General features: G+C 45.0%; 3 protein-coding genes across 8 annotated transcripts in view; 1 reads left to right on the top strand and 2 right to left on the bottom strand.

The window, feature by feature from the left end:
* The window catches only part of UGP2 (UDP-glucose pyrophosphorylase 2), a 20,385-nt gene extending 163 nt beyond the window's left edge, over positions 1 to 20,222 (top strand). Inside the window, exons 1-10 of one of the 2 annotated variants that reach the window (XM_063391590.1) lie at positions 237 to 546; positions 5,843 to 5,970; positions 6,493 to 6,600; positions 13,372 to 13,557; positions 15,130 to 15,263; positions 15,879 to 16,176; positions 17,151 to 17,348; positions 17,516 to 17,758; positions 18,145 to 18,249; positions 19,137 to 20,222. In XM_063391590.1, the coding sequence (XP_063247660.1) occupies positions 528 to 546; positions 5,843 to 5,970; positions 6,493 to 6,600; positions 13,372 to 13,557; positions 15,130 to 15,263; positions 15,879 to 16,176; positions 17,151 to 17,348; positions 17,516 to 17,758; positions 18,145 to 18,249; positions 19,137 to 19,244 (1,527 nt within the window). In that variant the 5' untranslated portion in view covers positions 237 to 527 and the 3' untranslated portion in view covers positions 19,245 to 20,222. Of the gene's footprint in view, positions 1 to 236; positions 547 to 5,842; positions 5,971 to 6,492; positions 6,601 to 13,371; positions 13,558 to 15,129; positions 15,264 to 15,878; positions 16,177 to 17,150; positions 17,349 to 17,515; positions 17,759 to 18,144; positions 18,250 to 19,136 lie in introns of those variants that run through there. The other variant, XM_063391592.1, reaches the window with a different exon arrangement.
* Positions 20,223 to 20,730: 508 nt separating this feature from the next.
* Positions 20,731 to 64,882, bottom strand: VPS54 (VPS54 subunit of GARP complex). Of its 3 annotated transcripts, XM_063391587.1 has the most exons (24): positions 64,724 to 64,882; positions 64,339 to 64,422; positions 56,029 to 56,190; positions 55,244 to 55,485; positions 53,716 to 53,794; positions 51,108 to 51,142; positions 50,362 to 50,493; positions 47,590 to 47,975; positions 43,648 to 43,774; positions 42,933 to 43,040; positions 40,548 to 40,603; positions 38,943 to 39,039; positions 38,163 to 38,482; positions 36,120 to 36,249; positions 35,575 to 35,756; positions 34,757 to 34,869; positions 33,410 to 33,473; positions 31,327 to 31,432; positions 28,053 to 28,140; positions 26,978 to 27,099; positions 26,793 to 26,873; positions 24,123 to 24,230; positions 23,204 to 23,298; positions 20,731 to 21,341 (listed from the first exon to the last, which is right to left on the bottom strand). In XM_063391587.1, exons 3-24 carry the CDS (start codon positions 56,162 to 56,164, stop codon positions 21,236 to 21,238), a joined length of 2,913 nt encoding a protein of 970 aa, XP_063247657.1. In that variant the 5' UTR covers positions 56,165 to 56,190; positions 64,339 to 64,422; positions 64,724 to 64,882; the 3' UTR covers positions 20,731 to 21,235. The 3 variants fall into 3 exon arrangements, with proteins under 3 accessions (XP_063247657.1, XP_063247659.1, XP_063247658.1); XM_063391589.1 differs by lacking the exons at positions 56,029 to 56,190; positions 64,339 to 64,422; positions 64,724 to 64,882 and having other exon boundaries at positions 55,244 to 55,288; positions 55,380 to 55,485; XM_063391588.1 differs by lacking the exons at positions 55,244 to 55,485; positions 56,029 to 56,190; positions 64,339 to 64,422; positions 64,724 to 64,882 and adding an exon at positions 54,687 to 54,882.
* A 13,661-nt stretch (positions 64,883 to 78,543) lies between these two features.
* On the bottom strand, positions 78,544 to 120,030 carry PELI1 (pellino E3 ubiquitin protein ligase 1). Of its 3 annotated transcripts, XM_063391584.1 has the most exons (8): positions 119,665 to 119,805; positions 107,548 to 107,690; positions 86,006 to 86,147; positions 85,634 to 85,763; positions 84,410 to 84,511; positions 82,172 to 82,369; positions 81,866 to 82,054; positions 78,544 to 80,914 (listed from the first exon to the last, which is right to left on the bottom strand). In XM_063391584.1, the coding sequence occupies exons 2-8, from the start codon at positions 107,600 to 107,602 to the stop codon at positions 80,348 to 80,350; spliced, it is 1,383 nt and encodes a 460-aa protein (XP_063247654.1). In that variant the 5' UTR covers positions 107,603 to 107,690; positions 119,665 to 119,805; the 3' UTR covers positions 78,544 to 80,347. The 3 variants fall into 3 exon arrangements, with proteins under 3 accessions (XP_063247654.1, XP_063247655.1, XP_063247656.1); XM_063391585.1 differs by lacking the exon at positions 107,548 to 107,690 and having other exon boundaries at positions 119,665 to 120,030; XM_063391586.1 differs by lacking the exons at positions 107,548 to 107,690; positions 119,665 to 119,805 and adding an exon at positions 94,912 to 95,068.
* Positions 120,031 to 142,944: the final 22,914 nt, after the last annotated feature.

Genomic DNA, 142,944 nt, shown 5'->3' with positions numbered 1-142,944 from the left:
CGGCCCGGGCTGAGGGGGGGCCCCGCGGCGCGGCCCGGCCCGGGGCGGCGGTGGGGCGGGGCGGGGCCGCCCCTCGGCCTGGCGGCCGGGCGGAGCGCGGAGCGGGCGCGCCGGCCCGGCCCGGCCCGGCCTGCCCCGTCCCATCGCGTCCCGGAGGCGCGGGGAGGAGCCGCGCCGGGAGCTCCCCGGGGAGGCGGGCGGCCCGGCCCGGCGGGGAGGGGAGGGGAGGGGAGGGTCGGGGGTGGTGAAACCCGGGGCGCGGCGGGTCCGCCTCTTCCATTGATGAAATTTAAATTGCTCGGGGTTCGCCGCCCGCCCGCCGGCCCGGGAGGGACTGCTCGGCGGAGGGGCAGCGCGGCGGGCGGGCGGGAGCTCCCAGCGAGGCCGGGGTCGCCGCCTCTCCCGCCGCAGCCTCCGCAGGGGCGGCAGCCGCGCTCCGGTCCTTCGCCGCCCGCCGCGGGGCGGAACCCCCCGAGCGAGGCGCTCCGTGTTTCCCCCGGTGTTTGTTTATTTATTAAAGCGCGAAAATGTCGGCTCTCCTGAAAGGTAAGCTGACGCGCTTTGTTTTTCTCGGCTCCTCCGCCGCGCGTACGCGGGGCTGCGCTGTGGTTGGGCTCCCGGTGCCCCGGGGGTACCGGCCGGGCTGCGATGAGCCCGGGCTGCCCCCGAGCCCTGTCCGGGAGCCGCTGGCGGGGCTGGCCCGGCTCGGCTCGGCTCGGTTCCGTTCTGTGGGTGCCCGGCGGGGCTGCGCCCCGGGCTGTGCACGGCCGGGGCTGGGGGAGCCTGCGGGACCTCGCCAGCACGAACCTCTCTCCGCTAAGCCGTCTGCGAAAGTTGCGGGAGGATGGATGCCTAGGCTGAACGTCTTCGCTTTTCTCTCTTTTTTTCTTTCTTTTCCTTTTTAAATTTTTGTTTTGTTTTATTTTTTTTCCCTTTGACGCTTGAGTGTGTTTGGGCTTTTTTTGATTCCAGTAGGCTCCGGCACTCTCCTTTACTCCTCTCCGCATGTGTGAGCGTTTGTGTGTACGTGGTCTGAGTTTCGGATTCCCTGTGACACAGAGAACCAGCCCGCAGGAGGTCATTCCGGGAAGAAAAATTACTTTGGTGCATTGCCGTTGCATTTTTCTTTCCCTCTTTTCCTATATTCCTCGTGTGCTTTTTTGTGATGAAATAGCTGCCTATAGGGTCCCTTCATATAAATCCACGCAGGCCTGTCAACAAATGTAATGCTGCCTGCAGAAAGAACACGAGTGGGTCGTTTGCTGTACAAACTTGGGTGTTGCAGGCACCTTGGCAGGCTCTGGGAAATCACTGTCCCTCACACTGTGCGTGTCCAGGGCTGGACAGTGCTGGCTGTGTGAAGGCATCACCTCTCCAAATATCCTGTGAGACCTGGGCAGAAAGCAGGCAGCTGGAGGAGGAAAGTGTTTTCCAGCACGTTGCTCAACCGGCCACTCTGAAAGTTATCAAGATAAGCCCTTGTGAAGTTGATTAGGAAAATATATTGCTAATTGTTCTTTTGAAATGGATTTGGCTTATCTCAGGCTACGGCTGAAGGTAGCCATCTTGCAGAGAAGTGCTGTTATTTCTGAAACAAAAAGCTGTAGAAACCTATGTAAAGATCATAATTGGTTTTTAAAATATTACCAGAGATTTGACAATCCTGAAAACCTTAAAAAAAAACCCAAACAACCAACCCAAACCATCCGCTGTTTAGATACCTTTTTGCCAGGCCAGTAGTACTAAAACATATTGACATGTCAAGTGATATTTTTAGCGTGAGGATCATCTGCTAAACTGGGAAATTCAGCTGTGTCTGGCTGTAACACCTTAACTCAAGGGGGTTTCTACCACAGCTGTGATCTTTACATAGGTTTCTACAGCTTGGTGTGTGCAGCTGGCAAGAACAGCTTCCTAGGCTGCACATTTCTGAGTTAGCTCAGGCTAACGTGCTCATCCATCAAGGAGAGTCAGAGTGTAAAGGTTTCACTTCACGTATGCTTCAGTCCAGCATGTGTTGGCAAATTTTGCCTCTAGTAGTGGGAAAATGTTTGTAGAGGCTGAGAGGATTCAGTACTAAAACGTAAAGTAGTATTTGTTAGCATTGCACGTTATAGTGTGGGTATTTAAAGAGACTTTTATCCCTGCCAGAGATAAAAATTGCCTTGAACTTTAAGCGGAATTGTTGGAAGTTAAGGCATTCACTCTACCCTGAGCACAGAGTTCAAGGATAGAGCATTTAAAGTTTAGCAGAGTGTTGTAACTTACTGGCCACCCTTCTTGGGTTTTATGTGCTAGTCTGGCTCCAGGGAGACCTAAATAATTTTCTGCTGTGGGTCTTTCTGTATGCTTACTTGGATTGCAAAAGTAATCACGATTTATGACCCTCAGACCGAGAGATTCCCTGCTTTTTCATGAGAGGAGTTCTTGCCTGACTTGTCCCACAACTCCCTCCTGTGCTGCCTCCTTGTACACATAGTACCAAGGCAGTGAAGTTCTCTTCTGAGTGGATTAAGGAACGAAATCAATCAGTCTTAACACTTTCTCTGCTTTTAGTGTAGAATAAGAGAAAGGACAGCAGAAAGGAAATAAGTGCAAGCCCCTCAGTAAGAGGTGACCACTGTTCTGTCCTTGTGCGGTGTTCCTGAGCAGATCTGCCCCTTCTCTTGTTCCTGGTAGTGTACAAAGTCCTCTTTTCTATTAGCTTGCTCTGATGTGCTATGATTTGTTTTCTTCATACGTCAGTTATGAAATTAGCATCATAAACCTGCCAGTGCTCCTCTGCGTGCTGTCGCTGGTGCTGGGAGGGCAGGGGCCAGGTTAGCAGTCAGAGCAGAGCACAAAAGCCTGCTAGAAATAACAGTGGGTGGGGGCAGGAGGGCTGCAGTGAAATCCTCCACGCCTCAAACACCACGGTGAGCTTGACTGAAGTGCCATCCCGTCTCTGAACGCTGTCTACCAAAGGCATTAAAGTGAGATATCCTGTGTGGTCATTTTTGCAAAGCCCAGTGTTCTCCCAAGTCCCAGCTATTTAGTCATGCTCCTCTTGTCTGTGCTCATTTCCTGTGTGGGCAGGTCCCCCAAGAGTCTTCCACTACCTTGTACCACCCTTTTCTTACCTCTGATGAGTGTTCAAGAGCACTGGTTTCATAAAAGTGGGCTTAGGCTGAAATATGAGGCATTGGTTGCGAAATAGCTTGGAAAAGGCATTTCTTTTTTAACGTAATTTGGGATTTTCTGGCTGTGTGTGTCCTTGGAAATCTCTTCCCGCAATTATCCAGCACCCTAGCCTCCTGTCTGATTTTTAGAGGCACAGTAACTGCTTTTCATTATGGCCTTAGGAAATTTTAGTTGCCTGCAGGAAAGAACTGCTTTCAGATATGCAGTTGCACTGGCCTTTCAACTTCCTTGTTGCTGCTGGGTGAAAAGGGAAATCAATCTTCACCCGGGCTGAAGTTTGTGTTGAAGGACTGCGGTTGTCTTTCCGCCAGCCGTAGGTGTGTGAACAGTGTGTGAACACCAGCTCCTTCCCAAAAACTCCGAGGGGCTGCAGGAACAACTGGAGCCAGGCTCACTCATATCATGCACACAATACTGCTCTGGGGAGCCTTTAGGGAGTGCAGCCCAAGTCCTGGTGGTCACTTTTCCAAGATAAAAGCTCAAAGCCTCTGCCTCGCAGAAGAACAGGAGAGCTGTCGCTTGCTGTTTCTCTCTTTTAGTTACAGTATTCATATTCTTACCTATGCAGAGTAGATACTTTTCTTGCAGCAGGCAAGCACATGTTTTTATGGACTCCAGCCATGTCCTTCCTCTCTCTTTCCCTGTAATAATAATAATAATAATAATAATAATAATTGGACTAACAGCACTGGCAGTGCTCTGCCCAAGTCACCGTGTCCTGACACATTGGGTCTGGATGAGGCCGAGGGGTCGTGGTAATTAATAAGTGTTAAATGTAAAGCCTAAATACCCCCCGCTGCTGGTGGTTCAGTAAGAGCTGTCCCGTCCAGCTGCTGCTCTGCATGCCTGATGCCTGCTATTGGAAAAAGCAACAGGTCTGCTCTGCTTTCCTGTGAGGATGTTGGTGATCAAATGTGTTCAGCGTTTGCTCATTCAGTTTGTGAAGAACTTAGAATATTACAGAAAAAAAAAAGACCCCTAAACTAGGACATTGTCATCCATTTACTTTAATGATGCCTTTTTATCTCGATTTGGTTATGTTGCTTAGTCTCTAAGTGCTTTTTTTGCTGGTAGACACAAGTGTTTTGGCTAATATGAGCAAAACAAGCTTTTCCTATTGTAACATGGTGTATTATAACATGTTGCAGGGTTAGAAACATATGAAGGCATCTCCTGGCAGTTGTCTCAGCGTGCATCACCCCAAAGGGCAGGAGTGAAGGCAGTACTTGTAGCAGTTTGGTATTAAGCATGAAGCTGGGACGGAGCTCCTTGTTTTTCTGCAGGAAATGTGCTTCCTGGTGGAGAGCTGTCTGTCTTTTCACACATTTGACCCGGAAAGATAACGCCTAACAGGCTTTCAGCTCTTACCTGCTTTCATTACTAAATGAAGCATTCGATTAAAAAAAGGACCTGTTGTTCAGTGTGCTGTTCATCTTGAGCTGGTGTTTTCCCGTGTTGCACCACACATTCTATGTGCACTGCAGCACTTGTCTGTCTTTTTTTTTTTTTATTCTTTTTTTCTCTCCCTCCCCTACCTGCAAAACAGTGCAGTCAGGAAAATGGCTTCTGTGGGCTTCAAAGCAAGGATTAGATACTGCCACTGAGGCTGAGGCTGTGGAATACTTTGCTTAGAAAAAGAAAATAAAATCAAAATTGCATTAAAATGAAGCATCTCTGGCTTTCTTAGATGTTCTCAATAGAAGAGCCTTTAATGCGTGTTCTCAGTAAGTAGACTTTAAATGCAGGTTCCTCTTCTAACAATGTTTTCTGTCGCTCTGTTCACTTGTAAAGTTCCCTCCTGTCCCTTTTTTTGCACTAGTATTCAGGGTGTTTCTAAAATCCAGCTATATTTGGCAATACATCACTCTCTGTGTTACAGGGAAGTGATCACTCAAGGGATTTGGCAGAAATTAAATTAACTGAGGTCTTTAGAGAACATACTCAGAATGTCTTTTGAGAATACACTCACTTCCAATGCTTGCTGGTGGAAAATAAAGTCATATTCTCTCCCCCTTCTTTCTGCAGGGTGGACTTTAGAGAAGATTTGTGTATTTACTCTTTTTCACGTTTGTGGAGTTTATCACTTTCAAAAACAAAACAAATGCTGAAGTGATAGACAGCCCAATTTTCTAGGTTGCTTAGTAACTGAAGTGCACGCTGTAGTGTGAAAATACTCATGACAAAGTAAGGGAATGTTTACTGGAACAAACAGAAGAGCCTGTGAAAGTGCACTGTATAAATAATTAAGGGTTATGTTTTTATTTGCTTGTGGAACAGAGGGATACCTTCAATCACAATGTTCTACATAACTTTTCACTAAAAAAATTTTCTCTTTCACACTTCTACTTGCTGAAGTGTGTTGATGCGCTAGGACGTGACTTCTAACAAATAAATACAGTGCTGCAGATTTTGGATTCTTCTTGAGATGGACCATTGGTGCTTTGGGGTGGTTTTGAAGGGAGGGTCATTATTCTTTGGGCTCAGTTTAAGATCTGTTCCCCAAGTAACCAGGAACAAAACCTTCAGATTCCTGGAATGCTAGTACGGCGATAAAACAAGACCAGATTTTATGAGTTTATCAGTCTTTCTGAAGAAAATTGAAGGCTATTTGTAGTCTAAATAAGCTTTAAAAAATAATAATTTTGTTTTGTTTTTATTCCAGATTTCAGCCAAGCAATGTCTCAAGCTGGCTCCTCACAGTTTCAGGAAGTCATTCGGCAGGAGCTGGAGTATTCCATGAAAGTAGAACTTGATAAGATACTCGCCACCGCACACTCAAATGAGATAGAGGTGAGTGGGTGCTGCTCAGAGCATGAGAAAAACGGGCTGCAGGACACTGAGGCAAATCTCAGAAAGGAGATAAACCACAGATTTCCAGGTCCTTATTTTTAGGATGTGCTCTGATCCTGTGTGGAAGAGCAGCCAGGATACAATGTCAGTAGGAGACAGTCACTTCTCTCTAGACTGGGTGACAGAGTTATTAAGTGTTTAATCATCTTTAGTTATTAAAGGTTCTGTGTAATCTTCAGTGGATTACAGAAAGGGAGGGTGAAGCTGTTATCCTAAATGTTGGGCCAAATTGTAATGTTATGATTTTGACAAGAGACTTGTTGTGTAGGTATCTGAGTTGGTTTTGTACTGTGAGTGAAAATGAGCTTTTTGTAACTTCTGGAAGTCTACCTGAAGTTTAGCATGTCTACGTCAGTGCTAATGAAATTACTCTCGTGAATAGATCAATTTGTAGAAATGCTTCTGTGATTGAGTAGGTGTGCATTGAATACCAGCATTAACTAATGCATCTCTTCTTTGTAGCACACTAAAAAGGACCTGGAAGGATTTAAGAAGCTATTTCATAGATTCCTACAAGAAAAGGGACCATCTGTGGACTGGGGGAAGATCCAGAGACCTCCAGAAGATTCTGTAAGTTGTGATTAAGTGACAGTTTGCAAGGAAAATAAAACTGATAATTGCTACTTAAGGCAAATGATGTATTCACCCATGGAATGGGCCTGTCTGCCATGGTTCTGTACAGCCATGTAGGACAGCACTTTGGGTTCTAACTAAGAAATAATTATTTGTTGACATATTTGTGTGTCTTCCTGAACATCAGGTTCTGCTTACCATATGTGTCAAGTTCTTTGGTATTATTTTGTTAGCTGCTCTGGGAGCAGGGGAGCAAAATGGGACAGATGCCACCTCACCATTTGGTACCTTCTCTGGAGTAAATTTGTGTCAGAGGGGAAGTGGGGAGCACCCTTGTTGTTCCCATTTCCCTCCTGCCTCTAGAAGAGGGCTGCACGTCTCAGATGAGAGCGTTTCCAGCAATCCTTTATGTTTAATAATTTGAAAGGGACATATGGCAAGTGGGCTGGGTAATAGAGCTCATTTAGCAACTTCTGTAACCTGCAGCAGCTCAGCAGAAGTGAGGGATCTGAAACAAGGAGTTGGCTGTGGGGGATTTTGGAGCCTGGTTTTCTAATGTTGTCTGTGTTGTTGTAACTTATAACCTATAATTTGCGCTGCTGAAAAAGCACTATGTATTTTTTCCAGCACTGTTTAGTACTGAAATAAATACTTCCTATTAAACCTAACCTCGTTTTATTGATTCATCGGCGGCCTTAGGCTGTCCTTTGACTCTCGTGTGGCGAATGGTGCAGTTGTGCTGCAGATCCCCGCGTTTCCCAGCGCGGGGATCTTGGCATATTGCAGGAGCTCTGTGTGCTCCCAGGCCTGTGGTTTCTCTGAGGCTCTCTGTGTGCCTCAATCGAGGCTCTGTTCCCCGTGAAAGGCAGGCTGTGCAGTTACTTCCAGAACAGATGCAGGGCTGCTCTATAAAGCGTTGAAGAATGATGCTGTTTTAGAGCAAGTCTAGGGTTTTTCCAAGGTTGAGTGTTTTCTTTTAACTTCAAAAACATGTGATGTCTCTCTTTTCTGTGCTGTAACACTGAATGAAGTGTTGCTTTGGGGAGAGAAGTCTGCCCTCAATGAAGAGGCCAGGGTGGGAAACTGGAGTTCTAGATAAGATGACTTACAAGGAAGGCTGAAGAAAAGGGGATTTCTTTCAGGGTTGGGGGGCTGATAGGTCTTTTAAATATGTAAGAAGGTAGTTAGGGCAATCAAAGGAATAAACTGTTCCCTGTGCCAAGAGAAGGCCTGGGATTAAATTACAGAAATTTGATGCGAGTGAATGGCTGCTTTGTGGAGAGGAAGAGCTGTTGTCTATTTTTCCAAGCCTTGCACACCTTCAGTGGAAAAACAGACAAGTTCTGTAAAGGTCTGAGAGTACCCAGGTAGGACAGCTGGAGCAGATGTCAAACTGCAGGTTGTGGTAAGGCTCTGAAATAAACTGGGGGCATATTTCCAGGCATGGGGTATTCCCAGGCATGGCAAGCTGCTAAAAAAGAACTAAGAGAAAGGTCTAACTTAAGGTCACAGAAGGCTGAGTGGAGAAGGGCAGAATTAGAAAGAGTATCTCTCTTTCTCCTTATGGCCTGTACTGCTCATTCTTAAATGTGCTGTGTAGCAGCTTTTGATGAGAGAGGGAAAGGTAAGAATTCTGCAAGAGCAGGTCTCCTGTGGTCTGATGAGATGCATGCATGATGGGAAACGAAATTTTGCTTCCTAGCATGAACTCTAAATCAAGTAATCATGCTTGATAAGTGCCACAGAGGAGAGCTAGGGCAAAATATCTGCAAACAAACTTCCTTCCATGCCTTCTTCACTTCATACTAAATACCCCTTTCTTTAGGGATACTTGGACTTCCTGTTCTGACAAGAGGTGGGTTTGAGCACTTATGAGAACTGAGAGCAAAGTTAAATTTCTTTTTTTTTCCTCTCCTTTATGCTGACCATAAGATTTCTATTTCTCTCCCTGCTGTATCTACTCCCTCCTTTATAACGTGTCAGTCATGTCAGGGACACACTGTGGAAAATGAAAAGGGTTCCTCACAAGACACATTCCAAGGGACCCTCTCCCAAATTGTTCTTTGCTGAGGAGTATGACTTGTGCAATTATTTAATAAAAGTTGATTTCCTAAAGACCAGAATTTCTAGACTAGTTAGTATGGGTAAGAACAGTATGAGCTTTTAGAAGGGATAAAGAGGAATAACTTTTGAAGGGCTGCAGTACTGAGTTCTTTGGGACAGGTATCCATCTGTGAACAAATATTTTGTTTGAATGCTTCTGTTCAGTTCCCACTGAGTTTTCTTTTCCTAGCTATAAAACCTCAGAGCATATTCTCCTGCTCTTGTTAGAACAGCACAGGGGTTGGTGTATAGAAGAAGTGTTTGCTGGTAATTTTGCAAGTGATTTATAGTTGCCTCTAGGGATGACCTTGTTTTATGAGGTGGTGGGATGCTTGGCTGCTTGGAGAATCTCACACTGCAAGGATCATGGCCTAGAAAGCACCAAATTCTCTGCAGTGTGAATTTATTTGCCTGTGATTGTTTTGGAGAATTGCTTTGCTGCTGGGAATTCTGGCAAGTATAATCTTCAGCTGATCCCTGGTAGAGCAAAAAGCATATGTTGAGATATCCATGTGCCTCTGTGTGTATGAACACACAGACCTACGTGTGTATCTGTAAACAGAGGCATACAAAAAATCTGCCTAAGTGTGGGTTTGTTGCTTTTGTATTTATTTGGCAGCTTAAAAAAGTGCAGCTTAAAAAAGTTCATCATTAGTTTATTGGATTTATGGGCTTTGTCTTTTAGGTGGGGAAGAGGGTTTCAGGCTTTTGTCCAGTGTCAAGGGACTGTGTTGTGCAGAAGCAGAATTTCTGATCAGACTTCTGTAGGTCATCCAGTGTGTTATGTGTTGTATTTGTTCTCTGAACATAGCAGCTGCTTCTTCCTGATGACAAGTAAAAGCTCCTGACAGTAAAGTGAAACAGAAATTGCTGCTTTGTAGTATTCCTGGTTTTCTCTGCAATGGGAGATTTCATCCCTGACCTCCACGTTTTCAGTGTAACAACTTATACTGATGACAGTAACAGCAGACTGAAGCCATTTGACACTATTTTGGTAAACCTCTGACTTGTTTTTTCCTTCCAGATGCTTTGCTTTCATATGTCCAAAGGCTTACAGTGATAGCTGGCATAGTTAGCACCCATTACTGTTACAGTCTCCAGAGAAGAAAGCACACTGAGAGTGCCAGTTAACAGGGAGAGGAGGTAAAGAATGTGGACATGGCAAGTGTAACTTAATCCCCTCGATGTAGATTACAGCGATCTGTTTGTTTGAATTGGAAGCAATAGCAAAGTCCTGCTGGGAGGCCTCTGAGAGAGAGAACTGCAGTGATCAAGTTAACCTCAGAACAGCAATGCAAAACCTCATCTGGGATGTAAAGAGAACATCTGAAGCAATGTGAGTGTGAAAGGAGCTTGTCTATGAGAGCCTTTGTTTTTTTCTTGCCCAGTGGTTGGATTCTTGTCTGCAGCTCAGGCTGTCACCTCAGTGAGCTGTATCATGAGGGAAAAGAATGAATGTTATGCCCTTACTCAAAAGCTAAATATCTTCTTAATCTTCAGCTTTGGAAACGGGTTTTAAGAGTTCATAGAATCATGGAATGGTTTGGAAGGGACCTTAAAAATTGTCTTGTTCCACCTCCCTGCCATGGGCAGGGACACCTTCCACTAGACCAGATTGCTCCAAGCCCTATCCAGCCAGGCCAGGAACACCTCCAGGGGTGGGGCAGCCACAGCTTCTCTGGCTGACCTGTTCCTCTGCTTTACCACCCTCAGAGTAAAGAACTTCTTCCCAAGATCTGATCTAAACCTCTTCTCTTGTAGTTGGAAATTATTCCTCTTTTCCTGTCTGTATCAGCCTGTGTAAGAAGTGTCTCTCCCTCTGTAAGGGAGCTGTAAGGTCTCCCAAATCCTCCTCTCCTCCGGGCTGACCACCCCAGGGGGAAGTTCTCCTCTCTCTCTTCATTTGGTGCCATTTCTAGAGCTGTCCCTTGGTGCTGAGTAAATGTTTCCTCGAACTGTGAGTAGATATTAACTAACAGGGGCGTCCTCCTTCCCGCTCTGCCCACGATGACGGCCCTGATGCTCATTTTGTCTGTCTCTGACAAACTCCTGCGAGCCTCCCTGCAGTAGGAGTAGGCTGCTGGAATCTGTTAGTCAAACTCCCATCGTTGCCTCATCCAGGCTGTTCCAAGAAATCACTGCTGCCACATTGGCTGCAAAACCCAAGGAGCTGCATGTGTCATCCGAGAGCAGTCCCACTCCAGGGCTGCCAGACATGTCTCAAGCCAGTAATGCTGCAGCCATGCATCCGCAAGGCATGTCATTGCTGCCCCTGTTTGTTCCTGAAGAATTCCCCCATCAGCACTTACTTGTCAGGCACGCTGTTCCAAGCCCTCAGAGCAAGGATTGATTTTTATTGCTGTGGAGAGCTTGTGCAGTTGTGTGTAAGCCGGGAGGTGATGAGGCAGTGGTGGATGTTAGTGCCTGCACATGGCTGGGGCTGCTGGATTGATAGCACTGGCATCCAGCAGTCCCGGTGCTGCAGCGTTCCTGCTGGAACTTGACTTCTTGACATTTGTTATTCTCTGAATTAAAGACCCTTCAAGAGCCAGGGCTTTATTGCCAAGTTGACGTTTCCAATGCCTGTGCCGGAAGAAACTGAAACGTTTAGTGAGGCTGAGTCATAAATTTTGTGTTGTAACTGGTGCAGCATCCAGTGAGCTGAGTCCTTGATGGAACTGTTACCTCTTCAGGGCTTTTACTCTGAACCTTCTGCAAAAGCTGGCTTCAGGCATGATAGTGAAAGCACTGAAAGGTAGTTGGCACTTCAGCAAAAGCAAATGATTTCTGAGGCAGTCTGGCCCTGAACTGAGTGTCAGACTCTCTGCTTTTTGTGAGTGATGCAAGAAGAACGTAGTGAGACTTGAAAGTTGAGATAATTTTTTTGGATGTTCAGACGGTGTCAGAACATCATGGATGTGACTCACATCCCACCCAGCTCAAGATGAAATGTTTTTAATCCGTGTACAAGTCTAATGCAGGGTGTTACTGACCTTGGAGTGGATGGGAAGCAGTAAATCTGAGCGTAAATCTCTGTGGGTCCTGCTGGTAGCAGAGTGTTCATTGGGCTTCCTGATGTACCTCCAAGACACTAAACCCAGGATTTATCTCGTTGTTAATGAGAAGAGCAGTTGTTTTCCAGGGTATTTCAGCCTGAACATAATCTCTGTTGTTGGCAAAGCACAGCAAGAGTCCACTTTTTGTGCACTTCTGTTCCTGAAAAGTTCTTGGCAGTTTGGAAGGAAGCTCCTGCCTGTGTCCTCATGAAATGGCCGCGACTGTGGTTCTGCTTTCTGTCCGAGCCATGAGACCTCCCCGTGGAGTTATCTTGCAGTACATCCTGTAGGAGTTGTCTTGCAGTACATCCCATGGGCTTTCCAGATGCCGTGGGGCAGAATTTCCCTGATGTGAGGGGTCTGCCCTGAGCTGCTGCCCGCGGTGTCCCGGAATGCTGGAATTGCACAAGCCGTCCTCTCTACCCCGGCATGTCCCAGTAACAAATAGGATTCTTGTTCCAGGGCAGTGTGAATTTCCATTTGAACCCCAGCCCTTGCCCAAAGCAAACACAGCTCTGAAAATTACCCTGTATGTGTTTGTTTTTGGAAACGGCTGTGGATCTTACACACCCCTTATCAGAATTAAAATAATTTCCTAGCAGCTAGAATGCTGCAGCACTGGAACACCAGGGCTTTTCTTCAAAAGAAAATCTCTAGAAGGGCAGGGTAAAGGATAATTGCATTGATTCTGCTCTAACAATTTTGGCATGATTCTCACTGTGGCATTGCTACCATTCTTTCTTTGACTTGAGTGCTTTGAATTAGGAGGCAACAGTACCTAGTGTGAGGCATACTGTCATTATTTTTGATTTTGCTCTCCATCATGAGCCCCAAATGTCGCCCAGACTCTGTTCTTAAACCTGTAGGAAGCAGCTGTCAGTGAGGTAGAAGACTTCCTGTAAGGTTTATTATGAGCTGGATGAACACATTGTGAAAACAGCAGAACAAGAGCTAGGAACTCTCTTCCACTCTGTATCATGCTGTCGGGAGAAATGAGTTGTATCAGAGTAGTGTCTGGAATCAGAATCGGTACAGACTGAGTTAAAGAACCAACATTCTCCAAGAATGTTGCCTTTGACAACCTCAGAGCACAAAACAAAACAAAACCAAAACAAACAAAAAAAACCCCCTGAGTTTGAGCTGCTCAGGGAAGGAGAGTTCTATGCCTGGCATGTAGAGCCTGGTTCTTAGATGGTCCCTGGCTGAAGGGGGAGAGGGGCCATCCTGTGGGGCAATGAGCTGGATGGCTCCCAAGGAAACCCCCTCCCTTCTGCAGGGCAGGAACAGCCTTGGGACAAGTGGCACAACTGGCCTGGCTTCTTCTCATCTGAATGAAGCCAATGGTGCCTGGTGTCACAAAGTCTGGAGAACCTCCTGAGCAAAGAGGTTATTGTAGTAACAAACCAGGTTATTTGTACCATAACAAGTCAGTTATTGTAGACTCCCTTCGCAGATGTTCTTTAGGGTTATAAATGTGGGTTTTATCACCAGTTTAACTGTTGAAAGTTTTTAGGAGAAAGCAATTTCTTTCCAAATATCTGACTGCTCGTTTTTTTGTCTGAGTGGTGATTTTGTTTTTGTTTTGTTTTCTGTTCATTTGTTTTCCCAGATCCAGCCCTATGAAAAGATCAAGGCCAGAGGCCTGCCTGATAACATAGCTTCTGTCTTGAACAAGCTGGTGGTGGTGAAGCTCAATGGGGGCCTGGGCACCAGCATGGGCTGCAAAGGCCCCAAGAGCCTCATCGGGGTGCGGAACGAGAACACCTTCCTGGACCTGACAGTGCAGCAGATCGAGGTGATGTCTGCACGGCCTGGGCACGGGGGGCAAGGGCAGGAGGAGAGGGACACCAGGTCTGCTCACGGTGCTGGGGTGGAGCGGAGAACTCCTTTGGGAAAGGGACACGGGAGGGACGGCGCGGGCAGACTGAGCTCTGTGCCCCCCACGTGTGTGAGCACAGTGGTGTTTGTCTGTGTGAGCACACGTGTTTGTGTGTCTGTGTGAGCACACGTGTTTGTGTGTCTGTGTGAGCACACGTGTTTGTGTGTCTGTGTGAGCACACGTGTTTGTGTGTCTGTGTGAGCACACGTGTTTGTGTGTGTGAGCACAAGTGTCACCCAGCCTGGGCAGGGTCATTGTGGCCAGCAGCACAAGCAGTCACACTGCAGAGCTTGTCTGGCCTGGCTGACTCTGGGCTTGTTTCCGACTCCTCCAGCTGCAAGTTCATCTTTTTAAAAAAGCTTTGTTTTAAATGTTAGAACAAAGCTTTTCACAGCAGCTGCAAGTTCCTTGCTGCATTGAATCTCCTGTGCTGGAAGAGATTGCTGGCATGTTCCTCTCCATCCAGCTCACTGCCCCATGGCATGGCCCCCCTGCCCCTTCAGCCAGGCCACAACCTAGGAAGAAAGAAGAGCAAAAGGAAATAACAGCTGCTGCTGTTGGGAGAGAACATTTCAGCTGCTGTTTTTAATGCTGAATATTCCTCTTGCAGCAGATAATGAAGGCAGTTATTAGAGTAAGGGGTGAGGTGTGCCTGCTCCATGGTTTCTGAAGTGCCAACAGTTTTTGCCTCAGTGTGATGTTGTTTGGCTCTGCCATGTGTGTTAGAAGGTTCTATGGCAAACTCAAATTTGCATCCAACTGATGCAGCCCTTTCTGCAAAGCATCTCTGTGGAAGTCTCTGACTCCACCAAAGTGTGATGATCCCAAATGCTCCAGCGGAGGAGGATGAGCTGATACACAAAGCTTAAAACTCCCTCAAGGGTATTTTTCTTTTCCCCCTGCACCTTCTGTTTTCGGTGGAACTCCTGTGATCTCTGAATTTTTTGCCTTTGTTGTGCACGTGGAAGTGCTGTTATGTATTTCAGCTCCATTGCTATAGGTTCCCAAATAATTAACACGGTGATGTTTCATTTATTATGTGCTCTTGATACAATTGTCCATCTCTCAGTCTGCCAAGAAAACTTGGAAGTGCTTCCTGTGCAGAGACAGTGTGGAAATGCCACCTTGACAGACTGCAACAATTTGATGAAAAACACGCCTTTTGTAATCAACAGTAGCTAAAGCTTAAAATGATCATTTTGTGGCATTGTGGTTTCAAATTTTAGACTTCAATGCAGGTTTAAAAACAAAGATTCACTAGCTAAAGATACATTATTAGTGTGGGTCTTATCTTTACCACTAAGAGGAATTTATTTTCCTTTACCTGGTTTATTATCCTTTCTGGAGAATAAGTGCAGCTCTTTTTTTTTCCCTGATGCATTCATTATTTCCAGTCTGTTTCACCTAATTTCTTTCTCCTGAAATCTCAGGTGTCAGGAGTTAAAGCTAATAACTCATGCTGAATTTACCATTTATTTCCCATCTCAGCATTTAAACAAATCCTACAACACCGATGTTCCTCTGGTTCTCATGAATTCCTTCAACACAGATGACGACACAAAGAAAATCCTGCAGAAATACAGCCACAGCCGTGTGAAGATCTATACTTTTAATCAAAGCAGGTATCAAAAGACTTCTCCACTTGGGGCAGAAGGAAAAAGGAGCTTGTTTCTCCATGTTCCACATGGGGTGGATTTGAGTTTGAGGTGCTGGGCTAGCAGTGGTGCCTGGTGTTCAGTCTCTTTGGGGCCTTGCGGAGAGCCTGAAACATCAGGGGGTTGGGCAGAGTCAAGGGCATTGTGTAAAAATTGGGGAAAGGGGGTGTGTGGCCCCAGTTTCTAAGGAATGTACACGTAGGGGTGAACTGCATGCTGGCCACTTGGTTCCTGAATTTGCTGTTGGTATCCTTGGGCTCTGGAGGGAGACAGACCAAGGTTCCTTAGGAAGAACAATCTGATCCAGGTGCTGCTGTGTGTTTGGAATGCTCTGAACCTGCCTGTCAGAGGAAAGTTGGTTTGCAGTGTGGCCTGAGAACTGCAGCTTTAAATCTTTGAGTAGGTAGATTGCATTCTGTAGCTTCTCAGTGACAGCTCAGAATTTGGGTGGGTCAGAATGCTCAGGAAAAGCACACCTCCAGAAGCCCATGGAGCCGCACCTTTACTGCAGTATTTTTATTTTGTGCTAGTCTGACACTGGTGAGAACATAACAAGAGCCTCACAGGCTGTTGTCCTCACAGGTATCCCAGAATTAACAAGGAAACTCTGCTGCCAATAGCCAAGGATGTCTCTTACTCAGGAGAGAACACAGAGTGCTGGTACCCTCCAGGCCATGGAGACATCTACGCCAGCTTCTACAACTCTGGGCTGCTGGACAACCTCATTGCAGAGGGGAAGGAGTACATTTTTGTGTCCAATATAGATAATTTGGGTGCCACTGTGGACCTTTACATTCTTAACCACCTCATGAACCCACCCAATGGAAAACGCTGCGAGTTTGTCATGGAAGTCACAAACAAAACCCGGGCGGACGTGAAGGTAAAGGGAGAGGGGTGAGAGTCTGAGTGTGCTGGTGCCCATCTCCAGCCTCCTCTGAATCCATGGATTCTGACATACACCCAGTCTCCTCATAGCTATTTTAGGCACCATTTAACACATCAGCTTGGATCTAATTTGAGATGCACAAAATCAGCAAGTTTAGGAAGTTGTAATTCATGGAACAGATTTGATCTGAGTTCTGGGCAGCAGCAGACAGGGACAGTCTGGGCTGGCCTGGAAGCTCGAGTGATTTGTGCAGGGTGCAGGCCACAACCTCTGCTCCTTCTCCAGACTGTCACGTACACAGGGGCAGAAACTTGAAGGTGGAAGCTCTGGAACAGCACTGAGGCTGGCATGCAGCAGTTGTGTCCCACAGAAAACTGCATTCCCAACCCTGCATTGCACAGCTCTGTGTGGCACAGCTGCCCATCTGCTGCTGCCATAACCCCTGGCTTTGTACACAGGAGAGGCATTTCTCAGGGGTTTATGATGTGTATCAAATACTTGTAGCCTGCAGAAATTTGTCCTGCAGCTGTGCTCTGCGTGTCTTTTGTATGTGAAAGTAAGGATTTGGATTTTTTATGTTCATTAGGGAAGCTCTGACCTAGCCCTATAAAGCAGCGCAATACACTGTAAGAATACTTAGATGTAGTTTAGCTTTTGCTCCATCATCTGACAAAGTACTGCTGCGGGTGGTCTTTGGCAGCAGCAGCATTTGCAAACTATTCTCAACAACCTTCATGAAAGGAATTAACTGTCTTGGAGTGCTGAAATACGATCGTTGCATGGTCCTGACTACTTTAAACATGCTCTATAATTAGTAACCTGGTAGCTGGTTACTAAAAACAAGAAATGTTTCTTGTCTGGGTTCATCCTCAAATGCCAGCAGAGCAGTGCATCTTGCCTGTGTTGAGGGGAGGATTTCTGTGGCTTCTCATGAGCAGGAGTTAAACCCTCTCGTCTGCCCCTTGCAGGGTGGCACGCTGACGCAGTACGAGAACAAGCTGAGGCTGGTGGAGATAGCCCAGGTCCCCAAAGCACACGTGGATGAATTCAAGTCCGTGTCAAAATTCAAAATATTCAACACCAACAATCTGTGGATTGCTCTGTCTGCAATTAAAAGGCTGCAGGAGAAAAACGCCATTGACATGGAGATCATTGTTAACCCAAAGGTAATAGGCTGGCAGAGGGTTTAGAGGACACTGACCCAAAGCAACTTTGAGTTCTGGGTGGGTGACAAAGCCAGACTTGGGGGGAGGGTGGAGCTCGGGCTGATGTTGGGCTCCAGTTCTGAGTGCCAGGACCTGCTGCCCGTGCTCACCTGAGCCTTCCCTTCCAGACTCTGGATGGAGGCTTGAACGTTATCCAGCTGGAGACCGCCGTTGGTGCTGCTATCAAGAGTTTTGAGAACTCTCTGGGGATCAACGTCCCTCGTAGTCGTTTCCTGCCTGTGAAGACCACCTCGGATCTCCTGCTGGTGATGTCCAATCTGTACAGCCTTAACGCGGGCTCTCTAACGATGAGCGAGAAGCGCGAATTCCCAACAGTGCCTCTTGTCAAACTGGGAAGCTCCTTCACAAAGGTAAGCACCTCTGAGGAAAGACACACTTTGTACCAGTAACTGAGTGAAAAGTGAGGTTTGCTTCCTCTCTGCCCCCCTTTTGGGCCTTCCCTTCTGCTCTTGGTAAAGGCTGTGGGAACACAGATATTTAGGGTGCATGCTGGGCGCTCCTGCACCCCTCAGCTGAGCAGTGGCAGGCGAGCTGGCTGTGTGTGCTCCCCAGAGCAGCCCCGCACTGTTCCTCACCCTCCTTTCTGAAAGAAATCACAATTACAAAGTAGCAACTTCTCTGTTGATCATACCTAGGTCATGGGAGGTTTCTGAAGGGTATTCAAGAGGCTCCTCCCCGCTCGTCTTAATCCACAGACGGCTTTAAAAGTGTTTCTCTTATTTCCTCTTTCCCAAAGGTTCAAGATTACCTGCGGAGGTTTGAAAGTATTCCAGATATGCTGGAGCTGGATCACCTCACGGTTTCAGGTGATGTCACATTTGGGAAGAATGTTTCATTAAAGGTGAGTGTGCAGTGGGGATGCTGCTGCAATGAACGTGAGGGATCTCTGCTCCCTGGCAATTGATGCTGAGGCAGGGGCTGTACACAGAGGCCTTAGGAGCACTCCTGGGAATTGGGTAACTGCCCAAAGATGGCAGAGGCTGTGGCTGCACATGACCCTTGTGGTGCAGAGCAGGACTTTGCTGCCAGAGCTGCTGCTCCGTGCAGGCCCAGGCTGAGAGGAGGTTTATTTATCAACCTTGAACCCACCACAGACCTCCCATCTCTGTTCAACCACTGCTGCCACCTCTGTCCTTTGGCCCAGTCACACCTCCCTTCTCAGGCTGGCCTTACCACCCCTTTTCAGGCCCTTTTGCATCACATTGGGGTTTTGGATTTATTAGTAAATGGTGGAGCTGAGCAGGTTAGTTTCTCTCTCAAATTCTTCCCTAGGATCTTGCCAGTCCTGGCAGCACCTGCAGTTCTCTAGGGCGGTTTGGCAGGTGACAGGGGCTTCACCTGGCACAGGCTGTGGGCTCTGAGCTGTCCCTCTGTCCCCACATTTGCTGTCCAGCTGGAACAGGAGCCTTCCTGGGACACACCCAGGGGTGGGGATAACATTTTTCCACTTGAAACCAAGCAGAGATGACAAGAGCCCTTAGAGCAACCATGTCTTCAACTTTGTATCTTGTGTAGTAGTTAAGAGAGCTTCCAGTAATGCTTGTTTAAACCTTTGTTCTGGGGGAAAAGACCCTCAAATGTGTGTGCAGAAACAATACAACTAAATGCATTTGGACTCTGGCTCTGGTGCTGCTGACACCTGCCTGCTCCTCCAGACAACCTCTTCCCTCCTTCCACGCCAGCAGGTCCCAGGTTTCTGAACCCCTGTTTTCTTTCCTGTAACCCCAGGGAACAGTCATCATCATTGCAAACCACGGTGACAGGATTGACATCCCAGCTGGAGCTGTCCTGGAGAACAAAATCGTGTCTGGCAACCTGCGGATCCTGGACCACTGAGTCCAGGAGGGGGCACTGTCAGGGCTGGGCTGCCGTGCCGGGCCGGCCTCGCCGTGGAAGAACCTTTTCAGCATTAGAAACCTAAGTACACAGAGGGCCTCTGCTTTGTCATCTTCACAGTACCCTGCAGTATTAATTTAAAGTTAATTTCTCTTGCTTATCTTTAAGCAGCCACATAAGCGCCATGGATGTGCGTAAGTAATGCTTCAGTCCTTAAAGAGATTCTGTAACTCAGTAAATATAACCTTGAAGTGCAATACTGTTTGTCTCGCGGGAAGATGGACAGATCTTCTTGGAGAAGAAGTTCGGAGGCTCGCCTCGACCACGCAGTAGTTTTGAATTGCTTGTAACTGCAGAAATAAAGCTGTGAAGCAACACATGTGGGACAACATGGTTGGCAACTCCTGTGACGTTTTAGGAAGGCACAGTTGGAAACCAAAAGTTTCACTACTGCTAAACAGGCTCTTAAAACCCTGTATTTCATGTGCTCACAAGCTGTAGCCCTCTTCAACCCCCCCCCAAACTACAAGTGGGATGTCCTGTCCCAGTTGTATGGCGAGGTACTGGGGTAAGGCTGTCAATACCTCCATTTCCGTATCGTGAGAGTGGGAATCATCCGTGTTCCAAACTTGCCCAAAGAATCCAATACTTGAGAAAAATGCCTCAGTAGCCACGTGTGGTGTTTGCTTTTTCACATCCCATTGAAGACTGGATCTCCTGTTGATATCCTAATCTTTGATCTGCCCTCTTTTTTCAACAAATGGATCACGTTGACTACACCTATGTTCATATTGTCACAGCCATGTATGTTAATTTATCTTCTCTTGAGTTTCTAAATTTGTACAGGAATCGAAATCCCTGTCCCGATCACTATTGATTTCTTAATGTTTCTCTTGTATTTACATGCAGACAACTTTATTTTATAAGCTTAGTATAACACTGGTATGTATCATTAAAGAAGTTGGTCTTTAAAAACAACTGTGATTTTAGAGCTTTATTCTGACTGACAGCAAATGCCACGTGTGATGCTGCCACAGGCACAGCACACTGCAGCAGAGACCATCCCCTCAGGCACTCACCTGGGCTCAGGGAGGGTGAGGTGAGAAATGCAGGCACTTGGGCTGAGTTCTGGCAGCCTCCAGGCTGTTAAAGGTAAGGATTAAAAACCCCAAAATACATTGATTTCAGCTGCACTCTCCTTAATGGTGCAGCCTTTTATAAGCAGCCTAAAAACTTTAAAATTCTTCCTGTCCTGTTCTTTGTGTCCCTGTCCCTCCCTGCGGGCAGGGGCCATCCTCACACCAGCCTTTTCCCACCTTCCAGTTCCCCCAGGAGCCCCGCTGCTAACAAGGGTCAGGTCACTCCTCTCTTCCACAGGGAATGGCTTTAAGGAGCTGGCCCTTCCTTAGAAAATCTTCTCTTCAGATTGTAGGTGCTGAGAAATCCCCTGGAACAGGACTGCTCCCTAACAAAGCTGAATCCTAGATGCGAGCAATCAAAAGACATTTATTTATATAAAGTTCTGTAAAAAAATAAATTTTAGAACAGCATAGTTTCATAGAGAAAAACATTTTCTACAGAGTTCCAACTGCAAGATTTTTATATTGTACCATCATTAAATAAGGTGGGACACCATGTGAATTTCATTGCACTAGAAGAAATGCAAAGCATCTTTTTAATATAAAGATATACAGAGCATTCTAGACAACTACAGCTGTGTTACAGCTATGTGTTCTTTTGGATTTGGTCCAAAGAAACCTGAGTCTGTTTCCAGAGAGAATGAAAAAACATTGCACAGACAGCTGCTCACTCGTTTCTTGCTGAAGGACACTGGAAGGATCTCTCCCTGCAGCTCCCTCTGAGTCTAAGCTCCCCCGACTCTCAGTCCTGCCCTTCCTGGGGCTCTGGGCTCAAGTATTCACCTCGCTGTCCTCAGGTGCTCAGGAGAAATCACTCTGTCGTCAGAGCCAAGAGACTGCTCCAATGGATCATCACCTCTTCTGCTCCCAGATCTCAGCCATGTTTAGATCTAAGTCGTCAAGGCCTTTCAGAGCTTGAAGGTTTCCAGTGTAAAAAGCCACATCTGAAGTAACCAGCCTGCAGTGAAACACACAGGATTAGAATGTGACCCCCTCACATCCACCTGGGGCGCCTGGACAAGCAGACAGGGTTTGTCCAGGACTTTGGCACACAATTGCTGCAATACATGTTCAAATCCTATGCCTGGAATAGATATTTTAAGTATCAGTTCAAAACTCAATGCTGTGGATGTGGTTTATTTTACAGCAGTGATCATCCCTAACAGGATTACTGCTGGGTGTAAAACTAGTTCTAGGGAAGGGAGATCAAACCAGCAGGAATTAGGCATTTAAAACTTCTATTCTCTTGCTGCAATCCCAGGCTTATCTGGACTTAAACCCCCAGTTCCATTCCAAATAAGAATATTAATTATTGCAACATTAACTTCTGTATTCTAGAGGGGAATGATTCTATGATTCTAAGATTAATGTAAAGACAACTGAACAGCACAACAGCTGCATTGTTTGTGACAGTTTATACAGAATTAAAATGCCTCAGATACTGTTGAAACATGCCAGGGATGATGATGATGCTTCTTGCTGGCAAGATGTAGGAACAGAAGGTGCACTTATATAGTAAAAAGGTTAACCAGGATTCACAAGCCTGGATTTTTACTATTATTAGAGAAACAAGCAGTTTCAACAGAATGAGGATCAGAAAAGCATGTTAGAAACCTGGTCAGTGAAAACTGCTCAACAGCAGCAGTGCCACCCAGGGTCTGATGTTCCCCTTCTCCCTGAGATGTGTCTGAAGTACAGAACTGCTGCCACCAGACAGTCCTGGCCAGCTGAGACCTCCTGACTGCTGGGAAACAGCCCCAGCACGTCACCAGCAACCCCTGCCCCAACCCCGCTGTCCAAAGGGATCCACGCAGCCACAGGGACAGAACAAAACCAGCAGCACAGGATGACAGCACAGCACCGTGTCTGGGACTGCAGATCCCAGTGGGAGACACCCTGAGCACATCCAGGGCTCTCCCTGCAGCCAGGGCTGCAGTGGACACTCCGTGAGCTTGGTTACACCTTGCTAAGTACCAGGGCAATGGAATGGCACCACAGAGACAACCAGTCCAGGTAAACTCGTGCACAAAGTACAAGGAGGAATGCACAGAAGCAGGAGAAGCAACAATGAACTGCAAAGGAACAAAACTTTCATTCCAGTGACATTTGAGACATTACCAATTTCTTCTCTGACTTCTGGAACCTAAGACTGTCCCTTCTTGCATGTGGGTAGGCCCATGAGTTTGACTCACACTTGCTATACTGCAAACGCCTCCCTGCCCCCAGGTCAGCAGGAGCAATTAAAAACTCCACTGTTTCAGGGGACAATCCAACTGACAGCAGAATTCAGCCTGCAAGAGGCTTTTCCTGGGAGGTGGGGAGAGCAGGTACAGCCAGGCACCCTCTCAGTACTGCTGACCTGCTTGGGGATGGAGTGGGCTGTGGCAAGGAAGGGAAAAGCTCTGCGAGCACAATCTCTGTTTCAAATCTAGTTCTGCTCTAAAATCCATTCCTGCAGAGCTGCCCACTGCACAGATGAAATGCTGCCTTCTCCTATTTTTACTCTGCCAGCACCATGAGTCACCATCCACGTTTCAAAACTGCTTCAGGAATGACACAATTCCTGCTAATTAAACTGTGGCTGCTGCTGTCACTCAAAGGGAGAGAAAGCAGTCCACCAGCTGAGGACACCTACAAGCAGGTCCCCAGTTGGACAATGTCCAGCTCCCAAGGGGATTGCGCTCCTGGTTACTGTGGAATGGCACGAGTCCTTTACTGTAAGAAAGCTCCAAATGGGACAGCTAAAATGTGGATTCTGCAATCACCACTGCCTTGCAGAAGACAATGCCTGCTCATTTGAACAGTGAAAGAAGAGCTCACCCGTTCAGAGGTCCTCCATCATTGACCACATTGAGGTGGGCCAGCTGCCTCTTCAGGTGCAGTTTGTAGCTTGCGTTGATTCGTAAAAACAACATCTGCAAGAAACCACAGCAGCAGGGTAAGGAACCGTGCCCGTGCTCACACCCCTGCCTCCAGAGGGGAAACACCCTGCCAACACCCTCAACTCCGGACTTTCGGTTTCGTTTTTGCAACTCCTGAGACTCCTGCCAGTGCTTCAGCCTCACCTCTGGCCACCCTCACCTGCTCGTGTGGCACTTGGGGGACACCTTTGGAACGTGAACTTCTCTCCTCTGTGCTCTGAGGTACCTACCAACCTGTGCTAAGCCTAGAAGACAACAAAATCTCTTCCTTGTGCTAGAAGGGACCATTTAATCTAATGTGAAAGAGAAATGAGAACTTGTATTCAGTGACTGGATTGGTCCTTCCTGTCCTTAAGATTTGCAACTCTGCAGTAGCAATGTCTGCAGCAAAATCCTGCAAAAGCACATCTGCTACAATTCGGGTGTGTAATGCATTTAGGGATTTTTGGAAGCCACTGATTCTGAGCAGTGTTACAGACTAATCCTCTCAGAGGGCTGCTCTCAAGGCCCGAAGTGTTGCCACTTGCACAGCATTTCAGCACTAATTCCTGGATTGCCATTTCTAGACATTGAAAGGCAGCTCAAAATCCCCAAATCCATTCTTTTTGTGTGCCTCATCGTTCTCCCTACACACTGGAACACTTCCTTCAGCTCAGCCCAAGCTGTCCGTGTGACTGCTGCCAAGCCCTTTAATGTGTGGGTTTCTCACCAGGACTCAAAAAAGAACTCCCCTCTCCCCAGATAAAGTCTCTCCTGTTCCCAAAGTCCATGTGCATTTGCAAGTGAGCTGTGAGATGAAGCTCAAAAATAACGTTCACCTGAGTTTGCTCCTCGGGAAGGAGATCATATATAGCTTCATGCATCTTTGCCATTTGCTTGCAGATATTCCTGAAGCATGCTGAAGGAACAGGGGCTTTCACTTCATACTGGAAATAAACACACAACCAGTTAACTCCTTTCTGCCACTTCCAAATGGTTTATGTAGGAGAGCTCCCAACAGCCACCTGGGGCTCTTGATTTGCTAATAATGTCAGGAATCAAGATCCATTTAGCACACCACAAATTAAAAGGGTGGCTGGGCAGGATCTGATCCAGCCAGAACTGCAGATGCAGGTCCTGTGGCTGTGAGCTGGCCCTGTCCTTCACACTGGTACCAGCCCATGACAGACAAACACTTCTGCCTCTGAGAAATGTGTCCTTCAGTACTTCCTGAGAGAAACCTGCTTGTCTAGGATCATGCACATCCAAATTTCTGAAGAATCAAGGAAAGGAAACCATAAAGAAATGGAAACTCCTGAAATCTCGTCCATCTGCCATTGAAAAAACCCCAACCACATCACAATACAAAAAAACCCCACAAGAACATTGCAAGAAATACCACGGAAAGCAAAGTAAAAAAAAACAAAAAGGTCCCTTCTCCTGGTGCCTGAAATCCAAGAAGCAAGGCACTGGAAAACACCAAATGGCAAGAGATTTACTACAAAGGGAACAGAATTCTTATGTCCCACTCTGGCTAGGGAAGATCTGACCAGGATTTCAGAAACACTGTCCCAGGAACAGTGAAGTCAGCTCTGCAGTTCCAGGTGGAGAGGCCTGGTGACACATTGGCAGGTCACCTTTGAGAGGGTGACATTTCCCCATGGAGCCTTGCCCAATTCAGGAAGGGACCAAATCGTTGTAACTACACCATTTACAAACAGACTGGAGGAGATGCCTGCTTTTCTGTGGGCCTGAATTGTGAAAGAGAACAAAGCTTGCCTGAGCACGAGAGAAAAAAAGAAATGGGGCATTTTGAGAAAGTCTTTACAGAAAATCCAAACCAATGACCTAATTCTGACAGGACAAGTTGCAGAAAAATAACACTTTCTGTTCCAGGGAACAGCCACTCAGCCTGAGGGAGCAAGCATGCCTCAAGACAAGGAAGTTAAGCAAGAAATTGTTTCCTATTCCCCAGCACATTTGTCTTGGAACGTTGCTAAGCCATAGGGAACTGGGAGGCTGCAGCAGTGGCTCTTGCATTACAGGCACACCCAACTCTTCATTGTCAGGGGGAAAAGCAACAACCCCAGGAAGAACTCCAAGATCTCCTGGCCATTTTTGTCTGCAGCTGAGGTCAACAGCTTTAACACCACAAGGGATCAGAGAGAACCTCACTGCTCTTCTGCCCAAACAGTCACAAGACAGCAAATTCCAACAGAAGCTCAGAACTTGCACTGGATTTCTTCCATTCATGGTAACGAACGAGCCTTTCCCATGTGCTGAGTTTATTACTGCCACTGTTCAATAACCCCATTCCTGCTGTATTTCCCTGCCAAAGACAGCTGCTGGGAAGTGTCCATGCTGCTGCCTTGTCTCAGTGGCAGTGGGTGAGGACAGCTCCCATGGCACGGAGCTCCCAGGGGAAGCACAGCCTGGAAATGCAGAAGTTATTTGCTTGTGTTATCTGGTGCCAGGTCAACATCCTGTCCACTGCACCGACTGCTCACCTCCCACAGAGCAGGAATTCCTGGGTTTGGAGTGTGCTATGGAACTCACTTGTGTGGATTTACACACCTCAGAGCAGGTGACCACCTCATCCACAGGACACTGAGACAGCTGGACTCAGACAAACACCTGAATCCAGGGACACACTGACATGGTTATTTCCCACTGTCCTGGGTTTATCCTCTTCAAAGCCTTCAGTGCCAAGATTTCATTTTTTAGGAACAAGATGAGCCAAATGATGGCACGTGCTAGGAATGGAAGCAAATCAATCATCCCTTGGTCCTCTGGGCTGCATTCCTGTGGGCCAAGCACTGTCACTCAGCCTCCAAGAACTCTAAAGGACTGAACAGTCAACAGCTACTTTTGTGTGGGACAAACCCTCTAAGAACCAGCAGACCATTTTGGTCTTTAGAGAAGAGCATAAACACATTTTTTTAAAAAAAGTAAGCACAATAGGAGTGGGAAATCCCAATTTGAATGTTTTCACTTTTTTTTTTTAACCCTAAGTTTAGGCAGCACTACTTGACAGACCAAAGAAACAGATGAAATGAAAAAGCACAACAAAAAGTAACAAAATAAGAGAAACAGCAAAGAAGACAGAAATGCCCCTGTTGCAACTGCCTCACTGCAGCTCTGATCAGCCTGTGCCCAGCCTGTGTTCCCATGCCCCTCATGAGCTCCTTGAAGGAAGACGTTGGCCCAGGCCAATCAATCAAATCTGTCACTAAAAAATTAATTTATTCCCGTCATGAAACAGCTTGTTTTTTACCCCAAAACCTTTAAGATCCAAAGCACAATACTAATCTTTAAAAGGTCACATACTTTATGTATCTGTGGGCCAAAGAGGTGTCTCTGTGTGCTGTACCCTGAGGTGAGTCACAGTGGATCCAGGCCAGGACCACACTGTAGCACTGTTTAACCTTCCATTTGAAACATCTAGACTGTATACAATGAGACTCCAGTTGCAATTTAGAGAGTGTATAATTATTTCCATAAATCATTACCTTGGATAATAGTTTGTCAAATAAGCTATCCATTATGGCAACGAGCTTCGCTGAAATTTCAGCTATGTGGTCGTGATAATCCTGTAAGGGAAGAAAGCAGGTTTCATTTTCTAGCAGCATTCATGCTCTTCAGGGTACAGCTGAAAAGCAGAACTTGGTGTTTCAGGAAATGCTGGAAGAATTACCTTCGTGATGTGGTCAAAATGCCTGAGCATGCTGAACTGCTTGGGCTGCAGCCGAGCTTCAAAATGAGCCCTGATAATGGGAATGTAGTGTACGATGAGCTGGAGGCAACGTGAAGAAAGGGCTGTGAACCCAGGAAGAGAAACAAGGCAGTTATTGCTCAGGAATTAAGAGAAATCAAGGTTATTACTCAGGAAGAGTCATTTCTGCATGCAGTGTGTCTCCTTTGGCTCGGGTAACAGAAGATCTGACACAACTTCACACGCTGGGCTTTTGTCTGCTCTCAAAGCAGAGGTAACACGTTTGTTTCCCTGGGAGCCCCCAGCCGGTGCAGATGCCAGGCTGGAACCTGGCTGCTCACACCCAGCTTGGGGAAGATGGGATAAGGGACTGATTTTACAGGAGGCTTGGAGTGTTTACTCGATATTTTGAGCCCTGAGCACACGCAGACATCGGAGAGATCTTTAAAGACCTGACTCATCAGCTACCTAACCTCAGCAACCACATTCTCAAGGCAGCAGTGTTTCTGCTGCAGTGGTGTACAGAACACCCTGCCCTGCCAGCACTGACCTGCCCTGAACCTGCTCTTGCTGCAGTGCCAAAAGGATCCCAAAAACCAGGCTTCTCCCAGCTCCACCAAGGCCTGAGCCAGCAGCAGGACACACACTGGTGCAAGTGTGGTCACCACGATGGCCAAATGTTGTGCAGCAAAACCTGACCCAGCTGTGGCCCACAGCCTCTCAACCCATCCTCATCGGGCTGTTCCCTTTCCAGAAGGGAAATGCAGGCTGGGAATCTCACCAGTTTCTCACCCTGACACATGGGAACTCTAAGCTTAAACGCCTGCTCCAACCCATCAATCAAAGGCTCTTAATTTCAGGAGAAAGTTTTGAAACTACACTCCAGGCAAGTAACTGGTAAGGTCTTGCCAACTTCTGTGCCCACGCACTGCCCCACAACTCAAACACAGCTCATCATAGATATTTGGGCATATAGATATTTTAGATATTTTCTGCCCCTGGGTTTTTTAACAGGCAGGGGAACAAGCTTTGACATTTTAAATACAGAAATCCATACCTAGGTTTTTCGTAGTGATTGTTTTCAAGCCAACGACTTGTAACGCACCGGCTCCAAGCACTAATTGGCAACTTCTAGAGTTGAAATACTGTAAGAAAAAGAAGGAAAGTGAAAATGCATGTAGTTGATAAAAGCTTTATTAACTACATAAACTCACAGTTTGAAAACACCATCAATAGAGTTTTGCAAGGTTAAGTAAGTTATTAGGAAGGCCAGCTCCAGAGTTTTCTACGGTAGAGTAGCCACGTAATATCAGAGGGGAAAACATCAAGACAAAAGGTTTCTGCTCAGGCTCTTGACCTTCTCCACTGCTGATGTGAAAGGAAACTTGAAAGCACTGAAACTCCCTCCTGCTGAGGTGACTGAATCTATGTTAGTAGCATTACGAAGTTCTGGATTTCAGAAATGATGCACAGAAGATGAAAAGCCAATCCTGTAAGAATTCCACGTATAGTGGACAACTCAAACTTGGCCTTTCCTAACTTACTTCCAGGAGAAAAGAAGCTGTAACTAAAAGCACATAGGCCAGCAAAGCCTCTGGACTGTAAGACAGTTGCTATCAGCATGTTCTTATTTAACTGGAATGCTGCATCCTCACACCCAGCTTGAGACACCAGATATTCCAGGCTGGGCCTGGATGATGCAGCAGAAAAGCCACTGCTGTTGTCCCCAGCTCCTGCACTGAATGCAGAGCAGAAGTCCCAGGGCTCATATCTGAACAGAACTGCCTGTTGACATTGAGAGGCAAAACTTTTCTCATACAGCTGAAGATGCAGAAGGGATTGCGACAAGGCTGCCCCACAGCTTGTGCCTGCAACACGGAGGACTGCCCTCACAAAGACCTCCTCTTTGAGGGCAGGGGCATTATTCTGCTTTTTCATGGAAATGCAAGAACAACCTCAAAATTTCAACCCTCCTGGTGTAAAAAGGGGGAGTAATTTTCTAGCTGTTGCCTAGTGTCAGTCACAAAATACAGAGCCACCATGAACCACTGTCCCCAAGTCTGGGCTGCCAGAATGGTGCATCCAGGGCCACAAAAGCAACCCAGACCTCATACCACAACTGAACCAGAGCCGTGTGTGGCCCCTGGTGTGAGAGGCATAACCTACACTGCTCTCAAGACAGAGGGAGGGGCTGAAACTGCCTCACAGTCACTTCATCTTCTCCAGAAAAGCAAGAACTTTTCTTACACCTCTGTGTGGAATTTAGAGTAGAATCACTGAGCCACAGGCAGCTGTATCTCACACAGCCAAAGCTCCTCTCAGGCATTTAGCTCAGGTTAGTGTTAACTGGGACACAAACCATCCAAAACTCGGTCTGTAAAGGGTGCTGGACACACGAACTGCCCCTGCCTTTGTGGGAATGACTGCTCCCAGACAGCCTGGTGCGGACAGAGCAGCGAGGGAGCAGAATGCCTGCAGCAGAGCAACACCTCCTCCTTGTGCCTGCTGGCAGGAGAGCATTCCTGCATCCAGCAGGAAGGCCAGGAGCCTCCCTGTCTGAACAACCCCAGTAATTACAGCCGTGTGTGCTCAGCCCCTCACAACACTGGGCACTGGAGTGTGCCCAGAGGGGCCTTTTTGCTCTCTACAAGTCCCTGACAGGACGGTGTAGCCAGGCAGGGCTCAGTCTCTTCTTCCACAAGCAACAGGACAAGAGGGAACGGCCTAAAGTTGCCTCAAGTTGCACCAGGGTTTGGATATTAGGGATCATCTCTTCACTGAAAGGGTGGTCAAACACTGGAACAGGCTGCCCACAAGAGTGGTGGAGCTACCATCCCTGGAAGTATTTAAAAGATGGGGAAATGTGGCCCTGGGCACGTGGTTTAGTGGTGGCCTTGGCAGTGTTGAGTAAACAACTGGACTTGATTGATCTTCGAGGTCTTTTCCAATCAAAAGGATTCCAGGATTTCTCCCACACACAGGTGTCAGTTCACCCAGGCTGCAGCCACAGCTCAGAACTGCCTGGAATTTCATTACCTGGGAATGCTTTCCATTTTCCTTCACAATCAACTCTAGCTCTTGCTACTCTCAAAGTTTGCTTGCTCTGACAGCTGTCAAACAAAAAGTACAGTGCCAGAACACCTGGAGTGGCTCTACTTTGTTCAAAGCGTAATAAATGAGCTTTTGTTTTTTCTAGCTGTTCTTGACATCTGTTCAGTTGATGGCACCTTGCTGACAGATAAAAAAATACAATAATTAAACTGCACATGATGTTTGAATACCAAGAAATAAACCACAAACAACAGAGCTAGAATGAGATAAGGTAAGGGGAGGGAAGTAACACAGAAATGCAAATCTGGCTAGATTTGATGCATCCACTGCTATTCTGCCTGTGCTGCAATTCCTGAGGGAAGGAGCAGCTGGAGAAGGAGACTTGAATAGGGGCAGGCAAAGACAGACTGATTTGCCTTGGATAGTGCTTTTAAAAAGGAAAATTTGAGGATGAATATAACGACAACTGCAGGGAGGAGCAGTGTTCCTGGGTCTGGTTATTCAAATATGAGCTACCAATAGGACAAATACTGAAAGGTCCATCTCCTAGAGATTGTTTCCTCTCCCCTGCCCCCTACCCTATGTAAAATATCCTTTTGGAGATTGAATCTGTTTATTTTTCATTGAACATGCTCATGTTCACAACTCAAATACCTGACATGACCTATGTGAGCAACGATACAAGTGAAAACCTTGACATAAATTAACTGCTGGGCTTTGGAGCCTATATATAGATACATATATATATATATACAAAACAGTAAACAGTTTTAAAGTGCATGAATGTGCTTCTTTTATTACTGATTACTTATTTTAGCTAGTAGTGTCTGGGCTTTACCAGCTTTCCTCTTCTCTAGTGAGAAATAAATGACAAAGAGGTCTCAGTGTTTCATCACCTTTACATTTTACAACAGAACCTTCATCCCACACTATTTTCACGCTTCTAATGACTGTACCTCTCCTGATTTGTAAAACCCAAGGGACTTGTTTCCTTCCTCAATATGGATACATATTTCTGTGGCATCAGGGATCAAATTGCTTTTTCTTCAGCAGCATTAATCCTACACCCAGCCTGAAGGACAGGCAGCTATGTCAAACACTACTGGATGCAATGCTTGACAATATTGCAGGTGAACAGCCAGAGTTAATCCCACAACAAGCTGCATCTTTAGCAAACACAATGATTCCAGATAATTTTTATGGTTTATATGAAATCACAAAACATTACTGAGAGTAAGACACGTTCCCTGCTTGGCACTGGGGCACACTTGGAGCCATACCTTCAGTAAATCCGACAGGCGGGTCAGCATGTCTGTGGTGATGGAAGGAATGTTATCCACACACTGGCAGTACTCCAGGATTATTCTTATTAGCAGCAATACTGTCCTGGAAGAGAGGTAACAGCCAAATATCTCACCTCAGTGCACAAGAGATGTTGAAAAAAATCAAACACAGGCCAGTCACGTTGATAGAAAGCTACCCAAAGCTAGAGATTATAGCATTGAATAAATCCACTGAGTGATGTGGAGCAGAGTGAAACATAAAAGGAGATTTACAAAGAGATAGTTACAACCAATACACACTCCACAAGGTGGTGTATGGAGGAAGTATTTTATATGAAAGAAAATCTCCGAAAAATACGTAATAAATGTTAAGGAGTCACAAACAGAAGGCAGCTGTGAAGAAACGGCACGAAATATTCAAAGATGCTCAACACCTGTAATTTCTCCTGAAGTCAGCAGGCACTGGAGAATTTGGGAGCCACTGGATGGAATTAAAAAGGCTGCCACAAAGAGCAAGCATGCTCCTTTGAATTCAAATATACAGAAGGCAGGAAAACTGACGTAAGATGCAATGTTCAGAGTAGATATTTTAACATTTCAAAAAGTTCAATCTCTTTCCTCCTTTAGGCAGTAGAGTGCAAAAAGATGATGACAAGTCAACTGAAAATAAACACCTGGAGAATGTTTTGTGAACACGAGGCACTTGTGATGGATGCATTTTATTTGATTAGATGCAATGAAAGTGGATGTAGAAGTGAGTAGAAATGAAACAAATATTTGCACTGTGAAGCTCTCAACTGCTTCACAGAGCTAAATATAACAAGTTTCAAGTGAGCAGAGGTATGTTATCAAACACATCATATATTAAGCAAATTTTATCCTTTACAGCAAAGCTCCTACTCGACCTGAAATGCTCTTCAGCAGTGATATCATCTGCCTGGCACAGAAGTTCTCAGCCATCAGATTCTGTTGCCAATTGAACAGTGACACATCATCATGAAGCAACTCATAAAATGACAGCTGCTCCAAGACATCCTGTACATCACACCTTTTAAGTTTGGTGCAAATTGATGTTAGAACTCTGGGGAGTGAGATCTTCCAGGCTTTACTCCCCCTCCAAAAACACTCTCATGCATAATTAATGCTTAAGCCTCACAGTCTCTGGAAACACAGCGTGCTTTTAAATGAAAGAAATAAGGGAGTATCATACAGTTTAAAATGTCTCTGATACAACCAGCTTTAAGAAACCACTTTCCAATTCAAATCAGCCAGGATACCAAGGAACAGCATATGCAGCTTCTGAGATGGCCCATGTCTTATTCTGAATAAGATAAGCAACCATTCAGTAGTGGATTCAGGTATTTTGGTGCTGTTCAGCCTGGAGAGAAGAGGGCCCTGGGGAGGCCTTACTGCAGCCTTTCCATACTTAAAGGAGCTTACAGGACAGATGGGGACAAACCTTCTGGTTTGCTGGTGATGGGACAAGGAGCAACAAACAGTTCTAAAGCAAAGCAGGGTAGATGCACCTGACATAAGGGAAGAAATTTTTTACAGTGAGAATGGTGGAACACTGGCACAGGCTGCCCAGAAAGGGGGGGATGCCCCAGCCCTGGAAACATTCCAGGTTGAGCTGGACAGGGCTCTGAGCAACCTGGCCTGATGCAAAGTGTCCCTGCTCACTGCAGGCAGGGTGGACAGAGGATCTTTAAAAGTCTCTTTCATCCCCAACTATTTTATGAGTCTACAATCTTTGCCTGAGATAACGTAGATTGCAAGAAATAACAGCGTGCTCAGAATACAAACCTGTATTTTCAGGTGTGTTTTCATGAAATAATTGGAAAAAAACATTCAAATAAAATTACAAATTAAAACCTAACTATTCAGAGAAAAAACTGGCATTTTAACGTAGCAGAGAGCTTGTAGCGTTTTATAACTGTTGGGAACCAAAGAGAAACTAGTCTGTGAAAGGAGAGGGATTTTTAATTTAAATAAGATTGCTAAAGCTGTTAGCATTCATCACAGTTCTACTCAAAAGTTCTTGCCAACTAACCCACTGCTAAGAGAAAAGAGTGCATCTTACCCAACTGTTGCATATTTTTGTCCTTCAACGATAAGGAATTCAGCTGGCTTTCTTTCTTCAGTAGCTAGATATTTTAGTAAGACAGGAAAAGGAATGAGTTGAACTAAAAACAACTGAAAAAATGCTGTTTATAAAAATACAGTGTTCACTTGTTAAGGTTTGAAAAAACCCACAATCTTTGTAGCAAGCACTTCTCTCTTTTACAGTATTTATTAAATAGCTGATCACCCACCAAAATTTTTAAAACCCATGAAGTTACTTCATTATCAGCTATGATTTTAGATCAAAAAAAAAATCTCATAGTCCCATAGTCATTATGGATTTAAAAACTCCAAATGCAACAGGTTACCAACAGAAGAAGGGCAGAAAAAGCCACTAGGTTTTCTACTATACATTCTCAAGTGATTTGCTGTGTACATTAATATTTTAGCTTCAAATCACTTTTTCCTCAGGCTTCATAACAGAAGCTCTTACTGATGCAGTTTTTCATGCTGAATTGTCTGCTTGAAGGAGGCTGCAGGAGGTTATTTCACGAGCAATGGATGACAAACATATTTTGGTCATGTTCCATAACTGGAGTGAATTTTGCTGTAATACTCTCTCTGTTATCTGCTGTGTTCCTTCTGGCAGGTCAGGGTTTCTCCACCATGACATCACTGTATTTTCTTCCTTCTAATCTCTTGCCGTTTTTCTCTCCCTCTCTGCATGTTTTCCTCTTCTTCTGGATATTATTTCCCCCTCATCACTGCAATATTGGATGAGCATCCCCACGAGGTAGGAACACATTAAGCATTCCCACCATGCACACGGGGAAGCGGGGCAGGAGGAGGAAGAATTGACTTCTCTGAGGTCAAATGAGGTTTCTGTGGCAAGGTAAATAATTGAGTGAACATGAGTTTTCCCTTCCATGAGCAGCCATGTGGTGTGTTGCCTTTCATTTGAACTGGCAGATGAAGCAGTGGGAAGGAGCAGCCTTTGTTTCATACAAGGAGGGCTGAGCACATGCATGTGCTCCTCAGTCCCTTGCAATTCCTCACTGGTGCCCTGTGGGAAAAGACTGAGTTTGTGCAGATTGCAAGCCTCTGCACTGGGAATAAAAAGGCAGCTCTCTCCCTGTGCTAACACTTCTGGGCCTTTTTCAAAAAATAAACAGATAATCTTTCAGCACCAGGCATTTAAACACCAGTACCAGAAAAAAAATGAAGAAGAAGAAAAGAGAACAGCTATGAACTTTCTTCTCATCCCCCCAAAGGACAGCCTGTCATCAGAATATGCCCATCAACATTCAACAGCAGGATTATAAATTCAGCAGGTAATAACTTCACAGCAGGACTGCAAGACACACACCTGTAGGTTTCTTTTCAGGGAGGGAAATTCTGCCATCTGCCACTGAATCCACGAGGTCCTGGAACTCGGCAGGAACTTCAGCTTGCTTCCAGCGCTCATTGTCCAAAAGCAGGCTGGTTATGAACACAAAACAGAGGAGGCTGAGAAAGAAATACCTTGTCTTGACACTTCTCTTGCCTGTAATACTGAAAAACGATTATAAAAAAAACACTGGCCCAAAATGTTATGTCAGTCATCTTCATGACAAGGAGGTACCCAACAATTGCCAGCAGCAAAAAAGAACACTGTGTTGGTCTAGAGATCTCACAATTTGTTCATTCAGTCTGTCACAGGAGATCAAAAACTACACCAGGCAGTAAAGGACTTTATGAGATCACTGCCAATGAAGTAATGTATAAATATTTGAATTTTAACAGCTTTTGATGGATGAGAGCAAACAGATGTGATGGATGTACCTGGCCAGGCTGTTCCTCCAAGTGGTTTAGGTTTGCTTTTTTTTTAGAGAACAGCTGAAAGTGAATTATTCTTAAACCCCTGAAACAGAGCAATCCTGCCCTTCAAAGTTAGCTTTGTGTACTTTCTGTAGCCATTACTGTACTTATTTAGGTACTGTAGAACAGTTTGAAGAAATCAAGGTATGAAAACAGTAAAAGTCTAAACAACTGGAAATAGTTGGGGTTTAGTACATTTTTTTCACCCCCTGCTTTTAAGTACAAGAAGCTTACTGATGGCCTAGGCTACAAAAGATTTCATTTGGCTGGCATGTGATACATGAGGTTATTAATGGAAGAGCACAAAGATTGTCTGCCCAGAGGTACCTTAGCTTTGTCTTCCTCTCCTCATGAAACCTATTGACAAATCTATTGGCTTGACTCTGAAGAGCTCCTCTCAAGGACATGCTTTTCCTGCCACAGACCCGCTCAGTATCCAAGATAAAGCCTTCCATCAAGCGAGAGAGAGTAACGAACTCGTTGGAATTCAGCTTCTCTAGGAAGCCATCCTGCATGCAAAGAAAACCATTGTAAGGAGACATACCACCACAAAAATTCAGGGATGTACAGAAGTAACAAGTCAGCATGTCTGAGGGCTACTGCAGTTGGAAGAGGCACATTATTTAACCCTAGTGTGACAGACAGGGTAGAATGCAGTGCAAGCAGCTGCCTCGTCACAGACACGCATTCTCTGCGTGAAGCATCAAAGGCAGCCCATCAGAATATTAAAAAGATAAAGAAATAGGTAGAAGAACCCCTGTACCCCCATCGTGGATGCCATGAACCCCCAGAACTCTCAGCACAGCAGAAACCTGGGAGCAAACGCTCACCAGGCATGAGGCACCAGCAGCAGCCTGCCCCCAGCTCCTCACCTTGGCTCTGGCCATGAGGAACTTGACTGAACGATCGTGGCAGACATCAGAGGCGTTATAAAGCAACTCCTGGATGTTGTTTGCCAGCCTGACCAGCTCCAGGTCGGTGAGCTTCATGTCATCGCTGATCCTAGGAACGACAGAAGCAGCTGGCTGAGCAGCAGGTCATGGAGCAAGCAGAACTTCTGTTCAGGAGGAAAGAGCCTTGCAGCAACTGGCAAATGCAGGCAGGTAATCACCAAAGTCACTTTATACTGATGGGACCTTCTGAGCTGCTGTCAAGGTCCTGTCAGCCCCTTGTAGTAAGGAAATGCATAATGGCACATCCTTTTCTTTTTTTTTGTTGGATTCTGCATTCTAATTGCTATTAATGGTCTAAGAGTAAACATGACATAGCCATTACTGATACCATAAATGTGATTAACAATTTACTGAGTTAAAATTTACCCAGCTCCTGTGAGACTTCAGCATCACAAGCATAAGACAGATAAAGCATGGCACTTTTCTTCCAGTGCAAGTGTAAGGCCTAAAACAGACACTCTGCTCTCCCCACAGCCTTAATCTACAGGCTGTCATTCTATTACCTCTTTAGACTTCAGGGTCTTAATTTGGAGCTTTTGAAAAGCTCTGTATGACTTGTCTGCTGTTCTGAGGCCAGCACTCAGCACAGCTCTGCTGTTCATGGCTCATGCCATTGGGGAAGATCCCAATCTTCTGGGCCAGCCCAAGGACTGACAGCACCACAGGAGAGAACCTGGGACACTGCAGAGCTGCAACTGGGCTAACACTGCCCTGTGTAGTTTTATTAGCTTGCTCCAAACACAGAGCAGAGGTGCAAACAAAACCAGAGTGACGAAGTAAGTTCATTTTAGAACAAAGTTATGCAACCAGCCTCAGAAACAACTTCATTCCTCAGAAGCTCTAGCTGGATGAGGTATTTTTAGCAAACTTGGCAAAGTGCTCCAGACTAGTTTGGATTCAACCCCCTTCCCTTTCCCTGCTCTTCCATGTAACCCTGGACTCCTCTTCACATTTCCTTTCTCTTCCAGCAAACGACAGATGTTCAGACATACAAAGGCCTGTGTTTTATGCACAGCATATTTATTTTAAATCTATCTATTTGGCCAGCATTGTCATTTGGTGGGGAAGGTCTCTGTCAAAACTAACAGCTGCTTCAACATCTAAGTACAGATACTCAAGGACCAAGCAGCAAGAGCAGACCATTTGCTGTCTTCTATCTCTCAGCAGGGTAACAAGTGGTATTTCAGTTTTGCTTCCTATAACTCTGTATCCAGACATGCTGGCTTTTGAAGCAGTTCATGTCCAAGTCCCACACACATCATGCCTGGTTCTTTTCAAAAGATACTTGTGGCTGCAAGTCAGAGGTAAGGGGTGCAGAAAAGGAAGGTTGGAACTCTGGAGACTGGAGCACCTCAGGGCAGCACTGCCTACATAACCAAAGCACTGAGATGGATTGATTGACTGATTTATGCAAATCAAAGAGTTGATGACAAACAGAAGATTTTTCTCTAGAATTTATCAAGGTGTATTCCATGAAGCCATCTTAAAACAAACAAACAAATATAAAACAAAACAAAAACACAAAACAAAACAACAAAAAACAATCCAGGAAAAATAACCACAGGGAACAGAAATGCTTCTGCCTGCTAAAGGCATGACAATCTGTCTTTCAGGGACTCCCATGTCTCCTACTCTCTACACAAGTGGCCTCCCCATAAAAACTAATGGAGAAGGGGCTCTTTTCTGGAAGAATCACACATGGAGGTGAAAAAAAGGCAAATGCAGGAGTGCACTCTGATGGCAGTCTCTACGGTGAGAGCCTCTACACCTCCTCTACCTAACAAGCACATTCCTTCAAGCCATTTCTCTACTGCGTGACCAGAACCAGCCGTCTGCACCGTGGCCAGGCGGGGGGACAGGCCGAGGGGGACCGGGCGGGGGGGACCGGGCGGGGGGGACCGGGCGGGGGGGACCGGGCGGGGGGGACCGGGCGGGGGGGACCGGGCGGGTGTGCTCACTCACATCATCTCCACTCCCCCCGCGGTGACGGAGCAGGGGGCGTGCTCCTTGCTGGACGAGGAGTCGGTGGCGCACTCGGGCTCCGAGACGGAGTCGCTGCTGCAGGGCTCGCTGTTGGGGGACGCGTTCCTCTGCGAGGCGGCGGGCTCGGCGTCGCCGAAGGCGTCGCTGATGAACATCCCCTCGTGGGTCAGGTAGGCCACCTCGCTGTCCGCCGCGCTCTCCTTGCCGGGGTTCTTCTGTAACGCGTCCTCCAGGTCTCTGGTTTTTTGGTTCTTGTCTAGAACCAAGAAAACCACGCTACGGATAGTATTTAACGTTGCCTAGAAGGAAATGTGACTTTTATTACAAAAAAAACCCGGTGCCACAACTTGTGCTAGAAAGAGATTTTCCTTCGCCCGCAAAATTAAACTAAATCCTGGGTTTATTTCCTGTTGTGTAATTAGTATTTAGAGGCAGACTCATTTGTCTGATGGCAACCAATATCTGGTGTTTCTGAGATAGGTGAAAGAAACCTCATTTGGAGCAATCTAACGCGTACAAAAGTCCTGTCCTAATCCCTAGCAGCTTGGAACAGAAGTAATTGAGCAAAAGAGGTATTATCTCTTTGCCATTGCTCTCCTTGTCAGCACTAATCATTTTTGCCAACAAGCACATCTCCTTTCAATCAGAACTTTGAACTCTACAAGCCAAACCCAACATCCTAAGACTTCAAACGGAAAAGCAACTTCACTCCCTTTCATGCCTGAACAATATGAAGTTCTTTGCTGATGAATGTCTTACCTTTACTCTCTTGAGGAAGATGGTGAATTTAGAAAAAATATTCTTCAGTAAATCAAACCACTGAGGAAAATTCATCATCCTCATCTGGTCTGCAAGCCTAAAAAAAGAGCAGTATTCAGCAAACAGCAATTGTTTGCTGGCCATGATGCCTACTGGCACATAAAGGAAAAGAAAACATGCTTTAAATGGAATTGCAAATATAAGGAAAACTCTGTAGACTTCTACCTGGCAAGCAACAGACACCACCTAAACAACAGTCATGATCAACACAATGTAAGTGGAGTGGGGAAGGAGGGATAAAGAATTAAATCATACTATAAGAAAATGAAAGCTTCACATTTACCCTTTAGTTCTTTCCTGAGCACTATGTTCTCTTCCCTGAGACAAGTATGTGTTACCAACAAGGGAATGGGGTTAATAATATTTTCACAGACCTTATGGGTGGAAAAAAAATTTACAAAAACCCTACATGAAAATACTTCTCAAGTGTTAAAAAGCTGTGTTATGAAGCCCGTTTAAAGGCTCAATTTAAAGGCTCAGGGCATTGCAATGAGATCACTTCTGCTATTAAAGTACAAGTCAGTTGTTTGTGGCAAAAGGGCAGAAAAATCATTGACAGAACAAAAATTAAATTCTGTATGAGCTGTAAGACACAGCTAGGACCCAAGAGCAGCAGACTAAACACTGGAGAATGGTGACCAAATATCCAGTGTGTAAATATGACTCAGTCATTTCCCCATCTGGGTATGAAATCCATGCAGGTTTTGCAACTCACTTTGCTTTATCAGCTGGACTATTTTTATTATCTTGGGGTAACAGTTTGCTGAGTCAAGTGAATTATAAAGCCACAGAAAAAACAGAAGCTGGCAGGGGCCCCTGGAGCCGGGGCCTCTGGAGCTGCCTTGGCCAAGCCCTGCTCATGGCAGGTCCAACTTCACTGGGTTGCTCTGGGCCAGTCCCAGCCTGACCGTGTCCTAGAACGCAGATTCCACAGCTTCTCTGGGCTTGTGTTCCAGTGTTTGACCAGCCTTACAGGGAAGAGATTCTCCCTACCATTCAACTGGCATTTCTCATCTTCCACACTGTGCCCACTGCCCTCTGAGCAAACCCTGAGAGGAGCCTGGCTCCAGCTCTGCTCTGGTGTTTGCCTTTGCTGGGCTTGGTGAGGTTCCTCATAAGCCATTTCTAGGGCTAAAGTTGTCTGGTCTCCTCTCTGGATAGCTCCTGTTCTTGGTTATGGGGGAGGAGCTTAAGCTAATGACAGGTTTTAATACAAAATTAAAGATTATGGCAACAGGGAATGCTTTCAATATGCTTCATGTAGTGAGATTCATAAGATATATACTTCATGTAGAGAGATTCACAGAAGTTCAGTATTTATTTCAAAGGTAAATTTAAGGTAACATTGGAATCTGAATGAGAAGTAAAACAATATCCACACAGAGGTGGACAAAAGCAGAGTCTTAAGGTGCAAGAGAAGCACAATCCTTAATTACAGGGAAATTTAAGCAAAAATTAGAACAGTGTAAATTTATCTATGCTAAAAAACATACTCTCCCCACCCACCCCCACCACCACACAAAGAAAATCTGGCTGCATACTTACTTAACAACCACTTCTGTATCTATTTCTTCTATCTGCGATACCGTATTAACCACACACTGTCAAGTTTTAAGGGGAAAAAAACAAAACAAAAGAAGATCTTAGCTTCTTTCTAACCACTGCTGAGTTTCATACCAAAGACATTAATCCTCACGTTAAATAAGAAAAAGTAAAATAAGAAAAGAAAGACATACTTGTATCACTTATCTTGTTTCTCTAAAAACAAAAAACCAAACCTAAACGAAAAGAAACCCCCCAAAGCAACTGGTGCATCCAAAACTGGCCAGCTTCTGCAAGTCTCCAGTACAATCAATTTTCATTCCAAACACACCTACAGTTTTACAGCCATTTCATTGATCTCTTCTCCCATTACTTGTAAGCCCAAGGTACAAATCAACTCCACTCAGACTGAAAAAGGGCTTTTCTCCCAAATGCCAGTGAATAAACTGAACAAATGAGTAGCAGGGTGTGAACTCCTCTTGCCTTTAAGCAAGCCTGTACAATCCCAGTGGTGACTGAGGGCTGCCACCTCAAGCTGCAGGGGCTTTACCTGTGCTCTGGATAATGGTGGTCAGCACAGAAGCTTCTGAAGAAGAACAGAACCTTGAACTGTGCAGTGTGCTCAGTGCTCACAAAGCTCTGGCAACAAAAACCCACTAAAATTCACTGACCAAAACAGCCCAGCAATGCATTTGAAGAGGAAGCACATTTGAGGTGTGGTAAGAAAAGAGTTTCCTTTACTAAGGAAAAGTACCCCTAAGAGTGGAGACAATGGGCCACCAAACAAAGCACTGCACAAACCACACAGGAATACTCAAATCCTGCCTATTTTCCTTATTCAACAGAAATTTGCACTGGATTTTGATTAAATGTTGTCTACTCTTAAGCAGAGGGGAAACCTGAAAAACCCAACTTAAACAGAATGGGAAAAAAACATTTTGAGACTGAAAATGAGCAGAAAAATAGGGAGTGCCACCTGTCTGTTATATGATCAAACAAAGAATTTGAAAGGAAAAAAAAGTCTCCTTATGACTGCTAATACAGGCAAGTGAAAAGCCAGTGGAGACTGCCAGGCAGACAAACAGCCTTATCTTGGTGTTATTCATTAATTCTTTTTTCAAATTTATTATTTACCAGCACTATGGGCCTATCTACCTTGTACAACCAGACCAACAGAACCATGGGGCTGCAATGTGAATGGGATTGGAACAGCTAAGTCTGGCTTAAAACAAAAGCCTTCAAATAACAGTATTAAAACCAAATCCAAACTTTTAAAAACGAGGTTCCCAACTCAGTTCACAATGCAGCTGTGAATTGCAGACTATGCTATGAGGACAGGAGATGCCCAACTCAGCACCTATCTCCCAGCCTTGGAGATACAAATCACATGGAGTTCACTGCACATCAGAGCTGTGAATAAGAATTATTTAAAGAGCTGTGACCAACTCTTTAAATAATCACCTATCTCTAGAGAAAAAAACCCACCAAACCAATATTATGCAATATTCTCACATATGTGGGCAAACAAACAAGATGAGTAAAACTGAAAGTACCAAACACACTCCCCAAGTTCAGCCTAAGATCTATTTGCAAACAAAAGCCATCATCATCACTATCTGAATTAGCCAATGTATTTCCCCCAAAAAAATACATTTCAGAAATACATTCAGAAATCTAAATTTTGTTCAATTATTAGTTTTTGCTGATTTGATAAAAAAGGTTTTTTGGCTTGAAGGATACTCTGCCCTAAATGGCAAACCACCACACCAATGCAGAAAAGGATTTGGGGCTTATTTTAAGGGTTTTTTTTTAAAGATAAGCACTTCTACCTGCTCCATTACTTCACCTGGGTCTCTCAGAAAAAGGCAAGGATATTTTCCAATTTTTATGATGTGCCTATGCTAGGTCTGTGCTAACATTAAGGCAAGAAATATTTTCTGTACCATTTGCAGGGAATTAATTTGTTTAAACTGGTGAGTTCTTTGATTCTCCTTTATATGTTTACACCAAGAACTTGAGGGTTTTGTTTTACAGCGTGTTGGGAGGGAGAGGGTTTTAGTGTGGCTTTGGAGTGTTTGTTTTGTTGAGGGGTTTTTAAAGAAATGTAGAGTTATGACACAACTCTACTATTTTGGAGAGCCAAGTGTTAAGAAAAAGGACAATTCACAACAATGTTACTTCTAGAGAGAAAACAGGGGGCTTATGTTACCTACACCTTCCAAAAGTTATTCTGTAAAGACCTCTGGGCTTAAGTGTCTCCAAGCTCAGCTGCTCTGAGAGACCACCAGCCACTAAAAACCTTCATCAGAGCTGTTCTTAGTGACTAAAAAATTTATTTGCAAGGGGTAGAGGAAAGCTTGTCAGATACATCAGAAATGTTTGTCTTACCTGTTTGATTATATTCTTTGCGGTATTAATCATTTCATCTCCATATATTTCATAAAAATTTAGCTTCCTTTGTTTTAGAAGTCCAAATACTAGAGACATGAGTCTCTCCTATCAAGAAAAGAAGAAAATTACAAAAAAAAGAAAAAACCACACATGAAAAAGATCAAGGTGAAGACAAGAAACAATTTTAAGAAATTGCAGAGCAGTAAGAAAGTTCAGGTCTCAAGCACACAGTGAACAGCATTTAGGTCAATCCAATTCCTCCAGACTAATGCCAAGCTTTGCCCATACAAAAAAAGTGTGCTTGGTATAAGCACCCATAAAAGCATGGGGAGACAGAATGAGAACAACATCCAAATATCAGCTTTCATTGCAAAACTGAAATTTTACAGCCAGGTCGATGAAAGTCCATGTTGTTTTCCACTTACATGCTTATGTTCATGAAGTGAACTCCGTATACGTTTAATCCCAGAAAAGAGAACTGATTATTTTGAAGAAATAAAGTGGGCCTGGATTGCAGCTCAGAGTTCAATTAGAATCATTTAATCTTATCAAGCACAAAAATAAATGGGAGGGGAGAGGTGTGGATGAGAAGATAAACAGTCTGGAATTATAGTGTTGCTACTAGGGACCTGAGTGAATTAGTTAGTGCTAATTAAGTATGTTAAAGATGCAAACATATTCATGAGACAGTTTATTTCAATAACAGACATACCTCTTCTAGAATTTGGCAATCATCTTCTAGGGGTCTATTTAAATCATTGCGAGCATAAGTTGAAAACTCTGCAATCATCATTTTATCTATCAGCTTTTCCAGTTCACAAAGCTGTGAGCCAAGATGCCTAAGAAAAACAGCCATTGAGATATGAGCTAAATAATCAACCTGCAAACGAATCATTAGTTCACAGTTGAAGAAAATAACCACCCAGCAGGAAATTTCCATGCAATCAAGGCCGGCTTAATGGGAGGCTCCAATCTTTCACTCCTCAGAGCAGCTGAAATCATGCATTTTTCAGAGGCACTGTCACCTTACACCACAACATATGGACTTGAATATTGATGGAGGATAAAATTTGGAAGTAGGGCTTTTGGGGTTTTTTTGGAAGGTGCCGAGTACCTCTCTGCCCAGTGAGGTGAACCAGAACTAAGAACTCAGTGCTTGTCAGTATAAAGGTGTTAAAAGAAGGAATACTTCTTTAGCTTGTCGAATTCCTCAGATCATCAGTCCACAAGTTCTTCTAATTCAAACATTTGAGCTTTTGATGTGGTCACATTAAATTCACATGACAGCATGACTTTTAGAGAACACACATGAATTTTTAAATTTGCCATTTTTCATGCTACTCTGAATGAAAAATGTTTTTCCCATGTTTGGGAGATTTTAAACCATATTTTGCAGGCTGTTGTCATACAGAACCACAAGGGAATTTCTCACGTCAGAAATGTCAACCACCCTTTAAAAGTGGGAACTTCAGAGATGTCAAACACTCCAAGCTTTTCAACTTCCACTAACACCTGGGAAGAAGTATCTGTAAAAATCAGACTGCCTTTTCTTTACCAAAAACAAACAAACACAGACACTTTGCAAATAAGAATTAAGAGGAGCTGTGATACTTTAGATAAGCCTAGATACAAAATGGGGAGGATGAACACGGCTCTCATTCAGTGCTGGTGTAGCTGGAGCCTTTGCTGTCACAGCTTGTGACTCTTGGTTCCTCCTCCTTGCAAAAACCCACATGGCCAGCACTGAGCTGAAGTCCATGAACCTTGCAGGATCTGAGCAGATTAATTTATTTATTTTAATTTCAGGATGACCAGGGATGCACCTGCTTTTGAAATCATTGTTCAATACTTCCTTGAAATGGACAAAGCAGACATATTTGAAATATTTAACTTAAGCAAAAATAGCCTGTAGAAAATCCAAGCCAGTTGCACCATGGGCATTTCAGGAACACAACAGGAAAACACCCCAAGGATTATTATAACTGGAATTACAAAACTGACTGCAGGACTAGGAGCCACAACACAAAGGCTCTTACTGAGATAAGCATGAAGATGCTCCTTGGTACATTATTTCTGTACCTGTGCTGAACTGCACTGAAAACACCCCAAAACCTGTTCTCTCAAACCCCAGCTATGGAAATATCCAAAACCAGCTCCCAACATGTGCCCTCACCACTTAGTCCAAGAGGTTGTGGTCCCTAGCAGCCACAGAAATCCCTCCAACCTGAAACATTGAGGAACAAGTCAAATTTTCATTCATCCTGCAGAACACCTTGGTACTTATCTCTGAACAGGCACCACTCACGCATCAGATCCCTTCAATGAATACTGACTATGACAACTCTATCGTGTAAAATGATGACTGCAGGGCAAAACTTCTTTTAAAATACACAAATGAGAACTATTTTTCCATGGATCTGTGTTGTACTGTATAAAATACTATAAAAGTGTGGTTTGCCAGCATACCTGTGAAAAAAATCCCAAAAAACCCCCCCAAAAACCAAATCCAACCCCTCCCCACAAACAAACAAAATCACTGTATCTCCATCACCCCAACAAGGACTGTGAAAACCATGCAGAAAGTGTTTTCACAGATTTTTAAGTTAGTTAACACATTAGCTTTCTTTTGTAAAACTAAAAGGGTGAACTTGGAAAGGCTGGAGCTCTAAAACTTTAATTTTATCCTAGAGCAGTAGCAAAGCAGTTACAGCTGACACATCATTAGTGACATTAATCCAGACTAAAGACACCAAAGTATTACTTCACAGTCTTTGCAGTTTTTACATTTTCTGCTGCAACTAGAAACAAACAACATTTTTCTCTGCATACAGTATGACAAGGGAAAAAATAATTGATGATTAATTAATTTGAGTAGTTTTCTTACTGCTTTATATTGAATGATTCTGACATGACTCAATTGAAAACACCAGATTCTACAAGCTGCCACAGCAACACTAAAATGAGATGTTGAGGGGTTTTTTATCATTTAGTTTAAAAATAGTAATTGTTTAGAAAATGTGGTTTTGCTTTAGAAATTTCTTGTTAAAATAAGCCAGTAACTCACTTGACAACTGCATCACTCTTGCTCAGAATAAAGCAAGAAAATCCCTTTGGTATTTCTTTGGGAGAAGCTGAAGAATATGTGCTTGCCACCAATTTAGATCTTTTAAAAATTTTTGATGATTTTTAGAAACACAACATTCTACTAAGAAGTTCTGTGAACACTTCCATCTTTCCACTGCATATTATTTCTTCACACAAGCTATACACACAGGCAATTGTGAGGTTTGGAAACTGCTGGGCTTTTCTCAAGTGCCCTTGCATTTCTGGTGAGGTACATGACTTAGAAAGCTCTGAACTCACCTTTGTGAGCCTTTACTGTCCAAAGCAGAGAGGACATTTCCCACTCACATCCCTGCCAAAACAACCAGCTAAGCTTTACTCATATAAACCATTCTTTACAGAGAGGATTTTACACAGACAAGACCTTTACTCAGGTTACCCAGCTGTAAAGCACAGCTGATTCTGAGTGATGCTGTCACACAGAACTGCACTGAGCTGTCACCAGGGTCAGTACAAAGGTGACTCAGTCAAGGGCTGGGCACCAGCATCACGTGGTCGATAGCAGGAAGACTAAAGAGGACAAACTGCACTGAGGTGTCTGAAGAGAGACAAGTTCACTCTTTAGGTGGTCTGTCTCTAGGTTTTTTAACAAAGACACTTACAGCAACCGTATCCCAACTAACTTATTAGCTCTTTTAATTTTTTTAAATTTTTCATTCCTTTTCTTGTACCTCTCCCTGAGATCTTTTCTACATAAAATTTTCGTGTTTTTCCAAACCTGTTAAAGTGGTGTTAGGAACTTGACAGAAGTGATGGACAAGAACAGTTAAATATGTAAAGTTCTGAACATTCATGCTGCAGTTACTAAGCAGCAACCATGCTTCCATTATGCAAGCTGTGGACCAGTGGGCTGCAGGAACCACATAACCTCTAAACAAACCACCTCTCACCCAGCACCAGCTCAGAAAACTCAGCACACGGCTCCTCAGCTGGCTGATGCAAGCCTTGGAGCTGATTTAACCACACGCTGCTTCTGCCAGCATCATGCCACACTGGCAGCTTTGCATGCGCCACTTTTAAACTATCTATATCTTATGATAACTTATTTTACATCAGCTAGAAGGATTCTACTGTGTTAATATTGCTGCATGTTCCTTTATCAGCTCCAGCACAGGTCAGCCACTAAAGACACGGGCTCAAAGACCCATCCCTGGGGTGCTGCCTGGAGGATTGCAGACCCCCACGTGGAAAACACCTCTCAGCTACCAGCCATGCAAGATCCAAGTCCAGCCACAGCTCTGCTCTCATCTCTGCACCCCTAAAACATCTGTAAACCACAACAGAGGACAAAGCTTTTAGATGCCAAAAGCTCATCCCACTCCAAAAAAACCCCAAAAACTACCAAAACAAAACCATCTCTTGCGAAGGCATTAATCACACTGCTTGTGCCACACTTATATTTTACACCTTCTGTATGAAGTCCTCTAAGAATGAATGAACAAAGGTAAAACAAATCCCCTCAGCCAACATAATGTGCTCAACACATTCCAGCTCTGCTTGCATTTCATGTATTTCCCACGTGGTTACCTACCGGAAACTGTGAATACCTTGAAGCTCTTGCTGTAACACCTCTTGTGTTGTTGCTATTAAGTCCAAAGCTCCAACATACTCTGAAGTGGAGAGCAGCAACTGTACTGTGGGCTGTGTTTGGTGTACAGTAGCCATTAGCTTCAGTTTATTGTATGCTTTGATACAGTTATTTCTGGTGAGCGATAGTCTTAAAACTCGAAGCGATCCTTCACACATTACTTTATCAATTTTAGAGATTTTCTCTCTAAGCAATTTTACAGCCTGGGAGGTTTTCCTGAGGTAGTCCTGCAATTCATGCTGAGAGGTCATTGCATGAAAAAATGCTTCTGAGCGGAGAGAAATCTGATGAGCAATATTGACTTCCACGATGTCCAGATAATGGCTCAGCTGGGAAGAGGAAAAAACAACATTTTTGTTATGACCTGGAAGCTTTATCACCATGCAAATGCACTTGCAGAGTATTTGTCTCATTGTATCACAAGGAAATTTTGTTAATAATAGTTAAATGGCTTTGTCGTTGTGGTTTAATAACTTCCTTCTAAATTAACTCAGAATCTCTGTGGGAAGGCTGATTTGATGCCTTTCCTGCTTGAAAATAGAAAGTTAGAAAAGCAAATAAATCTAAAACACCCGAAGTTTTGTACCACACGGTTGCTCACTGGCCACAGAATATGCACAATAACCAGGAGACAGCTCTGGACACTGGCTTGCAAGGAACAGAACACAGGCAGATATGCTATGAAAATTGGGTCACTGAAGATGCTAAAGGTGCAGCCACTATATGATGACACTCCACTGGAATGGCTGTGCTTATTTAAAAAGCTGTAGTATCTTCTTTGTAGAAAAATCTCCAGGGTATCTCTGGCTGCAGTTGTACTTCTGCCAAGCAGCTGGAATTAGCATTAAGCCTATTTCACAGTGCTGGCACTGTGGGATTCCCAGAGTACACCTACATGCTCAGAACCTGAAATTCCGTGTCCAACAGTTACCAGATCGCTGTGCTGGCCTGATTCTTTGAGTGTAAAAGCTCTGTGCTCTGGCTTATGCTGAATATGCAAACTCCAAGGACTGAGGCCTCAGGATGCTCATCTGAATGTTAATACTCAGATGACCTGGTTTCTCAGAGGTGCCAAGCATTCAAACCTCCTGCTGAATTCCAAAAGGCCATGGAAAGGAAATCGGCTGGAGAATGTTTCCTTCTTGGAGCTATTTTCATACTGCTTCCTATGGATACACCAGGGATTCACACAACATGCAAACCCACCTTTTCTGTTCACATTTAATTTTATCAGAAGCATCCTCCACCAATCAGCTGTGACACATCTAGCCACAGGGAGAGCCAAGACAGACTCTGACACAGGGATCAGAGCAAGGGCTATTACAACCAATTATTTATGTGATTGTACCAACCAAATGCCCCAGGTTTCATCACTGTGCTAAACAAGGTAGAACAAACAAAGCAAACAGCACCTGCCTCAAAGATCTTACAGTCCCCATGTAGGGCAACACATGGGAGGAGGTAAAGAAGAAAACATCATGAGGAAATTTTTGAAGTAGATCAACAGCAGCTCAAAAAGCTGTAAGCAGACCTGCTTAAAGCAAGGTTTTCAAAATCCTGTTGGAAAATGGTGCCTGGAGCTAGGGACAATTATGGCAGCAGAGTGCCATATTTACACGTGGTAAGTGTAACCCTCGTGCAGTTCAGAGGCTTTAAAAATAAAACAAAAAATTTGGGCTCATTTCAGTCATATGAAGAAGTGTTTTCACTCCTCTGCGTCAGTGAGGGCTCTGGGTCTGCCTCAACACAAGTCACATTTTGGGAAGTTCACAGCATATGCCAGACATCGCTTTTCCATCTTCAGACAGCAACTGCCCCAAAAAACTCCAAGGAAGCCTTCCTCCAGCTTTAGGTGTGGAGGACAACCTAACAAACCTTTGAGCTAGCCTCCAGCAGAGCCTGTCTTTTCTTCCCCAGTTGGCAGGAGAGCAGGAAGCCTAATTCTCAGAAATTTGGAAACACCTTCCAGGCAATCTCATGTTATTTTTTCCTAATGTACCTCACAGACTCCAAAATTACTCAGATTTTCTAGAAGGATTTTATGGGTATTTGTACTGTAAAGATGACTCATTATGAGATTTTCTATAGTACGACTACATAACTAGCAAAAAAAGATAAAAATGACCAAGAAGAGACTTCTGTTTTCACTATGAAAGAAACAGCTCTGCTTTCATGTTCTCCACTGTGAAATGCAAAAACAGAACAGTGCAGACAACAGCAAAAGAAAGAGGAATCTCCTAAAACACAAACACCACAGGATTCAGTACTGCTTTGAGCATAGAAACCACAGTGCCTTGAATCTTAAGTTTTCCTGAGATGTTGGAAAGTGACAGTCTTACACAGTGTACAACCTGTGCAATCCAACTTTCCCTTCTCATGGAACTGCCCTTCCTCCCTAAGGAAACTGCTCCACACCTCTGAAGTTCTCAGTATGCAGCTGTTTCAGTAAGTTCCAGCTGTTGTGAAGAGCCAGTTGTTACACCACATACAGATTCTTGTTTTCCAGATCTGACAGATTTACCGAGCAGAGAAAGAAGTTCTCTTTCAGAAGGATGCTTCCTGTGTGATTTACCAACAATCTGCTGCCTGATTAAAATGAGAGACAGCAAAGCCCACAATGATGTCTCAAGAAACACTACACAGCAGCAGCCATGGAGTTTCTTTGCAGTATTCACCAGCTCTGATGGATAACCACGACTTTTGTCAAGGCTGTACCTTTTCTTGAAGTAATTTGGAGGAAGCTGCATCACGATTTCCTTTTCCACCAGCAGTACTAAAATGAGACCATGGTAAAACGGCATTAAATGTTAAGGGATCTTCCAAGGCAAAATCTGGTTTCATAAAAATCTGAAACAGAAAAATGAAAGAAATAAATGTCCCTCACTCACCCCTGTATTTTTGCCACAGTTAACCACATCTCCTGTCTCATTAAGCTAACAGAGACCTCATTTGTTAATTTCAAAATCCACATTTTCAGTTATGCAGGCAAACAAAATCATTCTAGACCTTACAACCAATGTACTTTAAAAGCTTGTGTGATCTGACAGAGTCTTATCTTCCTGAAAGGGGGAGTCACAGCTCCAAAATTACACATGCATTCAACCATCTGAGAGACCTAAACACTGTGAGTGTGCAAACATAGGAAGCTTTGAAGGGCAGACGGGCCCTCTCAATTCTGCTCAGCTCTGAGGTCTTAACTTCATTTATTTAAAGATTTAAAAAGTAATGGTATTTGTATTACACTCTAAGAGAAAAACAGAGACCATGGAAACAAGAAGAAAAAAAAAAAAAGACAAAGCAAATCATCATTAGTCTTTAAATTCTGAGTGCTACAAATCCTCTTGAGAATCAGCCCAAGTCTTCAGGGAGGATAAATTTCTACAAAGAACAGAGTACGTGCATTTATCCAACACTTCATGTGAGAAAGCCTTACAACAGCTCGGAGTGCACAGAAGCCATACCTTAGGTACTTGTTCCAGATCTGTCCTGGATTTATCTAAAATTGAACAAAACACAGGCAGTCATTGATGAGCAAACAATGGGAAACAATTCCCTTGAACAAGTGAATCCCATGAGGAAGCGTTCAAGACAATGATGCCATGTTCCTCACAGAGGGGGAACAGGCTTACAAACTGAAATGAAACTTTCTGAGTGAACATGAGGAGAACCTTGATGACATGAGGACAATCAAGCATTGGAGCAGGCTGCCCAGAAGGGCTGGGTACTTTGGAGATTTTCTGGATATATATTTGTAGGTATTTTCTGGACATTTCTCTTTTTCTTGGTAAAGCTTTGAATGGCTGGGCCTGACCTCACAGCTGAACTGGCTTTGCAGTAAAAGCCTTCTGAAGTCCCTGCCAACCTGAAATATTCTGATTCCTTGAAGTGCTCTTTTGTCCTTTGCAGTTCAGGTCTCGTGCTCAGACTCCTCAAAGGAGCTTGCACTTGGCTGCTTTGGCAGAGCCAGTGTCAGCCACACAAAGCAATCCCCTTAGCACTTCACATTCATCACTGCACTGCCAAGGACCAGTACAAGGTCCTTCTAGGATCACCCAGTTTTAATGCTTTGGGCTGAAGCTGCTCATATATAATCACTTCTGCACAGCACTGGGGCACTGGAGGCACAAAGGCTGGCAGGAAAGATGGGCGAGGGCTCGGGCCAGAGTCCCAAGCACTGAGCAGGCAGCACAGCAGCACTAATGCCTGTGGAGTATGCTGACCTAGCAGTTGCAGAGAGTGAGAGAGCTGAGCTGGGAAAAGAGTTAATTCATTGTACCCCAGCAGAACTTGAAGAAAAGGCAAATTCAGACTTCTGAGGTTCAGCCAAAATCCCCTGGCCCACCCTTACTCACTGCTTTACTGGGCATTATGAAGAGGGAGCACATTGGAGGACAAAAAAGCTGAAGAATTTAGAAGCCCATATCTCTGCTGGACAGTCTGCTCAACCCTGACAAACATGGCAAGTGCTACCTCAGCATCAGCTCCCACACTGCTCTCTTTGGTTTTCACTTCCTTTGTTTTTTACTTTATTTGTAATAAAGTACAAAAGGCAACCTTGGAATCATCCTGCTGTCCTCAGCCTTTGGACAGATCAATTCTTACAGGAGTGAAAGGCTCTTGTGGCAGGAATTTAGAGGAAACAGTAACAGAAACAGCAGAATTTATAGAAAATCACAAGCTTCACTTTACCAAATGATGCTTCTACTAGGAACTGTCCAAGGAGCTCCCAGTTACTTTGGTGACAGTCATTTTCTTTTTGAAAATACTCAGACTCTTTTAAAAAGGATGAAGCTAAGACTGAAGGAGACACTTTGATATTGCAGTATGCAGCACACGCTCATTCTGGAACAGCTATTCCAAACTAACACCAATACAAGAAACCCTGCAGAAGGGCTTCCCTTTGCACAGAGGAGGAGGAAGGAAGTCAACTGAAACAACTTGATCAGAAGGAGCAAATTACTGAATCCTTTTTGCTGTATTACCTGTAGACATTGATATAGATAAGCCTTATCAAACAAGGATTGATGAATGAAATAATTTACACTAACATTTTTGAGAATGTAAATTAAAATAAATAACAAAAACTTTCTCCAAGTTATGAGTGATTTTTTTTCCTTTTACTTGTCTTTTTTTTTTTTTGCCTCTTGCCTTCCTTCCTGTCTAGTTTCCTACTAGTTGAACTACTTCCTTGAAGTCCTGAAATTCAGCCTTCAGTGCAGGTTTGGACTCCTCAGCACAAGGCAGACCTAGACACACTGGAGTGAATTGTGCCAAGAGCCACAGAGATGATTAAGAAACAAGGAGGAGAGACTGTTTAGACTGGAAATGCCCAGGGGAGATCAATGCTGCCTAAAGATCTGATGAGGGGATGCAAAGAGCACAAAGCTGAGTTTTCTCAGCGGTGCTCAGTGCCAGGACAGGAGGCAATGGGCAGAAACTGATGCATGAAAGATTGCACGTGAACACAAGGAACTATTTTTACTGTGAGGGTGGTAAAACACCAAAATGGGTTTCCAGACAGATTGTGTAATTTCCACCTGTGAGATTCACAACCCAACTGGACACTGTCCTCCCACAGGTGGCCCTGGCTTGAGCAGATGGTCTAGATGATCTCTAGACCATCTTGAGATGTCATTTCCCACCTCAGGAATGGCACTGCAGTTCTTCACTGAGAGGCCAACAGGTGATACAAATTTGGTGCAACACTTTCAATGGATCTTAAAATAAACAGCAGTTAAAGAAAACACTGCCAGGTCCACAATGACCTGCCATGAATCCAAACCCGCCAAGAAAAAGTTTAAAAGCAGGTGTCACTAACATTTTGACTTATAAAATGTCATCATTGCTCATGAATATTTCTAAGCCTACCGTGTCTGAGTTTTCAATTACTGTTTCAAAGAAATCATCAGCTATTATTGTACATAAAGATCTCAAGCAAGTAACAGAAACAATTAGGACATTGCAGAATCATTGATGAGTAACAGTCCTAACACTTGCTGCTGATGTTATAACACACTGATACAAAAAGACACCACTTCTTAATTAGACTGAAGGAGGCTTTGACTGTACCGTGGGTGTGTAATAGTGTCCTGTCAAAGGTACCTTCAGGAGTACAAATATTCTTGCACCTTTCATGAACCTTCTCTCTCTGTAGAAGAGAAAATATATTAAGGAATTATTCTGATGCTTTGAACCCAGAATTTTTTCATTTGAAGCAAAACATTCAGTGAAACACAGCTAAATTATGCAAAATAATTCTGGCGAGTTCACAGTGTTTTCTTCCTCTTATAAGTTCAGACAAAGTTTGTCCAGGTGAAAGGTACCAAAACCTTCTGTCTATAGTGAATATGTTGTTTTTCTCCTGTATCTTTACATCTCAGGAGAAAATGAACACAGAAGTTATTGAAGAGGTGCAATAACTTCTCTACATAATGATATACAATCACACATCAATTGTAATTACACATACAAACACTTATTTGCTGACTAATCCAGAAATCACATTAACACACACAAGAATCCTTTTTATTGCCAGATCAAATTGGATGAAAGTAGAAATTACTTGCACATATTACTAATGAGTACCTTGCTGAAACCACATACCTTGTTTCATCATGCTGAGCTTCAAATACTAAACACCACCAGAGATTACAGTGGTGAGAAATTGTTTCTAAAGAACACCAACATTAACTAGATTTCTGCTAGAAGCTACATCACAGCTCAGTTCCAAAATCATCTTCCATTTAGCAGTCACTGCATGAAGCATTAACTTTAAAGGATGAAATCTTAAAACATTTTAAATTCTGAATATGTGAGCTAAAGTTCAAATAGTTCAATTGTAGTTCAATTATAGACATTTCCCTTCCATAATCTTTAACTATAATTACACAAGTAACCCTTCCTGCAGCTAATTCTGAACCAGCAAAAAAAAAAAAGAAAAAAAAAAGGAAGTTACAAACCAAGGAAGCAGAAAACAGCAGGAGACTTCTACAAGTTCGTTCAGTTAAAAAAAAAAAAAAAAAAGAATACTACATACTTACTGACACTTGTATTTTTAAGAGATTGTAGAAGTCTCCTACTGGTCCTGGTGTCCTTAGATGTAGCTTACACTTCCCTGTTACAAAACAAATCATCAAGACAATAGGCCTCTTTACAGTTTAAGAAGTTCATGTATAAATGTTCCAATGTTTAGACTGAAGACTCCTAAAAAAAATGTCCAACCCTTGCAGCATGTAGTAATTTGATCCAAAGGTCTGAGAATGCTACGTTGCATTGTAGAGCCCAATCCTTACAGGAAAAAAGGATTAACAACCAGAAGGAATAAATATGAACTGTGAGCCCTGGTGCAGAGCTCAGTACTCAGAAACAGAAGTTAAAAATAACACAAAATTGCCTCAGGACAATTCAGAGAGCATTTTCCACACAATGGGTTCTGAGATTATAAAAGCAGAAATGTCTAATGAAGACTCAACCAACACTGAGAAAGCAAATTAATTATCAGCTAACTGTACAATGGGCTACTAGCCAGGATAATCTAATCAAAGAAGGATCTCTTTCTGGTCCCTAGGACTATGTGCACCTAACTGGGGCCTCTTACCGGAGTGATCTCCTGTTGGTATAATGCAAAATGTTCCTTGGTGATCTGTGGGAGGTAGAATGAAGGCGTGACTTCAGTGTCCACAAAGTCCACTCCCCATGTTTTTGTAAAGAAATCAGATTCCCTTTTAGCTAACCTAGGATCATTTAGTGCTGCTGGGAGATTGACTTTGGAATGATAAATAGTCCATCTTTGCTGATCCACAACTAGGGATGGGCTGTCACGTAAGTTATTGGGATTGCCTGCAGCAAAAAAAGACAAGACAGTTTGTTAGGGTGACAAACAAAGCTGTAGCTTTTGCTAAAATGTGGTTCCTAAGCAAACATATTTTACCAATTACATACTAGACTAGAATTATCTACGCAAATGACAGATGATAATCCTCCTTCTGCAACACTTCACCTTGCATTTCTTCTATGAGATTAACCAGCTCAGGTTTTGAGCACAGAAGTGATGTACTGACATTCATTAAACATATTTAGCTTCTGCTGAAGAGAAAAAGATTCCAACCACAAACCTATTTCCAATAATCTGATCAGACTGCACACTCCTCTTACATGGAGTATGGATCAGAGCTGTAATGTGGAACCACGAAGCAAAGTCCCACTTATAACGGGGACATCTTAAAACAAGCTGCAAATAGTCCCTCCAACCGCTCCAAAGGGACACTGGGTGGTATAAAAAAGAATTGCAGCACGCTTGGAAATAAGACAATGGCTCAGTACACCCAGTACACAAGAAATATTGACTGGACAGTGGCAATGGGAGCTTTCCCCCAGCATTACCTGTGGGCTCCTTGGGACACACATCTGGCAGGGACTGCACAGGGCGAAAGTGTTTGGTGGCGTCCACTTCTTTTTTAAAGAAAGCATCACTGCTGTTTGACTGAGGCACTGGTGAAGAACTGTGGCTTGATGCCATTGCATAAAATCACCACTTGATAAAAGCTAAATAGGAAACAATAGATATCAAGGCTTTAATAAAGCTCTGGAGACACACTGTATCAAAACAAAGACACTCCAGTATTGTTTTTAGCTGCAATACTTCAACTGACACGTCTCAACAAGTGAAGAAAGTTTCTTTTAAACACAAAAATAAAAGGCAGACTCTAACTTCACAGTCTGTTCCTCACACACCTGTAGGTTTGGAGGATAGCCTGTTCTTGTGCACAGCACCAATAAAATGATACATTAGGGAAAAAAAGCAAGTCTTTCAGGCACTTCTTCCTTTCTTGCCATAACTATTGCAGCCACGGTGCACACTCACAATAGAATTTCCTCTCAAATATCAGGAGAGCTGACAATTCAACATTTATGGCTGCCTAGTAAAGTACAGTTTATTCCAGCATAACGTATTTGCACAGAGAAGACAATTAAATCATAGATCAAAAAGCTCCAGAGTAAGCCAAGTCCCACTGATTTTCAGTTCAGTTTGAAGATCCCAATTTGAAAATAAATAGCCTTAAAAATTTTACACTAGGGCTGAAGTTAACGAGTTCTTTCCATCTGTAAACAAAACAGCATTTCCATCAAAGTACCAGACAGTAATCTACTGCACAACTATTAGAAGCTTAAGAGTTTATTAAAACTGTACAGCTCAAGGAGTGCCTGTTCAAAGGGACCCATCTGGATCCTTGCCTTTAAGGAAAAATTAAACACATCTAGCAAGATCTTAGCATTTAACTACTAACCCTTAATGGACACTTAAAATTACTCACTACCCTGTGAAGGAGCACAAAAAGATTAAAGGCCAATTTCATCTTCAAGTGCTAAAGCAGGCACCAAGGGATGGCTGTATCTCACCGTGTCGGCTTCCTGCAGCATCACATGTATTAAAAATCTCATTTGGAAAAGAAAAATAAAAGGTTCTACTTTCTAATTGAGGTTGAAAGTGTCCTACAAAACAATTGTAAAAGAGATGTTCAGCTATAACAGAGCATCCCAATGAAGAGGCTCAGAGCAAGAAAAACTTACTGGCAGACAGAGAATGGGAACAGTCAGAAGAAGTCGGACAAACAACCCTTCCAGACACCTGACAGATCTTCCTTAAATACCATAAAGCATTAATCTCTCTCCCCCAAAAGCCCGACAAACCCCTTTTTATCTACTACTTTTATTGCATTTTTATATTCTGATGTTCTTCCCTTGACATTTCCAAAGTAACTTCTTCATCAAGCTCTTCCCGAATGTTTTGGGGTGGTTTTGTGAAAAATCTAGTATATGATGACAAAACACTTATCATTTTAGCATTCTTGAAAAACACATCCAGTGCTATGTTGCCGTGCCCAAGTCTCCTAAAGGCATACAGTAAATTTATCTGCACTTGGAACTGCTTCAAAGTGCTGTATTTGCAGTTTTTCTCCTGAAAAAGCCTCTGTAACACGAGCCACAGTCTGCTCTAGTCAGACATATGAGCAACTGGGGCAATTTGTAGAAGGCACTGAAATCCTGTAACTCTTGCAAGCCTTTAGTTCAGCCTTTCTCCTTTCCCCACAATGAAGTACCACCTAAAAGAATTGTTTAGGATATGAATTGTCTCAACTACATAAATCTGAGTGGAGAAAACGCTATCTGTGTGATGCTGGTCAAAGACTTAACACAAATTTAAAAGACTTTTCAGGCTGAAGAGTAGCTCAACACCTCAGCATTTCAAAAACAAGCTCTACTTACTCTTGCACAGATATTTTCATTACTTATCACCATAAAATATTCACTGACAAATCTTAAAATAGAATGAAAGGAGTGCAATAAAACAGCAGTGCAAAGCAGTAACCTTCATACTGTTGAGTGGATTTCAACAAGGTATACAGCTTCACAGGCAGAGGACTTCTTAAGTGGCACGCAATCTGATGCTCTACTAAATTATTCATAGCTAGCGGCTATTCTAGTACCCTCATAAGTCAGGACCTTAGAGAGAATTAACCCCAATGAACAACCACATTTGCACAGGAAAAAACTCATCTCTGTACTGCCCCAAACCAGGCATTCCTCAAAATGCAGTCCTTAAATTGGCCAACAAAGCATAACTTCAGAAAGGTAAAGAAAACTGGACAATAGTACCCGAATTAAATCCACATTACAAAGAAATATGTGCGAAGCCCATATAAAGGCAAAAATCCTGCCCTACACTCATCTCTGCACACTAAGCCTGCCCACAACTGAAAAACTTTCATTTGTTCACCAACAGAACCACTGCTCCTTGTGCTCCACTGCTAAACATTTTACAGACAAAGGAATCTATAACTAGCTCCTAAATCAACATTTTAAAATGAGCAATAATACACAAACTTGCTGATTTAAACATACCAAAAAAATGAAACCTGGTGTTAACACAGAACAAAACTTCTGCAGAATATTTTAACTCATTCAATTTTCCATGCATGTGAAAGGCAGTAAATACAGTTCACTGTACTAACTGTGCAGAGTGAATTATGAAATGGTGAGTCCTCTGATTCTCTTACTTAGAAGAACATATGGCTGTAGTAAGAATATGCAACTGTGTAACTTCATTACATGAGTGTTTAAATTATATACAATTAAAATGGGTTAGAGGAACTGTGTTCCCTCCAGTAATCACCATAATTTACTCACATTTTGTCCAGCAATGTGTATTAAACTAACGCAATTAAAAAAAAAAACTTTTAGAGGTTAGACACAAGAGCAGTGATGGAACCTGGAACCCAGGACTATGGCTCTATTTGCAACATGCCTTCAATATATTACATTTATTTTGTACACACTGTATTAATTTCCTTATTTAAAAAGATTACATTAAATTACACTGTCACTGTAATGACTTAATACCGCTGAAGTTAAACCAAATCAGCCACGGCAACAATGAAAATAGCTCTGATGATCTGAGTTGACAATATTCTTACAGTCTGAGTGCACGAAGAGTTGTACTTCAGCTTACAGCCTCCTCTTTAAAAACATTCTTGTTGAGCAACGTGCTCAGCAAGTGCAAAATGACACAGCTGTACAGCACAGCACGGAACAAAATACTGGGGTGACGAGAGCAAGAGCCACACGCCTGGATGCTGCACAGTCAGCAGAACAGCAGATCTGTGAGCTAGCACTGCATTAATCACAGGAGGTTATTTCTGAGATGACTACGCTGTGACTCTTGAGCTTCTCACCCGAGGTTTCAGCTGTTGGAGGAGAGCACAACAAACAACAGAGAGTATTACTCAGAGGTAATTGCACAGGGTGGTTGTAACTCTGGAGAACGGGTTTGTTTTTCTAAGGATCAGGGCTTGCACAGAAGTTCTTCAGAAACTGCCTCCCCATATTCTGAGTGTAATTATTTTGTTTTTCCAGTATCGTTCACAGAATCTGCTCTCCAAATTTTATGTCAGCTTCAGAAATAGCGACACCTAAGAAGAAACACTCAGCACTCAGGGGGGAAGAGCCCCCAGAGTTCCAACTGAGCACTCAACACTGAGCAAGCCTTCCTTCAAGCATTCCCCACTGGCCACAACGAGCCACACCTGGACACCAGCAGGCACTTTCCAAGGGGTGTGCTCTGCATCCCAAAGGTAAGGCAGGAGAAGTTTCTCTGTGAACACAAATGGCATGCTCAAGTCCCTGCTGCCCGTCATGGCTTTGGCAACAATGGAGTGAAATGAGAATATTTCAAGCACTCTTCTGGCTACCCAATGTGCTTTGGAATAGAAGATTATCAGAGGCCACCCACAAGTCAGGCTAAGGCAAGACATTGCACCACTTCTAGAAGATATGATAAATACCAAAGATACTTATTAAAGAAAAGCATACCTGAAACATAACTAAAAGATAAAAATGCACAAGGCACTCCCTTCCAGGACCTCAACAGCTAATAAATGGGCACGCTGTTATTGGTCTAAAGTATTTACTCTGTTCTCAAAAGTTGAACTTTCCCTATGTTTTATTACACAGCTCTTTTTGCTAAATCAGGATTTCCCCCTGTAACAGGGAAACCATGGTACAATGTACACAGCACCTTTGTAAGACAGCGTGAGCCAGACTGCACCAGTGCAAACTTTCACTTTTTTTTTCAACCAGCTAATTCCTCAGGCTGCAATTTCCACGTTTGTCCCTGGTGCCCTGAGACAGACACCCCTGTTGCAGCAAGGGGGGCAAGGTTAGCTTGGAGGAGAAACATTTAAGCAGTTTCAGAGACTGAGGTTAGAGCTGTGGGAGCTGTTCTGCTAACCCAAGCTCTTTCTGCACACCTACCTCCACCCTGGGGTTTCGGAGGAGGAAGATGGTGACTGTCAGGGGAATGATGAGGCCAAAGTAAGAAGAGAGCTGTGACTTGTCCCCATGGCAAGCCACCTACATTTGGAGCACACTCCAACGTGAAACCTCTTCACACAACTTAGAGAGGATGGCCTTACTGAGAGCCTAATAAATACAACTATGCTTGTATTCACAAACATGTGTTTGAGTGCATTCTGCACACCCCAAGAGCATCCCCAACCTCATGTCCTCACACTGAGGGTGTAGCTTCTCTGCAAAGTTAGCGTGACTGATGGCTGTCCAGGAGAGCCTTGCTGGGATGAAATCAACCCAAGAAGGAAGCAATGCAGGAGCTGTCTGCATTTCCCATCAGCCCTGCTCTGTTATACTCCAGCAGATTCTGTAACTCCTCAGACTGTGCTACTTTCCCAGCAAACTGCAAAACGAGGATTGTGGAAAAGCAGGAGCACTTAAATAGCCCAAAGAGTAATGCCACCACCCTCCGCAATTTAAGAATTGTCTCTTTCATAAGGACATCTCAAAACACTCTCCTCAAACAGGGAAACAGGCAAGAAAAAACAGTGGTGACTCCACAGAAAGAACAGAACAGCTGCATCCCCACGGCAAAGCACCATGGGTAGCTACAAGGCCAGGATAAAACAACATCTGACTTTCATATTATTACATTTTGTACTGGTTTCTTTTGCCCTTCCCAGCTGTAGCCACATGAACAGCAGATTCTAAAAAAAATGAAAAAAAGCTTTAGCTGAGCTTCACTTCTTCAAACACAAGCGTAAGAGCCTCTGAAAAGAATTACCCAAAAATGTCCCATCACTGAATATGTCTTGTCACTTAAAATAATAATTCACAAGTGTAAACATTTTGTCAAAAACTGGAAAGCAATTTATCTCTTTTTTGACAAACTATCTGGAAAGAAATATTTCACTTTCTTTCAGGTGCCAAATAAATAATTGTATGAAACACTTGTGAAGTACCCCCTGTAACAAATGTACTTCCTCTCATCTGGAAACCTAATCTCCCAAGGCTGAATACTAATTTGACATCAGAAGGCAGATTCTGTGCTGGAGAAATGGACCTACCTACAGCTCTTTAGGTCATTACACACCGAGTTCTTCCACACCAGAGGTGTCAGAATCATTCAGAAACAATCATCAAAGCAGTAGAAGTATGTGTCAGAAAGGCCTTGTGGTTAGTCTCTTTGTACCCTATTTTCCAGGCATCAGCATTACAGTGTGCATTACCCCCTTGGAAAACAGTGAAATACGAGCATCTTACACAGCTCCAGAGAGGTCCACACAGCTGAACAAAGATCAAGGAGCCCCAGCAGGCATTCCTGCTACGAGTCTGTCAGAGGCAGAGACTGCAGAGCACTGATGTGTGGAGAAAAGGCAGAAGAACTGCACCAGCCCCAGCAAAAATCCCAACACTGAGGTCCTGACGTGATGAAAGGAGTCCGACAGGCGCTCGTGGCAATTTGCGTCAACAGCACGATTCCCTGTGCAGCCCCTCCACTTGCCATCCTCAGCAGGGCCAGGCTCCACTTGTGCATCAGAAAATAACTTCCTAAAAATATGCATTTTCATGGGAATCGTGTGTTTCTAAAGCCTTACCCAAGTCCTGAACTGCGAGTGGCTGTGAGGGAGCCAAATAAAAATATTCCAGTGTTTGACATCGTGCATAAAGCTGTGACCAGAGACTATCAAAAGCACCTCACATCGAGTCCTGACACAGGATGCCACTCCACTGTCACTCTGCAGGGCAGGTGCACTGCAAGCAAGACCATCCAAACTTTAACTTGGTGAGCTACAGAGCGTGCCACCCATGTTTGCTGATAGTCCTTGTGGTATTAATGCCTGCCCAACAGAAGAGCAAACAAAACTGATCACCTCCATTCTCATCGCTTCCTTTTCATCCCTCAAACAGATTCTGCTGACAAAAAGAACAAATAATTCCACGGCATAAAACCCAGCATGGTCATGCTACACCTAGAACGCCAAAAACCAAAAGGAAAGTCTTACACTGCAGCTTACAGGGACTGTATAAAAACGATGGAAACTCTCTAACATATTGCCAAGTGCCAGATATGCTACTCCAGTTCTAATAATCCAGCCCTAACACATCGAAAATGGCCCCCTTTTTTAAAATTTAAGAACCAGATTGATAGAGAAAAAGCTGGGATATTTAAGCTATTAGGTATGAGTACCTTGGAACATCAGATCAAAACCTGTCAGTTTTGAGTATGAGGGAAACACATTAACAATACTTCACCTTCTACAGAGAATATTCAGGTGGGTTTTTTTTAAATCTAGCACCTAGTGAGGTGGGTGCAAAAAGCTAAAAATAGGAAGACAAATTCTAGATTTGCTGGTAAACAAGATTTGGACTTACTCATACGAGGCCCCAGAAATATGTATGTAGAACATCTACACTCATGCTCACCCGCTCACTCTTTCTGCTCCATTCACAAAACAAGACAAGGAATAAACAAAGTGTGAAGAAAAAAAAAAAACCAAACAAAAAAAGCTAGAAGAACACTGTGGTCCTCTCAACCGGAAGGGTAATATGCTGTTCATGGGCCTTCTCTCCTCTTCAGACTCATAGCTCCTCATTTTCCCCAGACTCTGGAGAAGGAAAGGAGAAGTGGCTTCTTCACAGACTTGCTGCCCCAAAAGAAGCAGCAATACCTACATGATCACGATTCCATTTGCCAACCTCTTCCTGCTCAAACTGCCAAAGAGAAGCCTGCAGTCTGCTTTCTCCACTCATTTCTAGCGGCTCCTGACATTTTCCAGGCAAACAATATCTTCATTCAGCACTGGAAGTGTGCATCTCCTTCTCCACCCATGAAGTTTGTGCTGGTCAACAAGGCAAGATTCCTGCACACGTGCCAGACTCCCACTACAGAGAAAGATGGCACTGGAGACAGAGGGACACTCGGGAGAGATCCTGTTACTGGCAAATGGGGTGGGAGAGGTAGAGATACTTCTCCTTGTGCAACCTTCTGGCCCTGCTGGTGAGGCTGCCCAGTGACTTCAGCATGAACAGCCGTGGATCTCCTGTCCATCAGCCCACTTCAGGCACTGCTCTCCCACCCAACAGACACACCAATCTAATTCCCAAAGGATTTCCAGACCTTTGGTCTGCACCACAGTTTGTCAAAGAGTCACGCTGACTCTCAGGTCGCAGCAGTAATTAGTGCAGCCACTACAACAATTAACATACTGCAGCTGGGTTTTTCAATAAGAGAGCAATTTCTCACAGGGCTGCACAGCAACAGCTGCACAAGTCCATAGGACTTCTCATTCAGGACTTCATCAGTACAGATAAAGACAGTAAAGTCAATACACCACCCATGCTAGAAACTCAAAAAACGAAATAAATGCAAATCTGTAGCCCAGTAATTACTTTGATGCACTTTAAAATAGGCGTTCTATACTTCTTTACACTGGACTGTGATAACTCTATGTCCTGTAACAGAAATCCTAAGTACTCAGCGAATTTAAGAAAAACAGAGAAGAAAAAGGGACTCAGCAAGGTACTAAGGCCCAAACTAGGCAGTCAGAGGGGGAAAGTTTCTTTTGGGATTGCTGAAGGTTGGTATTTTACAACGCCATATGTGTATTTCTCTCAACACTATACACCGTCTTTGAAAAATTACAGCAAAGAAACGCAAGAAATTCATCTGCCCATCACACAATTTCAGGATCACCTACAAACCCAGGAACCACCGCATTCCTACACGGCTTATGGAAGCGACAAGCCCTCCAGCGCTCCCCATCCCAGCCCATCGTGGCTGCCGTGCGCCAGAGGAAAACACCGAACACTCGCCCTGAACGCCTGCCCCCGAGCCGGCCATACCTTATGGAGAACACGCCAGGAGTATCTCCCGGAGGCCGTCGTCATATCTCTCCCCGTGGCATCGTCGGGAACGCTGCCGGGGACCTGCGGGACGGTGACCGCATGAGGGAGGCCCGGCCTGGCGCCGCCACCCCCGCACCCTCCCCGCGCCTCCCGCCGGGCACCGCCCGCCGGGGCGACCTCGGGAATTCCGAGCGGGCGCTGCAGGCACGGAGGGAGCGCGGCCCGCGGGCGGCCCGCACCGCCTCACGCCCACCTTCCCCCGCGTCCCCCCGCTCCGCCGCCCGGCCCAGGCCGGCCGCACAAAGGGCGCCCGGGGAAATTAAACTTTCCCGGCCCCTCCCCAGGGGGAGCCCCGGCGGCGGGCGGGCTCCCCGCGCTGTACCTGCGGCGCCGGGCGGGATGCGCGGCCTAGCGCGGCTCCTCCGCCGCGACACGTCGGTGCCCCCGCGCAGGGCGGCGCAGGAAGGGCCCGGGCGGCGGCGGGAGGAACCAGGCCCCGCCTCTGCCGCCGCCTGAGGGAGGAGCCGCGGCCGCGGCCGGCGGAGCGGAAGGGGCCGCGCTGCCGCCCGCGGTGTGCCCGCCGTGCCCTCCCCGCCGTGCCCTCCCCGCCGTGCCCGGGGGCCCTCATCACCGAACCCCCCTGCCCGGTTTAACTCAGAGTCGTATTTCAGGCTCCATGGGCTTGCGGCGCTCTCGCCGCGGTGCCCACGGCCGGCATTTCGGAGCCCTCGTCACCGAACCTTCCCCTTCCCCTCCGCGGGTGCTCCGCAGCCGGTTTGACTCAGAGATATATTTTAGGCTGTAATTCTCCGTCAGGCCGCGGAAGCTGCTGAAATAGAGGGGCGCTGAAGCAGCAGCAGCAGCCTGATCGTGCCTTAAACACGCCTAAATTCGCCCTGTGCCAGTCAACAAAGCGCAGGGACGCTGTGATTAATGAACAGCAGCGATCCCGGCTGTGTTTAATAACACAAGCATGTGGCTATGGGCTGTGTGAACGCACACAGTGTGGAAAGCCGGGGGTTACACGGGTTCACGCCTGGGCTTGCAGCTCACTCACTCGTGTTTGTGTCTGGCGCTGGCCCCGGACAGGCTGGGCTGAAGATGTTGTTCTGCTCCTTGGTGGTCAAGGTTGGCAGAAGTTTGTTCGAGGTTTGTTCGGTACAATTTGTTTTGCAGACTCGGCCAATAAAGCCCGGATGATTATCACCGAGATCAGGGACTGCTTGTTGACTTCCTTGGGAGACGTGTCTGACCTGACCAGGAGTCACCCTTTAAAAATTGGAGTTTAAAGTGCAGAAAACGTGATGCTACCAGAAAGACTGACTAATTTAATACTACTATTCATAACTGGGCTTCAGTGTCAATGGCCATCCATTGTATCTTTCACAGACAAGCTTTAGAAAATAAAGATGTACCTTCTCATGCTTCAGAATTGCATCCTTGCCTTTCTGGAGTTAATATTAGCACAGGTCAAACAGACTTCATTGGAAGCTAGAATAGCGAAAAACACATCTATGTTAAATATTAAATGCTTGTTAGGAAGCCAATGGGGATTTCCCTCCAGCAAGCTGCAAATGTCACTCACAATATTTTCATAGCTTATTTTCCCCTACCTGGCAGAAATCTTTTTGTGCCTTACAGCTTCCGCTGTGCTCAGACACACTCTTCATGGGGAAAACGTGCTGGCTTGGGGGTTTTCTGGGTTTTTTTTTTCCCTTGGGGAACACATTAGTTGGAGTCTGTCTGTCTCCTAATCACTAAAACATGACACAGCAGCAATAAAGTGAGCAAAGAGATCATGACCATAACGTGAAAGCGATTGCTGTGTATTGATCCAGACTGCAGAAGGACTGAGTTTGCAGAACTTAGCCATGTGGATAAAGGTAAGGAAATTGGAGAGGCTGTAGGAGGGAGTTGGTGTTAGCCCTGTCCTCCCTGGGGGGTTCTGCTTTATGTTTCTTGCTGTTGACCCAAGGAAAAGTCCTCAGCTGTGTGGGTTGAGGATGGCATTCCTGCCTCAGCATTGCTGCCAGCTGGCTGGGGGTGTCTCCATGGCTCCTGCAAGCACTCACAAGTGAGTTGGAAAGTTTGCATTTGCCCAAACGGAGTTCACAGTTTGCTTTCGGTAGTCTGACCTTTTGGAATTGGACCTGAGAGTATCTACATAACCACTTTCCACTAGCAAAGAGACAGATGGGAGGGCAGGGGAAGAGAGGGGAAGGCAAAAGGGAAGGGAATCCCCAGCAAAGAAGCAGCTGTGCATGATTAACTGCAGACACTGGCTTTGAGGGGAAAGCCCTTCCTACAGGCTTAGTGGTAAACCAATTTTCCCCTCTCTAGCCCTGTGGGTCAGCCTGAGGCTGAAGGTGAATCCTGCAGCACGGATACAATTTTCCATGCCTCCCTTGTATGAATCATGGGTTGATCCACTCACTGCTGAAATGTGTCCAGTCCTGGTCAGCAAACTGAGCCAGAGCCAAGTCCAGCTGTGCAGGACTGACCTCAGTGCAGCTGCCGAGGTTCACAACACTGTTCTTGCAGCATCTTCACAGAGTCAGGGATCCTGTGGAATTCATCTCAGTCACAGCAGCCTTAAGAAGAAATTTTGCATCAGTTGCTTAGCATGAAATGACCTTTACATAGAGCTGGCTTACCCCTCAGTTGACATTTGCCCAGGAAGCCCTGATCTAGCTGAAAACCTCAGGTCTGTGTTTCTCTTGCAGCAGAGAGGTACTTTTAAAGCCAGTGATTAATTGTGTCAGAGATGCAGGGGAAAGCCATACCCTCAGAGTGACATTTGAGCCATGCACCCTCCCATGACCTTTAATGTTTTCCAGTTGCAATGAAAAGAGTCTTGTTATCTGCTCAAGCAGGGAAAGTCACAAACTGTTTGATTTTCTACCTTATGCTTCATTGACATTATCTCCAAGCCAAATGTTGTTACTATTCTGCTGCATTTTGCAGTCACAGCAAAGTCCTCTGTTCCCTGTGGGAAAAATAAACTAGAGCTGCATCATCTCTGTGGATCAGAAGGAAAGGATGACAGCCGTGGGGTTGCCTCCTGCTGCTTGCTTTTCTGACCGTCACTTTTCTGCTAAACACCGTGGCGGCAGTGACAACGCCAGTCTAGCCTGAGGAACCTCCTCTCCTCCAGACCGTGGGAGACTCAGTGGGTGATTTCTGGAGACCCTGAGAAGAAAGGCTGGTTTAGAGCAGAACGAAGCTCCCCAGGGCCCGTGGCGTGGCTGGGCTTGTGAGCTGCGGTGTTTGCAGCCTGAACGCGCTCTGTGGGTAAGGACTTCACTTCAGCAGCGCTGGTGAGGTGAGGAACTGTGAGTCAGCCATAGTTCACCTGATCTGCTGTCAGGCTACCTCCTCACATACGGCATTATGTCCACAAAGTCTGCTTTTATGGGAGCATTCCAGTTATCTGTGCTTCCTACTGATTGCCAAGGGCCACGTCAGCTCTGCAGGGCAGTGTGACTCAGCCCAACAAACGCCCTTACCCTGGGCACACAGGACATAGTCCCACAAAGGCTCTCCCAGGGAAAAACTCCAACCCCAAGTAGCTTTAGCCAGGAAAATCTTTCTACTGCTGCTTTTTCATCTATGTGAGTTAAACTGGCATTCTTACAAAACAACAGAAATACGACAGGGGTTTTTTTTCCTACACTCACGCCAGCTCAGGAGCCTTCTGTGGAGTCTTCCTGGAAAAGAAATGGGAAACAGTGAGTTTTGTGCTGTAGAAAATAAACAGCAGAAAGAACAAAGTATCTTGATGTTTTCTCACATACAAGAGACATTAAAAAAATAAGGAAATCCTTTTTACTGCTCAGTGGCAGAACTAGCAGCAAACTATTGTAAAAGCTGGGTCGTCTCTAGGAACACCTGGCCTCCTTTCTTGAGATGTCATAGTGTTTTAGAAGGTCCTTGCTTACAGGATCCTGGCACCACTAGCTTTCATTTTTCCATACAAAAATCTTTGCTCAGCTTGTAAAAAAATGAAGAAGGTACTGCATCCCATAGGGAACGTGAGGGAAAAGAGTGATTAAATGTAATTAGAGGGGCAGGTCCCCCAGGAACCCTGAGTGTAGTGGGTAATCTTGTCTCTAAAAGAGCAGCATTAAACAATGATAGGAACAACCAAACTTCGAGGAAAAGCTCTCCTTGGAGGAAGCGAGGGATATAAAAGAAATATGTAAAATAATGAACACTGCAGAGAAGGCAGATGGAGAGTTTCTGCTCTTCTTGTCTCAAGTGATGTGAAGGGATATTAAGGCTGAATATTTCATGCCAGTAGCAGAGAACACATTTCCAGGACTTGTTTAAGTGGAGCGTGGTGCTCAGTGCCACAAGAAACCTTTCAAGACAGGAGCTTAGGAACATGCAGAATGGGATTGCAGTTTTATAGGGCAACATTACTGGCTCTCAAAATGAACACAGATGAAAATTTTGAAGACTATTTTATCAAGTCAACCAAATGCTAAATGGTAGAATTCAGGTTCAGATCTTAGTAGGGAAGACATGACTGGCCCATCTCAAGGGCCACCACCTCACATGGCTTTCTAGGACAGTTTCTTAATAGACTCCATCAAGACACTGTCATAAGATAAGGACAACCCATACAACTGGGATGGCAAGTCTCCCTTGTTGCTCCTGAACCACCTGGCATGTATTCCTGCATGTCTGCAGGGGTAGCAGAGCTCCTCCTGGCTCCAAGTCACTCCTCAGCACCTTAGACATGCCGCAGATGCGGCTGCATTTCACACAGTTCTTGGTTCTGTCAGTCTCCAGTAAAGAGGCTGTGTAAAATTAAAAGCTCTTCAGTATCTGGAGTGAGCCCATTTTATCAGATAGCTGTTTATTCTGATGGAGTACATTAATACCTGAGTCATCAGGGGCTCTGGCTTTCTTTATGTCAGCTTTCCAGGCTAGCTTCATGTGCACTGCTCCCTTTGAATCCAGCCATGGCCACTCCAACATTACCAAAGGAGGGATTCTAGTGGGATTCTTTCAGGAAAGTGTAATGGGAAACACTCTGGTCCAAGCAGCACCTGAGGCAAGTGAAAAGCTCTTGTTTCTGAGATTACTTGGGAGTCAAATGAAGCAGTTTCAAAGCAAGTGATGGTTGGAAAAAAAAAAAAGAAAAAGTAAAGAAAAAGTGGCCCAAGTTGGTACTGAGGGGGAAGGGCTGGCATCTTAGTGACTTTTAAAGAGAAGAATTTGATTCTAGATACAACAGGGTTCAGTCCAGGTTTTATTTTAAAGATCAGAGATAAAGGCCCTGAGTTGGAGATGTTTTTAGACTTTGCTCTAGGTTGCAAGATCTGTGGGTAGAGGGTACAGCCAAGTTCACTCGTAGCTAGTATAGGTACCACACACATTCTGCTGAGATGAAAACCACACAGCCTTCTGCATTTTCAAACCCTGTGACTGAGAGGCTGGGGAATGATGTGGGTGCCTGGATTAAACTGAGGAAGCAGCACCCTCACAGCAGGCTGGCCCAGCCAGCAGCTTTCTGAATGGTGCCTCAGTACTGTCTTTGACCTTGACTGGAAATCCCAGGGATTAAAGCTGGTGGGGACCACAGGGAAGATTTTTTTCCTATAAGGGCATGCCAGGTGACAGCCGTTATCGAGAGAGGGATCTGTGAGAAAAACATTACCAGGTCTTTAAGTGAACAGTTTGTCTTTGCTTGTTTTGCTTTGCTCCTACCCTGAGCTCATCTCAGCTTCAACACGGCTGCTGGGATTTAAGTCAAATATATTTCCAGCAACTGCTCTGCCTTACAGCAGATGGCAGCCTTTCCCCAGACTTCCAGAAATGAGGAGTACCTGGATTTCAGACAATCGTGTCCTTTCTTGTCCCCTGGTGGCTGCTAGCGGCCAGCAGAAGCCTTTGGAGGAACCCAGCAACTGATTCAATGCAGCTAGAAACAACACTGGAACCTCCTCCTAGCATTTGGAGAGCTTGGCTTCTCATCACAGGGCGAGCAGCTCTTGCACCACCTCTTTATTCATCTAGGATGATGTTTCCCTTCCAGCTTATATCAGAGTTCAACACTGAAGCAATTAAAAATCCACGCTAATTCGTTTCTTCACCTTGACAACAATACATAACAGAAAACACATCATACTTGGTGGGGAGCATGTCAAAATCAAAGTGACATTTCTCAGTGCTTGATATGCTGTATTAAAAAGCACCTCTGTTAAGAGACCTACGCAGCTGGCTGAATAAACTGTGGTGTGGGTGAGGCCTCAAATTACTTCATCTGCTGGTGACTTTTCAAAAGAGACTCAGATATGCTCTGTGGATTCACCCAGCCCTGAAAAGTAAGGAGAAAAGGGATCAGCACTCTTCTGTCCTGCCCCTTTTTGTTCCAGAGGAGGAATGCTTACTGGGACAGGGGTTTTTGAGATCACTGTAGCCAAACTCTATCTAATACCTCCTGGATCCTTGGAAGCATTTCTTATTGCCACATAGAAACTCCCTTGTCCAAACTGTGTTTTTATACCTACCTGACTGGGATTAGTCAGGCCTAGGAGTCTGTTTCACAAGCACAAGAAAGATGCAAAGATATCTTCTTCTGGGAGGTTGCTCCTGACGGAAACACAAAAGAACACAGACTTACTTCTACATAGGCTCTGCTTTCAATTTCTACTTTTTATCCTGCTTCTGTTCTCACAAAACATGTTAATGGCATCCAGATGCTTATTAACACGCTTCATAGTAAGAACCAGAGACAGGAAATACAGGCCAGATGAGGAAGAGAAGAGCTTAAAAAACAGCTAAGAGAGATGAGAGGAACCCAGACTCAGCAGGGCCAAGTACAGTTTACTCTGTAACCTTCAAGAAACAAATCAAATCGTTGTCAAATGAATGATCCTATAAACCCCCGGGAACAGAAGAGGTCCCACAGGACCAGAGACTCTATTAGCAATATTTAGGGGGGCATCCAAATACAGCATTAATTAAAGACCCACATAAGCCTTAAAGAAACTGCTAGGGGCTTAAAAAAAACCCCCGGCTGTGTCTAATCAGCTCCATTCCTCTCTTTGATAAGGCAGCTGGCCTGGCAATGGGGAAAGGGAAGTCAGGGATTTGCTGCACCTCCCGTTGAATCACACTGGGTAACGCAGCCACCAAAGGAAACAGACAGCGTTGCTGGGAGGTGGACAGGCAGTGGAGTTGTTTGTGCTCAAGGTGTAACATCCATCACCTCCCCAGCTCTGTGTGACACATCGGCCACTGCCATGGGAACATCAGCTCCCAAAATCTGCCTGAAGAGCTAGGAGACTGGATTTCTGTGGAGGTAATACTGCGTGGGATGGGAGACACAGGGAGACAGGGTTAACTTCACACAGGAAATCACCGTCAGTGAGGAGATGACCCTGATTCCCCACGCTATACTCAAGGCACTGGAATTCAGGAGCATCTTTTCCTCACAGGACGTGCGTACAACTCATCCCCAGTTGAGCTTTTAATGAAAAAAACACTTAAAATACTCTCCCACCAATGTATGCAGCCCACTGAGCCTGCTGCAGACTGCTGCTTCCAGCTGTCCCTCACAGGAGCCCTCTCATCCTTTGAAAGCTGCCCTCTTCTTTCCCAGCTCTGTAGGAAGATCTGGCTAACGAGGAATCTCGAGGCCATTCCACTGCCGTTCTCCCATCTTCCTGGCTGCATTCATTATTAATAGCTCCTCATTCCATTTTAATAAAATGAATATCAGAGGTTTAGGGCTTTGTAGGCACCTTTCCTCCCTCCTTTTTTTGCTTCCAGGTCTATTTGTTGGACAAGTTCCTTCAGTGTCACACAGGGGAAGGTGCCAATCGATACATTTCGCAGGAATTTGTTTCTTTGCCTTACTTCCAAACTCTGCAGAAGTGCCTGGAATATGAAAGCTTTTGCTTTGACTTGCTTCTTTGTCTTTAAGAAGGCAAACCCCAAACGGTAGGTAAATATCTGGTCCCAAGTTGCTCTTCAGTTCACTTTAGTAGATACAAGTTTATGAGTTCTACAGTTTTATAGCAGATCTGAGTTGAAGAGTTCTGTAACTGAGCCATGGACTAGGCTGCCTGAAGACGTGGTGGAGTCTCCATCACTGCAGATTTTGAAAGACTAAGCATGTTAAACACTTGGAAAAAGTATTTGGGTAGAACTTACCCTGCCACAAGGCAGACAAATGAAGGAGAGGACCTTGCACGGATCTGTGGTTACATGATGAACGTCTTTTTAAATCAGCTGGTGCAAAGAAACTTGCAAAAAACTTGTTTGATGCAACCTGGTAACTCTTACTGGTGGTTGTTGTTTGTTTGGGGTTTCTTCCTTTTAAATAGCATGGAAATTCCAGATAGACTGATTTTTTTTCAGTAGCAAGAGCAAAGGTGGGTTAAATATGCCCCATAGCTGCTCTTCTCCTCTGCTGTGCCCTGGGGAAGCCAACCTCGGACATAGCACTTTTATCCTTCTATTCTGTGAATGAGCCCCTGAATTACAGTCTGAAAGATAGTTTGGGGGCCAGAAGATCCTAAGCCTCTTGCATGACACTATTCAACGTAATGTTGCTGCAGAAGCATAAAGAGAGGCTGGATTTATTAACCATTAGTCTATGAAGTTAAAAGTGTAACAAAATGCAGACACACATGGCTGTAAATACACATATGTTGTTGTGAGGAACTAATCCCAGGCCACTATGGTATGAAAAACACTCCACTGAATAAATAATGTGCATTTGGCAATATTGGTGTAGGGCCAGAGGGGATGGGTCATCGTTTGGGGTTTTTGCCTTTACAGCTGGCAGCACTCCAGGCAAGCCCCACTTTTGGGGAGGCACTCAGCCTGCTCCAGCACCAGCTTCCCCTGGCAGGCAGCAGCCAGGAGCTGCCAAGAACTCTGCCATGAGCATGATTCATCATGGCCCAAAGGTGCCTGAACACACCTTGTGCTGCTCCTGCTCCAGAACAGGTGGAGTGAGATTTCCAAGGGATAACGAGTGACAAAAAACCGCTGAGTAACACTGAAAGCCCCTGGAGGGATGGTGGAGCCGACGTCATTGGCACTGCTGATCCTGCCTCCTCAGGAAAGCTGCTCTGGATCTGCTTTCAATGTGAAAAAGGGAAAAAGCATTCAACATCCATGCCCTGGGTGGTTATGTGGCATTTAAAGGCTGGCTGAGTGCTTTAGCTCCCCTTCAAAAGTGAAACAGGCTACTTCAGCAGCTTTGCTGAGCTGTGTCCAGGTGGCCAGAGGCTGTGGGAAGGCTGTGACCCATCTCAGGCAGTGTTTATCCTCCAGCACTGGTCACAGGTGACACCATAGCTTCATCCTGGGGTGGGACCCGTGGACACGTCCCCAGTACAGAGCAACACTCCAGGGAAAGGCAAGCTGGGCAGGAGAGACCGTGACCTCTCAGCCTGAGGCAGTTCAGAGCCTTTCAGCCTCTCTGAGGTCACAGCTCAGGGGACTGTCCAGGCAAAACCTGAACGGGCACACCTGCATCACAGTCCTGGGGACAATTTGGAAACTGCCACCCCTGTGCCAAAGGGAAGCACAGGGCAGAAGGGAAAGGGGCCAATTAAAAAGCCAGGCTGCCTCTGTGTTGCTCAGGGCAAACCGAACAGATGATGGCATCGCTGGAAGCTGCATTTGCTTTTAATTGTCCTCATTCCACTGAATAACTAATTCTCTCCTCCTCCCACACAACAGAAAGAAAAAAAAAAAAAAGCAAGCATGGGATTTTTGGAAAGGATGAGTTGACTCAATTCCTTTCATCAAGCACATGACAGCAAGCTGCAGTTTTTAGCTTTGCATCCAGGCAAGTTTAGAATATTGCTGCATGCATTTGTTTTGTTTCAAATCTTCTGGGATCAGCTAAAAATATTATTTTGGAGAGATGTAGATAGGGAAGCACTGAAGGCTTCGTGTTCATCCAGCTCCTAAACTGTAGCCAACCAAGGTGAATGACAGGGGTAGATCCCAATTGTATGATGGTTATACTAACAAGTTATTTTACAGAAAGCTGAGAAGTGGGAGGTACCTGGAATCTGAGCATGATCCAGGGAAAGAAGTGGATCCCTTCAGCCCAGAGACAGACTTTACACAAGACTCAACTTTCGTGAGCTGTTCACCAAGAGCCAGGAAAGCCATTGCTCTTCCTGCATCCTTGAAGAGCTTATTTTTCAGCATTTTCCAGGACAGACTGAAGAGAAACCCTATCTAGGCTGAAAACTAGGTGACCAAAAAACCATCAAAATATATTTTGCAGGGTCTGAGTCCAGGCAACATGATTCAATGCATTAGAAGTCACATATTTTAATAGAATCACTTATGGAAAGTCATAATCACAACAGCAAACATGACTGAGAAACTTTCAGATAAAACATTTGCAGAGAAAAGTGAATTTAATTTTTCTTCTTTGGGGGGTGTTGAAGCAGAAACAAATATAAGGGTCAAGACAATTGTATAAGTAAGCAGACAGGTAATCTTGGGAGTGAGTAGCAAAGAAAACACCCACAAAGAAGCTTTTCCCACTGGTTTAACCACACTTAAATGTGACTGACAATGTGAGCTATCATGTCCTCCCTCCTCTCTCTGTGCAGCGCTCACAGGGAATCCTCAGGAGTCCATCCTGCCATGCCAGGACTGGAAGAGGAGAAGCCTTTTCAGGAGACCTTTCCACTACAAAAAGGAAAACTAGACCATCCTTGCATGAGCTCTAAGTCCAAAGAACTCCACGCTCATTGTTTTTCTGGAAGGCATCAGATCTCCAGTAGTGGTCTCAGCACAGAACTGGTACTACACATGTAGATGAGGTAGAGGAAGGAAGTCAGAGCAGTTTAATAATTTACTCCTGCATCAGAGCTGTTTAGTGACACTGAATCAGGAAAAGTTTTCAAAATAAAAACATTACAATATTGCAGGTATTGCTAAATTGCAGAGGGGTTGCCTTTGCAGCAGGAAAAGTCCTTCTTTGAGTTGATCTTGAGGTCATTTGTACTCCCGTGAAATATCTCAGCCCCCTGCACTCTCGGCAGGGCTGGCAGAACCCAGGATCTGCTGGCACAAACACATCCTCGCCAGCAGAGCCAGGCAAACACCAGAGCCAGTAAAGAGAGTGGTGTTGGTGCTGGTTCCTGTCCCCTCCTGCCAGCCCTGCAAGAGGGCTGTATGACAAGGACTGAGAGCTGGGCACAACAGCAGCAAACCCAAGAATGGCAGGGAGTGGGCAGGGAGCTCCTGACTGCCAGAGCTGGCTCTTTGCCTCTGGTTACTCATCTTCCCTGGAGCTTAGCCTCGAGGAATGCAGCCCCAGGCAATGCCTAACCTCATCCCACAAAGGCTTGTGCTGGGCAAGGCAAACAGGACCTGCTTCTGCCAGCACCTGCTCACTGTGCCTGTGGAATGGGCTGTGTTGCCAGGGCTGGAAGGCACGGGGAGGAAGGACAGCAGAAGCTCAGGGGGGTCCAAGGCAGGAACACAAAGATTCAGGCACTGGGGTTTACAGCTAATGCCATTCCCTAACACTGCACTGATCCCAGCCTCGGCATGTCCTGCTGCAGTTCCCCGAGGCTGGGTTTGGCATGGCTCTCACAGGGGCACCTGAAGCTTGAGGGAATAAAAGTGCATTTTTCCTGCTCTTTGAATCTGCGCCCTTTTGCTTTCAGGCCAGAGATGGGCCCAGCAGAGCTGAAGGAGCTGGCTGCTCCTGCTGCAGCAGCACCCACCGGTGTTTCCCCAGCTCAGCTCCCGTCAGCATCCACGTTACCACGGGATACCGCGTGTCCCAGCAGCACGGTGATGTAGAGCTGTTCTCCAGGAGAAAACGGGCCTCAGCTCCTGCTGCTGCCCTGGAAGCAGAACCTGGGACGGGGCAGGAGTGCTGCTGCCCCTGCAGAGGCCACACTTGTCACAGAGGCGCTGATCCAAGTCACAGGAACCATCACAGCTCCTGCAGAGATGCCTTCCCAGATCTTCTTTACAGTATGCACAACAGTGCGGGTGCAAGTGATCTGCTACAGTCACAAAAGAGCCTTAGAAACTGCATTTCTAGGATGATCACAGCCCTTATGTTAAAGCCAAGTGCTACAATTAAAAATAGAGCTCTGCCAGTGTTTTTACAGAAAGGGATGAGCCAAGACAAGGACCATGAAATCTGGTCTAATTCAACAGCAACCGGGCCTAATCCAGGCTGAAAGACAGCATACAAGTAACTGCAGCCATCAGGGTAGATTTATATTGCAAAACTGGAAATGTATTTTTAGAATTGAGCCTGGAAAGTGTCGCCTCAGAAGGAGATCAAGCATGCCATGGCAGGATCATTATGGGATTTGCAGAGCACCTTCCAATACAGGAGCCTCCTGAGGTGACTTCGTGTTAAACCTTCCAGAAGAGCAGGCTCCTTCCTGCAGGTGTACCAAGCCCAGCACAGCTGGGATGGGAAGGCCTCATCCCCAGCCTGCACCACACCAGGCACCTGTGGGGCTGCTCCAACCCAGTGGCTGGAGCCAGCAAAGGAAGCAGAGCTCTGTTCTCCCCAGGGAAGCCACAGCAACCTCCCTGTCTGTGCTGCTGCCCTCCTGCCAGCACCCTGTGCTGACCCGCTTCTGCTCTGGGGACAAAACAAACCCACCAAAAGGGCTTTATGATCAGCTGCTGCCTTCCAGCAGTGTTAAATCAATGCAATTTCCTACAGCTGAAAGGCAAATGAGTTCATTAAATCACCTGCTTTACACCTTGCACTGCCCAGAACAGGGCAGCCACCCACAAATCAGAACACTGGCTGCTCATGTCCAGAGGCACTCCTGCAGAGCTGCACTGAACTTTAAGGTAGAAAAGTACCTACACTTTATGTCATTTCCCTATTCCTTATACCTGCAGAGGTTTCCCAGGGAACAGTCCTGTCCCATCTGCTGCTTGCATCACCGGTGCCTTTTGCCAGTCCAGCAAACCTTTAGAAGCAGGTGAAGGCCACAGATCTCACCTGGAGCTGGTCTCTGCAGCTGCAAGGGGCTGCTTTAGGCTGTCACAAGTGGAGCTGTGATTGTCTTAAAGCCAGCAAGGTGCCACCTCTTGCAGCACCAAAATTTGTTCGAAAGGATTGGTCCTAAAGTTCAGATGCTTCAGTCACCTGCTTGAGTACTTTTAATCCAAAATTCACTTTACCATTTACAGAGGACTATTGCAATGGTTTGCAATTAACTCTTGCAAAGAACAGAAGCCTAGGGGAACTCAAACAGGGTACCAGAGTCAGAGGTGCTGTTGTTAGTGACTGAAACTTGCTCCTCAAACTACTCAACCATTGCCATGCTGCCTTTGACAGCGGGATTTCCCTGTCTTAGGTGTTTGAATGCCTGTGCTCTGCCCTTCTAAAAATGGGATTAACACCCATCTTGAGGGAAGAAAAGTACAAACCAGGCAGAATGTGGGGTAAACTGAAGAGTGACCTTAGCCTAACACTCCCCAGGGACACAGCCAGTTCTGCTCAGACACCTTTGTCTCACATGTCTTTTTTTGGGGGGTGAGGAGTGGGGTAGAGAAGCACAGTGTAAGCACAGTGCATCATTTTTAATGGGGTAGAGCCTTAACAAGGGCTGCCTGTTGAGCACGACCCTCTCTCCTTCCCCTCTAACCTCCCAGTTAGGTGTGCACGTACCCAGCTGCACCCCTGGCTCTGCACCAGCCCCCAGCTGGGCCTCCAACACCACTCCCCATCTTCCTCCTACCATCCTGCTCCATCTGTGCTCACAGTTCAGCTCTGTGTTACTCCTACTGCCTTGTGGCTGTCATCGTGTCCTTTGCTGGTTTTCCATGTTCCTGCAATCAACAAGACCACGACCAGAGAAGCGTCAATAAGATTTTATGGAAGACAGAATCAAGAGCTCTTGTCATTTTAAAAGAACCCAGGCATTTAGTTCAGTTTTTGCTTACATTTCAGTATTTGTAACTTACTCATTTAACTGCATCTTTTAAACAACAATCTCACCTTTAACACAGAGTTAAATATAAAACACATTGAGAGGACACATCTGAAAGGAACCATTCAAAGCCATGACGAGGGAAAACGTCCAAAGTCTTTACAGCTGCTGCTTCTCTGTGCTCTTAATCCACATGTGCAGAACAGGGGGACAACTAAGGTGACAACAGAAGGGCCATCCCCAGCCACCTTCCCCAGCTCTTGGAAACAAAGCCACAATCCCAGAATTTCTGTTTTTGAAAAGTGTTTACTCACGTCGTTTAAATAAATTAATTTGCAAATAAAAATTAAAACTACAGTATACTATAGTTTGAATAAGATGATTAGAACAACTACAATACAGGGATTTCTTGCTGCATAAGTTTCATTACTTAATGCATATAATCTGGAAAATGTCAAAATCAGTTATATTTCTATGGAAAGGGAGTAACAGCAGTTACTTGTACATGACAGCTAACTGAACTTATAGTACAGGTTTCCTGACACATGCATTTCCTGAGTGAACCAAACAATATATATAATTTCTTTTTAAAAATGAAGAAATAATTGACAGTCAAAGTAAGTAATCCATGACATCTAAGCAACACAGGTCTCTTTAAACAAAGAAAATTTTAGAACAGCTTCAAAAGAAAAAAAATGAAAGCTTTGCCATAAAGTACAGAAATTTGTTACTGTCAATTATACAGTACATATTTTTTAAAAAAATGCACAAAGCTGGCCAAAAAAGCTCAAATCAATCCTAAAAAGGTCAGGTTGCCATGAAGCACAGTGGGCTGGCAGCAGAGCTGCATGTAGTGCACTGGTCTTTTCTGGTGGATGAAGGAGGGGGAGGAAGGGGGGAGCAGAGGGACACCAGTGACCAGAGCCCACGGCAGCACCTCACACTGAGGGTCTGAGCCCAGCCCAGCTCTCCCAGCCAGCTGTGCCCAGCTGCCCGAGCATGCAGGGACACAGGCACACATCCCCTGGCTACAGGCTCCACCTCTGTTCCACGTGTGGCCCAGATGTGCATCTGCAGCTGGCAGAGGGGCAAAGGCCATGCCCTGAGCACCCAGCTGACAAAGCCCTCTCACGCTGGGACTGTGCCCAGGTCCCCCCACACATGTGTCCCCTTGTCCCCTCCCACCCCCAAACAGCAAGGAACAGAACAAGCCTCATCTTTCTGGTCTGCTCATGTTTAACATTGGAAAAACCCTCACAAATGTCACTAATGCTAAATAAAGAGAAGTGTTAGCATGAAGGGAGAAAAAAAAAAAATCCTTAATCTAGACTAAGTTGCATATTTGAAGAGTCTGGTAAATAACCATAACCTCATAACCAGATCTTAAGTACACTCCTACCAAAAAGACATTTTACGAAGTCCTTCTTAGCTACCTTTCAACACAGTTAAAGCACAACTTTATGCCATCATAGTTTGCATTAGCTTTGCTTAAAAAGCATTTTAACTATTCTAAGAACTCAGTATTTTAGATTAAAAGATTTTTCTACCATTTTCATCCCACGTTCTTCTCCGTCCAGAACTACTCTACACATCCAGTTGCTGGATGTAACACACTATGACCATGCTACTCTCTAAACATTCTAAATATTTTCAGTAATAAAGATAAATAGAAAAGAGTTAATATACATGTTATATTTTACAATGTTTGCATCCAAGCTGTAAACTAATGTTCTTTGAACTATTTACCCTCCATATACAAAAAGAATGAAACACCTTTCAAACACTGTGGGCATGTGATTCAAAAACCATTAAACCGAAGGCATTGAAGTTCACTCTACAACACTTCCTTCACCTCTTCAGAAGTAGTTATTAACTAAAAAAAGCAGAAGGTCTCCCCCTTCTCCTCGCATTTCTTCTATTCCCAGACTTCTCTCAATAAAGAGGGATTTGGCCGCTGTAACAAAAAAACCCAAAAAAATTCTTCATCTTAAATGCAAACCAGCAAAGCCCAGAGAATACGAAAAAGAGTTGGTTTAAAAACGAGAACCGCTCGGCTCATCAGTTCACCGCAGTCCTTGGCAACGCCCGCGCTAGTCGAGAGGCCCTTGGAAAATGAGCCGGATGTAGCCCTGCTCACCAGCCAGCTGATGCGCGCAGAAGGGGCAGGCCGCGTGGAACGTGTGAGTCCCGTGAGGGAGGGGGATTTGGGACCAATACGCAGTCGTCTTTTCCGAGCACACGTGTCCGCAGGGGCTGAAGGCGTGAGTGGGGGGCCCGGCGTCCACGTAAAACCCCGCCTCGCAGCCCAGCCACAGCGGCACGTAGGGGCCGACCGAGCGGCACATGGGGCACTCGCGGTCCTTGCCGTCCCTCTCCTCTTTGTTGCCCCAGTTGTGGTAGCCGTGCACGTGGCCGCAGCTCAGGTACACCCACGGCTGCTTCTCGTCCACGACGTCTTTCCTCTTCATGCTGGGGAAGGCCAGGGTGTTGAAGCCCACGGGGCACTGGGGCCTGGCCGCGTTGATCTCCTGCCTCAGCGCCTCCAGGTGCTTGACGGTGGGCGTGCGCGAGAGCCCCTCGGCCGTGCGCCACAGCAGCGTCGCCCCGCACAGGTCGATCAGGGAGCCGTCCTGCAGCTGGTTCGTCTCGTTCTCCACCTCGACATGGACACAGACACACACAGCCGTCACCTACGGGCTCTCTGAGGGGCAACAACGTGCACTTCCACAACACAAACCTGCCTGGCAAGGTCCGGAGTTTCCAGCAGCTTCTGGCTGTCTCCACCAGACACCCACAGAGAGCCCAGCATCAGCTTCTCTCTGCCCTCCTTTTTCTTTTTTTGAAAAATCCACCCCAACATCTTAAGAGATTAATGTCTGCATTAAAATAGACCACACTGAGTCAAGAACAGCTCCTCTCCCATCTTAACAACTCTCCATTCCATCCCTGTAGCACTCCCAACTGTGTTACTTGAAGTGCCTCTAAGAGTATCACAAGACTGTTTTAGTCCTCCATCAGATTTCTGACTTTTTTCTTAAAACATCCCTTTACACACGACTTTCCCCTCCTCCCATTAGCACTCCTAGCCAAATACACCACTTAAAATGATCAATGTAGCATTTCTTCCTGAAACACCTCAAGTCACACTGAACCCAAATATCCCCTGGAAGTGTCTTTGGAAACGAGAGGAAGAAGGAAAACTCAGAATGCCAACATGGAAATGAATATCCAATAAAATTATAACTATTCTTCATTATTCTATAAAAAAGGGAAAGTAGGAAAACCTTAAAAGCATAAACTCACAAGGGATAATCGGGAAAATACTTGTAGCCTAGGAGAGTTTGCAGAAATACTGAGCAGATTGGGAAGTCAATTTATGAGAGCAGCCTAGATGTGCAATTAAGTACTAGTTTGCAGATAAACTCAGTTATTTAGGTTGAGCAAGACACCTTTGTGCACGCAGACAGACACATAAAAGGCAGTGTGACTAACTGCAGAGGTGACAGCTACGTGGAATTCCAGCAGACTCCAGCTCTGTGCTCACACTATACCCCTTATGGCTGCACCATTTTAAACAGGGTGCATGAAACACTGGTCACTCCTCTCACCATTTTTCCCCTCTGCTGAGCTGATCTGGTTTCACGGAGGCTGAACACGTTCCCACACACAGAAATCTCTCTCCACACCCCTGGCTTGGAGTCTTCTGTGAATCCATTACGAGGATGCATAACAAGAACTCCATTTGTTGTTAGTCCATCCATTTGCCCATCGGATGTCTTCCACTTTGCAGCTTTCTCCTAAAAGAAATTACATCAATGAGAACCTTTAATTTAGCTGAAGTGGAATTCAGAATTAGTTTAAAAAATAAGCCTGCACTGATTTTTTAGTGGAAAAAAGAAAAAGAATTCCCTTACCCCAAGGAAAATGTTTTTTGAGGAGTCAAATCCTGCAGCATATATTCTTGCTGTAAAGGGCGGGTTACGTTCACATATGATCCTGCAGGCAAACCTTGATATTGTGCTCTGCACAGATTGTGTATCTGAATTACTCTGACTCCCAGGAACTGTATCTGTTACTACAAAGTCTATAGGACTCTCCGTTGACCGACCAATCTGGAAAAGTATTAAAAAAAAAAACAAACAACAAAACACAACAAAAAACCACAACTGGTCAGAAGTTTGTCTTTGGGTGTAGGACTATTCAGATTCAAAAGCAATGATACAAAATTCGTGACATTACAGTTTAAGCATTCCTGTCCACCAGTCTATCAATTTAGGTTTCTAAAGCCTCATCTGAATTGATGAATTTTTCTGCCTCTAAATGATCAAAGTCATTCTGAAAGCTGGGCACAGCCAAACGAAGGAAGGAGAAATAAAATGATGTAATTAAGTCAGTTCTGAGATGATTTCCCATTGAAGACCTTTTCATCAGAGAGGTTACACTCAGGTCAGGCAGACCAGCTGCAGGAGCACCAAAACAGGCAGGGAACAGCAGTGAGAGGGAAGAACAGTGACATGCAGTCACTTTGTATGCCCAGAACACTCTGAACAGTGCCAGACTAAGTCAAGGTATAGCTGTGTGGAAATCAGATGATGTGAGCTGTCTCTTCAGCTCTGGCAGGCACTGAGAAGCAGAAAACCTTTGTGAAAGGACCAGGTACCAGGTGGTTGTGGCAGAGAGGGGCTGCATTTACACACTCAGAATGCAAGAATGTGACATCTGACTACAATCACGTTTTCCTGGCAGCTGTGCCTCCTTTTCTGGTTGCAGGGAGCCCCGAGTTTTGCAGTCCCACACAACTGCACTGAGTTTGATAGAAGTGCATAGGTACCCCTGCTTTTCCAGTCAACTCATCTTGTACTTTTCCTTGGAGAGAATGAAAGTATTAACCCTTTCCCAAGCACCCACAGAGCTGGGTTTAAAGCCCCCTTACACACTACTACTCACTCACTTGCAGAGCTCTCAGGCTCTTTGAAAACTGGTGGTTATATTAGGACTGATTAACTGCTGAGCAAGAGACCCAAAAGCTTGAGGTGCTTTTTGGTGAGGGCTGGAGAGCTTTCACGAGACTAAAACTGCTTTGTCATAATCTATTTTTCTATTGCTTCTTAGGCAGGATAACCCGTGAGTACACGGGGACTGCCAGGGGCGATTTCAGAGCAGCACACATGCCAGAGCATGCCTGGAGAGAGAACACTCACACAAACAATGGCTTGTGCTGCAGTGATTTCATTACAGCCCTTTTGCTCTGTTGTAAGTATTTGAAGTTGCAAAGCAGTTTCCTCCACCACTTCCCAGCACCTCCCACCTCCTTAGATCCTGCAGTGGCGTCACAGCTAAATGCTGTGACAGCAAAACTCCTTGCCATGAACTAGTGGCAACAGCGAGGGGAAAAAAAAAAAGCTGTGCAAGATCACAGAGTCTGGGAATCAGACAGAACAAAGCACGCATTAAAAAGAACCCCAAAACAAACCCCTTCCTTTTGAGAAAAACAGGAAACAATTATAAGATACAAGGGCACACCACAGCTGCAGATGTGTTTGTGGTCCCTTCTCATACACACAGGAACTGCAGCAAAGTTGTTGAGAACTGCCAGCATCAGCACTGAGGCTCCTCTCTTCACATCTCCCAGTGCTTTAGACATTTCTGGTTTGCTTAAAGAAGTTCAGAGTATTTCTCATATTAGTTGTGCCAAAAGCTTTCCTGTGTTTCCACAGTGTGTTTCTTCTACCCTGTCTCCAACTGGCTGATCCCAAATCCCTTTGTAAATGCCAGAAGCAAAGTTCCAAGTGCTTAAAGAGAACTGTGCCCTTTATTCTTCATTTTGCAAGGGGGGGATCAGGAGACAGATTATGTGACCTGCAGACCAGCAACCAAATGCAAAACCATCATCTTGTGCATTAGTCACAAACCCCCACAACTTTCACCTTTGCCCAAGTCCAAAAGAGATGTACAGACACAGAGCCCTGCTCACAGGATGGCCTTGGGAATGAACAGAATTAAATTGCTCCCAGATTAATTGCAGAATTAAATAGTGAGTGCACAAACTGACACACACACACACACTTTTGGGTCTGAAGGACAAAGCCTGCTGAGAGGATGCCTTGTTTGAAACTATCAAAAATGAGAACACACACGTTTACTTCACGTACCTGGAACATATCTGTGTTGCTGTCATGTGTATATTCAACTACTACTGTCTGGGCCCGAGACAAAGTGTAGGATATGCTGTGTTGGTCCTTATTACTTATTGCCTGTGGAAAAATGCCAAATATTATTGAATCAGTGCACAATGATTCCACAGTATACAGCAGCAAAGCATACTATATATATATATATAACACCAGCCTCTTGTGCTAATTAATGCATTAAAGCATTAATTAATGACACACCTGCAGTTAACTTTCACAAAAACCAGTCCTGGCCACTAAAAAAAAAGCTGCAGGATTGATTCAGCAACAACCAAACTGGTCTCTTCACCTCACGCTGCAACTAAATAAACATAACCAGGGCATATTATTAGTCACGTTTTGTGTTAAAGCAACACTGGCCTGAACACAAAAGGAGAAAACAAACAAATGCAAAGGCTAAAACTGAATGCAACACCTTCATGGCCATCTCAGCATGAACTTGGCCAACAGCAAAGTGAGGACAAAAACGTAGAGACTTCATTCTAAAAACAGGGCTTGAGTTAATACTAAAACCAGTAATGACTGCTTTAAGATACATAGATAAAGTGGTGGTAAATAGGGTAAAATGCAGAAACTCAACATAGGCTGCGGAATTTGTAGCAAAGGTTTCAGTTTGTTAGTCTAGATTGTTCATTCTGCAATTACCTACTAGGAACTAACAAACATTTCTAAAAGTTCTGCTAAACAGCACTTACCAGCCCATAAAGAATTTGCAAAAATAAATGTTCTTTTCACAGCTCTACTATGAATGTAGCTCTACTACAAGAATTTTGGTAGAAAAATGCTTCTGATTTCTGAATACTTTATACCATTCCCTGAATTTAGGGTTAAGATCCTTAAGTGTCAAGGTATTCTGGGAGCCAAACACTTGAACACAACCGTGTTTGTTTAAAAGCCTGATCTTGTCACTGGCAGTTTCTAAACAACCATGAAGCATCCTCAGATTCCATTGTTTTAGTAGGAATGCTCCATTAGTTTTTTTTTTCTTCTGGCCATGGCAAGGACTATACATGGAATCTTCTTTGCTGAATTGTTTCTTGTTGACCCTGACAGATACTAAAAAACTTTGGATGAACACAAACCATTCTTTTCACAGTCAGATATTTACGCTGTTTAAACCATTTCCTAACAGCTCTTTAGATGGCACGAGGAGAAGTCAGACTTGAAGGGAGGAATGGAGGTTACCTTTGCTGCTTGAGGGGTACAGGCAATGTGCACAGTGCTGGGTTTCACCCCATTTGCCTTGGGCCTTTTAAATAAAGCAAACCTACTCTTCCTTCTTCCTCTATCTCCATTTGGGAGAGACCCATTGTACCTATGGACAAGCACAGAAAAAGAACAAAGTCCATCATTCCTGTATTACTTGGTTTCTCGTGGGATACACACCCACAAGAACTTTCATTCTAAGCTCCAAGTATTCTCAATTAGTATAGCATTACTAATTACAGATTTTCAATCAATCACATTTAAATCCAAGAATTGATTAACACAGTACTGAGACATGCCCACAAGATTACAGCATAGAAAACTCTCAGACTTTTACACACAAACACTTACCCCAATACAATCAATTCACCATATTTGACTGGTGCTTTTGATGGATGATTTTCTTGATCAGGAGAAAACATGGGCTTAGCTAATGACTTCTCAAACTTCAAGTCACTGATCAAGAGTTGTGGCACACTTTTTTCATTATTTCCTGTAAAAATAAAACCAAAATTAAGTGTAAGAGAAAATACTCTACTCCAATTACACAAACTTGCACACCAATCTGATACTATAGTTACAATATTTTGTCTTTTCCATGTTTCAGTTTTGCCTGAAATAATTTTTAAAAACATATATATAAAACCACATGAATTAAGGTTCAATTGCCTTGAACTGCCATATCACTGAAAAAATGAGTTTAGAAAATTCCACTATGGCCTTAAAACATCCACATTTGTTTTCCTCTGTGCTAGTTTTTAGAATAAATGATACATAGCTTCATTTCTTATATTTCATTCAGCTATTGAGAAATAGAGCCAGATAGGCATTAAATTTAAAGAAAAAAAAACAAACCACAAAGCAAGACCAGCCCATTAGCACAAGAAGAGCAGAAGTTTTCATGAGAAGTGTCGAATTCAGAGCTTTCCAAGAAGCTTCTGGATTTGCAGATGGAAGGAAGTTGTATGACAATTTCATATTGAGCTACCATAAAAGTTTAGGGTGTGCAACACGATCTCATGTTTAGACAGAAGTGATAGAAACATCTGTTTGAAGGAAATTTCCTGTGGGAATTCCACACAACTCTTAATGAAAACAGTCCTGAAGTGCATTTTTTACTCAGACTTCTGCTTTGAGGAACAGTTCCTATTGTATTTTTTTACAGCTTCTCATTAGAAGCATTTCCAGACAATTCTGACCTACGCAGCTCATCTCTGACCTTCCTCTAGAGAAAGCCTACCCAACAGAGCACTTCCTTGATAAAGAATAAAGCTGATCAGAGCCTGTTTGAGGCTTTCTTTAACAGAAATAAGAACATTCCCTTAGTCCTTTCAGGTGAGTTTTCATACCAACTCAAAGAGCTGCTTATCTTTTTTAGTACTGATGGTTAACATTCTGCCTTCTGTGCAGATGCACTTTTTGACCCACACAGCACTTTTGGAATCCTGTCATCAACTTTGATCACAATTACAGTGCTCCACTTTCCTCTACCTTGACTAGACCATGGTTATTAGCAGAAAAGATGTCATCATGCAGATTTTATCTATCCCCGTGTTATGTCGTAAGAAGAGAGAAAGGGATGTGGCAGTGCTTGACAGACTGCTCACATTTGTTCAGAGGCTGATACAAAGATCCCTTTATTGACTTTATCTCTACATCCTCTCCCAGTCTTTGCTCCTTCACAGAAAAGCTTGGCCTTCAACAGGTTTTCTCAAATCTACAAGTTTGTATTCAGCACGCATATGTCGATTGCCATCTCCAATCAGCTCTCAGTGCTCTCTAAAACCTCAACTTTGCTCCTTCGTGCTATTCCACATATTTGGGAGGGTTTCTCTCTAATACAGGCAAAGACACCACACTGTCCTCAAAGCATTTGCTACGCTGCTGTGTTTGTCCCATCCCCAGAGCAGTGACACCAAGCTCTCTCTGCTGCCTGGGAAGCAGCGAACACTTTCACTCGCCAGCTGTCCTGGTTCAGCCTTAGGGCACCCATCTCTCAGCTGGTGCTGAAAGTGCATTTTACTGATCCCACAGTCTCCCTCTGTCACACAGGAACGGTGGCAGTGGCACAGGAGACAGTCAAGGAACACAGTTTGCTCCAAAGCATTTCTGCACTGCTGACCCAAGTGGAGCAGTAACTCCCCTGGGACTGTGAGGTTACTCACTGCTGTAGCTTTTGCCTTTAGAACTCTAAAATGAAGACATTAAAACAGATATATCACATGAAAATGTGACCTTAAATGATGTCAGTAGTCACAACACACAGAAGTGGAGATTGCCCTGTTTGATAAGGAGAACCCCAAACATTAACTCTGCTCACAATTTTCGTGTCTTCCAGGGCCCTCCTAGCCTCCTGGCCATCACACCCTGCTCTGCAGCAGCACACTCAAACTGTGTGCCTGTGAACATGCCTCAGGGCTGCTTTATTGACCTTAACACTAAACTAAAGATACCCTAGTGTTTAATAGTGCTCAGTTCTTTGGACACATTTCCCTTGTGAGGTATTTCTACTCATGGAGTGAGTATAAATCTTCACAGTTTATCTGTATATAAAAATAAGGATATAATTTCTATGAAGTATTTTTACAATAATCTGCAGCATTTCTTGTTTTATTTTAAGATCTTCTTGCATTATACTTGCTGGACTAGAGTTGTCTTCTGAAAGAGTTCATCTTCTAATCTCCCCACATGATCAACCTATTCTCTGCTTGAATGTTGATCTCTACAACCTCTCCCCTGCAATTCAGTCTTCTTCACACACAACTGATTTCATCTTGGCCAACAGTTGTCCTCTGCCTTCACATTTAAAAACTCACAAGAAATACTGCCACAAAACTACAGCAGTGCCTATAAGGAAACAGCACAGGACTAGGAAACACCATGACATGGTAACCAAAGATTCAAATAGTATAACTCCATATTGCATTGTTAAAGAGCTAATCCTTTCACTTAGAGAAAGTGGGAAGGCAAACATTTAAAATAACTTTAGGCATTAGTACAAGAACAGGTTTGGTGCAGCTTCCCCTCTTCCTCCATTCATCCAAGTAAACAATTTTAATGGAAAACTAAAAAAATACATGTCTCAGTCTGAGTCAACTTCAAAGCCTCATGCAAATAACAGGTGAACAGTTAAAGGAGACTCTAATGCATTACCTGCACAAGTGACCAGAGAACTGTGCAGAAACAATAAAAGGGGTCAGCAGTTCCCAGGGACAGACTTCAGCAACACAAGGAGTTACACAGAAAACCTCAGTATAAGGAAAGATGTCCCACATCTATTGCTCAGCTCCTCTTTAAAGCATTTCCTTTTGCTTTACATTAAAAGAAACCTACTCAGGTTTATTTTGCACATGATGGAAATCCACTTCTTGTTAGACTTAAGGAAGGTTTGAGCATTAGAAATCCAGAGCCATCATTAACAACACAGCTAGCTCATCCACTTTCAGAAGTCTGGCTGGAATGTTTGCACTTCATTTTTTCAAATACATCTCAGGACCTTTATGAGCTTCACACACCACTTCCACAGCTACTGCACCCCCAGATTACTTCAACTCAAGCACATACAAGATTCAGCACTCCTAAAAAAATAATCAGTCCAACATACACGCTACCTCTTATCCAGTGTGACTGGCCTGGTGCACTGTACCCAAAAGGAAAATATTTTTGTTCCCAGAAATAACAAAGATCAATTATATCCTTCCAGTGAGGTCTTGAAGATCAGTCCAAGGGAAATTTCATGTCTGCAAATAAAACTCAAGTGCTGTCCCAATGGAGATGAGTCTAATCTGCCATGGGATAACATCTCCACTCCTGAAACCAAGCAGGCGTAAGGATCATTTAAAGCTGAGTGAAGAACTTACTTGAAGGAACACTGTTGAGTAGAAAAGGATCTGCTAAAATATATAATGGGCCTTCTCTTGCAGTATAACCTGACCAGTTTTTATTCCTAGAGTAGTACTTTTCTTTAAAAAGTAAGAAAAGGCTAATTAAAAAGACAACTTGGCTCTGAAGGGGCAGTACATAGCTAAGGAATCAACTGTTTGAATAAAATACATGCAAACTATATTTTTGCTGCTTTTTGTAGCAGCATTTCCAGACATAAGTGGAACAGGCTCCATTGGAGCAAGCTCTGAACAACAGACTCTTCTAAACTCCTCCAAGAACCTTCAACACTGACAAGGAATAAGACATCAATTACAAGATCCCATCTCATCCAATATTCTTCCAAAAATCATAGAACTGGCAGCAGCAAACGTTTCACGTCAAGATCTCTGCTTCTGCCAAAGACAAGAGACCAAAGCCTGAAAATGTTCACCTTTGCACAGTCCTGTATCATGGATTTGAAAAGATTTTGAGAATAAAGCAACCTGCATGGCTTAAGGCAAACACAACTGTTTGCAGGTAGCCCCAAACCACAATGGGTACCAGTTAAAGTCCTTCAGGATCAAAAATAGGGAACTGAAATGGGAAGAACTCATGAACAGGTAATACCTTTTCGTTCTTAACACTGGTTCCTCTGCAGGCAGCAGAAAGTTCAATGTTCAATACTATTACATGCAACTGTTTTGAAGGACTGAAGGCAACAACTGAGCTGAGAAAAGCCTTTAAAATTTGTTTGAGGAATGCCAAGTCTGGTTTCTTACAAGCCTTCCTGCTCTCTAATACTCACTAAAGCCACAGAAGGCAAAGACTGCTGTAGTGGAGAAAGCAAGCCACAGATTTCTGACACCACTCCAGTAGAAGGAAGAGCTGAATTGTAGCTTCTCCTGTCTCATGCTCCCTGCATCCAGACCATCCCTTGGGAAGCTCTCCCAAACAATGAGGTTAAGAGCTCACTTTCCTTGAGCACACCATTTTCCATGGGGGGCTGAGACAGATGAATTTGGGTTGGTTTTGAACTATCAGCTCCAGCTTAACCAGTCAACTTCAGCTGTTCATCTGCCTCTCCTGGTCACGACACTCACTCACAACTCATCTTCAGCTGCTTCAGATTTTGTTTGCAGTAAGGCACAGCGCCTTCTGAATTTAGTTTGCTGTTTTACACACCGAGTACAGCTTCTGGAATTGCAGCAAGAACAGCACTATCTTAAATGGTTAAAATGGGCTGGGGGAGGGGAGAACATAAATTCAATGAGCTCAAGCAGAGATTCATTAAACACTCGGCTGCAAGCTAAAAATACTAGAATAAAAGTCTCTTTGTAATAAATTACCGTCATTTTCTAAACACAGAGCCAGCATTATAGGCTGCTAGCAACTGTAGCTAGTGCCAGACTAGCCCTTTTCTGAAATACTGCATAGAAAACCACTTTCACAGTATAGAAAGAAGTCTTCTGTCAATTAATATATTAAAATAAAAATATGCTGAATCAGATGCAAAAAAAATGGGAATTTCCCCCTCCCTTTTAATAATTTTATATTTTATATCTATGTTTAAAGGTTTGGTTTTTTTTTTCTTTTAGAAATAAAGCACAAGACATTTTATCTGTGTTTTTATTTTTTTTACTATTCGCAGTTCTGCACTGACTATCCTTGCAATTCTCACAGCCAGCTCTTCCCTCAGCAATTCTGTGCTAAACCAGAGGGAATAGGGACAAAATGGAATCTAGTCCTTTTGACAGGTATGCAGTGACAGAACAAGGGGCAACAAACAAGCTACAACACAGAAAATCCTGGTTAGCTATTGTGGGAGGGAAAACAATCCACAGAGGCTATGAGATCTCCATCCTTGGACATCAGCTGCATGTGAACAGCCCTGAGCAGCCTGATCAAAAGCAGTCCAGTCCCATTTTGAGTCCAGGGACTGAACCAGACAACCTCCCAACATAAGTTATCCCAGGAATACAATTAATTTTAGGAAGTCCACACAATTCTATCAGGCAACTGGAATATGCACTTTAGGTGCACTTTTGACCAGTCAGACATAAATTATAAGTAACTCCATTACCAGAATGAAACAAGATTTAGTCCTTATCCCTCAAGATTTACATAAGTGTCTACAGCTTTACTTGGATTTAAAACCCCATCCTGCAAACAAACAATTCACATTGAATAGTGTGACTATACCTGACAATACACAAGTAGGACCCAAGTTTGCCAGCATCCACCTACACATTTAAGCTCTTTATCACTCTGGTTTCCACTAGGCAAGTCTCCTGTGACTGCAAGATCAGAAACCAAAATCCTCTAAATACACACACAGTATTTCAGCACTGCATAGTCTCTTCTACAGTTGTATCTCACCACTTCAAAGGAAAAAAAATCTTGATTTCCAGATTTAAACAACCAGAATACCAAAGTGAAAAGTCACTGTGAGACACAAACAAGCTGTACAGAATATTAGTCTCTCAAGATGAAGGTAGTTGCAAGCATGGAAGGAGAAGGAGGCAGTAAGTAATCAGAGAGAAGGGAAAAAAAATAAGAAATAAACAAAAAACCAACCCAAAACCCTAGAGTAATTCCCAGCAGACTGATTATTTGTTCAAGTACGTGTTCCCACCAAGCCCAGGTTGCCAGGTTTCACAAACAATACCAATAATGTTACTGATCTCCACTGGTGCAAGCAACAAGGAATCAGCTCCTTGCAGTACTATGTTTCTGAAAGCTGAGATAAAGCTGAGATAAAGGTTGAGAAATCACTTTTCTACGTGATGGGTGAAGTAACTTTCACCACTGGAAAGTTATTCTCCTTTAACTGTTTTTCCTATAAATAGTTTTGTAAGCTTGTATTAAAATAGTTTTTACTGAAGTGATCACTGGGTAAAAAGAGCATATGTTTATCAACCATAGTTTTACCACTTCTCCCAGCTTCCAGTTAAAAACAAGCTCACGTTTCCTTCCCACACACACCTGCAACTTTAACATCAGCAGGTTTTAGACTCCACTTTTGAGAACAGCCACTTTCTGTGTACAGCTTGCATCCTTCACTACAGATGCACAGGGAAGGCATGGTGGTGCGTCTGTCAGTGCAATTTAAATGCCTATCACTTTAGATCAATAGCCATACACTACCTTTCTCAGGAAGGAAAATTCATTCTCTTATTTCTAGAGAACGAGTTTTCAGCATCAAAAATGCCCAAGAATAAGCCTTGGGAGTATGGAGTATCAGTCCAGCCTTTTGCTTTAGTATGGCTTATTATTTCCTTAGTCTGTACTGCACTCCTTTTCTTTTGTAACTCAGAATCAGCTTAGTCATCCACTACACACACACACGAGTGTCTTATGATATGAAAGCAAGACAAAAACAAGATATCAAAAACAAGACAATGAGGCCAAGCTCTGAAATGATCAAACAGCTGATCCTGCACAGGACACCAAGCATAAACCAATGCAACAACTATTGACTGCTGTGGCTTGAAAACATGTGTGAAATCTCAATTGAGGAGTTTTCAATTGTCAGAAACAGAATGAAAGCATCTTTTTACCACGGACACCTGCCAGTGGGCTGGTCATCCTGGAAACGAGTCATGCAAGAGTCAGAGCACATACACACACAAAACCCCATTGTCTGTAGACACTTTGAAAGGGGCATTAACTTGATAGACAAGAGAAAATCTACTGGTTTGCTCTAAGGCCACAGCTAATTTTGTCCAGCCTAAGAAACAGAAGTTTTGGTTGACTTGGCATCTGCTTCAAGTTCTGTTCCAGCCTCAGAAGCCAGTCTGAGTTCTTCTCAGCAATTTCAGGAAAGACAGGAACAGTGCCTTGAGGACAAGCAACCTTGCTCAATGAACAAGGGAAGTATTTTAGAATAGGACTTCTATTATCGGCATCTACATTAAAATCTGTACTTTATGATAGTACTCAAAAATAGCATTCCTCTTCAGAAGAGTGAAAAAACCATCTAAGCACAGGGGTCTGATTTCAGTCAGACCTCTGCTAACTTCAGTTCTCTTATTCTGAACTGCCACTGATGACATGAGAATGTGGTTGGGTGTTTAAACCGAGAAGATTTATGTAATCAATAATGATCAACTCCAACAAGAGACTGACAAAAATCAATTCTGAAAATATTCCCTTGGAAAAAGAAATAGTCCAGAATTTTTTTCAGTTATGAAAAGTAACAGCTGATCCTCCCCTGAGGAAACCACGATAACCTCCTACGGGTTATAAATGATGTAATTCAGACTGCATGTGGGAAGCCAAAAACATTTGTCTTTTAGCACAAGGTGTCTATTTTAAAGCTGTCACTGCAATATTATCTGTATCCTTAATTAGCTGAGAAAGTTCTTCACTAGTGAAGCTGCTCCGTTTAAACTCGTAGTTTTGATTTTCATTTCGCTCAGATTATCAAAGGAAGTTTATCTGTAACCTGTATGAAAAAGCCTTAAAATTACGTAGAAGCATGGTGGGAGAACATCAGGTGTTCTTTAGCCATAGCATATCTATTTGTATCTTCAGAGAGTGCTTTGCAAAAGCACAAACAGAAAATTTTTACAATACTAGTACAGAGGTGTAGTTCTGCCACAGAGAACTCTACAGTTAGAAACCTTTGACATGATCCTCTCCACTGCTTTAGACAAATTACACAGTACTACCTTAAAAAAAAAACCAACACAGCCCCAGCTTTCACTTAGAGTCAGGCACAAGAGCAAAACTTCACAAGAGTTTAGAGCAAAGCAGAGGCATCTTATTCTTACACGAAGCAATGGAGCTTTTCAAGCCCAGGAAAATCTACTGTCTGCTGCACCTGTACTGGAATATACGGCTGAGGAGCCTGGGCTTGCAAAAAACCACAATGACTTCTTGTTCTATATGCCTGAATGTTACAGTTTTGCTTTTTATGAGCCTCTGACTTCCTGATAAGGCAGTTCATGTACCAAAGTATCTGCTAAATAGCTGTTTGTATTACACTAAAGCCTTTTCACATAGCATACTGTATCATCTTGCAAAAACAGGAGTTACAGTTACACTTAAAGCCTTTTTCTCAGTTTAGACAACAGAAATATTCAACAGCTCCATGGGAAATCCCCCTTGGTATGATTTTGTTAGGTAATGACAGTTTTAAGGCACCTGGCTCCACATCCTAAAAATGAGAAGTGACTGACACTTCACTTCTGATGATCAAACAGCACTTACTATGGCGTGCACTTTGAATGTCTCTGCCTCTCTGAGGTGGAAGGGGAGCCTGCAGACACTGCCCACTCTCAGCTTTCCTTTCCACCACATCACTCAAACCACTGCAGCTGAGGGAGACGTTTAGAAGGGAGACTGAAACAATACCACACAAAGGGAAAAGCGGCAGCACGCAGGACACTTACCAGGATATTTGTGTCCTTGCAGTATTCCTACACAGCACAGAATAGAAAACCAACCCCTTCGATCTTGTTAAAAATCAGCCGAAATCCACCAACTCCTTTAAACCCCCAGCAACTGCCAGACTGAGTGAGTGCTCTGTGTGCTTTTACTTGAGCCGTGGGAAGCCCCTCCTGCCTCAAGAGGGGCCGGCTCTGCCTTGCGTAAGCCGGGTAAACACCACACAGCATTGGCTGGAGGCAGAGCCGGCATCCTGCTCCTGCTCCATCAATTCATCCATCCCTGGCCCCAAAAAGGAAAAAAGGAAGCAGAGGGTGTGTTGAGAACAATACTGCAGCCCAATTGCCTGGCAGCTCTGCGGATGAGGTTCTCAGAGAAACACTGATTTATTTCCTTCTCTTACATAACTGTTCCCATGCATGCTATACCTTTTCTTCTTTTTCTTTTTAACCATAATTTATTAGCCCAGCTAGCTTTCCTCACCTCCCACACAAAGAGTAATTTCTTAATACGCTGAGAATTATACCAGCAGAAACTCTTCAGGCACTGCTGCCTCTGTTTTCAGCAGTACTGTGGGACTGGACACACCTGCAATGCCACCTGTGTGTACTGGACTGTCACGGCCAATGACTCCACAACAGCTCAATCCCGTAGGATGAACTCTTAGAAAGGCAAATCTGCATGTGCTAGACCAGGTTATGAGCTCATTTCTCATTCCACCAACATTGAAATCACTGCATCAAGCCAGTGGGTGGGATGATTTAAATGTCTGAGCCATGAAGTGGTGATCAAGTTACCTCAGCTTCCAAGTTACCTCGTGGAACTGATCATGCAAATGCGGCTGCTGCAATCACGATATGACACAGCAGCTTAACCCTTACATCGAGTTCTACATCACAGCTGCAGTGGCTGAAGAAGGGCTACATGGTTACCCTGGCTCAAGCAATGTAGACACAGCCTGACATTTCACATCTCCCTGTTGTACATGTCACTCTTGCTCCTGTTTCTGCTGCTCCCTCTTTGGCTTGCCACCTCAATCTTTTCAACATAGTTTTATGGCCTGATCTGCCAACATTTTAAAAAGCTGGTTTATCTGCTCTGTGATTTTTTTGCTGGATCTTTTCCCCAGTTCACCTCACAGTATAGACACTGGGTAACACTCAAACCTAAGAACTGTCAAAACAGCTTTTCTGTTCATAATGCCATAACACAGCATAAGTTACAGCTCCACACAGGTCAGCTTCACTGTTGAGAACAAGAGGGATGCATCTGTGTTTTCTCTCTTCTCAACCTGCACTCCACAGCAAACTTTCCCCTAAGTAATACAGTACAGCTATCCTCCTACAGGATCTTGTCACCTACCCAGAAAATTCAGCTGCAGAACACCTTGTCACAGGTTATTCTGGATAACGAAACTATACAAAGCCTCAAAGACACTTTTTTTTTCTCCTATCATAGATTACTAAGCACAAAGATACCACTTTACTCCACAGAAGTGGTTCAGCCACAGCTGCTGAGCACTGGAAAGTGCCTGGAGAAACACTGATGTACAGGTGCTCCCCTGTTTCCACTCTTCTGGTCACCAAAACAAACACAGGACTGAACACTGCCCTGAAATGTATGGTCATTATCAAAGCTATCAGATTACTAAACTGGCAAGGGTCTGAGGGAAAAACCAAAACCACACACATCTCCAAGTATTTCAACCCAAATAATTTTACTCATCTGTTTGTGTGTTTATTCTGTAATCTCATTATACCAGTGCAAACAAGGGGATAGGGACCAACTGCATCAATCTCAACAGAAACACCAGAGACTCATCAAGCCCTATCTTGAGATTTAGGTTGAATCCTCCTCCCTGCCAAAAATCAAAAGCCTCATGCTACTGGCACACAAACCCAGCTTTTCCACTGGGAATGTGTAGATCCTTAAAACGGCAATTTTTACTGGGGTGGAGGAGTCACATCACCCCACCTCCCCCATCACTTCCAAGTATTTTTCTGTTTCATCCCAGCCTAGACAAAGTTGGTTGCTCGAATGCTGTTTTAATCAGGGCTAAGGGTTGCTTTTGTGATTTTGCTTTAAAAGAAAAAAAAAAAAGAGAACCACATCAGGACTGCATTAGTATCACTTAACACACAGATATGGCACCAAGAGTACAAAAGGTGCTCTGTGTTCAGGTATTTAACTGCAGTGATTAGTTACATTGGTATAACCACTTGTAGGTTGCATTACTTTTCTCACTCAAGTTGTAAAACGTGAGTTGCACTGTTTCAAAACATCCTGAAAAGCAGAACTTGAAGACTAATTTGCTTCTAGAACTCCTTTATTCTCATTAAAGACGCAGCTTTTCAGTGTTTGGGTTAATAAGATTGTCGATCACTTTATGCTGCAGCCACCTAAGAAGCAGCTGCAGGTAGATTTGCTTTCTACCACCTCACCCAGCCTCCTGCAGATAACCATCCTTACCTGCCCTCATATTAGTGACCCTCTGGAGCTACCAGGCAACACCACACAATGTCCTTTCTATAGTTTGTCATGCCCCATCTTAATCCAGATTTTTTGAGGGTTTATTTTGCCCCTAGGCACACTTCTGTGTGGCTGCCTCTGAATCTCACCCAACAGAGTTTGAACCACTTTGTGTCTCTGCCTGTGAGTACTCACAGCCATGCTCTACTCAGCTGTTCTCGTGTCAACATTGCCCCCCACTTTGATGATGAGGAGGGTTTAATGATTTCCATGGGATCACAAGAACCACACCATGCCTTGAGGACTGGAAGCGAATGCTTTATTCAGCATGCTGTCGCTAGGCGAGCTATCTGGTTCCTCCTGGAGTACAGATACCGTGCCAGACTAAAACAATGCGATCTGCAGCCCAAAATATCACTGCTAATTTCATGAAGTGATGCTGAACTGCAGGGGAGGTTCTTTCCCTCAAGTTGTTCAAGAAATAAAGGGCTCTATCGTCATGTTCTTCTGTCTGACTCACAAACATGCTGTACGGTTCGATACAATTACGTGATTTCACATGACATTCAACATGAGCTCTGAAGAGGAACGCATTTCTAGCTGTCCCAGCTAAAAGGCAGCCTTACAGACAGGGGCAACACTCTGGCCTCTGGTGTCCACACTGGCAAGAAGCCTGAATGAAAAACTCTTCTTCATGCTGGAGTTCATCATACCTGATGAGTGTATTACTACTACATTTCAAGACTGACATTCTAAACACCTGTTGATAATTTTATTTGGCACAACAGGCAAGGAGTGGAATAAAAACCCCACGCAGGATAAGAGCTTGAAATTACTGCACACAGGGTATATAAAAACACATATTGAAGGAAAGGAAACACTGAGAAAATGGAGCAAAGCACCTGGTGGAAGACCAGGACGTGTAATGATCCCACAGGGAGGTATATTTGTACACTCAATGCTGAACATACATTATGCACAACCTGAACTCTGTTTCCCACAAAGTCAGGGGCTGAACTCTGATCAAAGCCAACGATCTCCAAAAAAGAAACACATTTCATGTGTTGTAAGATATTGACATTGTTAGGGGGTTCCCAGAAGCCTAATCTCAGGTGCATGAGGGAAGAAGAAAGAAGGGAAGATTACTGACTTACCAGCCCCATTAATCTTTTACTGTGTTACGTCACATGTAATCTCTGTGCAAGGAGTTCCCATGTCATGCTGCTAATAAAAAGTCATACTACAGTGTTTTAAAGGTATTATACAGGGGGGACCAGCCTGAAGCCAAGAACATGCTATTTAGAGTCTACAATAGAAATGCTAATCAAATAATCTGCAGGAAGAGGAGAAGGGAAGGAAATGACCTAATCCCCCACACTACTGTGGGGTGGTTTATGGCAAGAAGTAAGAAAGTTCTTACAAGGGCAGAGAAAACAAAGGTCCATTGTTACAGCTATGGCTTCCAGATAAGAACCCTTTTCTGCATCTCAGACTTCTGTGACATGAAGGGTAGGTGGTACTTTATAAACTCTTCTACACTGACCACTTCTGGAAGGGGTAGGAGAGGTCAATTAGATTTGCAGGACAGCTGAATAAAAGATCTAAATAGAATCTCGAGTTCTTAAGGCACAACAAACGCTCCTTCCAACAGATTTGCCAATTCTAAAATGTTGTTCATCCGGCCATGGTGATCCTGAAGCAACTGTGGAGCAATTTGTCACCTAAGCAGCCTAGTTACAGAGTGGCAACAAGTCATCACACTGCACAGAGACATTTCCCATCACAGGAGTCACACTTTGCCATCAGACAAACCTAATGAGCATTTCTTACCAAGTCCTGTTCCACCCTTACATCTTTGTGTGCCTGTTCCTCAGCTACGCCAGGGAAGTCCCTCACACGAGAAATGTGGCCCGAGGAGCAATTCAACACAGCAACTGCTGCCCAAGTGAAGCATTTGGGAACTAAGCTGCTCTTAGAACCATGTTGTGGTTTAACCAACCCCAGCCAGTCACCAAGTAGCAGCTTGCTCACACCTGGCTTCAAGTACCACCTGAAGCATCAGATGTGCTGAATTCCTAAAAACTCAAGAACAAAAGAATGACAGGCAAAGCCTCATTCTGAAGAATGCACACTTGTTTCCAAAGAGATCAAACTGATCTAAGTCATCTGCCAAGTCAGAGCCATACAGATGTAGTCGCACCAGGCTTCTTTCCAAGACAGTAAACTTTAATTTCCCAGGTACCTGGAAAAAGCTATTGTAAAAGATTTCTTTTTAAGTTCTCTAGGATCATTTCTGGTTCAATTAATCTTGGCTATGCATAAGCACTTCCTTGAAGAACTTTTTAGATGTTGGTCAGCAATCTTTCAGCATCAGAACCCAGATTCACTGAGCTTCAGGTATTACAATTTCCTCAAAATAAAGACAGGGAGGCCCAATCTGAATCCATTTCCAAGACACAATTTTTGTACTTGCAAAGCCTTTGAGGTATAGCAGAACTAGCTGAACCTGCATTACCTGAAATTTTTCATCCCCACAAAGCCAGATCATTTGACCATGGGCTAGTACAAAGAATTCTAAGACAGCTGCTAGAAGTAGTAACACTTTCAGTTCTAAAAACATCTTTATCTCAGTGATGAAAAACATTTCACGTTAGATTATTCATTCAGATTAGCAAAAAAAAAAGATAAGACAAGTATTCAGTTATAGAAATTCAGTTATAACTGGCTGTCTCCTTACAGTCACATTCTAGGGAAAAAATATGTTGAGAGGGACAAAGTTTAAAAACTATTCAGTATACTTTCAAATCAACTTCCACATCACACAAATGGATCTCTTACAAGAAGGCAAATATATTTACCCTCAAAGAGATCGTGAAGCAAAAAGTCAAGCCTTTCCAACAGCCCTGTGCTTTATCCTAAATTCCTAACCACACTTACTAAACTCTTGACACTCACTATTCTGATTGTAGTCCCTCTGTGATTCCAGTAAAAAAGGTGCTGGATAACCTCAAAACAGCTCCCCTCACTTCTGTGTGTCCCGAGTGCAGAGTTCAGACCTGAATATTTTGCAAATCACTGCTATTAAACAAAACCATCTTACTATATTCTTCCTCCTCACTTCAAACATTAGACTGCTTTACACAGGGTAGAAAACTCGGTCCTTCCTAGACATATCACCTCCAGAATTTGCACACAAAAAGGCACATGACCTACATTCCTCTGGAGAGCTGTCAGAGGGTGCCTGCCCTCTGCAAGCCAAGGGTCAGGGTGGCATAGTGGCCTGCTAGGAGATGTCAGACTCTGCACAGACACACGGGGTTCAGCACCTCCGTGTCCTGTACTTCTGACAGCCAAGGACATCCTTTTAGGAATACTTTAAATAACGTTTCATGAGCTCAAGAACAAATGTTAGCTTAGGCAGTAACCCAGGAGAACAAGAACTGATTATGTGCCACATGCAACAGATTTCTAGAGGTATACTGAAATATGTCCACATACTTCAAAAGCTGCCCCTTGAAACCTAAGGTGAACTAACTTTTATGCTAATACAACTTGCATTTATACATAAACACAAAACTAGCTTTTTGCACACTCTAGCTCCCATGTGCATCACCTCCTACAGCCAGCAATTCAAACAGGACAGTTCCAATACCTTCTGGTGTTGGACCACCTGCCTGTTCACAGTTATTATTGCTCAGAGAGAAAAAATCCCATACCAGTTGATCAGAACTTTTTCTTTCCTTTCTCATAGGCAATGCATGATTTAGCCTATACAGGCACAATACTTCCTACACTTTTAATCCAATTTGGGTAAGAAGTTTACTGCTTATAAAAATAAACAGGCAGGTGCACTCTACCTCTATGCAGGCACTAACACCTAACAAAAACAAAGGTTATTCTCAAATAGTAGCAGTTCAGTGCCAGAGGTGCCATCCCTAAATTCTACTCCTTGGCTGAGACAGAAATACAGTTACTTCTTTAGAGGTACAAGGGAGAACTGGTAGCTACTCTTGGCTCCTGTCACATGCAATGTTTGGTATTATTGTGTCAAATACATTCCCAGCAAAAAAAAAAAAAGCCCAGGATGGTATATCTCAACCTTGGAGATGGAGCTGCACTATTTCTATAGGGACCCAAGGGACTTTGGTCTGACCATCTGGTCAGGTTTTAATTAAGAGCTAAGGAAATCGTCATGTTTCACATCTGACTTACAGTTGCAGGTTTTCAAGGTTATCACTAGTTTCAAATCTTCAATTTTCTGTGACCAAAGAAAAATATTACCTTCAAAGAAGGGAAGGTATCTAGCTCAATACAGCAACTTCAAGTCAGTACAGCCTTCAGTTACAACCAGAAGAAGAAATATTCCCAAGAGTGTGGGTCATAAAAGACAAGCAAAGGCATTTCAGTACTAAAAGAGTGGTCTGTTTGTTTTCAAAAGAGCCAGGCATTTGAAATTTGTATTGCTTCTTGTCTACTCAGCGTATGTCAGGCAAAATTTAGCAGATGAAGACAAAAGTAATTTTAGATTGGTCGAGTACAGGGACAGTGACAGGCACTGTGACAGAATATTTTTCCAGCAACTGCCAAAGTGATGCACCCATTGTGAGGCAGTGTTAGAAAGTTCAGCTGTAGTTTCATGGACTGCCCCAGCATTTTCAATGATGCTACATCACATTACAAACTCTAATGCAATTGCATTAGCAAGGCAGCACTTTGATTCTGTAACTCTACCAGCAAAGAAAGTGCTTCTGAAGACAAAAATTGTTCTTTCTTGATCCACAAGAACTCCACAGCAGAATTCTGTGTGAATATAAACCTTCAAAATTTGGCCTAGAAACTAAGTCTCTTACAACTGAGGTTTGAGAACACAAGTTCAGCATATTTCTCAACAACTAATGCTAGTTTATTTACTTCACATAAAATGTTCAAACAAAACAGCTCAACAACTTCTTCTCAAAAAAACCCCCCAAAACACTAAACAAAAACTCATGCTTAAAGCTCTATCTTGGCCAGGACTCTGGCTCTCTGTACTTACCAGCTCATATTTCAAAGCTACCTGGAGAAGCCTCCAAAGCAAAAAAAAAACAACAGGGTGAACAGTTAAAGATGGAGCTAGATTTGAACTAACACAAGCATGAAATAAAATCTACTTTCTTTCTCATTCAGGCATTTTTCTGACATGCAGAAGTGTCTTCATACTAGCAAATCCACTTCTGGTAATGACCTCTGCTTTGCATGTTGTACCTGCATGCCTTGAGAGGCAGGCTTTGTGCAAAGAATTACTTGTTTTCTCTCAAAGAAGAATTGTTTCCATTCAGGAAATAGGAAACACTGTTGGGCAAATACATTGAAAAGAGCATACAGCCACAAAACCCAGCAGTTTTGACAGCACCACAACCAACTGATTTATGAACAGCACCAGATGATTCAGAACACAGTAGTACTTCAGAGAGTTTGGAAGTAAATTTCACATGATTTACAGCATCACTTATTTATTAACCACATTGACTGGTTAATATAGTACAGATTTCTTCCTTTCTGAACCTTGGGAAAGAGATTAAGAGAAGCCTCCACTTTAACCCATAATGTGCTCTCCAGATACCCAAACACAGCCTGTGTGGCTATCTCAGGGAAACCTTAGGCCCTGCTTTTCTAGCAGAGCAAAATGAACAGTAACAAGCTAGTCAGGAGGAGCCATTTCACTTGCCCCTTCTCAGTCAGCCACTCCATGCAGACTGATCCACCCAAGAAATCTGGTTCTTCACAAGTGATTTTCGCAAGCTTTTTGGGGTAGACTGGCACTTTCTGGACTGATACTGTTTGTGAACATTGTTTCATACTGCTCACAGCTCAGCGGTGCCTCGTTCACACCTATTCACAGAGGTTAGGAGAACCCTGCTCACATTTAATTTGCTGTTTGTCCTCAGCTACTCTTGTGCTTTAGCCATGTCTCCTGCCATCCCTTTGCAGAGCACAAGTCTCTGAGTCAAGGAACTGTCATGGGCAACCTTGACACAAGGTAAGAAGTCACTACCTGCATTTGGCAGAGATATCTGATATATTCAAGCTTCTGGACCAATTAAAATTCTAAGTAAAACAAAACAACAACAACAAAACCCTCAAACATTTAACTAATACCATCTATGTAATTAACTATTTAGGAGACATGCTAAAAAGAACCCTAAAGAACTTCAAAAATGGCAAAATCACTGGAGCCAATTTGACACTAGGCACTCAGCATGACTTCATGAAGTGTCAGGTGAGTTTTGATGAAGACTACAAGTTTGTCAGGCTGATCATCAGAGCTGCCTTTAGCACCCACTGTGTGTTGTCTCAATGCAACTTAGTGGCAGAACAAATTCTCAAGCAAGCTCAGCCTCAGTCCAGCAACATCAACCCCAGCTGAGGAACAGATATTCTCTAAACAGAAAGGAAAGAAAACACTTCCCCTGGCTTAGCAGCCACTGTTGTACCTAAACTTTTTAAAACACTGAAGTCATCCTGTACTTTCAGCATTTTACTGATGGAACCGTGTGGATTACACATCCCCAAAATAAACCTTGAACCACACAAATAAATCGAGCACTGCCAGAAGCTTGCCCTCTTCAATTTTATAATAGATATTCCTTGCGTGCAAACATGACTGCTAGGACAAAAAGATGCAAGGTCAGCCACTCTGAAATGTTATCAACACTATACAATGTTACAAAACCAACAGGAGGAATAGATCAGCTCCAACAATTTTATTAGCTTCTGAGGTGTTACATTTTTCTTTTAGTAATCAGTTCCAAGCTGAGGCTTTTTTTCCTTGTTACAAGGGAGGCACTTCATTTAAATTGCAGAAAAAAATTTTAAAAACCCAACAATAAAAAAGGTAAGCACAAAAAACCTATTTTCTATAAAAGTCTTCACTTTAAAACCAGTTTGTGGCCTAAGCTCTTCATTTTGAAAGCATAGTTTAATATTGTGGTGGGAAAGAACCTGTAACTTTAGATATACAACTGTTTAACTTTCATTACACCTACAATCTAACAGAGTAGCTCTCTCATATCAGAAATAAGATACACTTTTTTCATGTACTCAAAAGACTGATGTAAATATTATAAGCAAAATGCAGAGGTGTAGCTGTTGACACAGTTTCAGCCCTGAAATTTACCCAGCAAGAACTGTGAGTTAGAGCTCGGTGTGGAGCAAAGCACCACTTCTGGGAACAACTGCACACTCCCGGTTTTGTGACAGGTCCTGTATTTTACTGCTTCTGATATGAAAACTCACAACTAAGCATCCTCACACTTGCTGTACTGGGATTTGCCAAAGTCCAGCTGCAGGACTAGCTGTATGTTTTACTTGTTCTAGGCCCTTCTTTTTGAAAACAGGGCAAGCCTGATATGAAGGGGTGCGAGTTTAGGAATTACTGGATTTCTTTTCATAGCTAGTCCTGTTTCTTCCAGTCATCCTCCCTCATTCAGCAATATGAAAATCCTCACACATTACTTATTAATTATTTTATTAATACATTTAAACAAATGTCTTTGGTTCAAAAAGACATAGCATGGTGCTTATTCCTTAACTTTTAATATAGAAGTCTACCTAAACCATAAAAATGAATAAGAAAGGCTGCAACTCTTACCCCCAAAACAATACCACTATGATTCCATACACTGAAGCACCAAGATTTATCTTTACTGGCAAAAATGGGGTCTGGAATACAAAAGTTAAGCCAAGATAACAGAAGGCCTAACAGAAAGGGGCATTGAAATATTTTATCAAAACTCACAGTGAAGTGGCAGCCAACTGAAATCAAAGATCATAAGAAAAGCTTTCTTGTTAATTGAAAGCAACATGAAATCCCTTTTCTACCACAAATGCACAGAGTAATCTAAACCAGCTCCAGCATACAGAAGATTGAATCCTTTGACAGAACTTCAGCCTTTCAGGTAACTGCCTGAAAACTCAACATGCTCCAAAGACGGTTTTTAGTGTCACAAATGAAGAATCTCTAATTAAATTTAAAAAAGTAAAAATACTTGCAGCCTGTAAGTTTAGCCCAGATTGGAATTCTGCAACAAGATACTCTTCCTTAAGTGTCTTTTTAAAGCGTGCCAAAACCATTAGTTAAAAGGATAATCTAAATAAAGCCATTGTTAAAAAAAAATAAAACTACACCATGCCATGGCTGGAACAGCTAAGGTAGGAACAGCAAGGAAGGATTATTTCCTGGCACAGTAACAAAGCAGCAGACTTAGTTTTCTCTCTCTCTCTTTTCATTACAGTATTAAACCTTCCCAATGTTCCCATATTCTGTTTTTCATCAGCTACCAGGTCACTTCACCAAATCTGATACTTGAGCCCAATTATGCAGGTGTAAGTAAGGATTCAGCTGCACTGAGGGCAACTGAATTCAGCAGCATAAGCAAGATCACTATCAGCCTACCTGTGCAAGACTGTACTAGAGCAAATCTTGGCTGGACATGTAATTTAATTCACCACTCTGATTCTGGATAAGCCCCAGACCTTCAAAACAATTACACTGCTGTCAGAGACAATGCTCACTGTCAGGTACAGGATTTCACTTGTGCACTGTTTCTCTGAAGAGACGAAGCCCTTAAATGCCAGGTACGCCCCTGCTTCTCAAGCCACCAGCTTCAACAGTTTCACAGCTCTTCCTAGAGTTTGTCCAAGTGTTTTTGGCCTATGTAAAAGCACTTGAATACAGCAAGTCTTCCCTGGCCACCGTGTTTCATCAAATAGAAACTTCCTCCTGCATTTTCCAACAAGACTCTCAAGTTTATAAAACAAAGCTGTAACACCTACATTACTTTTAAAGGTCTAGACCATACTTCTTGAGCTTCCCCTTGGAACACACTTGCAGAATTAAGGAATTTTGGACTAAGAATTCACTCACATGATAGAAACGTGACAGAAAAATCAAGAGGCACAGTGCAATACAGGGCTGATCAGAAACTAAAATAAATACGCAGCAGAAATTCAAGTCAGCAAACTCATGTTGAATAATGAAGTGGTGTTCCCCATACCTAAAATGTTCCAGGCTGTTAACCACCAGTACTGACTGCTCATAACTAGTTTCAGGACTTTGGCAGTTGAAACAGAAATAGCAGCCATTGAAATACTGATAGCTTTGATCATGAAAAACATTATTATGATTAGCATCTCGTGCCTATTTGCTCCAATCCCCTGAGACGTAAAATAAAACTACAAACATTTTCAAAGTTCCATGCCGAAAGTCTTCTCACTGTTAATCACACCCTTTGTACTTGAGGTTGTACTCTCAATTTCACTACCATTAACTCCACTCAAAACTGGTCTAAACAAGGTAAAGCTGATGTTCTCAACACCACATCACTACTTTGGTTCGAGCAATACTGAGAGGAGGCAGCAGCTGCTGACCTCAAACCAGAGGGCTAAGGAAAAAGAACTAGCCACAGATACACTCACAGGCAAAGCTACAGAAAGCAATGCAAGAATTTTAAGCCTACCACATCAGAGGGATACATAGCCAAATAACAAAAGGCACAGCTCCCTGAGCCTCCTAGCAAACTCCCACAATTAATTTGCTTCTCTTGAGTTAGTGAGAAAACTCAGCTCATGGAAGAACTCTGGTCAGCAGGTCTGGAGTAAAGACAGGCCAAGGACTGCACAGTTCAGGTTTGGGAAGGGGGAGCTATGTGTGTGCACAGTCCAGGGAGATGAGAGGGAGAAGGCATCACTCTCATCAGGCAGCAAATATCGTATCAGAGCCCCTGAAAATGACCTTGCCCAGCATTAGGGCAAGACAAAGTAAATTTGGCAGAGTTTAGAAAGCATGTCAATAATATAATAATGTGCATTTTACAAAAGGTGTGGCTGCTGTAGAGAGATACTATCCAATGAACTACTTAAAGCATTCCCTTCCACTTATTTTTTAAAAATATAGTGATTAGAGAACAAATACCTTTACAGATAGTTAGAGCAAGACAACAGAAGTAAGTTTGTACTGTTCTACACTTGTACTTTTAGCAGCTTATCTCCAGTCTTCCAGAGGTAAATAACAGCTCTAGTTGAAAGAAACCTTACAAGCAGCTACCAAATTCTGTAGATGAAAAGTCTGAAAAGAGGTTCATGTGCAAGTAAAGAAAGTTTGTTGTGGTAGAACGGCGCGGATGCCAACTCACCGTGTCCAAGCCCCTCGAGATCGTACCCGCGCTTCCACTTGGATTTACGGTACATAGGGAAAGGGGCCTGCTGCTGAGGGCGGTGCCAACAACGAGCTGAGAGCAGCTAGCTGCTAGTGCAGACACCACAACGATTTTCAACACTGTGAGAGAAAGCCAGAGGGAGACCACATGGTTAAGCCCCGTCCACATCAGCGATTGAGAACTGGCAGCTGGCAGAGAGGCAGGTAGGAGATGTACCTGTCACTCACAGCCACCACAAAGAATGGTTTTGTAGAGGTTGGCTCAGTGTCCCCTGGAATAAACGTGCCTTTGAACACAGCACATACCCTTGTCTTCAGCCAGTACTCCTAGAGCAAAGCAACTCAAATGCTCACTTCTGCTGCCAGGTGGTACGCTCAGGATCTACTGAAATTTAAGAATATGTTCTAGAATTATCCTGGATAAGGCGTGGTTTTACATTTACAGAAGACTGCCAGTTACAGGTCAGCATTAGACAACTGGCTGTGTGTTACCCAAAACCACGCAAAATAAAGGGATGAAAGGGCTGGCTTTAACTTCAAACTACTTAGAGTAAGAGGAGTTGGACCGGATGAACTCCAGAGTTGCCTTCACTGACAAACCTGGCCACTAGCACACAGGCATGAGCTTTGCATGCAAAGGCAGAAGCCTTGCACCACAGAGCTGTTATTTATCACCTTCTGCACGACTGCAGGAAGGCCTGAACTTAGCTGTTAGCCTGTAACAGGAGCACACTCTGCAGTTAAACACTTTTAAGGTGGAATAAAGCACTGCAAAAGTGCTTTAAAAAATAAAGCTTCCTGCAAAAGCAGCAGGCCTGCCTGCTACAGGGCAGAGGGTTCTGCACAGCCATGATTTCCACAGACCCACACCCTGAACTGTTTCTCAACTGGATTTATTCAGTGCCAAGTGCACCTGAACAGATGACAGGAACAAAGAGTTGGGACTGCCTTTCATGTGACTGTGTTCGTTGCCAGAAAAATAGTAAAATCATACTTCTAAATGCATGGGCTAATTAATAGTGAAATAACAGGAAATAAGGATTTATTTCTGAGCAGCACTTAAAAGCTATGTTAATTCTCAAAAAACAAGGAAACTTTACTCCCATTTTTAACTAGAGCTTATTTTGTTTTCTGTATACTACTCTTCTACTCAATTTATTTTGTTCTTTTAGCTAACACAAGTTATATTCATCAGTAACAAACTGCTCAGTACAGCAATAATCTTATTAGCAAGCATATGGAATTAAAACTAAGCTTATATGAAGGACGTTGTAAAATTTAGCTTGAAAACAAGCACAGTAACAGCAATAAATGAAAAAAATTAAAATTCTGTCTCAGTTACAAAAACACACTTGGAACAACCTATAGTTCTGCCTTCATCAAGGCTTAGTCATTTCCTGTAGGTTTCTTCTCAGTGCAGTGTTTTGTCTGCTCACATTAATGCCAGGTACCTCCATCATTGTTGCTGCACTAAAACCTGGGATACACCAACACTAACATAGTTCATGGAATTGTTGGAAATTGGAAATTGTTGGAAAACTCTTTCCCCAACAATTGTTCTGAACTGGTCACTTGGTTGCATGCTGGGGAAGCATCTTCTGACACTGCCTGTCAATGATAACCTGCAGAAACTGAACAGGTTTGTGTTCAAACAGAGACTCCAGAATGGGGAATGGAATGAGAGGACAGGTGTAGGTCACAAAATACAGTCTGTGAAGGTCGTGAGATAATATCTGATGATTGTCAAAGCTTAAGCAACATTCTCAAAGACTAAATAGCATCTCTGAGATGGAGTGAAGTCTGAACTAAACACCTGACTTAAAACTATATTTCAGCATAAGAGTGAGGCCTAAGAAAAACCACCAAGTGCCATGGTTAAGCTTACAATACAGACTAACTTGGAATTCCCACATACTTTAACCACAATGACTATTATTAGCAGGGAATGGAGAAGTCATTGTGATTTTAAGTCACTCTCTATCAAGAGAGACTCCCCCACTTAGATGTAGGTCTCTCAAGCACTGTGCAACTTTACCCTCTGCTAGAATTGTTAAACTTGCAAAGCAGAAACCAGAACAGGCTGCCATTTAATAAAAGCAGCCTCAGCACGAGGAGTGAAAGGGAAAACCCAGGCTTCACTGAATGCCACGCTGCTCCACATCAACACAATGGAGGGGAATCCTGTTCCACTCTGAGTGCTACGAGCCACCTGGCCAGAAGCCATGCTTATGCACAGCTACTTGGCCTTGAGGGTTGAAAATAAAAGATGAACAGCCAAAATTTGACGCCAGCAGACACAGCTGTCAGGCAGGGATCAGCAGACCTGAGGACTGTAGCATTAAAAATGCTCCAGCCCGCATTGGTTGGCAGTTTTGCACTTTATCCTATTCTTTTCCTCAGTTATTCCCTTCCTCTCTTTGTCTACCTACCATAATTCCTACTTGTGCTCTGCTTCTCTCCCCTACCTTTTCCTTTCTTGTCTCTTTGGAGTCCAAGGTCTTTCTGTCAGGCTTCTTTCTATTCATACAGCATGGAAATGCTGAAAAATCAAAGTTCACAATTTTTGGTATGTTCAGCTTCGTGTCTCAGGATTTTATAAAAATCAAGTTTCTTGAAAGACAGTTGACAGACTCAGCTTTTAACACCGTCCTCAGTCACAACCTATCAGTCAGTATTGAAGAAAAGTTCACAAATAATGCAGTGTGCTGATTTAGCTTCTACAAATGGAGAGTCTGGCCACTGCAGAGACATCTGATCTACAGCTCTCACTGACATGAACAGTCCCACGACACACAAATAAAGACTGTCATGGTTCTTCCCCAAACTTCTGCAGGGAAAAAACATTAGGATGACAGCAGATTGGATGGAACAGCTCTAAGAAAAATCAATAACAGTAACTGTAAAATCTAAAATTAAAGTAAGTCTGTTTTTGATGCTTTCAGTACACACAGTACATTAAATTTGGCATAAGCCCAATGGAACATGAAGTACTTGTGGACAATGTCTGCCAAGAGCTAGAAATATAGTCCTTAGTCTTTAAAGAACAAACAGAGAGTCTCAGTTCATTTTCTACTTTATGCATCTGAAAAAAAATTAAATCAAGGTGATCTTTCTGGGGGAACATTTGTATGAAATCTAATTGGCATGCTTTGTGCAATGCTGAATGGAACCCGTGCCCATTGGCAAAGAATAACTATTTGTCATTCTATAACCCGTTCCACTTGTGACAAAAGGTTACAAACAGATGTTAGACCTCCCCACATTCCAAAACACTCTGCTCTCCTGCTCAGCATCAGGTTTGTGCCTCACGTAAGCTCTCTGCCTGGTCCTCAGTCATGCTGACACTTCTAAACATCTGACACAGTGAAAGCAGAAGAAAAATGGGAAGCCTGAACAGAGGGAACTCATGCTGCACTATCATTTTTTTCACCCACTTTTCCATTTGTTGGTACTTCATTAGTTTACAAGCCTCAAAGCAGAGCAAGGTTTGATTAGTAACCGAATACTTATTTGCATTTCTGTAGCAGCCTCCAAACATTAACAAATTAAGCATCAACACACCTGTGAGTTCCTTACCTTTCTTAAAACAAGGACAAAAAACAAGAGACAAGCCTAACATCCATCAGGGGCCTTGGAGACACCATGCACCATCTCAGCACACAGGTTCCTCTCCCTGCCATCTCCTGCTTCCTGCACTCTTTCCCAGGTGAGCAGGAGAGTGGAGCACAGTTCCAGCTTTGTTACCTCTCGGCTGCAGCCCTGCCTTGGAAAACTGAAGTGGCAAGAGAAGAGGAGATAGGTAATGCTACACTTCACCCCAGCCCAAGGTGAGGCAAGAAACTTCTCATGCCATCTTAACTCTCCATGTCAGCCAAGCACTATCTGAATCTTTAAAGCGGTTATTTCTTGGTGATTGAGGCTTTGAAATATATAATGCAGCCAGATAAATTTGAATGCTACTCCTCCTCATTAAAAGCTGTAAAATAATAGCAGACATGTGATTATTTACATGATAATGTTCATGTCTCTCTATGACTGGTCTCTCTTGGCTTTAAAATAAGCATTAACTGTTCCCTCACCTTTTGGATCAGGCTCCTCTCTCTGCTCCTGCTTCTACACTGGCAACTTGAGCAAGTCCCTCTGCAAAGTTGGGGGAATAAGGGAAAGGCAGCAGAAAGTCTTGGAACATTCCCCTCTTAATGCAGTGGTTCTTCTTGCTGTCTAAGCATTTATCAGAAGAGTGACATATGAAGGCTTATTTCAGTGAGGAAAAAATTAAATAGCCTATATATATATATCGGCATAGGAATTCTAAAGTAGTTTCTGTATCTAAATCACAAATGGTTTATAAGCCCACACTTTTTACTACGGCACCCTGATCTTTCTCAGCCAGCAGTGAGAGGTACAAGAAACTACTCTAAGTTCACATCTGCTGCTCAGAAACCCTCTGACAAAGCTAAAATACTGGCCATAGCATTGACTGCATAAATACGTACACGTGCAAGAAAAAAAAAAGGATAAAAATAAAAGCTATTTGTGCATTTATTTGCCTGTGTGATCAAGCTGAGTTCCTTAACTTCAGCAGGTGGCTGACAGTCTTAATAAAGTAATACATCCCTTCTTTTAAAAAGGACAAGAGAGAAAACCTCACCCAGCTGTTACTTTCACCATGGCACTGTCCAGCCCTCAGGAACAACCTTGAGCAGTTCACAGAAACCTCACCCAACAGGCAACAGCTCATGCTGCACCAAAAAGGAAAGCCCAACTGGAAAGATATTTCACATCCACCAAATGCAGCACCTAATAAGTACTAAAACAACTGATGTGGGCTACCAGCAGCATGGCAATTGCCTTATTACAAAAGAAAAAAACAAAGAACAAAGATCTAGTATGATGAATCCACCTACCGCAGGAATCAAGAGAAGATGACTTGGCCGTGAAAGTCATCTAAGTACAAAGGGGTGATCACCTGTCTTCAGACTAATATGCATTACAATGTAATTTGTCTAAGGCTTGGTCTGCTAATCCCAGGATACAAAGTGCAGTTATAAATACATATGATATGTATATCTATCTATATGTATGTATGCATATTAAAACACAATCTTTTAACTTTAAGAGGCACAAGGACAGCAGATTGGAGCAGGAAGCAGTGTTTATCTCAAGTGTCAGTATTATCACGACAAATTTGCCTCAACATTATCATGTGAGAAAAAGAACAAATGAAACATTAGGTGTCTGCTCTTGGGCCTTCTGGTTCTCTGCACTGCCTACTGAAGAACTGTCACACCTCTGCCCTGTTAAAAAGCAGTTTTTAAACCAACTGTCTCAAAGTTTCAGGCCATTCGAGCTGGTTCCCTCCCAGCCCTTTATTGAAAGTACATTAAATAAATACCTCCACAACGAGAGGTGCTGAAATTAGGAGTTCCCACAATGACTTGTTTTCCAGCTGGACTATTACCTTCTCCCCTTGTAACTGTTCAATTGCACAGACAATGTGCTCATGCCACTTGTGGGCACGATGCAGTTTTCTGTGGACTTCTGAAAGCAGCATCCTAAATCTGAAACCTAATTACCAGGAAAGCTTGATGGTGAGGATGAAAACAGCAGCATTGACTGAACAGTCCATAACTCTGGCTTCTCAAGTTTTAAGTCAACTACTCTGGTTTCCTACATAGGAGGAACTCCACCAGCTTCTATCAGAAGATTCTGTAGCATGTTCCTAAATTCAAAAGATGGCAGCAGCCCAGTAAAAAGGAGTCAGATCCAAACCCAAGAGGGAGCACATATCTTACCCTCTAGTATCAGTAAGAGTTGATGCCACTTCACTCTCTTGTACTTCAGCACAAGAAGTTCAAAGGCATCTTTTGCTAACCCTAAAGTACAGCAGCAATCTAAACACAGCAACTCAAATACCTACCTGCATTTATTTTCTTTCACATTGAGCCATCAGCATATTCAAAGTGGCTCAGCAAAAAAGTAAACCAAGCCAAAACAAAGAAAAAATATTAATGGGAAACGATAGAACTGACATTTTCAGAATACACCAGTTTATCCCAAGAGGTGCATTAAGAAAGCAAAATGAGCAACAAGTTCTTTAAAAGTAAGTAAATTACTTATAGTAAGCCTCAACATATGATGAATTGTGCATTTCTAACCCTAACCTAATACCAAATAAACGGTTCAGCTCCATGGATCTGACATAAGGATCATGGCTTATTTTCCCTGTTGAAATGTGTGTTAAATCATGATTAAGACAATAATTATTCTTGTAAAAATATAGTATGGGACTACAACTGCTTGAGGTAAGTGGAGAGGATATCAAAGTAGCATGAGACAAAAATCTCAGTATACGTATTAACACTTAAAGAGAAGAGGAGCCTTGAGATCTCTTAGCAGAAATTCTTCAGGGACCACTTTTATCATTTAACATGAACAATTTGTCTTAGGACAAAGAAAATACAGATGCAGTACTCAAGTTCGTATGATTTTAAAAATCAAGTCCTTACTGTTTAATACTGCTAGACTATCAAAAGCAGAAGGATCTGGCAACAGAGAAGTGGCACTTTGGGGCAGACCTGCAGCTGTCGGAAGGGCATGATCCCAGCACAAGGAAAGGAACTACAAACACATATGGAACCCCAAGCCTCACTCTGTGACTGGTTAAACCTTGCCTCAGAGTGTCCCAAAGGATGTGATCTTTAAGGAGGCCCTATGTGCAGGCTGCACAGGCACATGAGCTCCCTTTCCCAAAGCCCACAGTTCTCCAGACATCTCTGATCAATTCCTGGGCAAAGCTGGGTGAAACATTTCAAGCTGGACCCAACCCAGAGATGCCAGCCTGACTGCCCTGACCCAAAGAACAATGAAGCCATGAGAGGTTTTGGCCCAGATCAAGGGTTACCATCCATGGGGATAAGCTGGCAGGGACAAAGCAACCCAACAGCTGCAACTTTCCAGTTGCTCCCTACGTGGTTCAGATAATGAAGCAGCAACACTGAAGAGACAAGCAGGACAGTGTGAGAGGTACAAATCACATCACCAAGTTCCTTCTCACTACGCCCTCACAAATTCTTGCAGGCCTTGAGCTCCACACCAATGTCAAATCTCAACAGTCTTCTCAACAAAAATCATATCAGTGCCCTCAAATTCAATCTCTATTCCCTACCTTGTCCATAAAGTAAGGAAAATAGGTACCCCAGCTCAGAAAATTTTTAAACATTTGTAATGAAACCCAAAGGGTTGTATAGTTACAGAAACATTACATACTTGAAACACAAGCAGCTGAGTACATCCAGACAGATGAATCAATGGGGAGTGGAAGGACAAAAAATCATTGATGATGGTCTACTTAAAAGAAAATTCTGGCTAGGCAGGGATTTGTGTTTTATTACTTTTCTGGGTTTTGGTTGCTTTAGGTTTTGGGGTTTTTTGTTTGTTTGCTGTTTTGTACCTTCAAGTCCTAGCTCCAACAAACTATCCCCCAGAGAACCCTACTTGACTAACTTACTCCAAGCCCATAACCTGCAAGTACCTACACATTTATATACCTCATTCAATCAAAACTTCAACCACTCCACAAAATATCATTATCTAGTAGCTATTCCTATTATTAACTACCCTTAATAATAACAAAAAAAAATTCCAGAGATCATTTCTGCTTTGGGCCTTTTTAGCTATAGCTTTTCAATACCTCCCTTGCTGTTCACACATATATATACACACCCTGATATAGCCAGACCTGCATCTCCCTGCCCCAAATATCTCTGTACTATTAAAAAAAACCCCAACTTCTCACAAGTAATGCTTTTCCCTCTTCTAAAAACACATTTATGCAAATAATTTCTACAAACAGGGCTGGCACAGAAAAACATCTGGCTGGCATAGCTGTCTAGCCAACATCAAGGCAGACCAAGAGCATTTTGAGCCAACACTGACACACATCCAAAGTCTTCTACAACATACACAGGTGAACAAGGAAAGTGAGTGTGAATTGAACCAATCTTCTTCCTGACAGAAATATAATTACTGGACTGGAGTAAGAGGTTTTGACCGCTCCTAATCTAAAAACTGCAATACAGCTTTAATTAGAGGAGTAAAATTATAGGATACTCCCAATCCTGAAACCACAGCCAGAAACTCACTGCAAGGTTTAGTCCACTCTGCTATAGAGCACGAGATCCAAACTCAAAATTCAGCATTTACATAAGTACCATGGGTGGCAGTCAAGTCACTGTGATTAAATCCAGTGGCGTGGATTAAAACCAAGGTCAGCAGATTAACTTTTATTACCTGTTCATGAACTGAGCCGTGCTCCTGCATGGCAGGCTCCAGAGGACACCATCAATCCTTAACCAAACGCTCCCAGGCAGGCACTGCATTCAGCCTCAACCAAACAAGCTGCTGACTCCTTCACACTTGAGCCCACGTCCCCAAATGCCACCTCACATGCCAGCCAGGAGACACTGCTGGAGCAGGACTGGCATTGGTGAGCACCTACCCCCAGCAGAGGAAAACAGCTTTCTCCTGCAAAGCCTGTAGTTTCCACTCAACTATTTCACAATCACTCATCACCACAGGGTTACTCCAGAAAGGTCACTTGGAGCAGCTGGGAACACTTGGTGCTCCAAATCATGTCACATGGGTCACAAAAAGAAGGGCATGGCATAGGGCTCACCTAGGTAACCCAAAAGCTGTGCACTCACTCGTGCAAAGCACCCAAGAACCTCTGCCTACCTGAAGAAAAAGTTTCTTTTCAAACCAATACATATACAGGATACTTGTAAAAGAACATACTCACAGTGTGCAAGACTCTCATTTTTTCTGCAAATCAAGTCACTGTCAAAGAATTTTTACTGCTTTCAGCAGAAGGCAGAAACAAGGTAGAGCTTGCTTTTTTTATAAGTTTCAGGAGGATTTCTAGCAGGACAAAGAGCTTCCACCCTTTTGAACTTGAAAGGCAGGATTTCGAATACATACATTCAAACATTTTTAAACAAGAAACACAACCACTAGTGACTACCAATTGCCACATCCATTACAAAACATTAAGGCCACAAAAAATGTGTCATGATGCCACCTTATTGCCCCAGCCCACCCCCAAGCACCCACAGCAGCACCGGGACAGGGAAATGCACCCCCTGAAAGGCACAAAGCACCTCAGGTTCTGCCCAACCAACACAATTTTTCACAACTAAATTGCTATTTTACCTTCTTCCCCATTAATCTTTTCGCCCAGGTAGACAAACTGGGCCTGACTGGAGATACAATATTAATTTCATTAGGACTGGGGAACCACAGCAGGAGTGTGAAACTTCCTGGTGCATCCTGCCAGCTGGGAGATGGAAAGGAAACAGAAACAAGATCAGATGGAAACATGCTCACTTTTTTTCCACTGAAACTCAGCAGCATTCAGAGGTGCTCGACCTACTTCCTATGCCATGTCTTTGCTGTCACTTCCTCTGACAGTTTGTCAGCATGCCTGTGAATCTGGAGATTAGGGAATGAATGTCTAGGAGGTAAAAGAGCCGGGCTTTTTCCTCCTGCTGTTCAGTCAAAACTTTTGCAATCTAACCAGCAAGGCGCACAGTGACCAGCCAGCAACAAGTACCTCCAATTACTGGCATCCAGTTGGAATTGCTAATTAACTGTGTAATTTTGCTCACAAGAATGCACTCAAAGGTGACTGATTTCTCATGAAACATCCTCATTCTCCCTTTTTTAGCTCAGGGCATGGATTAGCATCCACAAAGGGCTTTGGGTTTTCCGCTTCCCTGTATTCCAGAGCTCCTGTCTGAAAAGACATTTTATACCAAAAAATACTTGTAATTAGCTCCTTACAGATGAATAAGAGTTTTAAATACCACTGCCTCCAAGCACATGATCCTCTATTTTGCACCTACAAACACAGCCACTAGCTATAAATGCTGAAGTGAAAGGATCCTGTTTTCCATGCCTGATCTCTTATTAGAAACCAATATTGCTACCAAAATACAAAATGGTTGGCAGCATTAAGCTCTTCTTTAACTGAAATACTAGTAGTTACCCAAAATGTTAATTCCTAAGCTGAACACGAGCACGGTGACCTGCTGTGTTGAGAAACACATTCCGGTGTTTAGTAAGAAGGGAAACATTCACGAGGCACACGTTACCAGACTTTACTCAGCGTAACACTAGGTGCTCCTACATGTTTAATTCATTTGAAATAGGAGATGCTGAAGCTTAAGGTACCCAGTAGCAACCTACATACAACCCAAATGCATTCCTAAAGCTTCCTGCCAGGCAATTCACACGACTTCAAAGACTTAGGACACTTCTCCTGCACAGCACCAAAGAGAGTTTAATTTTCCCCACCACCCATGCTCGATTTTCAACAAATCATGCTTTTTCTTGGGGGGGAAAGGGGGAAGTATCCCAGGCAGACGTCTGAACTTTGGCTCTACATTTTTTACTCCAAAATTGTCGGCCTAAAACATCACAAAGCCACACAGACCACACAACAACGCGTGCAAAGGAAGATCTGGGCAGCCTGCTCATCACCGCTAACCTACAGGCGCCTTCTGGAACAAAAAAGCAACCCAAGATGTATCATCAACAGGTCATCTGGCTGCTTCTTTGTGGGGAAAAAAAAATTCGAAATGCTGCTGAACAGAAACCGGAAACAGCCTTTTGTTTCCCCCCGTGTCTCCCCGCCTCCAATACGGGTTCAAAATGGAAAAAAAAACCCAAAAAACCCCACCAACAAAAAACCCTATCGTCCTTCAGATGCAGAAGCGCCAGCTTCTAGCTAGCTGAAAGGCTTTGTGATTTTCCTTGCCGAGAAGTGTTTTTTCAAGGCAGAGGAGTCACAGAAAAAAAAAACCAACCTAACGGGGGTGGCCTTTAAGGCCAGAAACACCAGCATTACAGCTAGACTGCTTTTTGCTCCCATGTATTCCAGAAGCTGCATTTTGCAGAGGTGAAGTAGCTGCAGTTTTTGAGGTGGCAGTAAAAACAAAAACAAAGGGGGTGGTGAGGAGGGAGGACAGAAAAATGCTTCCGGTATAAAAACGTAACTAATTCAAAATATACCCTTTATCAGATGAAAATTATTCCGCTGAAAACACAACTGCTCCTTCTCTCCCCTGCCTTTTGAATATCTACTCTACAGCTGTTGCAGGCAGAAATGTCCCCCTCATACTAGACCCTCCTGAAAACGCATTATTTAACTAGGGGAAAACAAGAGGGAAAAGAAAAACCGGACACAAGTTGCGCTGGACGGCGGGCTGCTCACAAAAGAGCCAGGGCTGAGGAGACGGGAGAGGAACCCTGCAATTCCCCCAAGAAGCTTCAAATTAAAGACACAGCTTACCCACCGCCCAGCTGGATTTTTTTTTTTCCCAGAGTAAAACACATCAAATTTGGAATAGCTAGGGATTAAAAAAAAAAAATCCGAAGAAAAAGAAGCAAGCTTTCCCACCAAGACCTTTCAGGTTAAGAACAGCCAAACAAAATCCCCCTTTGTTTTGTTGTCACCCGCCTGCGTGCTGCTCCCATTCCGCGCTCCGGCACGGGAGGCTGCGATCAATGGACTTGGCGGGGGGAGAACTCGTTCTTAACCCCACAAAAAATATACATATAACACCACCGCTTCAAAAAAAAAAAAAACAAAACCCACCCCCCGAATTCAACTCCGGTTCAGGTATTGAGCGACTCTTTTTTTTCCCCCCTATTTATTTATTTTTTCAGTGATGTTTTTCCCGAGGACAGCCGCTCCATGACAAAGAGCTTCCCCAGCACACCCAGCCCCAGAGCGGGGCCAACTCCGGGTGGGTGGGAAGCAAAAAAAAAAAAAAAAAAAGAAAGAAAATAAAATAAGACAAAAAAACTTCCCAAACGCCGGTGGGGGAAAAAAAAGGAAAAAATAAATGGAGAATTACTGCAGAAAGAAACACAACAAGGGAGCCCTGCGAGGCGCAATACAAAGCGCGCAGGGCGGCGGGAGGGGAGGAAGGAGCCCGAGGAAGGCAGGAAGGGGGAAGGCCCCGGGCAGGCCCCCCACCCCTTCGATAGCGGCGTGTGGATGGGGCTCTGTCGCGACAGGCGCGATACTCACCGCGGGGAGGAAGGAAACGCGCAGCAGAGGCACCCCACGCCGGCAGGCCGGGAGCGGGGGAAGCGGCAGCCTCAGCCTCCTCGCGGCCGCGCGGAGGGCGATAGCTCCGACCGGGCGACAAAGCAGGAAGGCTCAGAGCGCTCACCTCCGGCCGGCAGGGCTCCGGCGGGCCGGTGCTGCGAGCTACAGACCGGGGAAGCAGCGGCCGGGGAGAAGAGAGGAGAAGAAGCGGAGGGACGGCGCCAGCTCCGCCGCCTTCACACCGACTGCCGCGCACCGCCCCGCCCCGCCCCGCCCCACCGCGCGCCACACCGCGGGGCGGGGCCGGCCCGGCCCCGCCCCCTTCCCGCCCCGGGGCATGGCGGGAGTTGTAGTCCCGTGGCCCCGCCCCGCGCTGAGCGCAGCCCGTGTGCCCGCGCACCTGTGTGCAGGTGTGTGTCACAGTGGGCAGGTGTGTGTCCCTTGTGCAGGTGTGTGTCCCTCTGTGCAGGTGTGTGTGCCTTGTGCAGATGTCTGTCCCTCTGTGCAGGTGTGTGTCACAGTGTGCAGATGTGTCCCCGTGTGCAGGTGTGTGTCCCTTGTGCAGGTGTGTGTCCTTTTGTGCAGGTGTGTCCCTGTGTGTAGGTGTGATCCTGTGTGCAGGCGTGTGTCCTCATGTGCAGGCGTGTGTCCCTTGTGCAGGTGTCTGTTCCTTGTGCAGGTGTCTGTTCCTTGTGCAGGTGTGTGTCACAGTGTGCAGGTGTGTGTCCCTTGTGCAGGTGTGTGTCCCTTGTGCAGGTGTGTGTCACAGTGTGCAGGCGTGTGTCCTCATGTGCAGGCGTGTGTCCTTCTGTGCAGGCGTGTGTCCTCATGTGCAGGCATGTGTCCTTCTGTGCAGGCGTGTGTCCTCATGTGCAGGCGTGTGTCCTTTTGTGCAGGTGTGTCCCTTGTGCAGGTGTGTGTCCCCGTGTGCAGGCGTGTGTCCTCATGTGCAGGCGTGTGTCCCTTGTGCAGGTGTGTGTCCCTTGTGCAGGTGTGTGTCCTTTTGTGCAGGTGTCTGTTCCTTTGTGCAGGTGTCCAGCATAAGAAGGACACGGAACTGTTGGAGCAAGTCCAGAGAAGGGCCATGAAGTTGATAAGAGGATTGGAGTACTTCCCACACGAAGAGAGGCTGAGAAAGTTGGGGCTGTTCAGCCCAGAGAAGAGAAGGTTGTGTGGAGAACTCACAGCAACCTTCCAGGACTTTGAGGGGAACCTTCAGAGGAGCCAGAGAAGCTGTAGCAACAGGACAAGGAGTGATGGGTACAAACTGAAAGAGAGGAAATTTAGGTTGGATCTTAGGAAGAGTTTTTTAAGTGTGAGAGGAGTGAGACACTGGAACAGGCTGCCCAGGGACGTTGTGGATAGCCCAATCCTGGCAGTGTTCAAAGCCAGGCTGGACACGACCTTCAGCCACCTGGTCTAATGGAAGGTGTCCCTGCCCAGGGCAGGGTGTTGGAACTAGATGATCTTTAAGGTCCTTTCCAAATCCTTAACATTCTGCAATTCCACGTGTGCATGTGTGTGTGTACATTTACATACTTATGTATGTAAATAAAAAAATATATGTATGTATATATTTCAACTGAAAGACGCTCCTAGCCATGTAAAGAAAGACTATATTAATGCTTTATGTTTTCCACAGCTTAACAGAAATCACAGCCTTGATGTGGTCTTCAATTTTTTTTCTTTTCTGTGGTGAGAAAGATTTTTAAGGGAAATGGAAGTTTTTATCAACACAACATTCAGAAAATGACATGGTCTTGCCCCAGCATGACCCAAAATGGAGATTCTTTCGTAATCATCACACCATGAGCTGCTGAAGAATTATCCAGGGTCAGAAATACTAGTGGTGCCGGGCTGTGTAAACTCTACTCATCATTACCCTGAGTTTCACTGGCCCTGGGGTTTTTAAGGCGAGATTAAGAGATATACCTCGAAGCTCCCAGATTATAAGAACAAAAGGGGTCTGGTTGATCATCCCTCATGATCTCTGGTGTAACCCTACACATCCCAAAAATAGCTTTGTCCTCCAAGGCATTATTCTTTTGAAACACCTGAGATAAAAATAGCCCTTTTGGTAAGTTTGCCACACCCCAGCTTTTGGTGGCTGCTGCAAACAAAGCCCGGTATTAGAACTGAGCTCTCCTCACAGCATTTATTGGCTTGCCTTTGGATTTGCTGTAACTTTGTTCCCCGTGCTCGGCAGCTCATTGTTCCCTGCCATCTTTCCAACCCAGGTATTTACACCCTCCTGATTGGGGGATGCTTCAGTCTCCTTGTTGGAACCCTGGGCACTGAGAATTTCAGACTTTCTGTGCTCACAGGCACTGACCCCCAAGCAAACACTGCATTGACCTGAGGGCTTGGAGAAGGCTCCCAAAATTGAATGATAGCACTGGGATTGTGGGTGTGGAGTTTGAATAGAAGAGTGTGACATCACAGGGTGGAAAACCTAGAGTTTAAGGGTTTAGAATACAGTAATATATATAAAGCAAGATGGAGGATTTAGAGATAGGCTAATCCTTCCTTTTCACCTTGCTCTCCATGGGTCTGGGTGGTGTTTTGTAATTGAGTAGTAGAGTCCTCATTGCGGGCCAGGGGTGGTTGGGTATTGTGTTAAAAGTAAAAATAATTTAGGTGTCATTTCATAATTGGGCAGTTTGTGCTTAAAAGGCCTTGTAGAGAGATGGATATGGCTTCATTTTTACCTTGTTGGCTAGAAGTGCTGTAGAACTCACAGTTTGTGAGACTCTAATATAAATAAGAATCAACAAACAACTGAATCTGAACAAGAAACACCATCTCAAGTATTTAATCCTGACTCTGGCAGAAAAGAAGATTAAACACACCATCTCCTTTTTGCTGAGCTCCCATTACTGGCATCCCCTCATCCTTGGCTATGGTGCAGGTCAGACCCTCACCCCTGAGCAGGAGCCTGCCCCTCATGTCCCCACAGCTGCAGGAGGTCCCCACGGGGCTCAGGCACTCACGAGGGGGTGAGGAGCAGCAAGGAGCACACGTGCAGGGACAGGGCAGGTGACAGCAGAGGGGAGGCGTGGGTGGGGAAGCTCCTGGCTCCAACTGTGACATGGAAAACCTGCTGAGTGCCGCCTGCCAGCGAGTCATGTCCCAAGCCAGGGAGCAGGTGCTTCCTTTCCAGAGACGGTGGGCAAAAGTTGAAGGAAATGGGATGGGGAAGTGATGCCTTAAGTTTCAGCTTTCGTGTTTTCCAGGTTCTGTGCTGCCCAGGGGTGCAGCTCTGAGCTCACAGTCAGGGTCACTCAGCTCTTCACAAAGCAGGGACACAAAACAAATCCTTTTCCTGCTGCACACCAAGGACAACTTTCAGCCCCAAAAGCACAAACAAGGGTGGCTGGAGGGAGGAACAAGAAGGATGGGACCTCACAACCTGAAGCTGGAATTGGACAATTAAACCCCAATATGCAAATGGACCAAAACTTATAAAAATGTGAGACTTTGTGACCGTTTGTCCATTTTTGTGACCATTCTTAGTCCATTTTGGGCGTAGCCCTAGTCAGGCTCTTGTCCTGCCCAAGGTGTATCCTGGAGGCCTTTCAATAAATCCCAACTTTATTCTCTGGCTCTGCCCAGTCTCTGTTCCAGCTCAGCCTTCCCAAGGCATCAGAAGAAGGCAAGGGATAGGTGGAAAACCTCTGCAGCCATGGACAGGCCTCACGCTGGCATGAGTGGCTGCTGCCTGAGCCCTGCCTGCTGCCTGACGTGCCCAGAGCTTTGCCTGTCATGAATCACCTGCCACACGTGTGATGCAACACGACAGTGGTAACAGATCTCATTATTATCCAATTTACATGGGGAAACTGGGGTGTGGAGAGGTGAATATTATGCCTGGGGCGTACTGAGACCAGATTACAGAAGGCCTCACGCTGCCATCCCATGCTCACTTTACTAAGCTATATAGGAATTAGGTGCAGCTGGCAGAAACAGACACAGAGTACGCTGAGGAAAGCCTGGGGGGAGAGAATGAGCTTGGAATTCACAATACAGAGCCTTGCCCCTAGCATTTGTGTCCTGCCACGACAAGTAGCTCCTCCTGCTGTGTTGAGTGGGGTCCCCTTCAGCTCCCAAGAGCTGCTCCAGCTTGCTGCCCCACGCTGTGCTCTTCTGTAGCATCTGATGTGTTTCTCCCTTTGTCCCTTGGGAGGCTCTTTCCTGGTTTTTCCTGGCCATGCCACCCTCCTGCAGAAGGCAAAATGATGATGAGAGATTTCCAATATCCCAGCACCCAATCCCTTCTTATATCGAGGCAAGCATTTATCCTTTGCACAACCCCCTGGTTTAGCACTGCTCTTGGTTCCCTTTTCATCTCGGTCCTGCCTCAGGGTTCATTTCCTCCTCAAAGACGTTTCAGAGGAAGCTTAAGAGGCAAATCAGCGTTACAAAACATTCCTCCTGTAGAAGAAAAAATTTTCAGAAAGCTTTTCTCTCCTTACTTGAAAAAAAAAAGAGGAAACAGATGGGTTTGGGGACTCTTTTCAGTATTTCCTTATATTTAACACATGTCCCTTGCTATGGAAAAGGGGCAATCACCACTGACAGCTTTAAGTCCTCTGCGACGTGCCCAGAGGTCTGGAGAAGCTGGTGCTAAAAACTGGGCTTCAGAACTCAGCTCCTTGCTGGCAGGAAGCCTGGGGGCTGCTTTTCCCTCTGATCTTGCCATGTACCCTTGTACCATAAGCTTGTACCACTACGTGGAGAGACAGCAGGAGGCTGAAACATAAAATTCTCAATGTTCTGGGGGAGTCAAGCTGGTCTGAGGTGACCCAGCACCATAATTCATTGGAGGAGGAATGGTAAGCAGGTAGAGCTTTGCTGACCCATCTCATTTCACGCCGGCTTTCCCCTCCCAGCACTGAAACTCGGAGCTGCGGCTCAGAGAACTGGAGTTCTGAAATAATCTTTGATATTTAAACAACTATTTTCTGTTTCCTGACAGCCACACGCTGTTCCAGTGATCGTGTAGAACAGGCACTCTGAGTCAGAGGCAAAATAAAGTGACACATGGTCCCCTCTAATGTTCCCATCAGAGCACGTATCGTCCTGTGATCTCACTGGAGCAACCAGGAAACAGCAAAGGCTCTTGGCCAGGTTTCTGTGCTGCTCTCGACTGCATATGGCCCCAACAGCAACAAGTTCATTCACACCTCACCGCCCCTGTCTATATTATTAAATAAAATGATCCCCAGCCAGAGTGGCTTGGCTGGGCTCAGGGCCATGCTACTAAACACTGCATCCCCTGAAGCACCAGGACCAGGCCAAAAGTCTTCAGTGCATCTCCTGGCCATGCCCAGATCATTTTTCAGACCTGGGCTGCCAAGTTCAGCCTGCCAGGATACTTCACCAAGTCCTCCCCAAAACCTTGGAGAGGGCCCTCATTCCTGGGGGAGAACCTGTGTCTCCAAGGGGTGTCCTCGCGCTTCTTTAAACCGGCTGCCTCTCTGGGTTAAAAAACTGAAGTTCTCATCACCTTTCTCATCCAGCCCATAGGATTCCAAGGGATTCAAACCTACACCCAGGCAAATTTCAGTGGGGACTGATGCTGCTGGGACTGAGCATGATGACAGGGTGCTGGGCAGTGCCACAACATGCTGCAATTCCTGCCTGCGTGGGTAATCAGAGCGGCTCAGTGCCACGAGCTGTGATTAAGTCATTAGTCAGTCGCGTGAAAATATTTGAGATTACAAGTCCATGCTGAGCTCCTTCTTGGAAGGGTTGAGAAAATGAACATTTAGCTCCGGTGGACACGAGGTCAGGGCTTGTCAAACACAAGGCACGGCGCTGTCACCCCGAGCGCAGACACCGGCCCGACCGTCAGGTGCTGGGCTTTTCCAAAGGAGCGCACTAATTCCTTCACAAACCCAGCCTCGGGTTCATCAGGGGCTAATCACCAAATCCTTGTAGGAAAACTGAAACCCCTCGAGCCTGGCAGGTGATTCTCTCTTTTCCATGCCCGGTGGTGTGCGCTTGCACCTGCGCTCAGGCAGAGTAAAAGGGGGTGGCTGTGCAATCACCCGCGATCAATCAGGCCGACGGCGCACGCCGATTAAATTATGTTCTTCCACCAAGTTCTCAGAAATGTAATTTGCTTTAGAGTTAATAAGCAAATACCTACCCTCTCAAAGTGTATTTGCAGAGCTGTAAAATCAAGGGGCACTTCATAGAGGCAGAGAGGAGGGAGGGAGAGAAGGATGGAGCTGTGGTACCAGCAGTGTTTCATCAGGATGCTGCTGGAGTGTCACAGGAGTCAGCCACCTGGATGGACATGTGTCAGTCCCCCTGACATACATACATTAATTAATCAATTAATTCATTACATGGAACAAAAATTGTAGTCCTTTCAGAGGACCTCCCTTTGAATACAACTGCAGAAGAGGAGGTTTAAGCAGAACACGGAGCCTCCTGCTGTCCCTTCGCTGAGGACAGGGTTGCACCCCGTGGGCTCTGGGATATATTTCATTGCTTGTCCCTGAATGTGGATCTGGAGGGAAAGTTTGTTCAGCATTTGCAGTGATTTCTCCACCAGCTGAGCCCTGCTTGGTGCAGTAAGCAAGACCCCCTCCAGCAGCTCCCAGGTGCACCTCTGGGGTTGCTCAGGTGGGAGAAGGTGCTTGGCTGCTGCTCAGCATCACAGCTCTCTTCCCATGGACCATGTGAACACACATCCCAGCTGTCCCAGACATCCAGTCTCAAAATTAAAGTCTTTCTTCTCCCTCCCCCCCTCCCTCCCTTCTTTTCCTTTTGTTCTTCTCCAAAACACGATCTCTCAAGCTGTCGTGAGGAAGGACACACATGCATTTTCCCAAGGAGGGGGACACAGAAGCCTCTCCCCCTCAGCCAACCCACAGCACAACCCGAAAAATGGAGGAGGCAGGTGTCACTTGAGCAAGGCACATTCAAATGCCTTTAATGAGGCGAAATGAAAACACCACGCGTTGCTCGCTACAGCTGCTGCAGCAGTCTGGAGGGTGAAGTAGTAAAAAAATCAGTACACAATCAGCATGTGAGTGCTCCCAGCACCCACAGGATGGGTCCAGTTTATAGACTGGCTGAAGAAACAAAAGATTTTGAGTCCTTGAGAACACACAGAAACACAGATGTATATGGTTTTGCTTGTATTCAGTACATGCAGCCAATTTTTTTTCCCTTTCTTTGGCTTTTTTTTTGGCTTTTTTTTTCTCCCCCTCTGCATGTCATGGAAAAAAAATCCTCTGCTTTCTGCCTGAGAACTCATCTGCCAGAAGGCCTGCTTGTTGTAGCTATGATTTAAGCCACATGAGCTGGCTGCGTGGTAACAGTGATACTCTTCCTTCGGCTTTCTCACTCGAGCAATGTGATTAACACAGTGATTTCTGGATGGCTTAAGTCTGTCAAGCCAAGGAAGGAGTTCAAGGGAAGGAGGCCACCATGGGCTCTCTCACAACAAGGCTTGTTTAATCGTTGCTCCAGGGAGATTTGCAGCCAGGACCTGATTGTGAGTCCCCCTGAGGCCAGGCTGGCATGGCCACCTTCAACCCTTCGTTTTGAGGGTTGTGAGATGCCTGCAAAAAGTCCCACGGTGGCCTGGCTGTGGCTGGGCTCACCAGCAGCACCCAAAGGGAGGCTCAGACACCCCTGGTGACGTGGGTGACCTTTCTGGGGAAGGAATTTAAAGGCTCCTACCAGCTACAGAGGTGTTGGGCAATGAGCTTCCAGAGCCGTATTCCGAGCATTTCAAACCTCTCATTTTCTCCATTCAGCTGAGGGGTCCTATGGGACAGACCTGTGAGCTGCTCTTGATCTTTCTTCTCTACATCTGCCAGTGCCCATTGTGTTTGCCCCTTCTCTGGGGCCTGCATCTGGATTCTACCAAACGGTTTGGGGCTTCTCTTTGCTTTTCAGGGCACCCACTGGATTTTGGAGTTAGTATTCGGCCATTCACAGCCATGTTTCATTCCTGGACCAACATGACTGATATCAAATCCCCTTGCTCTCACCTGAAGGAATCAAAACGTTTTCTGGCGATGCTCTTTGATTTGCAGCCACTGAACTCCATTTGGCATGATCTTGTCCTTTCACCTGGGAAAACTTCCCTCCCTCAGCTCCTCGGTTTCACCTGGGCTCTCCTGAAGGAAATCTCTGGGGTGTTGTAGAGGGAAAAGCCCTGCTCTGAAGGTGCCTGCAGGCTCGGGGTACGGCAGCCTGCTGCAGCCCAGGATGAATCAGAGCTGTGAAAGCACAGGCTCGCTAGCAGGAGCCAGCATCCCGCCTTCCTAGCAAGTGCTCAGCTCTGCCTGCCCACCAGCCACGACTCTGGGGGCTCTACTGTGTCCAGCATCATCCTGAGGAAGATGAAACACCGTTCAACCCACTCCTGGTGGTCTTTGCCAGAAGCTCACCACCACCAAATGGCCTAAAAATGGCTTGGGGGTGATGAATGGCCCCTGAAACACACTGGCTGTGTCTGTGACAATGAAATAACCTGTTCCAGAGCCTCAGCATCACTTTGGAGCAGGCTGGTGAACTCAAGCACTGACCAGGCATGGGTAGGAATTAGTGTGAGCTGGAGACCACTCAGAGGCAGCACTTTGGATGGAGTTACCTCCTTTGACAGCAGTAGGATGTTGCCAGCTGGACTCAGGACTGGGAAGCCACCCACAACACACTTGATTTGTTAATATATGTGTTGTCTTTGGGGCTTGCTGATGGCCCCAAAGCCACTGGTGTGAGCCAAGCTCATCCTCTTCCTCAGTGCTGGCAGCACTGATGCTCCTCGGGAGGAGCGACCAATGTGATGCCCACCAAGCCAAGGTTCACAGCCATCAGAAACGAGGCTTTCCCAGCAGCAAAACTAGAAAGTGGAGGGGAAAACCTGTAGTTTTCAAAAACCTCATCCCCTAATTGTGCAAAAAGGGGAAGAGAAATGAAATGGCCGTGGAATGCCTCGTGAGTCACTCAGACACACCAAGGTGTGGTGTGACAGAGCTTGGCAGATCCACCCTGCTGCCCCCACGGCTGGGGCCAAGCAGTTTCTCGGGGCTGGGTGTTGACACTGTTCTGGGTACAGCAGGGACCAGCTGCTGCCCACCCCTGGCCTTGGCAGACCCCATCCCTTGCGTTTCTCTGGGATAGGGCACACAGGGACAGCTGACAGTGTTGTCTTCTACCACCCAGCCAACCAAAGAGAATAACAAAAAACTGCAGAAGCAACGTGAGCAAAGCATCAGAGAGGCGAGAAGGAGGATTTTTTTCTGGATGCAGACTCAAAGCAAAGCTGGGCTTTGAACCCCTGTGAGGCCAGGAAATGTAGGTGCAGTGTCTGCGCCTGGTTCTGGTGGCAGCAATTCTCGCTACATAGCAACAGTTGTTATGTAGCTATAATACTTGGCAACTTTCAGGGCACTTGAGAAATCTTAATTAATCTGCACATCAGCCTTGTCAGGTAGGCAGCTAAATATTTTCACCTGTGCTTTATAGCTTGGGAAGTGAGACCAGGAGAAAAAAGGAAAAGCAGCAGTTTGTCACAGCACAAGCAGCTGCCAACATGAGGGTAGAGCTCAGCAACTGAGCAGGAGAGCTGATGCAAAGGAAGACCAAAGGAAAACCAGACAGTGCATCAGGGGATTCAAAGGAAGCACCTAGTTTTCAATCCAGTGAAGCAAACCTCGGAAGGACTTCTCTGCTGTTGGCACTGGCATTTCACAACTCAGTTTAATTACACTAATCATTTTGATGATGACTCCTGACATTCACCTTCATTAGCCACTGTCGGCCACGCTGAGCTGCTGTGACTTCAGAGCTATCAATGTCTGCTTTAAATAACCCATGAGTAAAATCAGCTGGGAGACAGTGTGTCTGGACTCTCCTCAGGCATAGCCTGCATGGAGGTGGCTGGGAATGCAAGACTGAAGCCAAAACTGCAGTTTAACCCTGGCTGAGCATAGGCTTGATCTTTCTCTGGGTGTCTTGGGGTGGGGAGAGCTCTCCTCTCTGGCACTGAGGGCAATGGCAGAGTGGAAGCGGAGAGCAAGGATGATGTGCAAGGAAGGAGGAGGTGAAGTCAAGAAGTCCAGACCATGGCACCATCTTCCCATGGGAATGGTGTCAGTGCTACACCCTCTGTTGCATGAACCAGTAGCTCGTGCCATAACCAGGCTTCAGCCCAAGGTTTGTTTTCTTTCTTTTTCGCCCCAATGCCCGTTGTCCCCAAACAAACAGCAATTGAGGTCACACTGAGGGTAGTCACATCCTAAAGGCAGGGGACAGGACAGCTGGAAGGGCAAAGGCAGGAGGACACGTGGTGCCACAGCCACGCTTCAAAGCACAGGGCTGCACGGCCAGAGAGCAGCTGGGCCCTGGCCCACAGCTCTGAGGCCCTTGTTGTGGCCACCCTGCCCTTGCTGGCAGTGAGCTTTGCTTGCCTTAAACCAGGATGGAATGTAGGAGAATCACAAACCCCTGGACGGATCACAAAGGCAGTCACAAAGGTGGTGTGACGCGGCTGCTGCGGTTTTATGGTTTGTTGTGCTGTCTCCAGCTGGGGATTCTCATTTTGCCAGGAATGCTGCTCAGGGAACACAGACAGAACTTTCATTTGACTTTTCATTTGTCAAAAGAGAGGAATCTGAGCTCTGCAGAATAAGAACAGAGAGAGACACGAGATGCTATTGGTACTCAAAGATGCTGCAGCAATGCTAAGTGCCATTTGTCACTCGTATCTGAGAGGTACCAGTTATCATCCTCAAAGGGCTGAACAGGGTGGTGATTTCAACCTGCTAGCAAGCAATTTCCCCAGCACTGACCACAGTCCCCAAGCCTTTCCCTGCAATGTTTCTTTACCGAGGTATTATTTTGCAAACCAATGCCTGCATTAAATCCACTTGTGCAGATTTTATTAGCAGGGACCCGTAACTCATTAACTGCTGCAGCATGCAGTGTGTTCAAAACACAGGAAGGCACCTGTTTATAATAAAGAAAAATTGTAAAACATCTATATTGTAAAAGCAGCATGAGTAGAGCTGCCCAAGATATGAGAGTAATGCTCTCTGTGCCTGCACCCCTCCTGAAACCATCACTGGATTTATGAACGATGCACTGGGTATGGCATTGCTGCCGTGGGGTAGTTGAACACTTAAATGCCATTATACCTTTGATGCTTTGTCATGAGAGGACTGCTGCTTTCTTTAAAAGAACAAGGAAATAAGGAAGATGGGAGACAGCTTCACTTCGGGGGATTTCAAGTGTTCCTCCATTCAGCGTTTATAACTGGCATTTTCCTGAGTGTGAAAGTGCGTGGAAAAAAAGCGTAATATTAAGACCCTGTTCTTTGGGAAGGAGATTGCCCATGGCATATCCTGAGTGCTTCTCTTTCCCCCTGAAGATCCCCTGTTTTGCATCAAGCTGGATTTCTCTGCCGTGCTGTAAGTGCTGTATGCTTTGGCCAGTCTGCCTTGGCTGTTGCTGTGGCACGCATCGCGCGGTCCCTCAGGAGCACAGTGGACTTTTGCACTCTCTCTCCCAAGGATGTTGTCACTGCAGGCCCTCCCCGGGCAGCCACAGGAGTGTCTCTGAACGCTCCTCTTGAGGAGCACACACCCTCCTTTCCCAGAAAGGCCTTTTTTCCCCTCTGCCAAACCACAGGAGCGAAGCTCCCCCTGCTTCAAAGGCAGCCTTGGGTTGCCGGAGCAGATGCTGGCGGGCAAAAGCCACCCTGGGGATGGGCAGGGGTGCCTGGGCCAAGGAAGGAGGCACTTCTGCCCCAGCAGGGTCCTGCTGTGCACAGCACCCAGCTCCCCGAGCTGGCTCGAATGCAGCTTCAAAGGCAGCACAAACTTCCCCAAGTCCCAGCCCCGTGTGAGCTCACAGCAGGGATGGGCAGGATGGAACCCCTCGGCAGGAAGGGAGGGGGACGTGGTGTTTGCTGTGTCCCCCAGCCTCTCCCTGCTGCCAGGGGAGAGCAGCAGCTCTGCTGGCTCCCAGGAACACGCAGGCATTGCTTGCAACCAGGCAACCGTGAGGACAGAGCAGAGGGGAGAGGAGGAGGAGGAGGAGGCATCTCTTCAAGCCTTGGCTGATTTGTGTTTGCTGGGTCTGCTCGTGTCAGGGTGGGGAGAGGACACGGCATCCTCCCGGCTTGGGAAGGACTGGGAAGAGGATTGCCAGCGCTGGGCACACCCTCCCCACCTCCTGTGCTCACCCAGCACCTTCCTGCCAGTCCCTTCAGAAAAGGGCGAGCAAATAGGGGGGAAAATTGAAAAAAAAAACCCAAAAACAATGGAGGCTCACAAACTCGTAGTTTCTGTATGTCTTCCCGGGTATGTATAGGGGTTTTGATCCAACACACACACTATTTTTAGTGTCCTTTGGGGTATGTTTGGGAGCAAGCCCTTAACTGTTGCTGTGCTGCTATAGAAACCGTCTCCATGTACACTGACATGTTTACAATTGTTTTAAACGCCACCAACTTTCAAGGGCAAAATCAGGCAGCTTCTTTCCATGAAAGTAACTGCCCCGGCGTGGCTTTCTTCTACTTTTACATTTATTAATTTAGGACCCTTCTCAGCTTCACCCAGCCCCACGGAGCTTTTGTTTGGAGAGAGGTTTGCCAGCTCTTTGCTGCCATGGTGCCTTGGCAAACCCGGAGCAGAGCAATTGCAAATCTGGATTGAGGAAGAGATTTTTTTTTTTTTTTTTTTTTTTTTTTTTTTTTTTTTTTTTTTTTTTTTTTTTGCTGGCTCTGCTCAACCTCAGCCATAGGAGGGGTGTCTGGCAGATGCCAGGGTGTCCATGCAAAGCAGAGCCTCCTCCCTGCCCGTGCTCCATCCTGGTGCTGAGGGGTTGCTGGCAGAGTTTGTTCAGCCCTTGTGGCCAGCTCATGTCTATCTGGGACAGAGCAGCTGCCTAACTTTAAAAAAAAACCCCAAAACCAAAATACTACTCCACTCACCTCCCTCCCACCCCCTCAAAAAAAAAAAAAACAAAAACCAAAAAAACCCACCAAAAAACAAAAAACTAGCAAAACATTTTAGTTTAGGCATTGGGAAGAGAAAACACTTTTCTTTTTTAAATTTATTTTTAAGTATTTCCTAAAGGTTAGGCTTCCTCTTTTTTTTTTTTTTTTTTTTTTTTTAAGTCACAGTTTTTCTCCTATGACAAGGATTAGAAAAGGGCAGAGAAAAGGGGTGTTTGGTTGGGTTTTTTTCAGCATCCCAGGTGGGCAGCAGAGGTGTGAGAGAAGAATTCTCCCCCGAACATGAGATGGAAGCATCATTGGGGCTGGGTGAGGAGCACAGGGTCCATCCCATCCTCCCAGTGTTAACCTCCACCTGCAAGGTGGCTTCAAGTGCACCTTCCCTTGAAGTGCCAGCTCCAAAACCACCCTGCCAGGGCAAGGCAGCTCCATCCATGGCCAGGCAGGGGTGGATGGCTGGGAACACCTCAGAGTGGCCATCACCCACAGCCCCCTGCCTCCCCATCACTCTGCTGTGTTCAGCTGCCAGAGACACCCACAGACTCAACCACACCAAACTGGTTTTCCCTGTCCGGGGAGCAAAGTCCAAGGAAGGGTTTGGCCTCTAGGGTCCGTGTCTGCAGTGAGCACTCCGTGGTTCTGGAGGTGTGAGCTTTGAAAATTGTCCTGTAAAGTTCTGTGCTTGCTTTGCTGAGGTTGAGCTGGGTTCCCCCGAGTTACCTGAGATCGGTGGAAACCAGATCCACCTGGAAGTAAAGGAAATAAGTGGACATTTCTGCTGAGTCTATTCCTAAACTGATTTAATGCCTCCAGCCTCGGCACCACCTACTTCGTCTCTTTCTTGTGCAAATATTCCTGTGCTTACCTGATCATTATTTGTCATTCAGCCCTGCCGCGGTCAATTATTTGTGTTTGCTGGGTCATGCAAGGCAGAACAAAAAGACAACCGAGCAAATGGCATCTGCAGTAACACCCCAGCAGCTGAAGAGAGGCCATGCCTGGCTGGGGGTGCCCATGTGCCTGAGCCAGCAGTTTCACCCTCTGCTGTGCCTGCAGAGAAAAGAAAGTGGCCATCTGAGCCAGCCCCTGCCTTGGTGGAGCATCCTGGGCTGTGTCGTGCTGTGCTGAAGGCTCCAGGTGAAGCACCCAACCCCCAAAAGATGCTTGTGCAGCTGAGGCAGTCCCAGTCATGATGCTCTGGCCCCTGTGAGGTAGAAACCACAGCACCCAAAACTCAGATTTTAGCCCTGTGGCCGGTTTCTGAGTGGCTGGGTGGTGACAGGTTACTCCTACTGATGTGCTCACTGCAAAGCCACTGAAAGTCGGCAGTCCAAAAAAAAAAAACCCAAAACAAAACCACAGTTTTTTGTCTAAAGAACATATTTGGAGTTTCTACTCCCCCAGAAGACCAGGCAGAGGAGGCTGGCAAAGCCTTTCAGACCACAGGATGTGCCACAAAACTCCTCTTGGGAGCTGCTTAGAGGGATTAAAAAAAACCCCAACACGTAGAAGGGGATGGACCCAAAGGTCCTGTCCCCAGCTGAGGTGCTGTAGGAGTCCCTTTAGACATCAGGTCAGGCAATGATCTCTGCATCACCATCAGGACAAAACCTGCCCCTGCCTCCCTCTTTCCAGCTACCAGATACTGGGTGATCAGGAGCTCAGCAGCACTGCAGGTGAAACTGTCTCACCATGGGGAATTCTGGCCTTGTTTCTGTCACTACTAGTAAACAGAACCCTCCCATCAGCCTTCCCTGAGCTGTTGGGGTGTTTCTGTCATTATTACCAGTTAACACAGCCCTCCCATCAGCCTTCCCTGAGCTGTTGGAGTGTTTCTGTCATTATTACCAGTTAACAGACCCCTCCCATCAGCCTTCCCTGGGCTGTTTGGGTGTCCAGGCATGAACCGGTTGGGTGACGATGCAGAAATTGCCTTGGCGCTGCTCTGCGGGCGGATTGGTGCCTGTTGCACCAGGGAAATGTTTTCTGTGTGAGGAAAAGGGTCTCAGTTTCACCCCAAGGCCTTTTAAGGGAAGAAGGGCAGAGGTTTCTGTGCCCTCCTGACCATAACTGGCTCAATGCCAAGGCAAAAACGCTGAGAGATCTCTTTAGTTGTTCCTGAGAAGTCTGGCTGTTCTCTATTGGGCTGCTTGCCAAAAAACCCACCTAAATTGTTCAATACTTACGGAAGGGCACATTTTGGGGGTGTTGTAGCAGGTGTGTGGGACCTGTCCCTACACTATGCACAGCTTTGTTCATTGGCTTTGTGTTATTTACTTCTTTTATGGAAACCTTTTTGCTTTTCCAGGACACACTCGGCCATGCCGTCCCCCAAATCATTTTAAGCCGTTTCCTGTCAGGTGCTGGACACCCTCAGAGGGTGTTGGGCCCTCGTGGAGCTAAAGACACCTGGCTGAGGGAAAATTCCAATGGGTGCCCATGTGTGAGCAAGCCAGGTGCTGATGTGTGACTCACTGGGGTGCTCATGCATGGACAGAACACGGCTCACACATGGCTCTCATGTGTGAGCTGGTCAGGCATTGTCTGGGGACTCATGCATGAATTAATTGGGTGCTCATCAGCTGCTGATGCATGAACCTGTTGGGTTCTTCTGTGTGAGCTCACTAGAAGCCATGGGGGGATGCAGCAACCCCTGCAGTTTGTGCCCAGCTCACTCCTCTCCTTGGAGATCATCCTTAAAAACCATCTGAACACAGTTCTATTACCAACCTGACTTTCAACATCATCACAATCCCAATACATAGCGGTTTCAAGATCCTCTCTTGCTTCCTGCACATCATTCAGAGGGGTTAATACTGAAACAATGTGTGCATGTGCACTAAAATTTCACTCCTTGCGCCTAGGGACCAGAGAGCCTGGGAGTTATCAGCATTACAACCCCAATTTTTGTTTGTTATGAACTCCACCCTTTACACCATGGACGAGAATACCGGGGTCAACATTATCAAAGCCCAAATATATGTATTTGTCATGACTTCACCCATTGTCCCCGAGGACCAGGATGGAGGAATGAATGCTGTAAAAACCTTCATGCAATACTTATTGCAAACACTCATACCTGCAAAACACTGAGCCAGGAAGGCCACAGCAATCTGAGCAAATAACCATGGCAAACCCCACCCCTTGCACCTCTTACAAATGTCAGGACTTGTGCCTGCAAGAAAAAAAAAAGAACATTAGGGCAGTTCAAATGCAACATTTTTCCATCTGTGTCCTCAGAGCTCTGTTCTCCCAAGTCACCAACTTTGTTTTTCCTGCTCCAGCTCTCCAGAGCAGTGCTGGGAGGCGATGGTTGCCCACCTCCTGCACAGAACACTTGTTGATGACTCTTTATGCTCAAGTGTAGGCTGCTCAGCTGCTCATGTGTGAGTGAATTGAGCACTCAGGTGCCAATTGCTTTGGATGTGAAGGCAGGGGCTCGCTGGATGCTCTTGCACAGGGGCAGGAGATCTCTGTGTTATCTCTGTGTTATCTCTGTGTTATCTCTGTGTTTGTTTGCACACAGCTGGGCAGGGGCTGCAGGGCACAGCCCCCACGGCAGCAGAGGGTGAGCTCTGGCTTTGGGCTGCTTGGCTGCTCCTTCCCCCCTCCCCACAGTGCTGCATCTGCATCCCACAGCCTGTGCTTTAATTCGTGCTCCTGGGGTTTCATCAGCTGCTTTTGGGAACAAAAACTCCTGGAATCCTCACGGGCTGGTGAGGGAGGGGCAAGAAGGGATTGAGCTGTCTGATTGTGGGTGATGTTTTCCATGGGCACGTGAGACTGGTAAAACCCACAACGTGTTTCTAGTCAAAGGCAGAGATTTGGCAATCCCGGGGCCAGCTGTGAATTCCTTTAGTCATTTCAGTCAGCACCTTGCTTGGCAGCTGTCACTGCAGGTGCTTGCCGAGTCACCACGTGGAATTCCAGGGGTGCTAATGCAGCTCCAAGAAGCTGGAAAGGGGCAGGAGCTGGGACCATCCAAGCTGCACCTCTCACACACAGCTTCTTTCTGGAGCTGCTCCTCCAGCCCTGACCACAGCCACCACACCCCCCAAAGGGGTTTGACACTGAGCCTTCTGCCAGTGGGACATGGGGACACTGAGTTTGGTGGCTGCCAGCTCCCCGGGAGCAGAAGTGCTGGGGTTGAGACACCTCTGGGTTTCCAAGGTGAGGAATTTTCTTGCTTTCCCAGAGGTATCTCTGGTGCAGATCTGCCTGGCTGGGCAGGATTGATTGGTCTGTTAGCAAGGGCCCCCTGTCCTCGCAGCAGGACAAATGAGCCAAGTTAGGGCAGGTAGCTGCTGGTGCCAAGCAAAGTCGGGGCTGCAGAGTGGAACCTCCTCGAGGCTTGGTCTGCATCTTCTCAGGAACTGTGCAAGGTGCCCAGCACACTGCTCTGTGAACAGATTCCCTTTAATCCCACAGGGCTGAGTGCCAGCTCAGACCTTACTCAGGGGCAGCACTCAGTCGTCATCACAGCTGGGCACAGATCACAGCTTCCAAATTCATAGCTGGGGTGACAGCACCATCACCCAACCCACCCCAGCACAGACAGAAACACAGGGAACCCCCGTCTGAAAACTGGAATAATTTTGAAGGCAGGATCACTGAGCACAGCAGGAATGTGAAATTATCACCATGGAGAAGTAGACTTCAGCTCGAAGCATCCCGAAATGATTTCTTCTGAGGCTCTGAAAATGGTTTTACAGCAGCCATAAATACACCACACACACGATGACACCTCATGGCAGGGTTACTGCGTGTGAATGCCCAGGGATGAATCCCTTCACTTGTGAATTGCTCAGCAGGCTGCCTGCATTTATCTCCACACCTACAAAACCTGCAGGCAGAGCTGTGCTCCTGCCTGGTGCCTTGCCCCGAACCCCGAGTTCTTTGGGCACTTTCTGAAAGTGAAAGTGTCACCCCTTGACACCACTGAGGGAAGGCACTGAGCAGCCTCAGACAAGCCTTGAGGAGCACTTGGAGGTGCACCATGGCAGGACACAGCACATCCCTGCCCCTGGCCACCACGCCCTGCAGGATCTGCCTCTGGCTGCCCAGGAATGGGCACTCGGGAAAAACTGACCGTGGGAGATGGGTGAGCCAAAAACAGAGGGTTTTTTTCACTGTATCTAAAGAAAACAGCTTTAATGGGAAGAGAAGGAGTTATGGTAATAGAGGGAAGTCTGAGGGCAGGCAGGGATCTGCCTCCCATTGCAAAAGGCGGCGGGAGGGGGTTGCTTTGCCTGAAGACAGGATTAGCTGGCATTTCAAGAGGAGGTGGCTGAGGAAAGTGTTTGGTAGGGAAAAATCACATGCTCCAAGCATGCACTGAAGTTTCAGGAACCACTTTCATATGCTTCTGAAATGTTTCCTGCTTGACAAAACCACAGAGAATCCCAGCAAGGACCAGAAGAAGAGCCTGGTGCTGCCTCACATGGCATCTCTTCAAAGCAGCTCTGTAGGAAGGACTCGGGGGTTGCCAGAACAGATATTTCTTGCTGCACTTTCTTCTCGGAGTAAGGAGACATCTTCACACACATTAATACACTCAAGCATCTGGAGACCAGGCAGGCCCAGTAAGACTTGTTTAAAAACATATGTTTTTAATGAGTATTTAATGAGTATTTAATGAGAAAGGAGACCCCTTAGTACATGAGATTACACAGGTTTCCCCACTCAGAGGTTCTGGGACTCCTCAGGAGATGAGCAGGTTCTCCAGGCACTGCTTGACTAGTGCCCAAATTTGGCAAGCACTGATGGGCAACTACAGTAAGTGACTGTGAGTTACTGAGTAAAAATTCAGTTTTTAGCTGAGTTTTCAGACCCAGTGGCAGGGTGGGGGGTGAAAGGTGGGTGCTGGGTGGGAACTTAGGGCTGCACTGGTGGCTCCCTCCTCCCAGCAGCTCTGGGTGTGTGGCTGGGTGCTGGAGAAACCTCAGCCACCGAGGTGGAGGCGGAAAAATGGGGGGAGAAGCAGCTCTGGGAGGTCTCGGTGTAGGGTTTCAAACAGTTTTGGAGTGCCTGGAAATCTCCGGAGGGGCCTGGTTTCTGAACAACTTTGTGCAACTCTTTCCTTGCCTCAGTGCAAAGCAGATTGGGTTGGAGCAGGGAAAGCTGGAGGAGGTGATGTGGAGCCGTGCTCTGAGGTGGGCTCAGGCAGGGGAGAATTCACTTGAGGAGTAAATTACCCACTCATGAATTGGCCACTGGGGGCTGGAAACTGGGGCAATGCTGCAGGCACAAGGAGCAGCAGGAAGGAGAGGAGGCCATGGACCTTGCTTGTTCTGTTGACCCAGGAGCCTCAGCACGGTCAGGGCAGGTCCTGGTGCAGGTCCTGGTCCTGGGCAGGTCCTGGTGCAGTGTGATTTTGTAGAGGGCTAAGCCAAAGGCTTGCTTCCCCCAGTGCTGCCAGCTCCTCCAGAGCACTGCCTTGAGCCCTGATGGGTTCTCTGCCTCTTCCTTCCACCCTCAAACCTCCCTCAGACAATGTTTCTGGTGACTTCTTCGGGTCATATTCAATTTACCCAAGTTCTTTTATTTTCATGCAACGATTTTTTTACTCTCCCCCTTCCTCTTTCCCCCAGTGAAGGCTCCTGAAGTCCAAAGAGCCCTGGTTCCATGGTCTAACCCTGCTGATGGCTGTCTGAAGGATGGTGTTGATGACATCGACCCAAACACAGCACTGTGTTCACTCTACCTGCAGTATCGACCTCCCAGGTCCCCCAAAGCCGTCACTGCCACCCTCCCTCTTCCTTGTTCCCATCACATCCACATCTCCTACCTATGGTTGTGAGCTGTGTCTGAGGTCCCACAGATCCCATGTCCCCTTGGGCATGCCCAACTCACCTTTCCCATGGCCAAAGGAATTCTCCCTTCAGCTAAGACACATCTGCTGCTGCTGGGTGAAAAACTGACTGCCCTCAGCAGGGAGGTACAGATGGCACTGCCACACACCCTGAAACCTCTTCTCAAGGCTGTCACCCCCCAAAAAATCACATATAGAGAGACAGGAAGCCTGTTTGAGAGTGAAAATTGCAGGAATCCTGCACAGATGGAGTGGTGAAGAGGAAGAGAAGGGGAATAGGGATGGTGCAGCCTTGGAGTGGTGGCATTCCAGCTGGGATCATCTGCTCCTCCATCCACCAAAGCAGAGCCTTTCCCCAGCTCCCTTTAACCACGGTGGGATCCCTTTTATGTGCCAGAGGTTCTCTCCCTCCCTGGGTGCCTTCTCTCCATGCCTGGAGTGGCCCCAGGGCAGTGGGAGCAGGTGCAGCCCTGTCCAGGCACGAGCCAAGTGCCACAACAGAGTTCTCTCCCTGCTCACTGAGCACCAGACAAGCCCATTGCACCAACACAAATTTTAGGGCTTTAATTAGCCAAGCAGGGAAACATTGCTCTGTCTTTAAAGCAATCTGTGTCTGCTTAAAGGGAAAAAAACAAAGGCTTTGAAATCAGAGATTTAGAAGGAGGGAGAGGAAACGGAGTTTGAAAATCGTTCCATTGCTTGGTGGCATCGCTTTGAACCAAAAGTTTTCTTGGGGAAAAAAATCTATCCCTCTTGTCCCTCCTCTGAAAATCAGTCCTTGGGGGTGTCAGGGTTCCCTTTCATTGGAGGGTCCAGCTTCCCAAGGCACTGGGAACTGCAGAGAGGGTAGGGAGGGGTGAAGCAACATGCCTCAAAGGAAAACACACTTCCTGAGTGCTGCTGGACCATTGCCTCCATCACCTCCCAAGCCCTCTGGCACCCAGATGTCTTGCACCAAAGCAATGACCAGCAAGCTTTTTTCTATTTTTTTTCATATATTTTTCATATTTTATCTTATAAGCATATAAGATAATAATTATGTTAAGATCTGCACCCAACAAGACACGCATCTAAAACCAAAAGCTGAACTGCAGAGGGGCTCAGGACATCAAAGGTTTTTCTGCTGTCCTTGAAGTTGTGCTTGAAACAAACAACTATTCTTTTCAAATCCTGCATTTTATTCGAAGCTCAGTTGGAGCTGATGCCCTGCCTGTTTATTTTCAGTTGCCAGTGGTTTGTCTGCGACCAAAATAAGCATTTTCTTAATCCTCTCCTTGCAACATCACTCGAGGAATGGGAGCCATGCGTGCCCCCATGCCAGACCCTCAGGGTGCCAGGGGCTCATCCTGCCCAGGACAGCCCTGAAGCCTTTCATGCAGAGTCCCACGCTGCATTTTGGGGGTGTGCTTTGAGGTTTTACTGCTGCAATGTCTCAGTGCTGTCGCCAAGTGCTCACCACAGAATTTCCTCTCTTTGCGAGGCTCTCGCTCTAACCTCGTACAGATTTTTAGCACCAAGTCCCATTTGAGGCAGAACCCTAAAATCATAAGGTGTTACCATAGAAACCTCCATCTGCCACTAGGTGAGAGACATTTCCTGACAGCACATTTCATCATCACAGGACCTTTTTATTTTTTTATTTTTAAAGCACTGATTTAAAGTTGTAATGAATACCAGGGATTAGCATGCTGCTGAAACCACTTCTGCCTCACAACCCCTGAAGTTTTGGACTCTTTTATTCTACTTTTCCTTGGAGGGACTGTGACACTTTTAAGCTTTGTACCATCTGGCACAGTCCTGCAGTCTCCACTGAGTCCTGGACTCTTTTTTGACCATCAGATTCCAGCCTCACCTCTCCTGAAAGGCTCGCACAAGAGTGCAACCTGCCACAGGAGGTTCTGGGGGATGAGACCTGGAACGGGGTGAACCCTCCTGCCTTTGCAATTCTGCCTAAAATCAAGGGAAACATTGAGAGCAGCCTATTTAATGTGGTGGAAAGACTGACCAAGACAGAGGCTGGGGCAAGGGTGCTGTGGTGGCACCTCACAAACCTGTCCCAGGCATGGGGGGACAGCTTGGGGTAAGGAGGAGAGGTAAGGTCATATATCCAGCACACACCAAAGCTTTGTCAGCTGGGAAAATGAGAAAATGATGCTTTCATTTTCCTCAGAATGCACTTATTGCTGTCTCAGCAGCTTGCTGTCACCCTCTGGGACACAGAAACCGATCAGTTCAGTCTGCAAGAAAAGTCAAGCCCATCTTCTGCTGTTTTGTAACACGACAGACATTTCTGCAGTTACCTGGCTTCAAACAGGCACCTCCATGGGCAGGTGCAGAAAACACCCAGCCCAAAGGGATGAGCAGCCTGTGCCTTCAGTCATCACTGCCTGGAGAGATGCGTCATGCCCTTAAAAACTTGAGGGCAGGCTCAGCTGCTAACGCAAAGCTCCTTCTTCTGATTCAAAACATGATGTAATTTAAATATCAATCCCTTTTTTTTCCCAGAAAACAAACCAGTGGAGTCTGCATGGCAAAGCTGTATATCTGTGCTGCCATAAGGCTTCCCCTGCGTAAAACAGGGAGACCTTTTGACCCCAGGGACTCTGCTTCCTGCGGAGGAAATCGAGAGGGAGCAAAGTTCACTGGGATCAAAATAAGTTCTGGCACAAGAGCAGGTTTCCACACACTTGCGTGTCTGTGAGAAGGGGGTGCACAGCCCCAGCAGCCCAGAAAACATCTGGTCCAGAGAGATGTTTTCACCACGACTTCAGGTTCTCTCTGCCTCAAGCAGAAGAAAAGCCACCATGGCACTTCCATTTCGGTGTGGGTCACCAGCAAATCCCCAGTCCCAAAGTATGTGGTGATTTTGAGCACCAGCAGCTGATGGAACTGGTGAGGGCTCTTGTGGCTGGTTGGGTTTGGGATATTTTATTTTATTTGCTTGGCATGGAGGGAGGGGAGCAGGTCCATCCCTGGGGAGTCCTGGAAGGAGTCTGGCTCTTCCTGTGGACCGTTTTTATTTTGTTTCCTTTAAAGGCTGGGAGGAAAGAGGGAGGGAGGACCCACCCCAAAAAAAGGCAAGTTGAAGATGTGAAGTGCCTGGCAGAGACCCAAAGCACAAGAGCACAGAGACCGTGAGAAAAATGTGAGTTCTCTGTCCAGCTGGATGGAAATCAGATGTGGCCGGGGACATCACAGGACTTGTAAATGAATAAAGGAATGGGCAGGAAAGATCCAGCCAGGCTGGAGAAGGCGAACTAGCAGGGCCTTGATCCCAGTATGGTTAATATCCATGAGGCTCAGTCCTGCAGGCAGCAGTGATTGTCCTAGCACAGCGTCAATCCTGCACTAACTGCTCAACCAGCCCTCCTGAGAAGGGAGGAGTGGAGCCTCCAGGGCTTTGGTGTTGTGAGTGGCTGAGGAGGAGCAGGAGGGAGCCCTGAGGATGGGGAAGCCACTGCAG

Source organism: Prinia subflava, chromosome 2 (genome assembly GCF_021018805.1).
Source record: "Prinia subflava isolate CZ2003 ecotype Zambia chromosome 2, Cam_Psub_1.2, whole genome shotgun sequence".
Lineage (NCBI taxonomy): Eukaryota > Metazoa > Chordata > Aves > Passeriformes > Cisticolidae > Prinia > Prinia subflava.
Note: the sequence above shows the minus strand (reverse complement) of the source record. Positions and strands in the feature narration are given on the sequence as shown.

Bases quoted from the DNA above. Each gene is read 5' to 3' on its own strand.
- VPS54 (XM_063391587.1), bottom strand. From the start codon at position 56,164: ATGGCATCAAGCCACAGTTCTTCACCAGTGCCTCAGTCAAACAGCAGT. The intron at 27,100-28,052 runs GTATGGATTTCT...CTGGGTTCACAG, and splicing joins AATCACTACGAAAAACCTAG to CCCTTTCTTCACGTTGCCTC. The intron at 24,231-26,792 runs GTAATGATTTAT...GTTTATTTCCAG, and splicing joins TTGACAAACTATTATCCAAG to TATGAAGTGAAAGCCCCTGT.
- PELI1 (XM_063391584.1), bottom strand. From the start codon at position 107,602: ATGTACCGTAAATCCAAGTGGAAGCGCGGGTACGATCTCGAGGGGCTT. The intron at 86,148-107,547 runs GTGAGTTGGCAT...TTATTTTTACAG, and splicing joins TCTCGAGGGGCTTGGACACG to GAAATAATGAAAAAAGTGTG. The intron at 82,370-84,409 runs GTACGTGAAGTA...ATACTTTTCCAG, and splicing joins GCAACACAGATATGTTCCAG to ATTGGTCGGTCAACGGAGAG.